The sequence below is a fragment of the Boleophthalmus pectinirostris genome, unplaced genomic scaffold, assembly GCF_026225935.1.
Source record: "Boleophthalmus pectinirostris isolate CB_2022bp ecotype Guang Dong unplaced genomic scaffold, ASM2622593v1 HiC_scaffold_3, whole genome shotgun sequence".
NCBI lineage: Eukaryota > Metazoa > Chordata > Actinopteri > Gobiiformes > Gobiidae > Boleophthalmus > Boleophthalmus pectinirostris.
Genome location: NW_026571299.1, coordinates 6894799 through 6999798, shown reverse-complemented (window position 1 = coordinate 6999798; position 105000 = coordinate 6894799). Strand labels below are relative to the sequence as shown.

General features: G+C 41.0%; 2 protein-coding genes across 3 annotated transcripts in view; both read left to right on the top strand.

The window, feature by feature from the left end:
- Nucleotides 1-7710: 7710 nt before the first annotated feature.
- Nucleotides 7711-66730, top strand: ccdc69 (coiled-coil domain containing 69). The gene is made up of 9 exons (XM_055160522.1): nt 7711-7856; nt 42874-42922; nt 52154-52326; nt 52454-52541; nt 53514-53587; nt 53701-53802; nt 57176-57295; nt 59404-59501; nt 61580-66730. The coding sequence occupies exons 1-9, from the start codon at nt 7836-7838 to the stop codon at nt 61746-61748; spliced, it is 894 nt and encodes a 297-aa protein (XP_055016497.1). The 5' UTR covers nt 7711-7835; the 3' UTR covers nt 61749-66730.
- A 33887-nt stretch (nt 66731-100617) lies between these two features.
- The window catches only part of emx3 (empty spiracles homeobox 3), an 11292-nt gene continuing 6909 nt past the window's right edge, over nt 100618-105000 (top strand). The window contains exons 1-2 of one of the 2 annotated variants that reach the window (XM_055160747.1): nt 100618-101193; nt 101393-101577. In XM_055160747.1, the coding sequence (XP_055016722.1) occupies nt 101190-101193; nt 101393-101577 (189 nt within the window). In that variant the 5' untranslated portion in view covers nt 100618-101189. Of the gene's footprint in view, nt 101194-101392; nt 101578-102018; nt 102089-105000 lie in introns of those variants that run through there. The other variant, XR_008633117.1, reaches the window with a different exon arrangement.

The following is a 105000-nucleotide window of genomic DNA, read 5'->3' as shown; positions in this document are numbered from 1 at the left end:
TAGTCTCGATACTAGTTTTAATATCAATACTTATCTAATTTCCGATACTTCTGCCAATCCCACTGGTCTAAATTCTGAACAGCCTCTTTATTCTCAGCTGATTACACAAAAACAACAAAACCACTTTATTTTTTAGCCTTGGAATTGTGTAAATATTACCTAACTTTTTTTTTTTTTTATCTTTTTGTTGATAAAATTCTGAGACAGTGTGCAGATCAGCAGACCGTCTCAGCCCGGGGGATCTGGGTTAGACCTGGTTCAGACCACGGACAGAACAGAGCAGAGACGATGCCTTCAGGGACCGCTGTAAATCTGGCCTCTGCTCTGATAAACAAGAAGTGTGCACCGTCAGCGTTCTGGATAATACGGGTTAAATATAGGCTGTCCTGAAGCTTTGTAAACAAAATGGTTCACTCAAGAGTTATGACTGCATCTCCCATGATGCACCTTGTGATGGATCAGTTATAAAATTGTCCCGTTTTAGTCCTGGTTTAGTTCTGGGTTAGTCTTGTTCATATAATTTTGTTATAAAAAGTGTGTTTCTTTAAAGAGCTCATATTACGCTTAGGGCTGGGGATTATTAAGAAGACGTCGATACGATACATACCTCGATACATAGGCCACGATACGATACATACCTCGATACATAGGCCACGATACGATACATATCTCGATACATAGGCCACGATACGATACATACCTCGATACATAGGCCACGATACGATACATATCTCAATACATAGGCCACGATACGATACATATCTCGATACATACATAGATACCATAGATACGATACATATCTCAATACATAGGCCACGATACGATACATATCTCGATACACAGGCCACGATACGATACATAGGCCACGATACAATGCATACCTTGATACACAGACCATGATACGATACATATCTTGATACATAGGCCATGATACGATACATATCTCAATACATAGGCCACGATACGATACATATCTCGATACATAGGCCATGATACGATACATATCTTGATACATAAGCCACGATATGATACACATCTCGATACATAGGCCAGAATGCGATACATATCTCGATACTTAGGCCACGATATGATAAATACCTCGATACATAGGCCTTGATACGATACATACCTCGATACATAGGCCTTGATACGATACATATCTTGATACATAGGCCACGATACGATACATATCTCGATACATAGGCCACGATACGATACATATCTCGATACATAGGCCACGATACGATACATACCTCGATACATAGGCCATGATACGATACATATCTCGATACATAGGCCATGATACGATACATACCTCGATACATAGGTCACGATACGATACATACCTCGATACAGTGAGCTTTCGAATCGATATATTTCAGTATATTTCAAATCTATTTGATACGGTTCAATAAAAATAATGGCTGCGATACTGAAAGTCTTTGTTAAACCACTTCTTGTGCAAAGTTCATATGAAAAAAAACAACTAAACTGCAGCTGTAACAAAATAATTTTGTAAAAATACCAAAAAATACTCTTAGTGATATATCGATACAACAGCCCATGATATCGATACTGTATCATCACATTACACAATACAATATACGGATATTTCAGTATTTTTGCACACACCTGATTATGCTATTTTCTGTTATAAATTTGTTTCCTCATCACAAACAGACCTAGAGTTGTGTTTTTTTGTTTTTTTCACACACAAACCCTGCAGATTTAGACTTTTTTTTTGATTGATTAGTTTTTATTTCGACTTTGTAGCTGTCAATTACTGCGCTGCAAAAACGCTTGGCTAAAATTTAAGATATAAACACTTAAATCTATCAGAAAATGACTTAAAAGTGGTGAAATTATCTGTCCATGCAGCAAGATCATTTCAAGGCAAGTTATCTTAAAATAATCAACCTCTAGACTAGAATTAATCAGTCTCAGAACTCGTAAGTAGATAATAAATCTGAAACAACAAGAATAACCTGATTTAAGTTTTAAGCTTTGGAATTTAAGTGAATGAAATAAAACACATCTCCAGGTCTGTTTTTGATAAAGTAACAACATTATAACATGACTTAAAACTCACAAAAGTCAAAATTGTGCAATATATGACCTTTAAAGTTGCTGTACCTGATTTTTAGTCTCTTAAAAACATGTGCGAACAGAAACAGAACAGAATTACTATCATTTTAAAGCAGACCCATTCTGCAACACTGACAGCTCCTCAATAGTGTAAAGTGCAGCGATCCATCAGAGGAGCCCACAGTCTGCGTTTTGTTGCGTTTTGTTGACGTTTACGGCGACGTCAACTCCTATTGGACACTACAGTTTTCTAACACAGAAATCAGCAAAACTTTCTTTTTTTTTTAAGCCGTTTTGTATGAATTTTGCGATTTAAAATGTGCAAATTGCAGAGTTTCACTGTGACAGTTCAGCTAACAACAAATAGGAAGCTAACAATGCACTTCCTGATTATTGGACAATGAAATGCAGTATAATTAAATACAGACAAAACACAGCAGACGCATTTTGTGTTTAGAGCTGCTCACACAATATGTCTTTACTGGAGAAAACGGGATAAATCAGGTACCGGACCGTTAAAAACAAAGTTGGTAGTTGCAGTAGAAGTAGGCTAAACTTTGCAGTATAAGTAGTTGTAGTAGTAGTAGTAGTTTTTGTATTGCGGTCAGAAGTAGCAGTAGTACTACAGTATGTGTGTACGCAGTAGTCTTCCCACAGAGGCATGCAGTGAGAGTATATTTATAGCAGGAGCAGTTGTTGTTTGAAGTACTTTCCATGTACCACAGCAGCTGCTGCTGTTCTCCTGCACCTGGGAGGGAACCACACACACTGTGATGTCATCAGGCCGGGTTTAGACCTGGTCCAGACCTGGTCCAGACCTGGTCCAGACCTGGTCCTGCTGTAGTCCTGTGTAGACTGGGTTTAGTGCAGGTCCAGAGGACAGTGGTTACTTATAGTCGCAAGTAAAGTAGTATTTTTATTGAAGTATTGATATTTTGCAGCTGGAGGCACTGCTCTGTCTGAAGTCCTGGTGCTCAAGTTTGACTTTCATCTGAACTTTGTTATAATAAAATTTTATGGAGTAAGAAAGCTTTCAGAAATATTAATGCGCAAAGGATAGAAAACCGTGCATATTTGGGAAATCCATTCATATTTGGCTGTAGTTGAGCATAAAATAAATATTCAGCCTAATTTAGTCCTGTTTTAGTCCTGGTTCAGGTCTGGTTTAATCCTCCTGGTCCAGTCCTTGTTCAGTTCTGGTTTGGTCCTGGTTTAGACTTGGTTTAGTCCTGGTTCAGCCCTGGTTCAATCCGTATGCGTTGCAAAAGTCCAGCATCTCGATCGACGTTTATTCTGCTCAATAAATAATGCCTGTGAAGTGATGATGTATTTTTGACAGTCGAGTCGAGGCATAATTGTAAATTTTCATTTCGTGATTGTAATTCTTGATGTCGCAACTTTTCAATCCACATTCTGACAGATAAAATACACGCATCACATTTTATGAACGACTGGACTCATTCGAGAGTTTACGAATATTTATCTTATGCTCAACTACATAAAAAATCCATTCTGTATTTTTTCTTGAGTTTTCAGACAATTTTAATGTGTGCATTGTGTCACCGCGGTAGCTGCTGAACAGTCTGCCTAGACACACAGGCAGAACACCCCCAGCGTGACGTCACTGCAAAATATGAAGGTGGAACAGAGAGTTTTCCGTCTGTGAAAATAACTCAACCTAAATCTGCAGGTGTTTGTGAGTTAAACATGCGTGAATGAAACAAAACACAACTCCAGGTCTGTTTGTGACGAGGAAACATTATAACAGATCAGAAAAAAACATAGTATAACCCTTTAAAAAGCTCTGAAAACACAGGTCTTTTTAATATTTTCAAGCGTAGAAATCCCCTCTCTCCTCTTGGGCCTGTTTAGAAAAATAACACTGGTCTTGTGACTTTATCGTCTGCCTCATATGACCATGTTTTTACACTTTTATTAACAGACTTTTATTTCACATTTCTTCATTAGCCTTAATTAAATTACAACATTAGAAAGGCTTAAACTCACAGTTCTCATTCATTGGTTTCTAAAGCTCTGAATTAGTAGAGCTTATGTCAGACCGTTCAGCTCATGTGGCAACAAACTCGAACTAATCCCAATGCTGCTGCTGTGTCCTTGGGCAAGACACTGACTTAATTGCCTCCTTGGTGTAAAAACAGGCCTAATAAAAGTCTTAAAGTACTGAACATTTTAAGTATCTGTATCACACTGATGCGAGAATCTGAAAAATTGCAATTGAATATCGTCTGAAACACAAAAAATTTGAACTATCACGTGTTTGAGGTTTAGCAGAACTAAACCAACAGTAGGTTATGGTTCATTTGCGTTGAAAATTGTCATCTATTGTTTCGTTGTAATGTTGTTTCCTCTTCACAGACAGACCCGGAGTTGTGTTTTATTCACACATGTTTAACTCACAAACTTTGCAGATTTAAGCAGAGTTCTTCTCTCAAAACAGAAAAAAGTTCTTTCATCCACTGTGTTTTTAAACTTCATTCACCTTCACGAGAATCATTTGGATAATTTCAGCCCCGAAACTGCCAATATTTACTGAACTAAAGGTAAAAAAGTAGCTGTTAAAGGTTGTAAGGAGGATTTTTTTTTTTTTGTTTCAAATTGTCAATGAAAGTTTAAAATACCATTAGAGAGACGCAGCAGCTTTGTAATTATAATGACCAAAAAAAAAAAAAAAAACAAAAAGAATAAACATCAGCCAATAGAAAACGAGGCTCCCTCTTTATCTATTGGCTGTTAGGTTGTCAATCATACTCCCTAGTGTAAGTGACTCGTCGACGCGCAGGGATTATGTGGTTTATGCAGCGGTTCTTCGAGGCTTTTTCAAACTGTAGTTTCCTTGTATTACAGATTCGTCGCGACCATTTCGCCGCAAAAGAAAGCCGGTTTTTGAGGTCGCTGAAAGAAGAAGAGAAGAGCTGATTCTTGGAGATTTCTTTCAGCGATGGCGCGACTGAAGCAGACCAAGGGTCAAATGACGTGTCGGTCGTTAAATTACCTCTAGACAGGAAACTTCAACAGTGCTGAAAGACTCTCAAAGAAAATTATAAACAAGCTGCTCAGAACTAAAAGAACTAAAAGTTGATAATAAATCTTAAAACAAAATGAATAACCTGACTTAAGTTTTAATTTACTAAAACTGACAGTAAAAGAAATTGCCGTTAACTAGAAAACGACCACTTCATGACATCACAAGGTGGAACAGTGTATTTTAAGATTTGGAAATGTAAACAGAGTAATAATAAAAAGTTACTCAAACGTGAATGAAAAAAAACAAAACACATCTCCAGGTGACAGATGAAGAAAAGAGGTTGAGCGCTTCACTGGGTCATAAAAAAGTTTAAAAAAGCAGTACAGGTCTGCGAGGATTAAACAGAAAATGACCCTTATACTGAAAAATGTAAAAGTGGGCGAGGTACAAGCCCGAGGCACTTCAACTGAATATATTAAACGTCCTTTATTCCATGAAGGGACGTCAAAATAACTCCAGGTGTGTTTTTGATGTAGGGTGACCAGATTTTCAAAATGAAAAACTGGGACACGGCCGATTTGTGATGGTTGGTAATAAAAAAATTGTGAAGCGAATGCATAATTGAAGAAAACTGTTCTACGCTTGGCCTATTCATGATTAACACGTGAGTCAGTATCGTCAGGTTTTCTTTGTGTTTTGGTCATTTTTAAGTATCCATTTCTGTATTTTACTTAAATAAATGACAATTTATGCCTCTTTTTACTGCTACCATTAGGCAACTGTGGGGAAACTGGCCAAAGTGGTCAAAGCAGGAGGCAGATGCAGCAAAAAAAAAAGTGTCTTTGCACAGACAAAATTTATTTTAAAACAGACTTCCGGTGTAGGCTCAAATAAAGTACAAAAAACAGAAAATAAATGATTCAAATCAGCAAACACCAAACAACCTGCACAGAAGTCTCTCCCTAATCGGTTTCCTGGTAACTCCCAAAGCAAAGCAAGTCTCCTTTCAAAATAAAATGTTTAACATAAACTAACATGAATTTAAAATGAGACAAAGGCCCACTTTGTCACAGCAACAGTAGGCGGCTGCTTAGGGCCCACAAACCTGGAGGGGCCCCCAAACAACTGCCCTCAGTGCCACTAATGGCCGAGGCCTCAGAGCAATTTGATTTTCTCTCAATATAACATTAAAAGAATGTAGTTTACTTTTAAACAATAATTATAAAAAATAAATAATACAAATCATATGTAAGGAATGTAAACAAAAACATAATTGTACTAGCAAAAAAATAAAACTACTTTCAGCTCTGGTTTTCTAGTAGGCGACTGAACTAATAAAACAAGCTTCCAATCCTCCATAATTCACATAAATAGAGATGTGCATGTCTCAGGAACAATGGGGAAAAACAGACAATAAATAAAAAAAAAAAAAAAAGTGCATTATAGTGAGGGCCCCAAACTCAAGTTCGCCCAGGGCCCCCAAATTGCTCACTCCACCACTGCCTGGCAGGTATCAAATTGGTCAAAAATAGGGACACTTGGGACATTTCTTGTATAAAACTGGGACACATCAGTGGTTTTGGATAAATTTGCTGGACAGGGGACACAGGACGAAAAACTGGGATCATGTGGTCACTTTATTTTGATGAGGCAACAACATTTTAACCAGTGTTGGAAGTAACAGATTACATGTACTGGAGTTACGTAATCAGAGTACAAATGATGAGTAACTGTATTCAGTTACAGTTACTGTTTCAGTGAGTGGTAATTGGATTACAGTTATTTGTTGAAATAAATGGATTACACAGAGGTATTTTCACATTTTGGGGTACACCCCCCCTTTTTTTTTCAGTAATTCCACTCATTGCTGGAAACTAAACTAGATCTAAACTAAATAGGCCTAAACCAGGACTAAATCAGGACTAAAACCAAGTCTAAAACCAGGTCTAAAACCAGATCTAAACCAGGACTAAATCAGGACTAAACCAGGACTAAATCAGGACTAAACCAGGACTAAAACAGGACTAAAACAGGATTTAAAAGGACTAAATCATGCTGCGTGGATGTGTTTCCTCCTCTTCTATCAATAATGTTTTTTAATTTGGTTAAGTAAAGTCTGGGCTTTTATTTTCTTTTATCAGACAAACCATCTTATGTTGCGATATCTTAGTCTTTGCTTCTCTGCAGCAAATCAAGTAATCCAAAGTATTCAGATTACATTACTCACTTTAGGTAACTTAATGAATTACGTTACAAACTACATTTTGGGGATATGTAATCTGTAATCTGTAGGGGAATACATTTTAAAAGTCACCTTCCCAACACTGATTATAACACGACTTAAAGTTCACTTCAAGTCAGTTTTGTGTAATATAGGACCTTTAAATTATCGTCATGGTATCGAAATCGGTATCGTTGCCTTTGAATCTATCCCATATCGATATCGAGTTTGGATTTTTAGTAGTTACATGACAAAAAAACAAAGCCATAGGAACAAAGAACCACCATCACCCCCCCCCCGCGCTCAGAGCCCGCCTCCAGCCGCACACAGCGCTCGCTTTTCGGCACACAAGCCCCGCCCCCAGCCGCTCTCCTTCCGCCGGAGCCTCGGTTCAAACTTGTCAAACAAACCCGGACTCAGACACTCACGCTCCGGGGACAGCAGCACCGAGGACCCCCCCCTCTCTAAAACCTCCACCTCCGGACCGACACCCTCAGAACTTCCCCCCGGAACCCGCTCAGGACCGGCCCAAATCCCGCGGACATGGGCTGCAGCCACAGTAAAGTAAGTCCCTCCAGAACCTCCGTAGAGTCCGGCGGGGCGTCGTCCGAGCCGCAGCCGCGTTTGGTGCTACTCCGCCCGGCGACGTGATTTGAATTTGACCGGTGGGGGAAAACGTGCTCCTTACGACTGCTTTTAACGAAACATTTAAGCAAAATATTATACTTTTCTTTCGATTTAAGCGGAAATGCACGCTCCTGATCGCGTTTTTGTCACGTTTTGGCGTAGTTTGGGGTCGGTTTTTTGGAGACTTTTTGTGCAGCGCATCTGTTTTTCATTTGCGTTCAGAGTTTTGGGCTCGTTTCCCACGGCTCACACCTCTCCGGCTCCTCCGTGCGTAATTTTGGTGGCTCCTTTTATCGCTTTTTAAACACGTCGGTGAGTTTTATTGCGCCGAAATGTGCCAAAAATTGCACGAGGAGTCTTTTTTTTGTGATGGTTGGAATTGTTTTGGTTTTTGGAGATCGGAGGGAAAACGTAAAATTAAAATTACGGTGATGATTTGGGACTAAAATAACCTAAAAATGTCTGTGCCAAAGGACGAGTATTGGGCTAAACATAGACTTGAAAGTTGACTAACTAAATTCGGGACTAAGTGGATGAAAATGGTGCCAATTAGTGGACTAGTTGAGGAAAGATAAACAAGAAAACTGGACCAGGACTGTAGGGACTAGACTAAACAAGGACTAAACCAGGACTAGACTGAACCGGGACTGAACCAAGACTGAACCGAACCGGGACTATGTGGACTAGACTGAACCAGGACTGAACTGAACTGAACCAGGACTGAACCAGGACTGAACTGAACCAGGACTGAACTGAACCAGGACTGGACTGAACCAGGACTGAACCAGGACTGGACTGAACTAAACCAGGACTGGACTGAACCAGGACTGGGCTGAACCAGGACTGGACTGAACTAAACCAGGACTGGACTGAACCAGGACTGGACTGAACCAGGACTGGACTGAACCAGGACTGAACTGAACTGAACCAGGACTGAACTGAACCAGGACTGAACTGAACCAGGACTGAACTGAACCAGGACTGAACTGAACTGAACCAGGACTGAACTGAACCAGGACTGGACTGAACCAGGACTGGACTGAAACCAGGACTGGACTGAAACCAGGACTGGACTAAACCAGGACTGGACTAAACCAGGACTGGACTGGACTGGACTAAACCAGGACTGAACGAGAAATAGAAGGAATAAGGGCTGAACCGGGAAGCGACTGAACCAGGACTGAACCAAGACTGACTAAACCAGACTGACTAAACAAGGACTGACTGACTGAACTGGGACTGAACCAGAAAGAGACTGAAATGGGACTGAAATGGGACTGAAATGGGACTGAACCGGGACTAAACTGGGACTGAACCAGGAAGGGACTGAAATGGGACTGAACCGGGACTAAACTGGGACTGAACCAGGAAGGGACTGAAATGGGACTGAACCGGGACTAAACTGGGACTGAACCAGGAAGGGACTCAACCGGGACCGAACCAGGGACAGACTGAACTAGGGGTGTGTGCAAAAATATCGGAATATCGATATATTGTATCGTTTAATGTGATGATACAGTATCGATATCGTGAAATACTGTATCGATATTTCACCAAGAGTATTTTTAGGTGTGTTTTACTAAATTATTTTGTTACAGCTACAGTTTTGTTGCTTGTGGAGTGAAAGGAAACTCAATTTATGCGACACATTTGACATTTTTACTGTTTTGATGATTAAAATGTTTGTGTTTCATATGAACTTTGCACAAGACGTGGTTTAAGAAAGACTTTTAGTATCACAGCCATGATTTAGCCTTTATTTTTTATTGAACTGTATCGAATCAATTTGAAATATATATCGAATCGAAAGCTCACTGTATCGAGATATGTATCGTATCGTGGCCTGTGTATCGAGGTATGTATCATCACGGCAACTTCTTAATGATACCCAGACCTAGACTGAACCGGGACTGAACCGGACTGAACGGACTGAACCGGGACTGAACCGGGACTGAACCGGGACTGAACTGAGACCTAAACCGGGCCTGAATGGGGATTGTACAGACAAGACTGGACCGGGAAGAGACTGAACTGGGACTGAACCGGGACTGAACTGGGACTGAACCGAGACTGAACCGAGACTGAACCAGGCAGAGACTGAACCAGGACTGAACTGGAATTGAACCAAGGAGAGACTGAACTGGGACTGAACCGGGGCCGAACCAGGGAGAGACTGAACCTGAACCGGGACTGAACCGGGACTGAACTGGGACCGAACCAAGGAAAGACTGAACCGGGACCGAACCAAGGAGAGACTGAACCGGGACTGAACTGGGACCGAACTGGGACCGAACTGGGACCGAACTGGGACCGAACCGGGACCGAACCGGGACCGAACCGGGACCGAACCAAGGAGAGACTGAACCTGAACCGGGACTGAACCGGGACCGAACCAAGGAGAGACTGAACCGGGACTGAACCGGGACTGAACCGGGACTGAACCGGGACTGAACCGGGACCGAACCGGGACCGAACCGGGACCGAACCAAGGAGAGACTGAACCGGGACCGAACCAAGGAGAGACTGAACCGGGACCGAACCAAGGAGAGACTGAACCGGGATCGAACCAAGGAGAGACTGAACCTGAACCGGGATCGAACCAGGGAGAGACTGAACCTGAACCGGGACCGAACCGGACCAGGGAGAGACTGAACCTGGACTAAACCAGGAGGGGACTGAACAGGGAAGAGACTAAACCTGGACTGAACCGAGACTGAACTGGGACTGAACTGGGAAGAGACTGAACTGAGACCTAAACCGGGCCTGAACGGGGATTGTACAGACAAGACTGGACCGGGAAGAGACTGAACCGAGACTGAACCAGGTCTATAAATCTCCTTACACCAAACCCAGTCTCTTCATAAAGACTCTGTGACCTCTGTCTGCGTTTCTATAAAATAATCTCCCTGAGTGCGTCTCCTGTAAACACTCTGTTGCCTGGGTTCTGTTTTCCAGCTCAGTATTTCTCCACAGTTTTAAAGTTGAGGTTTTGAAACATGTTGAAATCCTCCTCCTCAAGAGATACGATTGTAAAATAACAGCAAACACGCCTCCACCCACTCTTTGTTTTGTGAGTTTCATCATTAGTTACTTTTAACTTACTGATTTTGGTCTTTAAATCTTTTATTTATTTATTTTTTGCAAGTTTTTTAATTGCAGTTAATTGTGATAAAAGTAGGATTCTGTTCAGGGTGCACGTTGTTGGAGCGTTCGCTTTTGAAATATGAACAACTAAACTATAGACTGTTTATACAAATTTTGGAACAGAGCAATTTGAGTTTTCCGCACTATAGGGTAGGTCTTTAATTTGATCAAAAAACGACTGCGTGCCTTTTAATCCAGAGCGCCTTCATATATGAATTTATTTGAGTGTCAAGACTGAACCGGGACTGAACCAGGACTATATGGACTAGAGTCTAGACTAAACCAGGACTATATGGACTAGAGTCTAGACTAAACCAGGACTATATGGACTAGAGTCTAGACTAAACCAGGACTATATGGACTAGAGTCTAGACTAAACCAGGACTATATGGACTAGAGTCTAGACTAAACCAGGACTATATGGACTAGAGTCTAGACTAAACCAGGACTATATGGACTAGAGTCTAGACTAAACCAGGACTGAACAAGGATTATACAAATGAGACTGAACCAAACCAGAACCAAACCAGAACTATATGGACTAGAGTCTAGACTAAACCGGGACTGAACCAGGACTGAACTGGGAAGAAACTGAAACAGAACGAGACTGAACTAGAAAGAGAATGAATCAGGACTGAACTAAGACTGAACCAGGAAGAGACTGAACCAGGACTTAACCAGAACTGAACCAGGGAGAGACTGAACTGAGACTGAACCGAGACTGAACCGGGACTGAACCAAAACAGGACTATATGAACTAGACTGAACCAAGACTGAACCAAGACTGGGATTATATATGAATTTATTGGCGTGTCTTAGTACGACTTTAGTAAACTACAAAGCCGCTCCACTTGCAGCATTACGGCTCCTGCAGTCAGGAGCATCGCGGAGTAACACATACTGTGATTCCTTTTAATATCAAAATGCACCTGTCAAGAGACACGCTCACAACGCCGACTTGAAACTCCAGACTATTATAAAGTGAAAGTGTGAGCGAGAGAAGGAGAACACACATTCACCAAGACACAGAGACAGCGGTGATAAAAAAAAAGAGTTATTTAAACATGTGAATGAAACTAAACACAACTCCAGGTTTGTTTTTGAGGAGGAAACAACATAACTTTGACTAAAAGTTCACATGAGTCAATCTTGCGTAATAAAGGACCTATGATGTTTTTCATGAGTCTTTATCAGTTGATCTCTGGTCTCTAATTTTCAACATGAGACTTTTGACAACAGCTCGGCGTCATTCAGAAGTTGGCGATGTGATACATATCTCGATACAATTGGACAATTTTCTGTCGTTTGCAAAAAAATACAGAAAATAGTGCAGAGGGTTAAAAAAAATCAAAAATGAAACAGAAAATCTTAAAACTTAATTTTTAAGCAAAATCACCCAGCTCTACACTGGTTTGGGCCTGGTTTGGACCTGGTTTGGACCTAATTTGGACCTGGTTTGGGACCTAATTTGGACCTGGTTTGGACCTAATTTGGACCTGGTTTGGACCTAATTTGGACCTAATTTGGACCTGGTTTGGACCTTTTGGACCTGGTTTAGGCCTGGTTTGGACCTAACGCCTGGGCTAAGGATCAGTATCTCCTATAGTGCGGAAAATACGGTGATAAAAAAAGAGTTACTTAAACATGTTGTAAGGTCCAAACATTTGTGAAGCCATAGTTGACGCTTTGCACACCTTGTTCTACCTTTTAAAATGCCTCAAAAATGAAAGAATCCACGAACAGCGATCCAAGTGCAATTTAAAAACTCTTTACTGCGGATTCACATTATAGGAAATACAGATACAAACAAAAAGAGGAACTTTAACGTGTAGGTGACAGGAGGTCAAAAAACTGTTTGGCTCCACTCCACGCTCTCCTGGTGCACCTGCACACATCTTAAATAGGGAGCCGTAGACCACAAACTAATACAAAAAATTAAACATTACTTAAGTAAACTTATGATTAACATTAGCAATAATTAATTAAAGAAAAAATATAAATAGATCAAATTACTTTGTAACAAATAATCAACAAATAATCATGTTAACCATAAAGAACCACCAAAATACCAAAAATCATGCATTTTAAGTAAACATTAAATCAAACAAAATAAGAATAATTATCTCAATAATGAAAATACTCCAAACTGGGTTTAGGCTCCTACACATGTGAATGAAACAAAACACAACTCCAGGTTTGTTTTTGAGGAGGAAACAACATTCATTATAACTATGACTAAAAGTTCACATGAGTCAATCTTGCGTAATAATGGTGTTTTTTATGTCTCTTTATCAGTTGATCTCTGGTCTCTAATTTTCAACATGAGACTTTTGACAACAGCTCGGCGTCATTCAGAAGTTGCCGATACGATACATACCTCGATACGTAGACCACGATACGATGCATATCTCGATACAGTGAGCTTACTATTCAGTTCGATATATTTCAAATCAATCCGATGACATTCAATAAAAAAATAAAAGCTAAATAATGGTCGTAAGGCTTTGAAAATAATTGAATTTTGATCGTGATTTCGATTTGTGTGTCAAACAACGATCTCCAAGATCATATAATCGAGTTGAAACGATTTAAAGCTTAACAAAGTTTATTTTGGGATATTTTTTATATAAGTAAGCATATTTATTTTATTTTTTAAACATAGAGATTGTAGAACAGCTGGATATATAGTTTATTTTGGAAACATTTATGTTTTTCTATGTTTTATTTCATGTTCAAAGTGTGTTTTATTCATTTTATGTTTTATACGTCGCAAAACTGCTCTAAGGTACATAGTTGTAGCTGATATTTATTTTCAATTTGAAAGTTTTGAAAATATTTTTGAGAAAGAAATGCTGAATAAGTGCATGATGCAACTAAAAAATAATCATTGGAATAATCGCGATTTCAGTATTGACTAAAATAATCGAACAGCTCTGAATGGTTGTGATACTAAAAGTCTTAAACGTTAAACCTAGAGGTGTAACGATATCCAAGTCTCACGATACGATATCATCACGGTATGAACCTCACGATACGATATTTATTGCGATATCGTAGGAAAGCTCACGATTATGGATGTAACAAAACTGTCAGTACGATATTTTCACGATACACATGTCACGGTACGATATTTATTGCGTGTCAAACTGTCAATATGCTACTTTTCCTCTTAAAATGCCTTGACAAGACTTAAAAGTGTTAGAACTGTTATTTCCTCTTGTCGTCTGCACAGAAATGGAGCAAAGGATCATGGTCTATGTAGTTCCCTCTGTTTTTTTAGCTTCTGCTGCACCGTAACTCTTAATTTAAGCAAAGAGACTTGTAATTCGATATATTGTGATGGTCCATGATATTGTGAGAGCTTTGACGATACGATATCACGATATTTTGGTTATTGTTACATCCCTAGTTAAAGTTCACATGAAGCACAAACATTTTAATCGGAAAAACAGCGAAAATGTCAAATGTGTTGCACGAACACGTTTCTTTTCATTAAACAACCAACAAAACTGTAGCTCTGTAACAAAATAATTTAGTAAAATATACCAAAAAATACTCTTGGCGATATATTGATACAGCAGCATGATATCGATACTGTATCATCACATTAAACGAGACGATATATCGATATTTTCTTATTTTTACACTTCTACTTTCGACATTTCACTCTCAGGATTAAGGATCTGATGGTTGTTTCATGTCTGCCAACAGTTGCACCAACCGAGATTAGACCAAGATTAGACCGGGATTAGTCCTGGTTTAGACCTGGTTTGGTTCTCACCGCCGGTCTCAGTGCGTCTTCCAGGTATTAATCCGTTACGCAACCCCATAAGCCCTCTCCATTTAACTGCAGGAACAGCGGGCGCAGACTAACTCCTGGACTCGCTCGTATCACTTTGGTTCAGTTCGTTGGTTTTGGCGTCTCTTTTTTTGACAGTGGTTCTTTGTTCGTCTTTTGTTTGTGGTTTTCTTTGTATTTCTCTCTTTATATAAACAGATTTCCAGGACTGCAGACTCGATGTGCTTATTGTGTGTTTTGTTTTGCGGTTGCCTCAGCGTCAAATATAAAAATACAGCTCAGGTCACATGACCAAACAGCTGACTCAGGTCTGGACACTTCTGCAGACTCCAGAGGACCAGGCCTGGTTTAGACCTGGCCTAGACCCTGGTTCAGATCTGGCCCAAGTCCTGGCCCAAGTCCTGGCCCAAGTCCTGGCCCAAGTCCTGGCCCAAGTCCTGGCCCAAGTCCTGGCCCAAGTCCTGGCCCAAGTCCTGGCCCAAGTCCTGGCCCAAGTCCTGGTTTGGACCTGGCCTAAATCCTGATTTGGACCTGGCCTAAATCCTGATTTGGGCCTGGCCTAAATCCTGGTCTGGGCCTGGTCCAAATCCTGGTCTGGGCCTGGTCCAAATCCTGGTCTGGGCCTGGTTTGAACCTGTCCTAAATTCTGGTATAGACTTGGTTTGGACCTGGTCCAAATCCTGGTTATATACCTGGTTAGGACCTGGCCTAGACCCTGGTTTGGGCCTGGTCTAAATCCTGGTTTGGACCTGGCCTAAATCCTGATTTGGACCTGGCCTAAATCCTGGTTTGAACCTGGTCCAAATCCTGGTTATAGACCTGGTTTGGACCTGGCCTAGACCCTTGTTTGGACCTGGCCTAGACCCTGGTTTAGACCTGGCCTAAATCCTGGTTTGGACCTGGCCTAAATCCTGGTTTGGACCTGGCCTAAATCCTGGCTTGGACCTGGCCTAAATCCTGGTCTGGGCCTGGTCCAAATCCTGGTCTGGGCCTGGTCCAAATCCTGGTCTGGGCCTGGTCCAAATCCTGGTCTGGGCCTGGTCCAAATCCTGGTCTGGGCCTGGTTTGAACCTGTCCTAAATTCTGGTATAGACTTGGTTTGGACCTGGCCTAGACCCTGGTTTGGACCTGGCCTAGACCCTGGTTTGGACCTGGCCTAGACCCTGGTTTGGGCCTGGTCTAAATCCTGGTTTGGGCCTGGTCTAAATCCTGGTTTGGACCTGGCCTAAATCCTGGTTTAGTCCCTTGTTAAGTCTTTGTTTTAGTCTTGGTTTAGTTCTGGTTCTGGACTGTTCAGACCTGGTTTGGACCTGACCTTAGTCTGGTTTAGCCTTGTAACTCGTCTTGTTAACTGGTTTAGTTTGGACCTGGCCTAGATCCAGGTTTAGACCTTGTTTGGACCCGGTCTTGGACCTTTTTTTGGATCTGGCATCGACGAGGGCTGCACACGGTATCTCAATCAAACCCACGCTGCACTTTGAGACTTTGAGACTTTGAGACTTCGAGTTGACATGAGTTTTTAGACGACAGAAAATCCTCTCGCTGCAAAGAACTAAATTTAAATTCTTTAGTTTAATCCAAAAATCTCGTGCATTTCAGAACGTGTTTGGAGAAGTCGAGTTTATCAGTTCAGATTTTCTCTTCTCAAATATTGATTCTGTTGGAGTTTTGGAGCTGGTTTAGACTCTGATTTAGACCCAACTGGGACCTGGTTTACCCTTGTTGAACCTGGTCTAGATCCTGGTTTAGGACCTTGCAAAAAATGTAATTAATTTGATATTCACATTTTTAATTGGACAATAGACAAAATATTTTATAGTTTAAGCCTTTAATTTTTACAGACCAAAAGGAGCTCAGCGTTTACTGCACTACGACTTTAACTGATTAAAACATCTTTTGGACAGTTTTCTGTAGTTTGAAATAAAATGCAGAAAAAAAGTGCAGAGGTTTAAAAAAATCAAAAATTTAACTGAAAACCTACAACTTTATTTTTATGCTAAATCGCCCAGCCCTACTCTGGTTTGGACCTGGTTTGGACCTGGTTTGGACCCGGTTTGGACCCGGTTTAGACTTAATTTAGACTTAATTTAGACTTGGTTTGGACTTGGTTTGGACTTGGTTTGGACTTGGTTTGGACTTGGTTTGGACTTGGTTTGGACCTGGTTTAGACCTGGTTTGGGCCTGGTTTGGGCCTGGTTTGGACCCGGTTTGGACCTGGTTTGGCCCTGGTTTGGACCTAATTTAGACCTAATTTGGATCTAATTTGGACCTGGTTTGGACTTGGTTTAGACTTGGTTTGGACTTGGTTTGGACCTGGTTTGGACCTTGTTTGGTCCTAATTTGGACCTGGTTTGGACCTGGTTTGGACCTGGTTTGGACCTGGTTTGGACCTGGTTTGGACCTGGTTTGGACCTGGTTTGGACCTGGTTTGGACTTAATTTGGACCTGGTTTGGACTTAATTTGGACCTGGTTTAGGCCTGGTTTAGACCTAATTTGGACCTTGTTTGGACTTAATTTGGACCTGGTTTAGACCTGGTTTGGACCTTGTTTGGACTTAATTTGGACCTGGTTTAGACCTGGTTTGGACATAATTTGGACTTGGTTTGGACTTGGTTTGGACTTGGTTTGGACTTGGTTTGGACTTGGTTTGGACTTGATTTGGACATGGTTTAGACCTGATTTGGACCCGGTTTGGACCTAATTTAGACCTGGTTTGGACCTGGTTTTGATCTTTATTCATGGAGTAGTCCCAGATTTTTTTAAAAAACACATTTTATTCCAGAAAACGTAACATATATCATATCATTTTCACCAAGAACATCCAAGTGAATATTCCTGTCAAAAAGCAGAATTCCTTTGTAGTTCAGTAACATTTTTCCGGCACAAAAAGCACACAGTGTTTTCTCTTCCCTCTGCGCTCCACCTGGACCCTGTGAGTCTGGGAGTGTCCACATGACGGAGTGGAGACGGCCCAACTATTCCAGGCATTCAACCCCCAACCTCCGTGTGAAACCTGCACATCTGCCTCTGCGCCACGTGGAGAAAACTCTTATTAAAATCATTTGGAAATATTCTCCAAAACCAAAGCAAATGTTGGTTTAAAGTTTGATTCCTGGAGCTCATTTAGACGTTAGTTTAAATAGTTTCCTCATCACAAACAGACCTGGACTTTTGTTTTGTTTCATTCACATGTTTAACTCACAAACGCTGAATATTTAGTAATACAAATGCTCCACTGTGTTTTTAAACTCCACACAACTTCACTAGAATCATTTGGAAACTTTCACAGGATTCCCATGGTTATTAAAATTATGGGATTTTAGTATCTCTTTCTCGCAACTACGGTGTTTTGTTAAGTTCTCATTAGAACTATTATAATCCGTGTATCATTCGTTCATTTGTTTTTCAGTATAAATCCAAAAATAAGAAAATGAAAAAACAGTTTTCTTCATTATTTGTCTCCAAAACCAAAATGAAAAAACAGATAATGATTCAATTTTTCAGTTTTTGATTTTGTGTTTAAAGGAAGAATGGCAAAAACAGATCATGACCATTTCCGCTTTACGTGACTTAAATGGCGATGCCGGATTTTTGCACCGCATACCGACTGAACCAGGACTGATCCAGGTCCGGGATCAGACCAGGACCAGACCGGAGGCTCACAGCCCACGGCAGGGCTGAAGCTCGAAGCTGAGGCTCAGACCACGCGGAGGCTCGGAGTCAAAACTCGGGTCCCGCTCTGGTCCCGCTCTGGTCCCGGTCTCAGTCCGGCTCTGGTCTGGTCCCGGTCTGGTCCTGGTCTCAGTCCGGCTCTGGTTCCGCTCTGGTCCCGTCTCAGTCCGGCTCTGGTCCCAGTCTGGTCCCAGTCTGGTCCCGGTCTCAGTCCCGGTCTGGTCCCGTCTGGTCCCGGTCTGGTCCTGGTCTCAGTCCGGCTCTGGTCCCGGTCTGGTCCTGGTCCTCAGTCCGGCTCTGGTCCCGCTCTGGTCCCGGTCTCAGTCTGGCTCTGGTCCCGGTCTCAGTCCCGCTCTGGTTCTGGTCCCGGTCTCAGTCCCGCTCTGGTTCTGGTCTGATCTCCGTTCTCAGTCCCGCTCTGGTCCCGCTCTGGTCCCGGTCTGGTCCCGGACCTGGATCAGTCCTGGTTCAGTTCATATGCGGTGCAAAATTTCGGCCTCGCAGTCACAGACGTCACGTAAACGGGAAATGTCCGTTATCTGTTTTTGCCATTATTTATTTAAACACAAAATTGAAAACTGAAAAAACGAATCATTATCTGTTTTTTCATTTTGGTTTTGGAGACAAATAATGAAGGAAACAGTTTTTTCGTTTTCTTATTTTTGGTTTTATATTGAAAAACAAATGAACGAATGATACACGGATTGATATGATATATCGATATTTCAGTATTTTTGCACACCTCTACTTTATCACGTAAATAAATCGTGAGCCAATTTGATTGTTTTAACAAGAAAATAAAGGGCAATGACAACCGTAACATCCAAAACCGTAACAAAAAAACAAAACAAAACAAACTTTGAAGTCATTTTTCTCAGTTTCACACTCTGGCGATTTAAGGTCTTTTATTATTTGTAGCGCAGCCCTAAAATTTCCAAACTCCACTGAACTAAAGATAGAAGATAGATGTTCACTTGAAGACCACCACTTGATGACATCACAAGGTGGAGCAGAGCATTTCGAGCTTTGGAGACGCAGACACACTAAAAATAAAGAGTTACTCAAACATGTAAATGAAACGAAACACAACTCCAGGTCTGTTTTTGACGAGTTAACAGCATTAAAACAGGAGTCATTTGTGTGCAACGTAGGATCTTTTAATAAATCTCTCAGCGGGGGGGTGTTGTTGTGACCCCCCCCTTCCCCTCTGACCTTTGACCTCTGACCCCCGATGTAGGCGCTCGCTCTTGTCCATTTGGTCAGGAGTCGGCAACTGGGACACGACCGGGACTAAAACCAGGTCTGGGTCTGAAGAGGGCTTCTGGGAGACTAAAGACATTCCCGGTTCACGACGTTCTCTGCGCGTAACGATTAGTCCACGTAAAGGAGGTGAAAAAGCCGCATTGTGTAACTTTTCGGTTGACGGACGCAGCTTTTAAAATGGTTGGAACTCGCTCAAAAACCACCGCAGAAGTGCTAGTAAACATCGGGTCGTAAGTGAGAAGGCAGAAGTCAGATTAAAATGTCCAGTCACTCCCCAAAACTCCGGTTTACTCACTTCCTCTTTCTTCTGTTGTGCTTTTAAATCCTTTTGATCCAGTTTTGTTTTGATCTACGAAAAGACTTGAGGACCACACCCGTATCTTAAAGAGGTACTATTGTGCTTTTGTTTGCTCTGTAGTTATAATCTGTGACATCTGTGGGTCATTCTGTTATGATTTGGACGTTTTAACCACAATATTCATCTGAAATTACTTGATAAAAGAAGTGTGTGAAGTCCCTCAGTCGTCCAGGTAGAATCCGTGGTAAAAAGAGAAATTCAATTTGTCAACTGGACAAAAGTTTATTTGGATGAACTACGAAACATTTAACCAATCTGCTTCTTCAGTTCTTGGTCAGACGCTGGTGGACACTTCCTTATATCTGCCTGAAGGGAGGAGCTAACTACACTGAAACTACTCTGAAACTAACAAACAGAAACTGTCCTTGGAACAAAAAGTGTTAAAAAATCTGGGACTCCTCCATGAATAAAGATCAAAACCAGGTCCAAACCAGGTCCAAATTAGGTCCAAATTAGGTCTAAATTTGGTCCAAACCAGGTCTAAATTAGGTCTAGACCAGGTCCAAGCCAGGTCCAAGCCAGGTCCAAGCCAGGTCCAAGCCAGGTCCAAGCCAGGGTAGGGCTGGGCGATTTCACATAAAAATAAAGTAGTAGATTTTCAGTTTCATTTTTGATTTTTTTTTAACCCTCTGCACAGGGAGGAGCTAACTACACTGATACTACTCTGAAACTAACAAATAGAAACTGTGCCTGCGTTCGAATTCCCACTTGGACCTTGGATTTGACGTCATGTCCGAGCTTGAAGCGTATTATGATGTTTCACGTGTTGGACTCAGTGTTGTGGTGAGGCTACACGCTGCTCTCCAACTACCAAACCCACAGGCAGTGATACGAGTGACTGAAATTGTCATTTAAACCTCCAAAGTGTCCAAACACAATGAAAACGGTTCATGTTTACACGTCACAGTGGTCCTCTAGGATTCTGACACGGACTCCTTGCTCGGTTGACTTTTTCCACCACCGAGTTCTGAGTCGAACTGTCCCAGGAAAAGCGGTGTGTCACATGTGTCGCTTGGCAACTTCCTCGGAAAACCGACACTGAAGGATAATCGAATGCAGCGTGTAATCAAAGTAACTGTGTTAGTTTCAGAGTAGTTTCAGTGTAGTTAGCTCCTCCCTTCAGGCAGATATAAGGAAATGTCCACCAGTGGATTGAATTTAATTTCTCCTTTTGCCATTTATAAAAGAAACAAGTCAGTTGATTTCCACGTTAGAAAACGGAGGTGTCTAATGCGACCTGATGTTGTTGTAAATGTCATAGCAACAAAACGCTGCATACTATAGGCCCCTCCTCTGAATAGTTGCACATCACACTAGAGCAGAGGATTATTATGTGTTTTAAACATCATTTGTACTTGTTTTTATGTCGACTCTGCACACTTGACTGAGCAACAGGTGATTGCAGGTGTGTTAGTCACTTGACTGTTTTCAAGAAAACTCCCACACGCGGTTTCACTCCTGTTTTCTTTTACTGATTCAACGTTTCAGTCCCACAGACCTTGCTCAAGTCCGAGGACAGCTCCTTCCACTCCCTTTGCCACATTTTTCTGACTATAAGTTGCTCTGGATTATAAGTTACATCAGCCAAAAAATGTGTAATGAAATGTATTTTTTTAAAATCAGAGACCAGGAACAAACAGTTCATGTTGAAAGTCAAGTTGTAGTAAAAACAATAGAAGAGAGAACAACAGACTGTTAACGTCACATATGAACAGTTCTTCAGATAAACTATAGCAGGGGTGTCAAACTCATTTTGGTCCCGGGGCTGTATCCAGTTTACTTTGATCCCAAAGGGGCCGGATCAGAAAACTCATGTCATATAAACCTCAAAAATAACAATAAGTTCAGATATTTGTGCAGAGAAACACAAATCTATTACAGAAATCTTTTTTAATTGATGAACTCTTTCTTTTACAAAATATTATAATATTATGAACAACCTGAAACTTTAAGAAAATGCTATTTCAACACAACATTTTAAAAATAACTTGTATGAAAATAGGAATAAGTCCATTTTTCTTGTAAAATCCTGCACTCGGCTCCACTTTTCTCATGTTGGACATTTTGTTGATGAGGGTGTCACGGTCAACAGTCAAAACGATCGTCCTTTAAGAGCGTTTGGAAAGAGACAAGTCTTCATTTGTGCTGCTCTGGTGGGAGGGGCCACGTACAGACGCTGGAGACACTGCTGTACTAAGCACCGCAGAAAATTATAAATTAAACCAATACATTTAATAGAAAACATAAATAAAATATTTTAGTAGAAAATTCGCCGAGGGCCAGATTAAAGGTCTTGGAGGGCCGGTTCTGGCCCCCGGGCCTTATGTTTGACACCTGTGCACTATAACATAAACAACAGAACAGAACAAGTTTAACAAACTCTCCATCTCACTCCAAATCACTAAATCCATTCAATTCTTCATCCTTGGTGTCACTTCTGAGCAACTCCACGACCTCCGGAGGTAAACAGAGCGTCGCTTCCTCTTCTGTGTCGCTGTCGTCAGACTCAGCATCAGTTCCAGTTAGAATTATTCTGGTCTTTCTGAATCCCGACAGGATGGTTTCAGTGTCACTGAAGTCCAGACTTTGTCCATCCATCCAGTGACTTCAGGAAAGTTTCATGGTGCATCCTCCCGGTGTCACAAGTTTCTCTTTCACTCCAAACTTTCTTTCTGCTGCTTGATTATCGTTTTCAGCTGCAGATTTCACGACTTGCAGCAGGACAGAGGCTCTTTCTGCAGGAGACATGTGCAGTAGAGCCAAGTGACATTGGTACAGGAGGAACAGGAGCAGCAGATACTGACACACAAGACTAGAACCTCTCTCCCGCTTCAGTGTGAAAACTTTTATCTATAAGTCGCAGGAAACACCCAAACCATGAAAAAAAATGTTGACGAGTCTGAAAAATACAGTACATAAGTTAAGGCACTGCCCCCTAAAGAGTAATGATCCAATCACAGCAGTGAAAAATAATACATTTACATTTAGACCCCAATATTAATAATTGAAAACACATGAATAATAATTAGAAAAATATAAAGATAATTATCAGCATTAAAAGGTTAACAATTGCGTTTCAGAGTGGAAGTGGCTGTCTTGTTCCTGAGGAAAGTCTGAGGGACCGAAATGTCATATCAATTAAAGAAAACCAGAAGTGAGACAGTGTGCAGGAGTTTTCTTGAAATCAGCCTTTTCATTTGTACCAAAATGACTACGCGGCTCTGCTGAATCATATCACAGACTAAGAAAATAAAATTAGAGAAGGAAGTACAGAAGAGAACTGGGGTTGATGCAATATGTCGTCTTGAAAATAAACGGTTTTAAAGATTATTCAAACATGCACGAATCTCTAAATACAACTTCAGATGGTAAATGAGAAAGAAACTATGACATGGATTAACCGTCTTCTCTTTTCTCTCTGTCTTTTCTGTTTATCAAGGAGGAAGTGATGATATAAATGATCAATAACAAATGTGTAGTAGTTGTCAGTTTGAATGATTTTTGGCAAATTTAGAAACTCATCTAAATGACAAGCCGGCTCTTGTTTGTTTTTCAGTTTGAATATTTCATTCCAGGGCTGGGCGATTATGACAAAAAATCATCACCTTTTTTTTTTTTTTCCGCTTACGGATCAATGCACAATTTTGATTTGATTGACTTTTTAAAAACAAGTAAAGCAGGTTTCAGTGTTCAGTAGCTCTATTACAAACCAGTTTATCATTTGTTTTTCAAAATAAAATCAAAAAATAACAAAATGAAAAGTATTTTCTTCATTATTTGTCTCCAAAACCAAAATGAAAAAATAGATCATGATTTGGTTTTTCATTTTTCGATTTTGTTTTTTAAATGAAATGAAAAATGGATAACGACATGGACGAGGAGGACTGGAGGACTGGACCAGGACTAGACGAGGACTGGACCAGGACTAGACGAGGACTGGACCAGGACTGGACCAGGACTGGACCAGGACTGGACCAGGACTGGACCAGGACTGGACCAGGACTAGACGAGGACTGGACCAGGACTAGACGAGGACTGGACCAGGACTGAGACCAGGACTAGACGAGGACTGAACCAGGACTAGACGAGGACTGGACCAGGACTAGACGAGGACTGGACCAGGACTGACGAGACTGAACAGGACTAGACGAGGACTGGACCAGGACTAGACGAGGACTGGACCAGGACTAGACGAGGACTGGACCAGGACTGGACTGGACAGGACTGGACCAGGACTGGACTGGACGGACTGGACTGGAGGACTGGACCAGGGACTAGACTGGACTGGACTGGACGAGGACTGGACCAGGACTAGACGAGGACTGGACCAGGACTGAACGTGGACTAGGACCAGGACTGAACCAGGACTGGACGAGGACTGGACGAGGACTGGACGAGGACTGGACCAGGACTGGACCAGGACTGGACCAGGACTGGACCAGGACTGGACCAGGACTGGACCAGGACTGGACCAGGACTAGACGAGGACTGGACCAGGACTAGACAGGACTAGACTGAGGACTGGACCAGGACTGGACCAGGACTGGACCAGGACTTGTCCCAGAATCATTATACATTATCAGTTTTTTCATTTTGGTGTTTGGAGACAAATAATGAAGAAAATTTTTATTTTTTTCGTTTTATTTTGAAAAATGAATGAATGACACACGGATTATTACACTATTTCCTGATCTGTAATGTTGTTTCCTCATCACAAACAAACCTGGAGTTTTGTTTTGTTTCATTCACACATGTTTAACTCACAAACCCTTTTTTTCCTCAAGACTCTGTTCCACCTTGTGATGTCATGTGGTGATACAGGAAGTGCTCCAGTGTGTTTTTAAACTCCACACACCTTCACTAGAATCATTTGGAGGATTTCAGCTTCGGAATTGCCAATATCTACTAAACTAAAGGTAAAAACGGAGCTGTTAACTTGAAAACTACCACTTCATGACGTCACACGGTGGAACAGAGCATTTTGAGGTTTGGAGATGTAGACAGATGAATAATAAAGAGTTACTCAAACATGTGAATGAAACAAAACACAACTCCAGGTTTGTTTTTGAGGAGGTAACAACATTATGACATGGCTTAAATGTGCATTGTGTAAATTTTCTGATTGAGGATCCATCAAACTCTTTTCTCCATGGACATCTTATTGTTTTGTCTGGAATGTTCCACAGTATGGCATTAAACCAGGCATGTCCAAACTATGGCCCGTGGGCTAAATGCGGCCCTCAGACAAATTTTTCTTGGCCCTCAGGCTTCCAGGTTGAATTGGCCCAAATGACCTTGCATCAATTAAATATTAACTTTTTACTTAAAGTTTTTTGAAAATCTACCTTTTTATAGAGCTAATATTTAATATATCGTGTGTGGTTTTAAGGATTTTAGCATGAATAAAGGACTGATGGCTCCTTCTAACGTGTGAAACATGTAAATATTTCAATTATTCACTGTACTGAGCACCAGTTTACGGCCCTCGATTGGTCCTCTGCTTCGTCTGTGTTTAGATATGTGGCCCTTGATGAAAAAAGTTTGGACCCCCCTGCATTAAACTTTTCTATCTTCATGGAGACCAAACCAGACCACGTTACAGGTCAGATCTGTAGAGAGGCGACCCCGCTCACAGTCAGAATGTTGTTTTTCTAGGTATTTTTGAGCTATAAAACCACCTGTAACTGAATAAATAGGTCCGGTCAACCGGTTTTCAGGGAAACGGGCAGATTTTTGACATTCAAATGTCTCTTATTCAGAAACTAGAGGGACTATTGAAATAAGTAAAGTATCAGAATGTAGGAAAGAGTTACACTCCAACAGGGTCAAGTTAAACCTGTGATATTCTTTCAAGTTGTTGACAAAAAATTTAAAAACTCATGTCGGTAACGGAGGGAATGAAATATGCAGCACTTTTTGGGCAATAAATCCAAACAGTGATAACTCTTGGTTCTCACTTACATATCCTTAACAAACTGGTTTGAATATTTGCTTCATATAGTTTTCTACCATATGGTACAAGATTAGGTTGAAAAACCTCTTACTTTTTGAATAATAAGATTTTTTATTAAGAAAGGTCATGGTAACGGAGGGAAAAGTAACGGAGGGAAGGTGCATGATTTTACGTGATTTGTCGCTTTTTTCTTCCCAATACTTTAATATTACTTCAAAATGAAAGGAAACTATTTCTATAAAATATGTCAGTCCTTCCAAGCAAATTTTTATCATTTTAAATACATTTTTTTTTTTTTTTTAAATCATGTACCTTCATCAACAGTTCAAAGATGGAATAACACAAGATATGATGAAATACATCCATTTATTTACATGATTTTCAGGTCTTTGAAATTTGGGAAATAATTTTTGTTCCATGTTTCATACATGGTCTGTTTAAAACGTATGTAACTTTAGAACCAAAAATGGTACAGAAAAAAGGTCAACAGTTTCATAAACTAGAGTACATATGTATCTGTTCAATACATTTTTATATCAGATGCATTAACTTGAATTTTTGGCCTTGTTGTTTACTTCTGCTTGACCGGACCCAAATGTAAAGTAGAGCTGTTTAATGTCACACTGTGGGACACCCTCCACCAGAAAAGTTACACAGTGCACCTTTAAACTACAGCTTCATGACATCACAAGGTGGAACTGAGCGTTTTGAGCTTTGGAGACGTAGACAGACTAATAATAAAGTTACTCAAAACACAACTCCAGCTCTGTTTGTGACGAGTTTACAGATTTATAACTTGGCTTAAACCTCACAAGAGTCAGTTTTGCGTAACAGAGGAGCTTTTAAATTTTGAATCCGTCTCGTCACTCGCTCATATTTGTGATTTACGCGTTTGGATGTGGAGTGCTGTTTTTCGCCCTGAGCGCTGAAGGCAGACAGGCTCCAGACGGTTCTTACCCCGCTCCTCTGACTTCAGGAAACTTTTAATGAACAGCTCTTCATGTGGCCTTCGCCGTTTATGTGGAAAATGGGATAAAGGGATTTTGCTTTGTTGTCATTAAAAATCTTATTGGAAAGTCAGTGGAAATTGTTTACTTCCTTCGCACAGACCAGGCTGACGAACAGGGAATATACTCGCAAAAGCTCTCAAACACATGTCGATCTAACTGTATCGTTGTCGTAAAATGCCGTTTCAACAATAAAGGGTCCAGGGCCTCAAAGTGTTCATTTAGGCTGCGTTCAGACTGCAGCCTGAAGTGACCCAAATCCGATTTTTTGGCTTCTATGTGACCTGTATCTGATCTTTTAATGACAGTCTGAATGACACAGATCAGATTTTTTTTCAAATGTGACCCAGGACACTTGGATATGTGCTCCTGAAACCGATACATATCTGATCTTTTGACATGTGAACGGTCAAAGTGCATTCATCCTCCTACACGTTATCAACAAGCCACAAACGTCATTATTCTGCGCTGAAGTAGGCGAAAATTGTTAATAAACTCCGTGTCACTGAAGTGAAGCACATCACCACTCACCACTCTTGGCTCCGTCTCCACATCCACACGTTCCTTTCAACGGACGTCGCTGCCGCTGCCCCACAAAACACCACGACCAAAAACCTCGTCCTTCTCCTTCTCAATCTCCTCCTTAAAACAAGTAAGTTGTTCATGTTCTGGCTCCGGTACGAGAGGAACTTTAAAATCTCCAGGTGCTCGATGCTGCGTCCAGGTTTAAGCGACTTCGGTAAACACAGAGACGCTCGCTGCGGTTGACGTCGTCGTGTCTCCAGTGTCACATGTGGGACACTTTTGGGCCGTTTTAATGTTCACACTGGAGACACATACAAGTCACATTTAATTGGAAATGTGAACGACCTCGCAAAAACATCGGATTTAAAAAAAAAATCCGAAATGAGCGTTAAGTCCTGCAGTCTGAACGTGGACAAAGTCTTGGGTTCTTTTTAAAGATAAAACAGTAGGAGCTGCATTTACCTTGTTGGTCATGATGTACCGTGGGCGTGGTCATGGACTAATCAGGTCGCTCAGACTGACCACACCTCCTGTCGCTCGGTGCTCACTGGAGGATTGTCTCAGGTGTGTGAAAGGAGGAATGTTCCGTCATCACGGTTGATGTTGTCTGTGCTTTGTTTCCTGAGTTCATTGTCCTCCCTGATCCAGCATTTGATCTTGTTATGCTCCAATCCAATGACCCGAGCCCCGTCCCAATCCATAATGTGGTTATTACCTCCGCCAAGGAGGTTATGTTTTTGCCGGCGTTTGTCTGTTTGTTTGTTTGTCTTTTAGCAACATAACTCAAAAAGTTATGGACCGATTTTGATGAAATTTTCAGGATTTGTTGGAAATGTGAAAAGGAAGAACTGATTTCATTTTGGGGGTGATCCGGAAGAAATCCTGGATTCTGGATCACTTTGAAATTTTAGTTAACATTGTGGTAAATGGGGCCAAAAATTTAGTTTCTCAATATCTCGGTTAATTATTGACCAAACCCCATGAAATTTTACTCAGGGATGGACAATGTGATCCTCTTTCATATTCCAAAGGCTGATCCGGATCTGATCCAGAAGACTGATTTTATCGCAATTTATATAAAAAATGGGGGTAGTCCTTGGCGGAGGTCTGCGCTCTCTGACTGCTTTTCTAGTTTCTTTTATAATGACCTAGTTTGGCAGATTTTAGGTTTTCCTGCGCTGCTTTGTGTTGAAACACCAAAAGGAAGGAGGAACAAGAGTTTGACAAAACATACAGATGGATTTTTAAAAATATATCTAATTACCAGGGTTCCTACTCTCATGGAAATCCTGGACAAGTTATGAAAATTTAAAATATAATTTTCCAGGCCTGAAAAAGTCATGGAATTTTGGTATCTCTTTTGCCCAACTCCAGTGTTCTGTTAAGTTATTATTAGACTATTCTGATTATTTCTGAACATCTGCGCCTTTTGTTTAAAAGAGACGACAATAAATGCACTGACAGTATTTTGAATGTTAAAAACTATAAAACCAAACCATAAGGTGAGTGGAAAGAGTTAACATTTCATTTTTAGCACTAAAAGTCTGATCAATTCTACACATGTAGGTGTTGTAAAGTAAAAAAAAAAAAATAAATAAATCACTTGAGGTCATGAAAGAGTCATGGGAAAGTTTTGACATTTTGTCTGTGAAAAAGAGTGGAATCCCTGAATTACAAAAGGTGTAATTTTTGATGAATAATGAAAAACTTGTAATACTCCCTACTGTTATATTAATACTAGTACTGCTTTTAGATTTATGTAAATAAACAAGAGAAGAGTTTTCAAAATAATCTCTAAATGTAAGACTTTGCCCTTTTCACCTGCAGTGTTTTGATCTTGATCCTTGTTAAAACAGCTTGGTTCAACACTCGTTTACTTTTATTAATAGTTTGAGTTGGTTTGTAAACTTCTGACCTTGGTCCTGGGTCGAGTCCTGGGTCGAGTCCTGGGCCCGGTCCCGGCTCTAACCCCGGCTTGTGAAGAGTTAAATAGTTGTGTCCGGTTGGTGAGACATTTGGCAGCTCCTGACTCTGAACTCAGTGAGAACTGAACCCCCTCCTCCCCTGGAAACTGCAGCAGGAGTCGAGATGATAACATCACGTCCACAAATCTGATACGTCCAGGTCTGTCACGAGAGCATTTTCAAACACCAGAGATGTAACAGATTACATGTACCAGAGTTACGTAATCAGAGTACAAATGATGAGTAACTGTATTCAGTTACAGTTACTGTTTCAGTGAGTGGTAATTGGATTACAGTTACTTTGTTGAAATAAATGGATTACACGTCGGTGTTTTCCTGTTTTCCTGTTTTCACATTTTTATTTATTTTTTCGGTAATTCCACTCACTGCTGGAAACTAAACCAAGTCTGAACTAGATCTAAACCAGGTCTAAACCAGGACTAAACAGGACGAAAACCAGGTCTAAAGTAGATCTAAACCAGGTCTAAAACCAGGTCTAAAACCAGGTCTAAAACCAGGTCTAAAACCAGGTCTAAAATAGATCTAAACCAGGACTAAATCCAGGTCTAAACTAGATCTAAACTAGATCTAAACTAGGTCTAAACCCGGGTCTAAACCCGGGTCTAAAACCAGGACTAAACCAGGTCTAAACTAGATCTAAATCAGGTCTAAAATCAGGTCTAAAGCAGGACTAAAGCAGGACTAAACCAGGACTAAATCATGCTGCGTGGACGTGTTTCCTCCTCTTTTATCCATCTCTTTTATCAGACAAAACATCTTATGTTACGATTTCCTCGTCTTTGCTTCTCTGCAGCAAACCAAGTAATCCAAAGTATTCAGATTACATTACTCACCTTAAGTAACTTGATGGATTCTGTTACAAACTACATTTTGGCGTGTGTAATCTGTAATCTGTAGGATAATAAATTTTAAAAGTCACCTTCACAACACTGTGTAACGATAAATAACAATATTCAAACAACTTTATAACGCAGGATAATCCACGTAAACCTAAATTTTGAAGCTCTTATATGACACAAAACTGACCCCTGTGAGCTTTACGTCATCTTATAATGTTGTTACCTCATCCCAACGGTTTAATAGTTGAATAACAATGATGCAATTTCCTCGTTTCTTTCCAAAATCTGTGTAATCTGCTCCGATCTTCAGTGGATGAGGCGTTCACTGTCCTCAACCAAAACAATAGTATTATTTTTAAAGGTTTTATATTACTCGAATTTGACTCTCGAGAGCTTTAAGATATTTTTTTAACACTGTGTTTTGTTTAATTTACACATGTTTGAGTTTTTATCATTAGTCTGTCTACACCTGCAAAGCTCTAAATGCTCTGTTCCAAGTTGTGATGTCATGAAGTGGTCAAGTTACAGCAAATTTTTTACCTTTTAGTTCAGTAGAAACTGGGAAAGTCCTGGACGGAAATGATCCAAGTGATTCTAGTGAAAGGGTGTGGAGTTTCCCCGGTTGACACAATGGAGCACTTCCTGTACCACCGCATGACATCACAAAGTGGAACAGGGTGTTTTCTGTTTGAAAGAACTCCAAAACGTAAATATTCAGACTAAAATAGCAGAAAGTAAAATAATTAGATAGACGTGATTTTAGGGATGGGCATTCAGTGAAATTTCATTAATCGATCGTCGGGAGAATTAATGATCGATTAATCTAGGGGTGTGCAAAAATATCAGAATATCGATATATCGTATCGTTTAATGTGATGATACAGTATCGATATCGTGGGCTACTGTATCGATATATCACCAAGAGTATTTTTAGGTGTGTTTTACTAAATTATTTTGTTACAGCTACAGTTTTGTTGCTTGTGGAGTGAAAGGAAACTCAATTTATGCGACATTTTTACTGTTTTGATGATTAAAATGTTTGTGTTTCATATGAACGTTTGCACAAGAAGTGGTTTAACAAAGACTTTTAGTATCATAGACATGATTTAGCTTTTTTTATTGAACCGTATCGAATCGATTTGAAATATATCAAATCAAAAGTGCACTGTATCGAGATATGTATCGTATTTTATATATATATATATGTATTGTATATTTTATATTAAAATTATCATCATTATTACTATCTGCACTACTAATCTGCATAAATAAATTCAACTTTACGACATATAAACCGTAACGACTCTAGAGCCACATCAGCCCGTTTGACATTATAATGTGTTTAAAGGAGCAAATCTCACAGAAACGAAACTTAAAACCGCATGACTAAGGCTGCGTTCAGACTGCAGCCTGAAGTGACCCAAATCCGATTTTTTTGGCCCCTATGTGACCTGTATCTGATCTTTTAATGACAGTCTGAACGACAGAGAATCGTTTTTTTTTCAAATGTGACCCAGGACACTTGGATATGTGCTCCTGAAACCGATACATATCTGATCTTTTGACATGCGACTTCAGTGTGAACGGCCAAAGCGCATTCATCCACCTACACGTTATCAACAAGCCACAAACGTCACTATTTTGCGCTGAAGTAGGTGAAAATTGTTAATAAACTCCGTGTCACTGAGGAGAAGCACATCACCACTCACCACTCTTGGCTCCGTCTCCACATCCACACGTTCCTTTCAACGGACGTCGCTGCCGCTGCCCCACAAAACACCACGACCAAAAACCTCGTCCTTCTCCTTCTCAATCTCCTCCTTAAAACAAGTAAGTTGTTCATGTTCTGGCTCCGGTACGAGAGGAACTTTAAAATCTCCAGGTGCTCGATGCTGCGTCCATGTTTGGACAACTTCCGTAAAGGTTGACGTCGTCGTGTATCCAGTGTCACATGCGGGACACTTTCGGGCTGTTTAACGTTCACATTGGAGTCACATACAAATAACATTTAATTGGAAATGTGAACGACCTCGCAAAAACATCAGATTTCACAAAAAAATCGGAATTGAGCGTTAAGCCCTGCAGTCTGAACTAATTTGCCTAAACTAAGTGAAGAAAAAAACAGCTCTTGTTGCTGATGTGGTTCAACTTCTGTCGGATTAAAAGACACGACTCAGGTGAATACAGGTTAGTGTGACCAGATTTGTGTTTGTCAAAACCAGGACACCGTACGGGGGGAGGAAGTTGGGGCCTCGTTATCGACATTGAGCTACTCTCACCTGGCAAAGCTTTTTCATGTTTTTTGGTGTCCTGGTGAGTTTTGAGGTCCCTGACACTGCAACTGGACACTGAAACATATGTGCTGCTGTGTTCACTGTGCACATGGACTCACACTTGTTTCAACCGGAACGGAAAGCGTGGAATTTCTGGTACAAGTCATCATTAAATGTGCATTTGTGCTTCAACACGTTGCAGACTGACTGACTGTTTGTGTCTGTTCGCTCCTTCTGAGCTACGAGAGACGCTCAGTTTAATGGCCCAATGAACAGTAATGAAAACCTGAACATTTGCATCACTTTATAAAAAAAACAAAAAAACAACCTGGACGGCCTGGACAAGACGTGGAAAACGAACATGTCCGAGGAAAAACTGACGTTTGGTCACTCTACGCTACGCACAGCAACCTACATTCGGTTTGTCGATTAAAAATGAATGTAATCGATGAAATTCTTAATGGTCGATTAATCGACTAATCATGCCCATCCCCAAGTGATTTATTCAACCCTTTACAGCTCAAATCTTACAATTTTACAACTAAAATAACAAAAACCTGAGCATTATTGCAAAGAAGATGTACAAATACTGAGACCAAAAATCTTTTGTTCAGTTCTCGTGTGTTGAACCGTAAGTGGACGGAGTAAATATTGTGACAGACCTGATAATAACAAGCCTCTTAGTGTTGAATAATGTGCAACAGAGATGGAACAGTTTCCTGCTTGAACAATGATGTAATTTCTTCATTTTATTCCCAAATCTGTGTAATCTGCTCAAATCCTCCGTCTGCAGTGGATGAGGCGTTCGCTGCCAATGTTGAAATCTCTGACTCTGATTATTAAACCAAAACAGTCGTGTTTGTTTAAAGGTTCTATATTACACGAAATTGAGCTTTTAAGCCTCATTCGAATGTTATTACCTCCTCAAAAACAGACCTGGAGTTGTGTTTTGTTTCATTCACACATGTTTGAGTAACTTTATTTTTACTCTGTCAACTTTTCCACAGAATGAGCAGCTTGGATGAGCCGCGAAATGTATTTAATCACAAAAACTTTTGTCCAGTTGACAGAAGTGAATTTTTATCAGACAAACTTGATCCAAAAGGAAAATTTTAGCAAAATAACAAGAGACGAGTGACAATCAGGTGTAATTATATAAATCTGTTACATAAGGATGAGTTGCTGTACAGTTGTAGGGAGTATTATCTGTTACATAAGGTACAGTTGAGTTTGTTGCACAGTTGTAGGGAGTATTATCTGCTGTTACATAAGGGTGCTGTAGTTGTTGTACAGTTTGTAGGGAGTATTATCTGTTACATAAGGGTGAGTTGTTGTACAGTTGTAGGGAGTATTATCTGTTACATACATAAGGGTGAGTTTGTTGTACAGTTGTAGGGAGTATTATCTGTTACATAAGGGTGAGTTGTTGCACAGTTGTAGGGAGTATTATCTGTTACATAAGGGTGAGTTGTTGCGCAGTTGTAGGGAGTATTATCTGTTACATAAGGGTGAGTTGTTGTACAGTTGTAGGGAGTATTATCTGTTACATAAGGGCGAGTTGTTGTACAGTTGTAGGGAGTATTATCTGTTACATAAGGGTGAGTTGTACAGTTGTAGGGAGTATTATCTGTTACATAAGGGTGAGTTGTTGTACAGTTGTAGGGAGTATTATCTGTTACATAAGGGCGAGTTGTAAGTTGTAGTTGTTACAGGGGGAGTATTATCTGTTACATAAGGGTTGTTGTACAGTTGTAGGGAGTATTATCTGTTACATAAGGGTGAGTTGTTGTACAGTTGTAGGGAGTATTATCTGTTACATAAGGGTTTGTACAGTTGTAGGAGTATTATCTGTTACATAAGGGTTGTAGGTAGGGAGTATTATCTGTTACATAAGGGTTGTTGTACAGTTGTAGGGAGTATTATCTGTTACATAAGGGTTTGTAGGAGTATTATCTGTTACATAAGGGTTGTACAGGGAGTAGTATTATCTGTTACATAAGGGCGAGTTGTTGTACAGTTGTAGGGAGTATTATCTGTTACATAAGGATGAGTTGTTGACATCAATAGAATTTCATGAAATTTCTCACAGAAGTTTACTTACAGATTGACTGATTTTCAAAAAAATTTCCTAAAGTGGCGCAAACGATGCACCCTTATCTCCATGGTAACGGGCCCCCGACCTGAAAAGTTCCGCAGTGTACCTTTTTTAAAGTGCACGTTTACTACATTTACTTCGTTCCATCCCGGGCGTGTGTGAGTTTGTGGAGCTTTGTGTTTCACAGACGGTAGCAGAGGAGCAGCTCTCGCATAAACAAGAGCCGCACTGATTGTTTAAGGTTGGGTAAAGTCACAGTGAAGTGCATGTTTATATCTCCACGCCTCAGCAGAGAATGTCCACGACACACACACACACTACACACACACACACACACACACACACTACACACACACTACACACACACACACACACACACACACACACACACATACACACACACACACATACACACACACACACACACTACACACACACATACACACACATACACATACACATACACACACACATACACACACATACACACACACTACACACACACACACACACTACACACTACACCAGACAATGTGAGGAGATCTGCTCTGTTTAAACTGTCTTATACACACAGACGCACACACACACACACACACACACACACACACACACACACACAGATACACTACAGCACAATGTCAGGAGATCTGCACTGTTTAAACTGTCTCATACACACACACACAATTACACACACATACATGCACACAGACACACAGACACACACACACAGAAAGACAAACACACACAGGAGCCAGAGCAGGGCGTTGCAAACCGTGGGTCAGGGGCAGCGCTGGAATGTTACAGTGTAAAAGTAGTAAAGTACTGTTGTTCTTAGGTCAAATTTTAGGTATCTGTACTTTAGTAGATTTTATAGTGGATACTTTTTACTTTTACTTCACTATATTTGAGAGCAGGTCTCTGTACTTTCTACTCTACTACATTGGGGTATTTTTTTTTAATCATAATTTAACCCAGACATGTCCAAACTACGGCTCGTGGGCCAAATGCGGCCCTCAGACAATTTTTTCTTGGCCCTCAGGCTTCCAGGTGATTTGGCCCAAATCACCTTGCATCAATTAAAAATGAACTTTTTACTGCAATTTTTTTTTTTTTTTTTAATCTACCTTGATAGAGCTGATATTTAATATTTAGTGTGTGGTTTTAAGAATTTTAGCATGAATAAAGGACTGATGGTTCATTCTGATGTGTTAAACATGGACATATTTCAATTATTCACTGTATTGAGCACAAGTTTATGGTCCTCGTTCGGCCTTCTGCTTCGTTTGTGTTTAGATTTGTGGCCCTTTATGAAAAAAGTTTGGACACCCCGATTTAACCCCTTAACGCCTGAATTTATATGGATCAGGCATGTCCAAACTATGGCTCGTGGGCCAAATGTGGCTCTCAAATTTTTCTTGGCCCTCAGGCTTCCAGGTGAATTGACCTTACACCAATAAAAAATTAACTTTTTAATGCAAGTTTTTTTTTTTTTTTGGAAATTCTACCTTGATAAAGCTGATATTTAATATTTAGTTTGTGGTTTTAAAGAAACCACCGCTTCAGTGTGAAAATTTTAATATATAAGTCGCAGGAAACACCCAAAATAGGGATGGGCATGATTAGTCGATTAATCGATAATTGATCAATAAGAATTTCATCGATTACATTCATTTTAATCGACAAACCGAATGTAGGTTGCTGTGTGTAGCGTGACCAAACAGGGGTCCATACATGTGTCTCTGCACTCAGAAGGAGCGAGACACAAACAGCGTATTGCAACGTAACGAAGCACAAATGTGTATTTAACAATGATTTGTACAAGAAATTCCACACTTTCCGTTGCGTTCGGGACAAGTGTGAGTCCATGTGCACAGTGTATAAAGCAGCACATATGTTTCGGTGTCCAGTGGGAAAAAGTTTTACCAGGTGAGAGTCGCTCAATGTCGATGATGAGTCCCCACCTCCCTCCCCCCGTACGGTGTCTTGGTTTTGACAAACAAATCTGGTCACACTAACCTGTATTCCACTGAGTCATGTCTTTTAATCTGACAGAAGTTGAACCGCATCAGCGACACAAGAGCTGGAGTTTTATCTTCGCTGAGTTTATGCAAATTAGCGATGCAGTTTTAAGTTTCGTTTCTGTGAGAATTGTGCAAAACTGAATTAAACACATTATAATGTCAAACGGGCTGATGTGGCTCCAGAGTGGTTACGGTTTATATGTCGTAAAGTTGAATTTATTTATGCAGATTAGTAGTGCAGATAGTAATAATAATGATGATCATTTTAATATAAAAACGTTAATGATTAATCGATCGTTAATTTTTCCGACGATTGACTAAGAAAATTTCATCGAATGCCCATCCCTAACCCAAACCATGAAAAAAAGTACGACTTATAGTTCGATAAATACTGTACTACTTCCACCACTGATCAGGGTTTTTCTGGTATAGTTAGAACAGAGTGACCAGACTTCCCTATTTACTTGGGACAGTCCCAGTTTTGAGCCCTGTGTCCCCTGTCCCAGCGGATTTACCCAAAACCACTGATTTGACCCAAGTTTTATAACAAGAAATGTCTTAGGTGTTCCTATTTTTGACCACTTTGATCCCCACCAATAGTAAAGAGGGGAATATATTGTCATTTGTTTAACTGCAATACCGAAAATTGAGCTAGAAAATTACCATAACAAAAAAATAAAGCACCGTCAGAAGTCCCTCAGATTATGATTGCCCTACAAAGAAAGTTAAGAACGGACAAAGTTATGGTCTCTTTTCACAATTTTATTTATACCAACCATCCCAGCCCAGGCGTGTCCCAGTTTTGAGTTTTGAAAATCTGGTCACCCGAAGTTAAAATCTGATGCCAAACGAAATTTTAAATATCCTCTCAACATAAGTATTCTAAGACGAAAAAGTAGGCTGTACTATAAAAATACTATGAAACTACTATAATCAAACCCCTGTAAAAAAAAAAAAAAAAAATCTGGTGAATACTCAAATTGGAGTACTCGTTTTGGAAAAAGTATCGATGCATCCCTTAGCTTTTTTTTTTTTTTTTTTTTTTTTTCCCATCTTTTTACTTTTCATTTGCAGCAACCAGTGATCCTAAACCAAACATGGGTCTAGGCAAGAGACTGAAGCTTTATTATACATCTAGTGCTGGCTAATATTTGTTTTTGACGACACGTTTAATATCGAGGTTAAGGTTTGGATGGAGATGAAGGTGAAGTTGAGTGAGGAACAGTTCATTTGGTTAAAGGGCAGGTAAGGGGCAGGTCTGGGACAGGTTTGATTTGATCAGATCTTGGCAGAACTGTATTGGGAGTTTATTGAAATTAATAGGCGTGTCATTTTTTTCGCCCCAAAACTAATATTTGAAAGTGACTGTCGACTAAAGACCTTAATTAACACCGTAAGGGAGGTTCTGCTGGCGCCTAATAAATCAAATCCATAAATCCGTAAATCAAAAAACGACGGCGGCGGCGGTGTGTGTTGAGTCGATGCAGAACTTAAATTCGCTCTTATGCTGAACCCAAGATGCCCCATTCACACTAGTACTTTTTCGATGTGGATGCAGTGTTCGTCCACACAAATCCGATGGAAAAACGGCTCCAGAGACGGAACGATCTGGTGCCTCCAGCTCCCACGAATTCATCCGAGTACAGATCTGATCCGGCACCGTGTGGACGCCTGAAAACACTGATACTCTGATGTAGGTCTGTGCGCCGCGAAGAAAGTCACCGCCAAAACGCTAAGAGGCTAGAATATATGTCCATTCATATAAACGGTCTGTGTACTAGAGATGCGCGGATGGGCTATTTTTTCATCCGCAACCGCGACACAAAACTCCTCATCCGCCCGCTGTCCATTTGCACCCGAGGTTTTCCGCCCATTGATTTTAGATTTTAGAACACAGGTGTCAAACATAAGGCCCGGGGGCTAGATCCGGCCCTCCAAGACCTTTAATCTGGCCCTCGTCTGATTTTCTATTAAAATATTTTTATAATTTTTTCTATTAAAATATTGGTAATTTTCTGCGTCTCTTATCACAGCAGCGTCTCCAGCGTCTCTGTACGTGGCCCCTCCCACCAGAGCAGCACAAATGAAGACTTGTCTCTTTCCAGACGCTCTTAAAGGACGATCGTTTTGACTGTTGACCGTGACACCCTCATCAGAAAAATGTCCAAAATGAGAAAAGTGGAGCCGAGTGCAGGATTTTCCAAGAAAAATTGACTTATTCCTATTTGCATACAAGTTAATGTTGAAACATTGTGTTGAAATTGTATTTTTCTTAAAGTTTCAGATTGTTCATAATATAATATTTTGTAAAAGAAAGAGTTCATCAATTAAAAAAGATTTCTGTAATAGATTTGTGTTTCTCTGCACAAATATTTGAACTTATTACTATTTTTGGGGTTTATATGACATGAGTTTCCTGATCCGGCCCCTTTGGGATCAAAGTAGGTTGGATATGGCCCCTGGACCAAAATGAGTTTGACACCCCTGTTTTAGAACAATCATACAGCAAACAAACTAAGGAGCATCGATAAAAATGCAAACTCTATAGCTCATTCATTCCAAAATTCACTCAACGTGCATGTTCGCGTTCTTAATTGTCTGTAACAAAACGGCGCTCGTTGCTCAGGGTTTAACTCCCTGTTCGGAGCCTCACCGTGAGTGCGTGGGCTCAATAAACGCGCCAGTTCGTTGCTCAAGAATCGTGGCTGTATTTGCCGTGATGCACTAAATAACAAGACAATTGCTTCTTGACTCGCTCCAGTCGCCATCCTACTGTTCATTTCACATACACGTCGCTGCCGCTGTCCCACAAAACACCACGGCCAAAAACCTCGTCCTTCTCCTTCTCAATCTCCTCCTTAAAATAAGTAAGTTGTTCATGTTCTGGCTCCGGTACGAGAGGAACTTTAAAATCTCCAGGTGCTCGATGCTGCGTCCATGTTTGGACAACTTCCGTAAACACAGAGACGCTCGCTGCGGTTGACGTCGTCGTGTCTCCAGTGCACATGCGGGACACTTTCGGGCCGTTTAACGTTCACACTGGAGTCACATACACAAGTCACATTTAATTGGAAATGTGAACGACCTCGCAAAAACATCGGATTTCACAAAAAAATCGGAATTGAGCGTTAAGCCCTGCAGTCTGAACGTAGCCTATGTTGGACAAAGATCACTTTTAGGTGCTTTGACGATTTAAAAATGTTAAGTTTACGTTTTGAAAATAGAAAAGCATTCTACAAAACCCGACCTTTGCGAAAGTCCTCTGTGCAGTTTGAATTCCCAAAAAGGCATTGTGCTTCTGTGGGAGAAATGTTTGTGTAGTACCTGGAGCGGCCACTAGTCTGTCTCGAGCCGAGGACGGAGGGGAAACGCCTTATCCAGTTTTTATTATAGATCCATGACTCTGACGGTACATTTATGCTTGTCATGCAGAAACCTGCCCACACACAGACACACACAAAGACGCACATAGACGCAAACACAAGTTTATTTGTACAGCACAATTCGTACACAAAGTAATTCAGAGTGTTTTACAGAATAAGAAATACATTAAAATCGCAATAAAAACAAATCAAAACATAAATAATCATCATAAATTTAAAAAGAGAGACTGAGAAACACTACACAAACACACAGAGTCTCATTCATGGCGATCGTAAATCAAAAGTCCCACAGTCGTTTGGTAAACATGTGATTAAGGAACAAGTCTGATCCAAAACCGTCCCTCGGAGCTCAGAACAGGCTCATGTCTCAGCAGGGAGTCGGAGCGCGCCGCGACCTCTGACCCCCTCCTGGCTCACGACGGGACGGGACGAGCGCTCGATTAAAGAGCCCAAGTTAAACAAAACTATTTTCTGATCTATGTTAAAATGTTGTTTACTGAGCTGTGGAGATGTACAGACTAATAATAATAATCATAATAAAGGATTAATCAAATGCGTGAATCAAACAAAACACAACTTCAGGTCTGTTTTTGATGAGGAAACAACATTATAACTTGGCTTAAAACTCACAAGAATCAAGTTTGCGTAACTCCCACCCCGAGCCTTTTTTTTATGACTTTTTTACGAGTTGTGTGGTCGTGTTTTGTGCAGCTACCTCTTCATATTATACTGTTAATATAAAGCTTTGTGTGTATACTTTAGAAGAAAATCTGCCTATATTTAAGATTTAAAAGTGCATTATGTAACTTTTTGGTTCAGGGTCTGTCACCTGCTTGTTTCTGTGGATATGTCTTTGCTCTGAATGTTCTGCAGTTTGTCATTAATTTATTCAATTACAGGCAGTTTTACAGCTCAAAAATACCTAGAAATACTGGCATTCAGACTGAGTGGGGTCGCCTCTCCACAGATCTGACCTATAACTTGATCTGGTTTTATCATGTCATACTGTCTCCAGGGATAAAAGTATTTCACGGATCCTCCACCAGAAAACACGGAACGTAGAACCCTACACAATCATGTTTGAGCACGACACGGTTCTAAAGTCCTAGTGTGTCCTAGTTTGTCCTTAAACTTTACAAAGTTTATTTTGGGGTGTGTTTGTATATAAATAAGTATGTTTACTTTATTTTTTCAATATAGAGATTGTAGAACAGCTGGATATAGGTGTTTTTCTTTGCCTTATTTCATGTTCACAGTTGCCTGAAAATCCAGAAAGATATTTCTCTGTATTTGTTATACAGATCCTGGTACAGTGATGAGTCTGGATTCTTCCAGGCAATGTTCACAGTATATTTTATTAATTTTATACATCGCAAAATTACAAATTTGTAGCCTATATATATTTTTAATTTGAAAGTTTTATGTAAATGATCAATAACAAAGTGTTGTGAAAGGCTGAATAAATGCTTTGTGTAACTAAAAATAATCATTTGAATAATTTCAAGTGAAATGTTGATTTCAATATTGACCAAAATAATCATGATAATGATTTTTTTTTTTTTCCATAATTGAGCAGCTCTTGGCTGAAGAAAATATAGACAATAAACGATAAAACTGAAAGTAGCTGATATAATAATAACCCAAGAGCAGATTTAAATCACAAAAACTCTTCTAAATCTGTAATATAGTAAAAAGAACATAAGCTGATGATGAGTAGGCGTGTGTAAAAATATTGAAAAATTTATATATCGTATAGTTTAATTTGATACAGGATCGATATCATGGGCTGTTGTATCTATATCTCCAAGAGTAGTTTTTAGGTATATTTTACTAAATTATTTTGTGTAAGAGCTACAATTGTGTTGACATTTTCAGTTTTGAGCACAAACTTAGTGGACTTAGTGGACTTTTACTATCACAGCCATGATTTAGTCTGTTTTTCACTGAACCGTATCGAATCGATTTGAAATAAATCGTATTGAATCTAAAGTACACGATCGAAAAACGTATCTTGTATCGTGGCCTACGTATCGAGGTATGTATCGTATCAGCAACTTCTTAATGGTACCCGCCCCTAGTGGAGAGTCTGTCACCTGTTTGTTTCTATGGTTACATCATTGCTTTGTCTGAAATGTTCCGCAGTATTACATTAAACAGCTCTACTTTACACTTATTCATTTACAGGTGGTTTTACAGCTTCAAAAACATGAAGTTTTACTATGTGCAGGCTCACTTCTCCATAGATCTACCCAGTAATGTCACATATCTCCATTGTGATCAAGTTAGTAATTACATCTCCATGGAAACGAGCAGAAAAGTTACACACTGCACCTTTAAATCTTATCATAGAGCCAAAAAAATAACAAAAAATCTGCTCTAACTCAAAGAAAATGTGCACATAATAATTTTGGAGCCTAAAAATACACTGTACCAGGTCTATGTAATAATTATCTTAACAGGCCCATGTTATTTGCCAAGTCAAATGTTTTGTTTACAGGTTAGATCCGTGTAAGGGCGCGCTCTCGGACTGTGATGTTGTCCATGATCGCGTGCGTTGGCGCAGGTTCGGGTCTGGTCACTGTCAAAGCGCTGACACTAACGCTGCTCTTTCTGTTTCTGTTTCTGTGTGTTATCAGAAGAAAAGCAAAGGCAAGAAGAGCGAGAAGAGGCCGAGCGCCGACGGAGGTGAGACGGTTTCACTTCCTCTTACGTCACTTCCTGTACGAGACCAGACTTTTCGTGGGAACTGCGTGTCGAGACTCACAGACACAGACACAGAGTGGGGGAGACGAATGCAAAGGCGCTGCGGTTCACTAAAAATGTTTACTACTTTCAACGTTTTATATCCACTGTGTAAAGAAAGTAAAGCATTTCTGAGGATTAATTTTAGAATTAAACAACTATAGTTAGGCCTTTAACAATAACAGATTTTGCTGGACGATAAATTGACCAAGAAATTACTGCAATAAACGATAATATTGACATTTTCAGACCATTTTTCAACAATACATGAATACATCCTTTCAAAGATCAATAAACTTTACTTTCTAAAGAACATTTAACACAGGAACTGTAAGACTAAATAAAATACTTGTTATCATAAGAATAGTCTAATGTGGTCTGGCGTACAGTATGGATTTGTTAAAAAAAATGCACTTGAATAAACCAAAACAATAAATAAAATAGATTATTAAGTCTCTGTAACAAAATTGCCCATAAAACGTATTAAACATTAGGCTCAGAGAGGGAAAACTGGAAAAAAAAAACCTGCCACTTAGGACCGTTGTAAACAAAAAGTGCAAACTAAAAACTACCGTATTTTTCAGAATATAAGTGGAGTATAAGTCGCACCAGTCAAAAAATGCATAATGAGGAAGAAAAAACATATAAGTTGCACTTTCTGGGGTAAATTTATTTGATGAAATCAGAGACCAGGAACTGACATTTCATGTTGAAAGTGAAGTTCTAATAATAACAGTAGAAGAGAGAACAACAGACTGTTAACGTCACATATGAACAGTTCTTCAGATAAACTATAACATAAACAACAGAACAGAACAAGTTTACCAAACTCTCCATCTCACTCCAAATCACTAAATCCATTAAATTCTTCATCCTCGGTGTCACTTCTGAGCAACTCCGTGACCTCCAGAGGTAAACGGAGCTTGGGCTGTCGCAATAACTGCAAAAATGAATCTCTGAGGTACTAAGAGGCCCACTGCGATCATCACACGTGACCAACTTGACCCGACCCAGACTCCTGCACAGGTCCATTTTTAGAGACCCGCAACCGCCCGGACCCATTAACATTCCACCCGTTACTGCCCGTGCCTGTGATAACCCAGGACTAACCCAGGACTAACCCAGGACTAACGCAGGACTAACGCAGGACTAACCAGGACTGACCCAGGACTGACCCAGGACTGACCCAGGACTGACCCAGGACTAACCCAGGACTAACGCAGGACTAACCCAGGACTAACCCAGGACTAACCCAGGACTAACGCAGGACTAACCCAGGACTAACCCAGGGCTAACGCAGGACTAACGCAGGACTAACGCAGGACTAACGCAGGACTAACGCAGGACTAACGCAGGACTAACGCAGGACTAACGTGCGCCCGCGTAGACTGGACTGCTGGGTGACTACAGGCGAAAGGACCGACGTAGAACTCTGCGCCACATGGAGGTAAATGCTGCCATCACCCGATTGCGCTTTGCAGACACTTGCCCCACGTGCTCAGGGTTCTCTCTCTTAAGTGCGCAGGACTCTGAGCCGACCTGGTGCAGGGCTCTGAGCCGACCTGGTGCAGGGCTCTGAGCCGACCTGGTGCAGGGCTCTGAGCCGACCTGGTGCAGGGCTCTGAGCCGACCTGGTGCAGGGCTCTGAGCCGACCTGGTGCAGGGCTCTGAGCCGACCTGGTGCAGGGCTCTGAGCCGACCTGGTGCAGGGCTCTGAGCCGACCTGGTGCAGGACTCTGACCCGAGTTGCCACAGTGAGAGCTGGAGAGATGCAGTGTCACTTGTTCCAAAGCCAAATGTTACTTCTCCCACTACACACACTGTATCCGCGCGACAACCAAGGCACATGTGCATCTGTGCAACAAGAGCATCATCGGAGAGAGTTTTCAGAGCCGCTGGAAATATTATAACTCCAGGGGGTGGAGGAGGGTGCGATATCATTGCATACCGCGCTGTTGAGCCTTTATTCTGCACTGCAGGATAAATTACCGACAGCCCTAAACAGAGCGCCGCTTCCTCTTCTGTGTCGCTGTCGTCAGACTCAGCATCAGTTCCAGTTAGAATTATTCGGGTCTTTCTGAATCCCGACAGGATGGTTTCAGTGTCACTGAAGTTCAGACTTTGTCCATCCATCCAGTGACTTCAGGAAAGATTCATGGTGCATCCTCCTGGTTCCTGTAAAGCTGTGTTCTCCATCCCCGCTTTCTGCCAGTCCCTCACAAGTTTCTTTCTTTCTGCTGCTCGATTACCATTTTCGGCTGCATATTTCATTACTTGCAGCAGGACAGAGGCTCTTTCTGCAGGAGACATGCGCAGTAGAGCCAAGTGACAGTGGTACAGGACGAACAGGAGCAGCAGAAACTGACACACAAGACTAGAGACTCTCACCGTTTCACTGTGAAACATTTTAATATATAAGTCGCACCTGAGTATAAGTCACAGGAAACACCCAAACCATGAAAAAAAGTGTGATTTATAGTCTGAAAAATACGGCAAATATAACACAATAAACCACAAAGCAAAGGCTAATTTGAAGATTTGAGGAAATATATTTAGTAGTTATTTAAGTTTCTTCCTTTCCTACATAATTCCATACATCTTACTTCATATATTTAATGTTTTCTGTTTGTTTTTCAAATGTCAAAAGTGGTAAGCAGAGAAAAAAAAGACACTGAATGAGAGGATGAGTCCAAACTTATGACTCGTTTTATTTTGGTACAGTGACACAGATGTTTTGATTGGTGCTTTTCCAATTCTAGTCTGTGGGAAATCCAGAGTTGAACCTGATCACGAGGTAAAAAAAAGGTCGTCTGGGAGTATTTGCTCGTCAGGTCAGCCCAGGCTACGCCCTTTTTTTCCTTACGCCTTCCTTAGTCTGGGCCCAGTCTTGTCTCCCAGAGTTCAGATGAGTGTTATTGACGAGCCAGTGAGTTTCCTGATTGATTAATCCAACTGTTTGGCAGCGATTCATTTCTCTTTCCTCGCTTCCTTCTAGTTGATTCCTTTTCAGCTGTCAATCAAATGTGGCATTAATAAGTGTTGGCCCAAAGAAAACCACGGAAGGAAGGAGTAAACGGGTCAGATTATGTTTTTCTAGGTGTTTTTGGACTTAAAAAATAATAAAGTAGAGCTGTTTAATGTCATACTGTGGAATATTCTAGGCAAAGCAATGACGGACCCCCAACCAAAAGTTTTACGTAGTGCGCCGCTCAAAACAAACAACATTTTAAAATCTATTCCAAAAGAAACTGGGAGCCAATTTAGTTATACAAGAACTGGAGTGATGTGCTGATGTCTGGGTGAATCAAAGAGTGAAGCACAAAACTGTTTATTTAAGGTCAGGGAGGTTTGAGGGACTTTGGGAGAAGTTTGAAGGAGGTTGGTGGGAGGTTTGAGGGAGACATTTGGGAGACATTTGGGTGACGTTTAGGAGAATTTTGAGAGAGTTTGGCAGGAGGTTTCTGGAATGTTTGATGGAGCTTTGAGGAAGGTTTGGGTAGGTTTGAGGGAGACGTTGGGAGAAGTTTGAGAGAGGTTGGTGGGAGGTTTGAGGGAAGTTTGAGGGAGACATTTGGGTGACGTTTGAAAGAAGTTTGGGGGAGGTCTTTGGGAGACATTTGGGTAATATTTCGGAGAAGTTTGAGAGAGGTTGGTGGGAGGTTTGAAGGAAGTTTGAGGGAGGTTTGAGGTGAGTTTGAAAGAAGTTTGGGGAGGTTTTGAGGGACATTTGGGTAATATTTGGAGAAGTTTGAGAGAGGTTGGTGGGAGGTTTGAAGGAAGTTTGAGGGAGGTTTGAGGGACGTTTGAGGGATGTTTGAGGGACGTTTGAGAGAGGTTGGCGGGAGGTTTGAGGATTTGAGGAGAGGTTTGAGGGACGTTTGAGGGATGTTTGAGGGACGTTTGAGAGAGGTTGGCGGGAGGTTTGAGAGACGTTGGCAGGAGGTTTGAGAGACGTTGGCAGGAGGTTTGAGAGAGGTTGGCGGGAGGTTTGTGGGAGATTCGAGCGAGAGGTTTGAGAGAGGCTAGTGAGAGGTTGGTTGGAGGTTTGAGAGAGGTTTGAAAAGTTTGAGGGAGGTTTCAGGAGGGTTTGATGGAGCTTTGGGGGACATTTGGGTGATGTTTGGGTGAAGTTTGAAAGAGGTTAGTGGGAGGTTTGGGGGAGGTTCAAGAGAGGTTTGAGGGATGTGTTTGGGAGAAGTTTGAGATACTTTTGAGGGACATTTGGGAGAATTTGGAGAGATGTTGGCGAGAGGTTTGAGAGAAGGTTTCAGGGAGGTTTCACAGAGATGTTTGGGAGATGTTTGGGAGACGTTTGGGAGACGTTTGGGAGACGTTTGGGAGACGTTTGGGAGACGTTTGGGAGACGTTTGGGAGACGTTTGGGAGACGTTTGGGAAGACGTTTCACCAATAAGCTCCTCCATTTCCCAAATGTCAGTGACATAAACAAATCTGACTGGACAGCTGAGTTTGGCTTGAGACCATAGACAGAAATAGAAACCAAGTGGACCAAGGGAGTGGGACGTCTCCCGTAGCGTTCGGCTCCAGTCAAATGAAGCTCACCGAGGTCGGCAGTTATAGGAGGGAATTTGGAGCCAGTTCCATATTAGGAATAGGAATTTATTTACGGACAAAACCGCAAAATTAAAACAAACCAGGGTCATGTATAGCGGGTTAATAAGAACATTTTAAGACCAAAATGACGAGGCTCACAGCAGACAATTTTTCAACGGAAAGTCAATTGGAACCAGTGTCAGTGGAGCCGGAAACGTGCACCTGCTCACTTCCATTTATATCTAGAGTCTATGGTTGAGACGCAGACGATGTGACCAGACTGAGGATCCGGTGCAGAGGATTTCAGTCTAGGTTCATCAGACAAACAACTTTTTATAAAACAAGAAACATCTGCATCTGCAACGTCAATGAACTTTTCCTTGATCTCAAATTGTCATCGGATATTAAAGGGAAAGCTGTGATGTCAAGTAAAGTTAGTCCATCCTGTCTGGCGCGGCTTATCCCCGGATCAAGACATAGGAATTAACAAAAAGGTGGTAATAGTTAGAGATTAGTTCTGAATTAAAGCTCCTATATTACACAAAATTGACTCTTGTGAGCTTTAAGCCGTGTTAGAACCTGTTATTACCTCATCAAAAACATTTCACTCACACATGTTTGAGTAAACCTGTATTTATTATCAGTCTGTCGACATCTCCAAAGCTCAAAATGCTATGTTCCACCTTGTGATGTCACGAAAAACAGCTTCTTTTACTTTTAGTTTAGTAGAGATGAGCAATTCCAGGACTAAAAAAAAAAAAAAAAAACACATTGGAGCACTTCCTGTATTACCACATGACGTCACAAGGTGGAACAGGCCTAAATATGCAGGTTTTAAGTGTTAAACATGTGTGAACTAAGCCTGTAATGATAACAGATTTTGCTGGACGATTAGTTGACTGAGAATTTATTGCGATAAACGATAATATTGACATTTTGAGACCAATTTCAACTAATATAATGACCATGGAATAAAAATGCAAATACACCCTTTCAAAGATCAATTAACCTTATTTTCTAAAGAACATTTAACACACGAACTGTAAGATAACCAAAAAAACAGGCCTAAATAAAACAGACTTGTTAACATAAGAATAGTCTAATGTATCTGGCTCACATCGAGGACTTGTTCACAAAAAATGCACTTGAATAAACCATTGTTGAACCAAACACAACCAAAGCAATAAATAAAATTGATTATTAAGTCTCTGTAACAAAATTGCCTTCAAAAGTGATTTTAGTTATTGACTTACGTTGGAATATTGTGTCTTGTCTCTCTGTGGCTGCTGCTGTGGCCTCGTCATTTTGGTCATTTAAATGTTCGTATTAACCCGCGACACAGGATCCTGTCTGGTATCGTGTCGGTGTCTTGTGGGATTTCAGTGGATTGACTAGTTCTGTCGCTCGGGTTTGGGTTTCTATCGGCTGTTGGGGTTTGACACATTTCTTCTCGTCGTTTGTGCGCTCGCTGCATTTGACGCACGTGGCTGTTGAGACGTGTCCCGCTCACCCGTGTTGTTTCGGCATCGTGACTTGTTTTGTCACTCAGCGATGAACTGTTTTGGTTCTGACAGCGGCGGTAGTTTGTCTTGCGGCTTCATATTTAGCCGCACAGACAGCGTCGCTTTCTGCACTCAGACTACGCGCGCATCCACTGTGTCGATAAGCACAGCTCACATTGGTTCAAGCGTCATTACTCTTGTTAAACTAGAGGAGTCAGAGAGCGATAGAAGCTTCTAACATTCAGTCTCTCTGAGAGCGAGAGAGAGCGAAGAAAACAAACAAGCATGCAAATACAATTTATCATGGCCAGAAAAGTTATCGAGCTCGTTAAAAGTTGTTGTATGAGTAATTGATTTATTGATTATTGTTACAGGCCTAATGTGAACGAAACAAAACACAACTTCAGGTCTGTTTGTGACTGACAAACATTATAACGTAAATCAGAAAGTAGGAGTAGTAGTGGTAGTAGTAGCAGTAGCAGTAGTAACAATTGTACTTCTCCTAAGTTTAGTAGTAACAACAATAATTGTACTTCTAATTTTAGTAGTAACAACAACAGTTGTACTTTTTCTAATTTTAGCAGTAGTAGTAACAACAACAATAGTAGTTATAGTAACAACAATTGTACTTTTGTACTAATTTTAGTAGTATTAAGTGCAATTGTTACTACTACTACTACTACTACTACTACTAACTACTACTACTACTACTACTACTACTACTACTACTACTACTACTACTACTACTACTTCTACTACTACTACTACTACTACTAAAATTAGGAGAACAACAATTGCACTTCTCCTAAGTTTAGTAGTAGTAACAACAACAATTGTTCTTGCTACTACTACTACTACTACTACTACTACTACTACTAAAATTAGAAGTACAATTGTTATTACTACAACTAAAATTAGGATAAGTACAGTTGTTTTTACTACTAAAATAAGGGGAACAACAATTGCACTTCCCCTTATTTTAGTAGTAGTAGTAGTTGTAACAATTGTACTTTTCCTAATTTGACTTTTATTCTGCAACAGTCGGGGTCAGATTTCCGGTGGAGTGTCTTGGATAACTCCTGGATAACTCTTGGATAATTCCTGGATAACTCTTGTAAATGTTGTTTTTGTGAATGAACCGGTCCTTGCGCTGAAATAACAACTTGTTGAAAAGGAGCAGAACTGTTGTGGCTCAGACTCATCCACACGGATCCAAAACAAGCAGCAGTCACAGAGCAGAGGCACGTCCGAACACGACCATGACGTCACCCTCGGCCAATCGGAGCCCGGAACACGCCTGGGACCGCGAGGAGCCCGGCCAATCGCGGCGCAGCAAACGCCTGTAATGTTTTATAAGGATGACTTCATAGAGAGAAGGAACAAATTAATGAGAAAATAATACGGGCAGAAGTAAAAAGGGGTTTTACTCTGGGTTTTAAAAACAACTCGACTGCTGCTACCCCCTGTACTTTTACGATGTACTGCTGTTTGTGTGTGTGTGTGTGTGTGTGTGTGTGTGGTCTTTAAAGTTCATAGGTTGAGAAGTAGGTTTAAAACTGGACTAAAGCACGACCAAACCAAGACTTTAGTACCTCACCTTACCAGACAGTCCGTTTTAGACTCTCTGGGATGTGGTAGGGCTGGGTGATAAAGCCAAAAAATAAAATCTTGATTATTATTTTTTATTATTTTTTGCACACACTGGACTATTATGATTTTAACAGATGTCAAAGTAGGAACAGCTTTTTTCATTCTTCTTGTATGATATTATTTAGTCCTCATGCACCCCTTTTAAAATGATCACACCCGTGGTCCTTCGTGATAAAAATGTACACGGGAAAAGAATACCACAAAATGTTTATGCAGTACAGATTTTTGTCCAGGTTTTTATATCAATGTCTTCATTACATACCAACTAATATATAATAAATTTAAATTTGAACCCTTTAAATGCCATTTTTGACAGCAAAATTATCAAATTATGTCCATGATTTTTTATTATTTTTTTCTATCATTCAAGTGATTTTAATTATCAGAGGCTGGGGGCTCCTCTAGAACACAAACATATCATTTTAACCTCAAATATCTACGTCTCCGGTCTGTACAAGATGTTTTCTATTGATATAACCTTGTAATGTAACATACACAGTAAATAAAAAAATATCAAAAAATTCAAAGACACTAAAACAAAAAAGTTTTGAAGGTTTTTCAAGACCAAAGAATGAAAAATAAATAAAGAAAATATATACTGGCAAAGTTGTGCCAGTAAAAAAGCCATTTTGAATGGAAGTCAATGGGACAAAAATGTACTGAAGGACCACGGGTTTGAGTATTTTGATTTGTAGACCGTTCAATTAATGTGATCAAAAAACAGAAATTTAAAATATTTAAATAAATACACAAACTGGCTGTACTGCACCAAATAGCACCAAAATTGGCCAAAGTTATGCAAAAAAAAAAAGTTGATGTACAAAAATGTACCGGGGTGCAGGAGGGTGAAAGATGCATTCTGTAACATTTCTGGTGGCGTGTCCGTCAAACGCTTTTCTCCATGGAAGATGTTATTGATTTGTCTGAAATGTTTCTCAGAATGGCATAAAAATGTTTCTATCGTTCTATCCGCTCACAATCAGAATGTCTGTTTTTCAAGGTATTTTTGAGCTTTAAAACCACCTGTAATTGACTAAAAGTAAAGTAGAGCTGTTTAATGTCACAATGTAGAGCAATGACGTATCCATAGAAACAAGAAAAGTTGCATAATGCACCTTTAAGAAATTGTAAACCTCCTTAAATTATATTTGTAAAGATAATTGTAATTGCACAATATCCCTGGTTTGCAAAGTAAAAAAGTCTGGAGTTAACCTGTTTCATAATAATCTTCAATTTTACAATTATCATGAATGACGATGATTAAAAACACAAATTTGATTAACTGCTGAGCCCTACTCTGGTTGTTGGGGGGTTAAGGGAGGTTTAGACTCTGTGGGAGGTAGAGGACTAGACTGTTTGTGGGGAGTGTTGGAGACTGGACTCTGTGTGGGCTGGAGGTCTGGACTCCCTGGACTCCCTGGACTGTCTGGACTTGTCTCTAAACCGGGCCGTCCTCTCGTCCTCTCTTAGACCCCGGCTGCGGCTCTGACCTGTGTCTGGAGAAGCAGCTGGAGAAGTTTGAGTGGCAGCTCCGGACGCTAAAGGAAGTGCTCTCGGCCAATGGGAACGCGGCAAGGGCGGAGCTTCTGAAAGGCCACGCCCACGAGGAGGTGTGCGCCCTGGTCAACAGCATCTTGGACAAGGTAAGGGACCACCTGCGGGTTCAGGTCCGGGCTCAGGGTCTAGTTCAGGACCTGGTTCAGGTTCAGGTCCAGGTCCAGGACCGGACTCAATCATTATTTACTCGTCTTTTTCTCTTATTCTTTTCAGGTAAAAACAGAAACAACAGCAGATTTAAATGTTTTATATGAACAAAAAAGTAAAGCTGCTTCAGAAGAACATGAGAGACAAATGGAAGGTACAAATACAACTACTACTACTACTACTACTACTGCTACTACTACTACTACTACTACTACTACTACTACTACTACTACTACTACTACTACTACTACTACTACTACTACTACTACTACTACTTCTACTAACTACTTACTTGTACTACTACTTTCTACTAGTTACTACTTGCTGCTACTGCTTCTACTACTTGTACTACTATTACTTACTGTTACTTACTGCTACTTACTACTTAGTTGTACTACAACTTTCTACTACTTACTACTTACTTGTACTACTAAAACTATTACTGCTACTACTACTTACTACTTGTATACTGCTGCTGCTACTACTACAACTACTACTAGCTACTACTACTTTCTACTAGTTACTACTTACTTCTTACTTACTTACTACTGCTACTACTACCACTTACTACTTACTTGTACTACTATTAATACTTTCTACTACTTACTGCTTGTGCTGTTACTACTACTACTACTACTACTTCTTTCTACTACTTACTTGTACTTGTGCTACTTACAGCTTACTACTACTACTACTACTACTTTCTACTACTACTTTCTACTAGTTACTACTTACTTGTAGTACTACTACTACTACTACTACTACTACTTCTTTCTACTACTAGTTACTACTTACTTGTACTACTACTACCACTACCACTACTACTACTACTTACTTGTGCTACTACTACTTCTTTCTACTACTTTCTACTACTTTCTACTACTTACTTGTACTTGTGATACTTACAGTTTACTACTACTAATACTACTACTACCACTTACTGCTACTGTTACTGATCTAATCTACTTCCAGTTAAGCTCCTCCTCTTTTCTGTTATTTATGTTTCATTTATGGTCACAGTTGTTTTCCTCTTTGCCTCATTTGTGTTTTTGTTCATGATGTAAACATAAACTACATTGAGTTTATGGATATTTTAAAATAATTCATTATAATCTGAACTTTCCAGAGCTTCAAAAGGCCCACAAACGAGAAATCACCGAGCTGACGGAGAAGTTCGAAGCTGCTGAAAATGTTCTGAAGGTAAAACGTGGCTCATCTGGAGACTTTAAGTGTTTTGTGTTTTTAGGACCAGGAGGAGAAGTTTGTGATTATGTGATTTTATATTATGACTTAAATGTGCGATGTTCCTCCAGGGCCAGGTGGAGGCGCTGACGTCCGACCTGCAGGTTTACAACGAGCTGAAGAGGAGAGTGAAGGAGTCCACGCTAAAGAGGGACCTGAAGAGGAACATCCAGGTGAGACAACGGGTCCAAAAAAAAACTACCATATTTTTCGGGTTATAAGTTGCTCCGGCATATAAGTCGAACCAGCCAAAAAATGTGTAATGAAAAAACAAACAAACATATATACAGAGTCGCCGCGGGGTCTTAAAAGTCTTAAAAGGTCTTAAATTTCATGTTCCTAAATTAAGACCTTAAAAAGTCTTAAATTACGTTGTCCAAGTCTTAGTTATGAATTTCATTTGCATCTTTTTTGTTTTTGTTTTTGTTTACTCAACCGGGCTGCAGTGCAATGTTAAATGGAGGGAGGAAAAAACCCCAACATAAATATATTTTTAACATTATAAATGATTTTTGTTGTCATTTTACAAGCAGTGCATACTAATATAAATGAGTTCTGAATGAGAGTTTATATAAAGTATTTTTTGTTATTTAAAACGGTGAGTAATGGTCATTATTAGAATTGGATCTGGAGTTTTTTGCCTGCATAATGAGTGCGATGTTGGTCTTAATTTTCATTTAAGTGGTCTTTAAAAAGAATTAAATTTGGGGTAGTCAAACCTGGTGATACCCTGATATAAGTCGCACTTTTTGGGGGAAATGTATTTTATAAAATCAGAGACCAGGAACTGACATTTCCTGTGTAAAATCAAGTTCTAGTAACAACAAAAGAAGAGAGAACAACAGACTGTTAATGTCACATATTTCACAGTTCTTCAGATAAACTATAACATAAACAACAGGACAGAACAAGTTTAACAAACTCTGCATCTCACTCCAAATCACTAAATCCATTCAATTCAGTTGATAGTTAAGGTCAGTTAAACACAATCAGTCAATGAATCTGCACAGGGACAGGTGGAAATTAGAACTGATGCTACAACCTGATGTACAAACATCTCTGCTGTTAAGATTAATGCAAAAATTGTGTGCTGTCCCTGTCTCAAATAAATAAATAAATAAATAAATTCTTCATCCTCGGTGTCACTTCTGAGCAACTCCACGACCTCCGGAGGTAAACAGAGCGCCGCTTCCTCTTCTGTGTCGCTGTCGTCAGACTCAGCATCAGTTCCAGTTAGAATTATTCGGGCCTTTCTGAATCCCGACAGGATGGTTTCAGTGTCACTGAAGTCCAGACTTTGTCCATCCATCCAGTGACTTCAGGAAAGTTGCCATTTTCAGCTGCAGATTTCACGACTTGCAGTTTGTAATCTGCAAAATCTGATTTTCTTTTTGGGGACATTTGTGTTCAGTTTTCTCAGTCTTTGTCTTTATAAGTTTGTTTAAATGTTAAATTGTTCAGTGGTGCAGAAGTAACGGTGCGATCGACTGACATGATACAGACAGGACAGAGGCTCTTTCTGCAGGAGACATGCGCAGTAGAGCCAAGTGACAGTGGTACAGGAGGAACAGGAGCAGCAGATACTGACACACAAGACTAGAACCTCTCACCGCTTCACTGTGAAAATTTTAATATATAAGTCGCAGGAAACACCCAAAACATGAAAAAAGTGCGACTTATAGACCAAAAAATACAGTACAGTTTCAGGTGTTTCCTGTGAACCACTTGTATTTTTAACCTCTGCCGTGTTCAGAGACTTGAGGAGTTTGTTTCAGCCCAGAGTTTTATCAGTTTCCATAGAAGGACCTGGGTTAATGGAGCTGAACGGTGACGCTCGCTCCGGTTCTGGAAGTAAATTTTCCGTTCAGTTTTCCCAGAGACTTGAAATAAGAGTTCAAAAGTATCAGAGTTTAAGCAGCTCTGTAGTAATATCCGTAACATGATCCAAAAAGCACATCTAAAACACAAAATTCTGCTTAAATGTTTTGATAACTTAGCGGTTTATAAAGTTTTAGAAACAGATTTTAAATAAAACCGTTGCTCTTTTTGTCATTAGTTACCGTGTAGCTGATTATCCCCGAGCTTTTAGACTTTTAATGTTTATTTTTTGAAAAGCCTGAGAGAAATAAACGGAAACCCCCCCTGGCCGTCACTGCATTTCTCTGTTGTACTGTACACCGCTCTGCTCTACTGTCTGATTCTAATTTTATCCTCCAAGAATCAGGAAGTAACAGTAGTGCTCTGTTAGCAGGCTATTTTCATTTCGAGCTTTAGTGTGACAGTGAAACTCCGGCGCGGTCTGAATGCTGTGAAAAACTCGTCACCGTGAAGAATTTGTGTATTTGGAACGACTTATGGAAATGAGGAGTGACTTTGAACCACTGTAAAACGTTTAAAAATAACACGTTTCTGCTTTTCATAGTTTATATTTGAATTATATTTATAACTATAAGCCGGGTTTAGCATTTTTTAAAGTGGTTTGGAGGAGGTTTTGTTGTTATCGGAGAGAATCTACCTTCATATAAAGTAACTCTGCAGCTTTGAACACGCTGCTAAACCAGGGTTAAACATAAATCACCTGTTGGGCTGGGCTCTGGTTCTGGTTCTGGAGGAGTGAGGGGGTTTTCCGGGCTCTGGTTCTGGATGAAAGGGAGTTGGTCCGGGCTCTGGTTCTGGAGGAGTGGGGGGTGGTCCAGTCTCTGGTTCTGGTGGAGCAGGGGTAGTCTGGTCTCTGGTTCTGGAGGAGCGCGAGTTTTCTGAGCTCTGGTTCTGGAGGAGTGAGGGGGTGGTTCGGGCTCTGGTTCTGGAGGAGTGAGGGGGTGGTGGTCCGGGCTCTGGTTCTGGAGGAGTGAGGGGGTGGTCCGGGCTCTGGTTCTGGAGGAGTGAGGGGGTGGTCCGGGCTCTGGTTCTGGAGGAGCGGGGGGTGGTCCGGGCTCTGGTTCTGGAGGAGCGGGGGGTGGTCCGGGCTCTGGTTCTGGAGGAGCGGGGGGTGGTCCGGGCTCTGGTTCTGGAGGAGCGGGGGGGTGGTCCGGCTCTGGTTCTGGAGGAGCGGGGGGTGGTCCGGGCTCTGGTTCTGGAGGAGCGGGGGGTGGTCCGGGCTCTGGTTCTGGAGGAGTGGGGGGTGGTCCGGGCTCTGGTTCTGGAGGAGCGGGGGGTGGTCCGGGCTCTGGTTCTGGAGGAGCGGGGGTGGTCCGGGCTCTGGTTCTGGAGGAGTGAGGGGGTGGTCCGGGCTCTGGTTCTGGAGGAGTGAGGGGGTGGTCCGGGCTCTGGTTCTGGAGGAGCGGGGGTGGTCCGGGCTCTGGTTCTGGAGGAGCGGGGGGTGGTCCGGGCTCTGGTTCTGGAGGAGCGGGGGTGGTCGTCTCTGGTTCTGGAGGAGCGGGGGGTGGTCCGGGCTCTGGTTCTGGAGGAGCGGGGGGGGTCCGGGCTCTGGTTCTGGAGGAGTGGGGGGTGGTCCGGGCTCTGGTTCTGGAGGAGCGGGGGGGTGGTCCGGGCTCTGGTTCTGGTTCTTTGTTGTTGTTGTTGATGATGTTGTTGTTTCGTGTGCAGGCCCACGGCAGCCCAGGTGCATTCTGGGAGTCGGAGCAGGAGTCTCTGCTGTTTGTGATTGAGATGAAGGCGGAGCAGGTGGAGGAGCACAGGAGGAGGCTGCAGCAGATGGACGCGCTGGTGAGTCCCGTATTTTCTGCACTATTAGTCGCTCTGGATTATAAGTCGCACTGTCATTAAATGGTCTATTTTCGAACTTCTTTCACAAATAAACCGAACTTTAAAGGAAACACAACAGTTTGATGGGTGAGTGGTTTTGTTTGGCGTGTTCGCAGTGACTCAGTTGTTCAGTCGTGTCTAGAAGCGTCACGTTGCACTCGCTTTTTCGGTTCGTTCCTCTGTTCCGTTCCTCGTCTTCGTGGAGTGATGAGTGTCTGTGGGTGTTTTTCGCCGTGCGGTCGCTGTCTGTTCTGTGTGTGTTTGCGGCTTTGTAGTTTACTAAAGTCGTGCTGGGACGCCCCAGTGGATTTCGTTTTTTGATGGGGTTAGAGTCTTAGCGCGTCTAATAGCCTGGAAAATACAGTATGTTAGTATGTCTCTGTCCAGGCCGCTCCTCTGCGGTTTTAAAGTTCCACACAAGTTCTCTTTCTCAAAACTGCTCTTTTAAGTCTATGAAAAAGAAAAGGAATTGTCCTTGCACTATCAGTCAAAAGTTCTGACACCCCATCTCATTCAGTGTTTTTTGTTTGTTTTACTGCACAAACTCTCTTCTTTCTTAGTGTTTTCAGGCCGACCGAAAACTGTGCCGGTGCCGGTTCTCGCACCCGATCTCAAACTGACTGACGTGTTCACGCTGATAATCAGAGCATTCGTGGAACCAAAAAGTAAAACTTGTTTTTTCCAAACAAATTGTGATGACACAGTAGATGTCAGCAGGTTCATCCAGGTCACACGCGGTAAAATAAACAAAGAAAGAAAACGTGTGTGTGGAACATGGAGGAGAAATCAAGTGAGAAGAAGATTGTGCAGTGTTCAGTGGAGTAGAACAAATATTTGCTCTATCTGTGTTCGCCCGGTGAGGTTACATCTGTGGATTGGGCGTTGCTGCCGCCTTCTCCACAGCATTTGTTTTAGCAGCGTTTGGCGCAGATAATTAATAATTTGTATGAGTACAAATGTTTGCTGATGTCGATCCATGATTGTTATTTTCCGTGCTGTGAAATCCTCTGTTCACCCGTAAGCACTTTGGTTCCCACTGTAACTGGTGTGGGAACCGGCAGCGACACCGTTGTCTCCGGCCTGAAAACAGCTCCACTAATCTTCATGAAGTCTCCTGAAATGGTTTTCACGTAGTGGAGGGTTCAAAGCTGCAGATGGACTCCTCTTCTGTCTGTACATTTGTGGTCTCCTAAATCCTGATCTAATGGGCCCAGTCAAGCAGAAGTAAACAACAAGGCCAAAAAATCAAGTTAATGCATCTGATATAAAAATGTATTGAACAGATACATATGTACTCTAGTTTATGAAACGTTTTAAACAGACCATGTATGAAACATGGAACAAAAATTTTTTCCCAAATTTCAAAGACCTGCAAATCATGTAAATAAATGGATGTATTTCATCATATCTTGTGTTATTCCATCTTTGAACTGTTGATGAAGGGACAGGATTTTTTTTTTTAAATGTATTTAAAATGCTAAAAATTTACTTGGAAGAACTGACATATTTTATAGAAATAGTTTCCTTTAATTTTGAAGTAATATTAAAGTATTGGGAAGAAAAAAGTTGACAAATGATGTAAAATCCTGCACCTTCTACTTGTTTGCACAATTTTCCCTCCGTTACTTTTCCCTCCGTTACCATGACCTTTCTTCATAAAAAAATCTCATGAGTCAAAAAGTAAGAGGTTTTTCAACCTAATCTTGTACCATATGGTAGAAAACTATATGAAGCAAATATTCAAACCAGTTTGTTAAGGATATGTAAGTGAGAACCAAGAGTTATCACTGTTTGGATTTATTGCCCAAAAAGTGCTGCATATTTCATTCCCTCCGTTACCAACATGAGTTTTTTATTTTTTTGTCAACAACTTGAAAGAATATCACAGGTTTAACTTGACCCTGTTGGAGTGTAACTCTTTCCTACATTCTGATACTTTACTTATTTCAATAGTCCCTCTAGTTTCTGAATAAGAGACATTTGAATGTCAAAAATCTGTCCCCGTTTCCCTCCGTTACCACTTGACTGGACCCAAATGTATTTGTGTGTTTGCGTTTGTTTTTTTGCAGAGGCAGAAGAACCAGAGTCTGGAGGAGCAGCTGATCCAGGAGCTGCAGCAGAACGAGGACCTGCAAGTTCGCTTTGACAACTGCCAGAGTTTCATTCAGTAAGAACAGCACTTTGTCTCTGTGTCTCTATGTGTGTCTGTGTCTCTATGTGTCCCTCTGTGTCTGTGTCCCTCTGTGTCTGTGTCCCTCTGTGTCTGTGTCCCTCTGTGTCTCTCTGTGTCTCTGTGTCCCTCTGTGTCCCTCTGTGTCAGTGTCCCTCTGTCCCTCTGTGTCTCTGTGTCTGTGTCCCTCTGTGTCTGTGTCCCTCTGTGTCTCTGTGTCCCTCTGTGTCTCTGTGTCCCTCTGTCTCTGTGTCTGTGTGTCCTCTGTGTCTGTGTCCCTCTGTGTCTGTGTCCCTCTGTGTCTCTGTGTCCCTCTGTGTCTCTGTGTCCCTCTGTGTCTCTGTGTCTGTGTCCTCTGTGTCTGTGTCTCTGTGTCTGTGTCTGTGTCTGTGTCCCTCTGTGTCTCTGTGTCCGTCTGTGTCCCTCTGTGTCCCTCTGTGTCTGTGTCCCTCTGTGTCTGTGTCCTCTGTGTCTGTGTCCCTCTGTGTCTGTGTCCCTCTGTGTCTCTGTGTCTGTGTCCCTCTGTGTGTCTCTGTGTCTGTGTCCCTCTGTGTCCCTCTGTGTCTGTGTCCTCTGTGTCTGTGTCCCTCTGTGTCCCTCTGTGTCTGTGTCCCTCTGTGTCCTCTGTGTCTGTGTCTCTGTGTCTGTGTCCCTCTGTGTCTCTGTGTCTGTGTCCCTCTGTGTCCTCTGTGTCTCTGTGTCTGTGTCCCTCTGTGTCTCTGTGTCTGTGTGTCCCTCTGTGTCTGTGTCCCTCTGTGTCCCTCTGTGTCCCTCTGTGTCTGTGTCCCTCTGTGTCCCTCTGTGTCTGTGTCCCTCTGTGTCCTCTGTGTCTGTCCCTCTGTCCCTCTGTGTCTGTGTCTGTGTCTCTGTGTCTGTGTCCCTCTGTGTCTCTGTGTCCCTCTGTCTCTGTGTCTGTGTCCCTCTGTGTCTGTGTCCCTCTGTGTCTCTGTGTCCCTGTGTCTCTGTGTCCCTCTGTGTCTCTCTGTGTCCCTCTGTGTCTCTGTGTCTGTGTCCCTCTGTGTGTCTGTGTCCTCTGTGTCTGTGTCCCTCTGTGTCTGTGTCCCTCTGTGTCTCTCTGTGTCCCTCTGTGTCTCTGTGTCCCTCTGTGTCTCTGTCTCTGTGTCTCTGTGTCCCTCTGTGTCTGTGTCCCTCTGTGTCTGTGTCCCTCTGTGTCTGTGTCCCTCTGTGTCTCTGTCCCTCTGTGTCTCTGTGTCTCTGTCTCTGTGTCAGTGTCCCTCTGTGTCTGTGTCCCTCTGTGTCTCTGTGTCTCTGTGTCTGTGTCCCTCTGTGTCTGTGTCCTCTGTGTCTGTGTCTGTGTCCCTCTGTGTCCCTCTGTGTCTGTGTCCCTCTGTGTCCATCTGTGTCAGTGTCCCTCTGTCCCTCTGTGTCCCTGTGTCTCTGTGTCTGTGTCCCTCTGTGTCTGTGTCCCTCTGTGTCTCTGTGTCTGTGTCCCTCTGTGTCTGTGTCTGTGTCCCTCTGTGTCCCTCTGTGTCTGTGTCCTCTGTCTCTGAGTCTGTGTCTGAGTCTGTGTGTCTGTGTCTGTGTCCCTCTGTCCCTCTGTGTCTGTGTCTCTCTGTGTGTCTGTGTCTGTACACAACAGCACTGCATCGTTTCACTTTGTCATGCAGGTATGTAGTGTGTTATAAGATGCTGCCCTCTAGTGGGGAAGAACAGCATTAATATAATTCTACTATTCTGTATCTTCTAACCTGGTTTGAAACCGTGGTGGTTCACAAAGTACTGGTTCTCGGTTTTTGGCTGTTGTCTCAAATTCAAAGAGTTCTTCTCTCAAACTGAAAACACTCTGTTCCACCTTGTGACGTCATGTGATAATACTCGAAGTGCTCCACTGCGTTTTTAAACTTCACTAGAATCATTTGGATAATTTCAGTCCTGGAATTGCCGATCTCTACTAAATTAAAAAGAAAAGAAGAAAAGTTAAACCTGGAGCTGTGTTTTGTTTCATTCACATGCAGTTTTTGATGAGGAAACATGGAGTAAAGCCCACAAGAGTCACTTTTGTGTGTAATATAAAACCTTTTTAAATGTCTTTTGTCCCTGTTTTGTCTCCGTAGGCAGTTGTCCAAGGAGCAGCAGGAGTTGAAGTTGGCCCTGGACCGTCAGCTGAGCCTGAACCAGCGCCTCTCTCAGGAAAAGGAGCAGCTCGTCTTCAAAATCCGCCACCGGGACTCGTATCCCAGCATGCACCTGTCCGCCATGGTCCCCGAGATCGCCCCCCGGTGACCCCCGACCTCGCACCCTCGGCCAATCGCAGACAGGACTGCTGCAAACGGGGGGCGGAGCTTCCACGCCCCTGTGTAAAGAGAAAGACTGGCCGCTGTACTGTGCCTTCAGAGCCTCGAACTGCAACTGTAAAGTCTGTATTTACATAAAATACTTTTGTAAAGGTTTAAACACGGACACAAGAACAGTATTTAACTCCCTTTAACCTCTAGTGCCGTATTTTTGTACGAAAATGTTCTATTTTTGCATCGAAAAAACTATTCAAACAAGATTTAAAGTTCCCACATGACGCTATTTTCTGATCCACATTATAATGTTTCGCCATCACAAACGAAACCTGGAGTTGTTTTTTTGTTTAATTCACACTCTGCGTATTTAGACTGAGCTCTTCTCTCACGCAGAAAACGCTCTGTTCCACCTTGTGATGTCATGTGGTAATACAGGAAGAGCTCCACTGTGTTTTTAAACTTTATAGACGTTCAGAATCGTCTAGAATCATAGTGCAGGAATCATTTGGATGTTCTCAGTCTCTTCAATTTCCAGTCTCTACTGAACAAAAAGTAAACTGTTTACATGAAAACTACCACTATATGACATCACAAAGTGGAACAGAGCATTTTTTTTTTAAAATAATTTTTAGCTTTGGAGACATAAACTACAAGGTTCTATGGTCTTTTTCACACAACTACAGTGTTCTGTTAAATTCTCATTCGGCTATTGTGATCATTTCCAAACGTTTGCGCCTTTTGTTTAAACGAGACGACAATAAATGCACTGAGAGTAGAGATGTAACAGCAACCAAAATATCATGATACTGCATCGTCAGAAGTCTCACAATAATATTGTTAAATGTCACAATATATCGAATCACAAGTTCCTTTGCTTAAATACATGGTTTATAGGAGCAACAGCTTATGAACATCAGGAACTACATATCCCATGATTCATTTCAGTGCAGACAACATGAACAGATGTTTTTAACTTGAATTTTTGGGATTATGACGGTAATAATTCACACCAAAATTTCATTTTTTAAAAGCAGAAACGTGTCCCATCTACAACTACAGCAGCCTCTCCAAAATATCGTGATAATATCGTACCGAGAGAGAACCAGTCTGGCGCCACCTAGTGTCTCTGCTCAGGAATCAGATACACTAGACCAGGGGTGGCAAAACTCAAATTCACAGAGGCCAAAATTAAAAACTGGGACTAAGTCGTGGGCCAAACTAAATATTTATTGAAAAATTTCACCAACATCTGCATGTTTTCTCTTCTTTTGAGATATGTAATGTTAAACCTTTTCTTATTAAAATAAATGTTTAATAATAGTTTTGCTTAAACATTGAATCCAGAACAAACATAATATAAAATAATAACAATATTTTAAATAAATAATGTCTCGTTAGTCTATTTTTAGCCGCCGGACCATCTCTAATACATGTTTGATATGATCTCGCGGGCCAAATATAATTATATATCGGGCCAAATTTGGCCCCCGGGCCTGAGTCTGACATGTCTGCACTAGACGGAAATGTGAGTTCTGGCACCAGCCAATCAGCGAAGAGTCATACATTCTGTGTTGGCAATTCCTGAGATTGAGGATTTAAAGCCGGAACAAAGAGAATGTTTGGACAAAAATAGCAGTGATTGGTTAAATAAAAAAAAGTACCTGCCTACTGTCAAGAGAACGACTCCTAATACTGTGAGGTCAGACGGTTTCCACGAAGTGAAACCGTCTGATGAGTCTGGCTGACCGAGAGACGCATATCGTGATAATATCGTACCGTCAGATTTGGATATCGTTACATCCCTAATTGACAATATTTTGAATGTTAAAAAACTATAAAACCAAACCATAAACTGAGTGGAAAGAGTTAACATTTCATATTTCATTTAGCCCTAAAAGTCTGATCAGTAAAGTCATGGAAAATTCACTTTAGGTCATGAAAAATCTTGAAAGTTTTGAAATTTTATCAGTGAAAAAGAGCGGGACTGAAACAAAACACAACTCCAGGTCTGTTTTTGATAATAACAACATTATAACTCGACTTAAAGCTTAAAAACTGTGAAGGTGTGTCAAAGAACGTCTCATTTTTAGACATTTAAAGCCCAAAACTGCTTGTATAGTTTTAATTTCCGCGCAGAAATCGACGCTGCTTTATTGTTGTGCTTAGGGTTTAGGGCCACTAGGGGGAGCTCTCCCGTCTGTAAATGCTTCAACATGAGACAGAAAGGCAGCCCCAAAAATTTTTCGTAGGCAATACCTCCAAAATAAAACTGTCGTAAGCAGTGATCATGGTTTCGTTTATTTGTTTTCGCCGTTTTTAAGTTACTGTATTAGAAATTAAACTGTGTAATTCCTCGTTCGTCCAAAGGAGTAAAAGTTTCAGCTGTTTTTTGTATTTTTTTTAAGACTCCTTTTGATAATCTCAGACAGAAAACGGTCTATTATAGTTAAAGATGCGCTGCGTAACTTGCTCGTTTCTATGGGTACGTCACAGCTCGGCCTGGAATGTTCCACAGTGTGACTTTAAACAGCTCGACTTTACATTTATTCAATTACAGGTGGTTTTATAGCTCAAAAATGCTCAAAAAACAACATTCTGACTGTGAGCGGGGTCGCCTCTTCACAGATCTGACCTGTAACTTGGTCTGGTTTGGTCGCTGGAGATGGAAAGGTTTAATGCCATACTGTGGAACATTCCAGACAAAGCAAAAATCAATATCCAGGAAAGATAAAATGATTTAAATTAAGAACATTTGATTTTATTTGAGTCAATTCAACTTGTCAAGTGAAATTATTTACCAAAGGAATAAGTGTTTTATGATTTTGTTTCTTATTTTAAGTGTAAAAAGTTGTTGTTTTTCAGGATGTGTTTTTATATTTTAAGTTCCAAAAGTCTTGTTCCAATTAACAGATAATTTTACTTGTTAAGTGAAATTTACTCAAACCATGATCAAACTTTGTTAATTCAAGTCGTCTTAACTTGACTAGATTTTAGTTTTTGCGGTGAATGCACCTTTTAAAACATTACGCCGCCATAGCTCACTGCAAAAAGTAAATTCAAGTCAACTTAACTTGACTAGATTTTGTTAAGTTTTATCATAATTTGAGTAAATTTCAAAAGCATCTGCCAGTGGAACAAGACTTTTTGTTCTTAAAATATGAAAATACATCTACAGCTGCACTTAAAATAAGAAAAACAACAACTTTTTGCACTTAAAATGAGAAACAAAATCTAATTTTGCTTGATTTAAGTGCAAAAAGTTGTTGTTTTTCTTAAAAGTACTAGGATCTATTCTCATATTTAAAGTACAAAAAGTCTTGTTACACTGGCAGATCATTACTTGTGTGAAATTTACTCAAACTTTGTTAATTCAAGTCATCTGAACTTGACTAGATTTTAGTTTTTAGGTTGAATGAACCTTTTAAAACATTACGCCGCCATAGCTCACTGCAAAACAAACAAAACAAGTTAAGATGACTTGAATTAACAAATTTCACACAAGTAAAATGATCTGCCAGTGGAGCAAGACTTTTTGTACTTCAAATATGAAAATACATCTTGCTGCACATAGAATAAGAAAAACAACAACTTTTTTGCACTTAAATCAAGTAAAATTTGATTTAATTTCTTATTTTAAGGGCAAAAAGTTTTTTTTCTTAAGTGTACCAGGATGTATTTTCATATTTTAAGTACAAAAAAACAACTTTAGATTAGGTTTTGTTTGTTATTTTAAGAAAAACACTTATTCCATTGGTAGATCATTTGACTTGTCAAGTTGAATCTACTCAGATAAAGTAAAATGTTCTTAATTTAAGTCATTTTAATTTAACTAGATATTGTTTGTTTTCCAGTGCTCGACGCAGTTTATGGAATTTTAAAAACTTTTTTTTTTACAATATGGAAACAAAATTTTACACCTCAGACGGGCAAAGCTTGTGTTTTAAAATGTAAAGAGAGAAACTCTGTTTGTTTATGACTTTTTGGAAATAATTTGAGCACCTGGTTTAGTCCTGTTTTAGACCTTGTTTAGACCTGGTTTAAACCTCTTGTAGACTTGGTTTGGGCCTCATTTAGACCTGGTTTGTACCTGGTTTGACCATGTTTAGGCCTGGTTTAGACCTGATTTAGACCTGATTTAGTCCTAGTTTAGACTTTGTTTAGACCTGATTTAGTCCCAGATTAGACCTAGTTCAGACCTTGTGTAGAGCTGGTTTAGTTCTGGTTTAGACCTTGTTCAGACCTCGTTTAGTCCTGGATTAGACTTATTTTAGACCTGATTTAGTCATGGTTTAGACCTTGTTTAGCCCTGGTTTCGGCCTCATGTAGACCTGGTTTAGACCTGGTTTAGTCCTGTTTTAGACCTGGTTAAGACCTGGTTTAGACCTGGTTTAGACCTGGTTTACCTGGTCTATACCGTTTTTTTTTACAATATAAAAACTAAATTTTCCACCTCAGACGGTCAGATCTTGAATTTTAAAATATAAAGAGGTGAACCGTGTTTATATTTTGACTTTTTGGAAATACTTTGAGCACCATCTTGACCACCAGTACTACTACTACTACTACTACTACTACCCACAAATATTTTCCAAGTATTTGTGGAATCTTAGCCCGGTTGTTACTGCATTTGCCTTTTGTAAACGTACAAAATCTGAAATCTGAAAGTCTTGGTATTCGTCCAGGTCTTTGCCGTCTGGTGCCTTTACTGTGTGAGTTCTCGACGTTGTTTTCACCGCGTCTTTTTCTGTGTTTCTTTTGGACTTTTTGGTTTGTGTTTGTATATTTCTGTGTCGAATGGCGTTGGCGACGGAGAGAGAGAGAGCGAGAGAGATTTTGTGAAAATGTTGTAAATATTTTGAGTGTTTTTTTTGCCAAATTTAAGAGTCGTATTTTTGTGTTTGAACAGAGAAAAGCACTTTTGAATTTACACGTCTCTGCTTCGACCCGGACTCAATAAAACTGACAATTATGAAATGGATTGTGAGATTTATTGGACTTTACAGAGTCCTGGTTTAGTCCTGGTTTAGACCTGATTTAGACCTGGTTTGGTCCTGGTTTAGACCTGGTTTAGGCCTGATTTAGACCAAGTTTAGTCCTAGTTTAGTTCTGGTGATAGTCCTAGTTTAGACCTGTTTCAGTCCTGGTTTAGACCCGTTTTAGTCCTGTTTTAGTCCTGGTTTAGACCCATTTTAGTCCTGTTTTAGTCCTGTTTTAGTCCTGGTTTAGTCCTGGTTTAGACCCATTTTAGTCCTGGTTTAGTCCTGTTTCAGTCCTGGTTTAGACCCGTTTTAGTCCTGTTTTAGTCCTGGTTTAGTCCTGTTTCAGTCCTGGTTTAGACCCGTTTTAGTCCTGTTTTAGTCCTGCTTTAGTCCTGGTTTAGACCCATTTTAGTCCTGTTTCAGTCCTGGTTTAGACCCGTTTTAGTCCTTGTTTAGTCCTAGTTTAGTCCTGGTTTAGTCCTGGTTTAGTCCTGGTTTAGACCCGTTTTAGTCCTAGTTTAGTCCTAGTTTAGTCCTGGTTTAGTCCTGGTTTAGACCCGTTTTAGTCCTTGTTTAGTCTTAGTTTAGTCCTGGTTTAGTCCTGGTTTAGACCCGTTTTAGTCCTGGTTTAGTCCTGGTTTAGTCCTGTTTCAGTCCTGGTTTAGACCCATTTTAGTCCTTGTTTAGTCCTAGTTTAGTCCTGGTTTAGACCTGGTTTGGTCCTGGTTTAGACCTTGTTTAGGCCTGATTTAGACCGAGTTTAGTCCTAGTTTAGTTCTGGTTTGGACCTGATTTAGACCCAGTAGTTGCTTTTTTTCATAAACACGTTTTACTCTCACTTTGTCTGTGAATTTTAAAAGGAAAATGTTTTATATTTATATTTTTCAGCTCCACAGGTGAAAATCAAGAAAATATTTTACTGACAGATTTTAATATTGTTACACCTGTTTGCTCCAGAGCTTTAAAACACTTTTATTATTAATTATTTATATTCTTTTTACTATTATTGTTCTGTTTGGGGACACAGAAAGGTCAATTATGGAAATTAAAGGATCGGTTCCTGATAAATCCCACAGTTTATTTATTTCTGTGCACAAATCTGCAATTCCCCTGTACGACCACTAAGAGGCAGCAGAGCGCCGTAATCCTCACAAGGTTTGAGAACAGAAACATGTGTCCTGGGACTAGAACCAGAGACTGTGTAGGTGAGACTGAGGTTAACCACAGGTGGATTAGTCCTGACAGAGACCAGGTTTAGTTCTGGGTTCAGTTCTCTAGATCTCTTTAGTTCTAGTCCTGGTTTAGTCCCCATGTGACCATAATTTAGTCCTGATTTAGTATTTATTTAGTTCAGGTTTAGACCAGTTATAGTCCTGCTTTAGTCTTATTTTAGTTCTGCCTTGGTCCTGGTTATGGTCCTGGTTTAGACCTGTTTTAGTCCTGGTTTAGTCTGGTTATGTTCCTGTTTTAGTCCAGTTAAGGGTTAGTCCTGCTTTAGTATTTCTTTAGCTCATTTTAGTCTGATTATAGTCCTAGTTTAGACCTGCTTTAGTGTGGTTTTAGTCCTGGCTATAGTCCTCGTTTAAACCTGTTTTGGTCATGGTTTAATCCTGGTTATAGTCCTAGTTTAGATCTTCTTCCTGGTTCAGACCAGTTTTAGTCCTGGTTTAGTCCCTGGTTTAGTCCTGGTTTAGTCCTGTTTTAGACCTGGTTTAGTCCTGGTTTAGTCCTGGTTTAGACCTGGTTTAGTCCTGGTTTAGTCCTGGTTTAGTCCTGTTTTAGTCCTGTTTGAGTCCTGTTTTAGACCTGTTTTAGTCCTGTTTTAGTCCTGGTTTAGTCCTGTTTTAGTCCTGGTTTAATCCTGTTTGAGTCCTGTTTTAGTCTCGGTTTAGTCCTTGTTTTAGACCTGTTTTAGTCCTGGTTTAATCCTGTTTGAGTCCTGTTTTAGTCCTTGTTTTAGTCCTTGTTTTAGTCCTGTTTTAGTCCTGGTTTAGTCCTTGTTTTAGTCCTGGTTTAGTCCTGGTTTAATCCTGTTTTAGACCTGTTTTAGTCCTTGTTTTAGTCCTTGTTTTAGTCTTGGTTTAGTCCTGTTTGAGTCCTGTTTTAGACCTGTTTTAGACCTGTTTTAGACCTGTTTTAGACCTGTTTTAGACCTGTTTTAGTCCTTGTTTTAGTCCTGTTTTAGTCCTGGTTTAGTCCTGTTTTAGTCCTGGTTTAATCCTGTTTGAGTCCTGTTTTAGTCTTGGTTTAGTCCTTGTTTTAGACCTGTTTTAGACCTGGTTTAGTTTAGTCCTGGTTTAGTCCTGGTTTTTAGTCCTGGTTTAGTCCTGGTTTAGTCCTGGTTTAGTCCTGTTTTAGACCTGGTTTAGTCCTGGTTTAGTCCTGGTTTAGTCCTTGTTTTAGTCCTGTTTAGTCCTGGTTTAGTCCTGGTTTAGTCCTGGTTTAGTCCTGGTTTAGACCTGTTTTAGTCCTGGTTTAGTCCTGGTTTAGTCCTGGTTTAGTCCTGGTTTAGTCCTGTTTTAGTCCTTGGTTTAGTCCTTGGTTTAGTCCTTGTTTTAGTCCTTGAGTTGTCCTGGTTTAGTCCTTGGTTTAGTCCTGGTTTAGTCCTGGTTTAGTCCTGTTTTAGTCCTTGTTTTAGTCCTGGTTTAGTCCTGTTTTAGTCCTGGTTTAGTCCTGGTTTAGTCCTGGTTTAGTCTCAGGTGTGGAGGTGTTGTGCTGAAACGTCTCGACTGTTTCCTGTGGAGATTCTCACAGTTTGCCCCGACCTTTAACCCCGGGGTCAACGAGGAGCCCATCACCTGTCACTCAAACTGTCGCCACGGGAACAGGAGAGGACGACATCATCGGGGGGGCGGAGTTTAAAAGAGACTTGGAGTTGTGTTTTGTTTCATTCACACATTTAACACACAAACCCTGCACCACCCACCTTGTGATGTCATGTGGTGATACAGGAAGTGCTCCACTGTGTTTTTAAACTCCACACACCTTCACTAGAATCATTTGGATAGTTTTAGGACTAAAACAGGACTAACAGACTCTAAAAACCAGGACTAAAGCAGAACTGAACCAGAACTAGACTTAAACAGGGTCTAAACCAGGACAAAAGCAGAACAAGACCAGGGCTGGACCACCGGGATTAAACTAAGACTAAAGCAGGACTAAACTATGACTAAAAAAGGACTAAAACAGGACTAAAGCAGGACTGAACAGAGTCTAAACTAGGACAAAAACAGGGTTAAACCAGAACTAAACCAGTGTTAAAACAGGACTAAAGCAGGACTGAACCAGGACTAAACCATATTAAGACCAGGGCTGAACCACTGGGACTAAACCAAGACTAAGCCATGACAAAACAGAACCTAAACAGGACAAAACTTGGTCTAAACGAGGACAAAAACAGGACTAAACTAGGACTAACAAGGTCTGAACCAGGACTAAACCAGTATTAAACCCGGACTAAAGCAGAGTTTAATCAGGACTGAACCAGGACTAAAACAAGATTAAAGCAGGACTAAATCAGGACTAAACCAGAACTAGACCAGGACTAGACCAGTGTTAAAACAGAACTAAAGCAGGACTGAACCAAGACTAAACTAGGACCAAAACAGAACTAAAGCAGGACTAAACAGTGTCTAAACAGACAAAACAGGACTGAAACTAAACCAGAACTAAACAGAACTAAACTAAACAGAAACCAGGACTGAATCAGGACTAACCAGGACTAAACCAGGACTAAACCATGACTGAATCGAGACTAAACCAGAACTAAAACAGAACTAAAGCAGGACTAAACAGTGTCTAAACCAGGACAAAACCAGGACTGAATCAGGACTATACAAGGACTAAACCAGGACTAAACCATGACTGAATCGAGACTAAACCAGAACTAAAACAGGACTAAAGCAGCACTAAACACGGTCTAAACCAGGACCAAACCAGTATTAAACCAGTCCTTAAGCAGGGTTAAACCAGGACTAAACTAGGGCCGAACCACCGGGACTAAGCCAAGACTAAACCAGGCCTAACCAGGGTAGAACCGGGACTAAACCAGTATTAAAGCAGGACTAAAGCAGGTCTAAACAGGTCTTAACCAGGACTAAACCAGGACTAAACCAGGACTAAACCAGGACTAAACCAGGTCTAGGGGGGAAGGGGGAGTCCTGGGGGGTCTCTGTTCACACGGGGCTCAGTCGGCTTCACTCTGGTCTCTCTGTGGGGGGCGACACAGGCTCATTTGTCACAACATGTTTAGCTCAGACCACAGAAAACGCTCTAAAGTGAACTGGAAATCACAAAATGAACTGAAGCTCCGTACATCAGGGCTGGAACGATACACGATACACGATACACGATACACGATACGATATTATCACAATAACGGTGAATATGTCATAAACAAGTTTCCTTCCACTGAGGCTACGTCCACACGACAACACTCCTGGATTTTTTTTTTTTTTTTTGGGGGGTTTAAAAAAACGTCACACGTCGGATCGATAAATATTCACGTCAAGTCCGGGTTTCTCTTCTGGTCACGTGGCGATGACGGTGGCGCGACGTCATCGTTTTCCAAAAGCTGCGGATTTTCTTGTCCGCACGAGAACAAAACACCAACGTTCTCAGATTTCTCCACTCTGGAACCTGCTCTCAAAAAACACAATTTTCGCCCAACACCCAAAACACCGGCGAAAAGGAAACGAAAGGCCAAAACGGATAAAAACTTCAACCTTTTGATGGCGAGAAGAAAATTCTGTTTGTCGACTGGACAAAAGTTAGTTTGGTTGAAGACGTTTCGCAGCTCATCCAAACTGCTTCTTCAGCTCTGGTCAGACGCTGGTGGACACTTCCTGATATCTGTCTGAAGGGAGGAGCTAACTACACTGAAATTCCTCTGAAACTAACACACACACTTGTTTACAGTTTCTGTTTGTTAGGCCAATACATGCATCAAGAATCTTGGACTTCCGGTCAAAGTCGATCTTTTCAAGTCTTTTGAACCATATCACTTTTGTTTCTGGTTCTGATATTGTCATATTTTAGTTTTGGGATTCGGACATAGTAATTGTGTGGTTGTTGGATCCTAACAACAGAAAAACTTGAGAAATTTGTTTGCGAACTCCATAACTACAAAAGTGAATCAGATGTGTGTGACTGCAAACCTCCATTCAAACTGTTTCTCTTCCCAACGGAATTGAAAAATAGTGAAAGGTGAAGGCGATGGGCAGGATTGATCCACAGGAAGGACCAAAAAGGAAACATTTGACTGTCTAAGAAATCATCCCGAGTTTGCGGCGAACATTTTGTATGTGGAGCGACGACAAAGCAAAATCCCGTTTGTTAAGTGAGAGGAGCAGAAGACAAACAGACTGAGCTGCACTTTCTTGTTCTTGTGGTTTTACAGCAACATCACGTCTTGGTCTCTTTGCAGTGGAAGGTGTTTCTTGGTGAACAGCTGGTGCCTTTTTCGCTTTTGCGTTGACTTTTTAAATTCGTAAACAAGGTTGAGCGAGAGGATCAGGGTTTTGCTTTGTCGTCGCTCCACATACAAAATGTTCACTTCAAACTCAGGAGGATTTAGACAGTCAAATGTTTCCTTTTTGGTCCTTCCTGTGGATCAATCCTGCCCATCGCCTTCACCTTTCACTATTTTTCAATTCCGTTGAGAAGAGAAACAGTTTGAACAGAGGTTTGCAGTCACACACATCTGATTCTGTTTTGTAGTTATGGAGTTCGCAACCAAATTTCTCAAGTTGTTTTCCGCTGTTAGGATCCAACAACCACACAATTACAATGTCCGAATCCCAAAACTAAAATATGACAATATCAGAACCAGAAACAAAAGTGATATGGTTCAAAAGACTTGAAAAGATCGACTTTGTCAATAGACTCATCCCACTGGGAAAACAAACATGGTGATCCGATGCTCACTTTTTCAGAAAATCGTTCCCAGTATGAATTGCGCAATGACTGGAAGTCCAAGATTCTTGATGTGTCTATTAGGTTTGAGGATGAAGTTGTAAACAGGAGATAGATGGTGTCTTAGTCCTCCAGTTCTGTTTAGAGAAGGATTCTCTTTCTTGATAAAAATTGGCTTCTTTCACTTCCCTCTCAAGCCAATTCTTTTCTCTGGCTAAAATCTGTACCTCGCTGTCCTCAAATGAGTGTCCCGTGGTTTTTAAGTGCAGATGTACAGCAGACTGAGGTCCTGTGTTGCTCTCTCGTCTGTGTTGGTTCATCCTCTTGTGAAGTGTCTGTTTAGTTTCTCCAGTATCGCGCTCACTGCCGTCTTCACTTCTCTGAATGGAGTAGACCACATTGCTTTGTTTGTGACTCTGTGTTTTGTCTTTTTGTTTGGACCAGTTTCTGTCTTAAAGTGTTTGTAGGTTTGAAATAAACCGGGATCTCATGTTGTCTGAAAATCACCGTTTTGACCAAAAAACACATGTGGACACCACCTAAACAAGCAACAAAATTTTAGCGCTGTCACAAAAAAATTGCTTAAAGACATCAAAAATACTCTCTACTCATATATCGATACAGCAGCCCACGATATCGATACTGTATCATGATATTTAGATTTTTTGCACACTGTAAAATAAAATGTGCTTTAAGTTTGGTCTCATACCTAAAGTTTACATTTGTTTTAATTAGGCGATAGAAAGTGTAAAATTGTAATTATGTTGTATTTATTTTTTATTAGACTCTTTAGGACATTTTTAGGACGTTTTTCTGGTGTCATTTGTCATTTTACAATTACAATTTTTATTTTTTATTTTTTTGTATTGCACATTTTATAAACAAAACAGTTTCCAAAGTGCTTCACAGAGCAGTGTAAAACATTTAACTCTAAAAAGTCAGAACAGAATTATGGTATGTTCCAAACAAAAGGATCTAATAGAATAAATAGGTAAAAGAATAATAGTAAAATGTATGAATAAAAATTATAAAATTGATAGATAAAGGCAGGACTAAAAGAATAAAATAGATAATAATAAATAAAATAATAATAATAATAAAATAATAATAATAATAAAATAATAATAAATAAATAATAAATAAAAGACATAGAGGAAAATTGACGTGGAATTGACTCTTGTGAGATTTAAACCTTGTTATAATGTTATTACCTGCTCAAAAACAGACCTGGAGTTGTGTTTTGTTTCATTCACATGCTTGAGTAAATCTTTATTGTTAGTCTGTCTACATCTGCAAAGCTCAAAATGCGCCGTGACACCTTGTGATGTCATGAAGTGGTAGTTTTCAAGTTAAAAATTACCCTTAGTTCAATAGAAATTCCAGAGTTCTAGGGCTGAAATGATCCAAATGATTCTACTGAAGGTGTGTGGAGTTTAAAAACACAGTGGAGCATGAACTCAGCCTAAATATTCAGGGTTTGCGAGTTAAAAATGTGAGAATGAAACAAAACACGACTCCAGGTCTGTTTGTGACGAGGAAACAACATCATAACAACATTAACACAGTGTAATCTGGGCCCTTTTAAATAATGTACCGGAACAAACTGCAGATTTTGTTGTTATGTTAATTACATTTTAATTAGTTTTTTTTGTGTGATTTGTCATCCTGTTTAAAAATCTGTTAAAAAAAAAATCATGGACAAAATAATTATAAACAGTGTTCTAAAATTTAATCCTCATTTCTATTCCTGGTAATAAAATAGTCCTGATATTCACTCATTTCTGTACCTGTACTGAATTAAAAATTGTATTGTTCTGTATGTAACATTTAATTTAAAATTGTATAAACTTGACCTTCCTGAGTCTCCAGACATGAGGTAAACATGTTCAAATCTAACATAACTTTTACTAAGAACAACTGTGGTGCTGATTTATTCTGAAACACACAAAAAAAAGTTGCTTATGTTATAATTTGATGTTTTAGTTCAACACGATTATCCAATCACAAAGCCAGAAAACCAGGACTAAACCAGGACTAAACCAGAGCTAAACCAGGACTAAACCAGGACTAAACCAGAGCTAAACCTAAGGTACATCAGAGGATGAAATGATTAAACCACGTGACTAAAAACTAAAATAAACCAAAAGATAATAATAGTAATCAATGATTGTGTCTCCACAGTTTGTGGTGATTGTTTTTGTTATGATCATGACGTCATACGCACGTTGACACGTGCGTAACGTGCTGAGAATCTGTCTCTCTCCTCCTGACGTCATGCTGAGTCCCTGATGTTAAAGCGCGCGTACTGCGCATGCTCCGTGCACCTCTGCCTCCGGGGGCGGAGCTGGGCAGGTATCCGCTCAGAGGCGCTCTCAAGCCGGGCTCATACTTTGCCTCATCCCGCTTAAGAGCACCGAGTCTCCGCAGCTCTGCCGCCCGGACACAGAGCGCTCCTCCCGGTCACAGACCTCAGGACGCACCGCTGAAAACTCCCGGCCCTGGACCAGCTCCTCCCCGAGGCGTTCCGCAGCTGAGGCCGCACCAGGAGCATCGTTTCCCGGACACAGAGGAGGGAGGGACCGCAGAGGAGTTATGGGTCTGGCACGGGTCTGGATGTGACCCGCGCCGGGACTATACCTGTATCCGTGATAAATCTGGACCAAACCGGATTAAACCCGGACTAAACCCGGCGCGGACTAAAGGAGAGAAGAGTTTATTTACACTTGTAGCGCGCAGCACTTCAGGATTTACTCCTGATTAATCAGAACCAGCGCAGGACTGAGCGAGACCAGGGCTTTCCAGGAACCTGGAGTCTTCAGGACCAGTCCAGGACTCAACTCTGACCCTCGGCCTGAAGGGGACTTAAGTGCTGCACTCGGACTAAGGCTCTATAAACTCTTGGACCAGGACTAACCCTGGACTAAGCCGGTCTAGACCCCTCAGGACTTGGACTATCTCCGGACCATGTTCCCGGGACCGTCCCCGCGGAAGGCCTTCAGTATTGAGGCGCTCGTGGGAAAGTCCTGCTCGGGTCCGGGTCTGGGCTCGGGTCACGGGCCCGCGCGCGCGCAGGAAGAGCCGCTCAGGCCCACGGCGCTGCGCTTCACGGACGCGCTGCACGCGGTGTCAGCGGCCGGAGCGTTCGGTGGCGCGCGCCTCTTTCCCACGGGACACGACGTGGTGCTGCACGAGCCTGGGGCACACACGCACGCGCCGCTGCACGCGCTGCAGGTCCCGCCACAGACGCACGCGGGTCTGGGTTTTTACCCGGGCTCGTGGCTGCTCCGGGGACGCTACTTGACGCACAGATTCGCAGGTGAGACGCGCCACAGAGCGCACAGCCCGACACGGAAATAATATTTCATTTATAAAAGTAAATATGTTTCACTGAAGAGAAACACTGAGTTTAAAAACGTCACGAGTCTCAATAAAAAGCAACGCTTAGATTTTACATGTCGCTAAAAACGGTGCAAAAACATGTTGCAAAAAAACATGTAAATAGGTTACATTATGTACAACCAACTCAGATTATTCTGACAACTGATACTGGAACAAAAATATTTTGAAACTAAATAAATAAATAAAAATGAAAATTTGGTTTGTCGATTTTGAGGAAAATAAAAATGCGCGTAATTGTTTTTGTTAAATATTAACATTTTGAGGTGCTGCTTTATAATTTGTCTTAGACAATATTAATACAATTCATAATAAAGATTATTCTGAAATTTTAAAATAAAATAAAATTCAGTTGAATTTTCTGTCATATTTGAACATTAGACCGTGTAAGTGTTAATTGTGTTCACCTCTGCACTGACCCGGAGCGCGCAGCCTTTCTTCCGTTTGACGCGCGTCTTTTACGCGCAGCTTTGATCCGAGTCTCTGCGTTTGGCTCATTTTACGCAGAGTCCAGTTTAAATCCTTGTCCCTTTGTGGAAACAGCACAATTGACATTTTACGCCTGGAATTTTAACAACATTTTTTGTCAAAGTAATGTTGCAGTTTTGATCTCGCGTTGTCAACTTTAATGCAAAATATTATTTTTAAGAACAGGATGAAAAGGCTTTTAATTTAGGGTCAAAGTTTTACATTTTAGACTTTATTTCCTTCATTTACAAACCTATGAGGAAACTTTTACGCACAAAATTCTTGACCAGTTTTACGCACCACTTTCATGTTTTAATATAAAAATATTTTCTGACACTAAGTTTTATTGTGATGAGAATTTAGATCAGTTCTGTTTCTCAGATTTGTGTGGTTGTTGTGACGTGTAAATTGCTTCATTAAACGCAAAATTAAATCAGCCCAATTTCCCCTTGACCATGGCTAACTTGGTGTATTTTGCGCGTGAGGGTTAAAGGTGTGTGCTGTGGGCACGTTCACTTACGCACGCGCGCGCAGTGGCATTCTTCAAACGCACACTGAACAGTGACGGAATGTGGCTTTATGCACAGGCACAGTTAGTGCTCCTCTCAACCTTTGTCATTTGTTTCAGAATATTTTCAGACTAAATAATTGGTTCTATTTAAATGGTTTCACAAATTCTATGCAAAGTTGCGGAGCAGCTTTGTGACACGGTGTGAAACGTTAATCTCTGCTCAGTTCTGCATTAGGCCTGTAAATACTTCTGATACTTGGACACAGTTTTATACTTTATTTTTTTTCTAATAATCATCTTGTAATCTGTGAGTTATAATTTATCACCTGCACCAAAGTCACTGCAGTCTGACAGTTGCTTGTTCATTGTTCTGCTCGTACCTGACGCACACAGACGTCGTAACAGCTCTCGTAAATCATCGTAGTCGTAAGTGGTCCTTAACAGCTCCGCGTGAGCCCAAAAGGAGACGTACGCGCGCGCTGCAGACGTGATGAATCTCGCACACGTCGGAGTAATTCACGTAAACATACCTTTGTATTCGTGGAGTTTCTCATGGAAATAAAATGCGCCACGACACGTTCCTCTGCTCCGGGCCCCAAGTCCCACAGGGCTCCTCCTGCTCCTCCTGCTCCTCCTGCTCCTCCTGCTCCTCCTGCTCCTCCTGCTCCTCCTGCTCCTCCTGCTCCTCCTGCTCCTCCTGCTCCTCCTGCTGCTCTTACTCTCTCTGGAATTATTTTAATGTCTGTAAACATGTGTTGTTTTATGATATTTTAAAGCCAACACGTAACATGAATGACTTTATGTGAATTATTATGATATAACGAATGGCTCATGCATGACTTAAAATATATGTACATTTTATATAAATATTTTTAAATTATTACAATTACGAATAAACCAACAAAGCCAAAAAATCCTAAAAATTAAGATAAAACAAAATAAATTAAAATAATAAGTGAAAGCCACTCTCAATACTGGAAGTAATATCATATTCTAACTTTATATATATTAAAAAAAAACAAAAAACAGAGGAAGTCACAGATACAACGAAGTAAAGTGCAGTCCTCGTTCAGTGCATAAATAAATAAATAAATACATAATTAAATACATAATAAAAGATAAAAAAGAGTCTCTATGGACATTTTAAAAAGTGCATAAAAACCTCACACACCCACACATAGTTACACATATTTTTAGAAAATAAAAAAAAAATAAAAAATTGAAACAAACAAGCAACAAATCACGGTTATTTATTTATTTTTTTTAATACAATTTTGTTTTTATTAGTTTTAAGTAACATTTTAAAACATACAAAAAACAATATAAATGTAAAAACAGTGTAACAACAGTCTGGAGTTACAGGTTCTTATTTAAACATGCATTTGGTAATAACATTTTAATTTACTGTGTTGTTTTACTGGTGTCATTTAAGAATATATTCCATTTTTCCCATCGCTCATCGTATTTATTCCCTTTCAGTTTAAGATTATGTGTTATTCTTTCCATCGTTGAAATATTCTCCACAATCCTGATTATCACAGTTATTGTTAAAACTATAATCAAACAAATGTGGGTCTTTACGCAGTTTATTAGTAAACATTTGGCACGTTCAAATGTATTTAGAGTTTATTCTTTAAACGTGAGTGCATCGTAAATGGGCTATAATAAGAATATTTTATTGTATAAAATATCGTATGACCTCATCTTCTTCTTCTTTTTCTTCTTCGTCCCCAAATCTGTGTGCCAGTGTTTGCCCAGTGTGAGCAAAATTAATTAAGATAAGTAAAAAAAAAAAAAAAAAAAAATAAAAAAAAAAAAAAAAACCAAAAAACAAACAAAAACAACCAAAAAAACCAAAAAAAAAAAAAAAAAAAAAAACAAACAAAAAAACAAACAAAAATAAATAAATAAATAAAATAAAAATAAAAATAAATAAAAATACAATTTAAAAAATAACAAACAAACAAAAACAAACAAAAAAACAAAAAACAGACAATAAAATAATAAGCATTTGTCAACATACATTTATATCACGTTGTGTCTTAAAGGTGCATTGTGTAACTTTTCTTTTTTTTTTTTTTTTTTTTTTTCAAGTGGGAGATGTTATTACTTCGCAACTTTGCATGTTCCGCAGTATGGCATTAAAAGTCTACTCCGCTTTTACTCCATTAGAAGTGCTTTTACTGTCCAGAAATAGGCCTGTACATTCTTGTGTGAACGGCTCGCCTCTCCACCGAGCTGATCCGTACCTCCACGCTTGCCTCCATGGAGACAGACGAGTTTAAAGCCTCACTCTGAAACATTCTAAGCTGAACTGTCAAGTACACCGACCTGAAAAAAGCAAAAAGAAAAGCTACGCAGTGCACTTTTAAGAACAAATTTGGGTAAACGTTGGCTGAAAATTGTTTTACGCAATTTCCAAAGCGTCTTTTACGCAAAATAAGTCCGCAGTACGTCTCAATTTGTCCGCAGTACTCCTCATTTTGCGCGTAAACTGTTTTTAGTGTGTATTTTATTGGCCCAAAGCCCATTTTACGCACAGGCCCATAGGCTCCTGCTCTGACACGCGGTAATTCTCCACATATTTCAACACATTTACAACACTGTCACGTCAAATTGAAGTTGAATTTGCGTGTTTTGTTTTTTTTCCCCTCTCACGTATTATTAAAAGAGCCTATATTCGCTGAACCGGGGTGACTTTGGCGCACGTTTGTCCGTTGTGGCGCAGATGGTCCGTGACATGTGGCGCTGCTCGTTGCTTGCTTTATTATCCTGGGTAATTATAGGTTCGTTTTCCTTCATTTTTACGCGCGGGGAGACGGAGCGTTTGCGGCGGGCCCACGGCTGAGGGAGGGTGACGTTTTATTAGATAACGAGCCTCGCTTTTGTCCGAGGAGACGGAGTGGCGACTCGAAACGTAAAGAAGAATCGTTCATTTTATATAAACGCGGAGGTGCTTTGTCAGGTGGGAGTAATGAAGAGGAGAGAGGGAAGGTAGAGCGCAGAGGAGAGGCAGAAATGTGGGAGATGAAGAGGAGAGGGTCAGAGGATGAAGAGGAGAGGGTCAGAGGATGAAGAGGACAGAGGAGAGGGTCAGAGGTGCAGAGGATGAAGAGGACAGGGTCACAGGAGAGGGTCAGAAGATGAAGAGGAGCAGAGGAGAGGGTCGGAGGAGAGGAGCAGAGGGTCAGAGGATGAAGAGGAGAGGGTCAGATGGAGACAGTTTGAATAAATGTATTTACTTTAATGTCACCGTATTATTATTATAATTTTTATTATATATATAACAACAACAACAACAACAACAATAATAATAATAATAATAATAATAATAATAATCAATAATGATAATAATAATAATAATAATAATAACAAATATAATAAAGTCAATGTAATAATAATAATAATAATAATAATAGAAAACAATAATAATAAAGTAATGTAATAATAATAATAAAACTTTTCTGCTCTTTACAAACTTGTCAAATTGTCAAAGCCTCTCAGACCTTTTATTTATCCAAATCCAAAACACAAATCCAGTTTGTTTATAAAGCACTATTAAAAACAACAAAGTCAACCAAAGTGCTGGACACAGAGATACACACATATGTATAATACAAAAAAATCAAATACAAATATATATATATACACAACAATTATTGAACAGTAAAAGACTTCAAAACTAATTAAAAGCCAAAGAAAACAAGTGTGTGTTAAGAAGTGATTTAAAAACAATAAGAGAGTCGACTCGTCTTATGTGAAAAGGAACATCCTTTCATAATTTAGGCCCAACAACAGAAAATGCTCTGAGGAACCACGAGCAGAACCTGGTCTGACCTGAGGGAGATTAGAACAGATTAGAACAGCACCAGCACCACACTCAGCCGTGTTAACATACGACTGTAGCCACAGCTGCCCTGGGACAGACTGACAGAAGTGAGGTTGATAATATGTGCCATCAGCCTGTCCGACCACCAACACTCACACACAACACTTTACGAGACAGTGTGGGTGAAGTGTGTTGCTCAAGGACACAACGAGACAACTTGGTCAGAGGAATCAGTCCTTCGACCTTCGAGTTGGGCACAGGACAGATCTTTTTCACAACAACTGGAAGTGTCCTGCTTTAGGTTTGCAGAACTTCAGGTTACCGTATTTTCTGGGCTATTACACGCACTCTTAAGCCTCCAACCCCAGCAAAAAACGACCACGCACCACAATCCAGAGCACCCCATACACGAATCCACTCAGGTGTCCCAGCACGACTTCCACTCATTGCTGGAAACTCAACCAGGTCTAAAACCAAGTCTAAACCAGGTCTAAAACCAGGTCTAAAACCAGGACTAAACCAGGACTAAACCAGGTCTAAACCAGGTCTAAACCAGGTCTAAACCAGGTCTAAACCAGGTCTAAACCAGGTCTAAACCAGGTCTAAACCAGGTCTAAACCAGGTCTAAACCAGGACTAAACCAGGTCTAAACCAGGTCTAAACCAGGTCTAAAACCAGGTCTAAACCAGGTCTAAACCAGGAAGGTCTAAACCAGGTCTAAACCAGGTCTAAACCAGGTCTAAACCAGGTCTAAACCAGGTCTAAACCAGGTCTAAACCAGGTCTAAACCAGGACTAAACCAGGTCTAAAACCAGGTCTAAACCAGGTCTAAACCAGGTCTAAACCAGGTCTAAACCAGGTCTAAAACCAGGTCTAAAACCAGGTCTAAACCAGGTCTAAAACCAGGTCTAAACTAAACCAGGTCTAAACCACCAGGTCTAAACCAGGTCTAAACCAGGTCTAAACCAGGTCTAAACCAGGGTCTAAACCAGGTCTAAACCAGGTCTAAACCAGGTCTAAAACCAGGTCTAAACCAGGTCTAAAACCAGGTCTAAACCAGGTCTAAAACCAGGTCTAAAACCAGGTCTAAACCAGGTCTAAACCAGGTCTAAAAACCAGGTCTAAACCAGGTCTAAAACTAGGTCTAAAAGGTCTAAACCAGGTCTAAACCAGGTCTAAACCAGGTCTAAACCAGGTCTACTCTAAACCAGGTCTAAACCAGGTCTAAACCACCAGGACTAAACCAGGTCTAAACCAGGTCTAAAACCAGGTCTAAACCAGGTCTAAACCAGGACTAAACCAGGTCTAAACCAGGTCTACAACCAGGTCTAAACCAAACTAAAACCAGGTCTAAACCAGGTCTAAAACCAGGTCTAAACCAGGTCTAAACCAGGACTAAACAGGTCTAAACCAGGACTAAACCAGGTCTAAACCAGGTCTAAACCAGGTCTAAACCAGGACTAAACCAGGTCTAAAACCAGGACTAAACCAGGTCTAAACCAGGTCTAAACCAGGTCTAAACCAGGTCTAAACCAGGTCTAAACCAGGTCTAAACCAGGTCTAAACCAGGTCTAAACCAGGTCTAAACCAGGTCTAAAACCAGGTCTAAACCAGGTCTAAACCAGGTCTAAACCAGGTCTAAACCAGGACTAAACCAGGTCTAAACCAGGTCTAAACCAGGTCTAAACCAGGTCTAAACCAGGTCTAAACCAGGTCTAAACCAGGTCTAAACCAGGTCTAAACCAGGTCTAAACCAGGTCTAAACCAGGTCTAAACCAGGTCTAAACCAGGTAAACCAGGTCTAAACCAGGTCTAAACAAACCAGGTCTAAACCAGGTCTAAAAGGTCTAAAACCAGGTCTAAACCAGGTCTAAACCAGGTCTAAAACCAGGTCTAAACCAGGTCTAACCAGGTAAACAGGTAAAACAGGTCTAAACCAGGTCTAAACCAGGTCTAAACCAGGACTAAACCAGGTCTAAACCAGGTCTAAACCAGGTCTAAAACCAGGTCTAAACCAGGTCTAAACCAGGTCTAAAACCAGGTCTAAAACCAGGTCTAAACCAGGTCTAAACCAGGTAAACCAGGTCTAAACCAGGTCTAAAACCAGGACTAAACCAGGTCTAAACCAGGTCTAAAACCAGGTCTAAACCAGGTCTAAAACCAGGACTAAACAGGTCTAAACCAGGTCTAAACCAGGTCTAAACCAGGTCTAAAACCAGGTCTAAACCAGGTCTAAACCAGGTCTAAAACAGGTCTAAACCAGGTCTAAAACCAGGTCTAAAACCAGGTCTAAACCAGGTCTAAACCAGGTCTAAACCAGGTCTAAACCAGGTCTAAACCAGGTCTAAACCAGGTCTAAACCAGGTCTAAACCAGGTCTAAAACCAGGTCTAAAACCAGGTCTAAACCAGGTCTAATAGGACTCTAAACCAGGTCTAAACCAGGTCTAAAACAGGTCTAAACCAGGTAAACCAGGTCTAAACCAGGTCTAAAACAGGTCTAAACAGGTCTAAACCAGGTCTAAAACCAGGTCTAAACAGGTCTAAACCAGGACTAAACCAGGTCTAAACCAGGTCTAAACCAGGTCTAAACCAGGACTAAACAGGACTAAACCAGGTAAACCAGGTCTAAACCAGGTCTAAAACCAGGTCTAAACCAGGTCTAAACCAGGTCTAAACCAGGTCTAAACCAAAACCAGGTCTAAACCAGGTCTAAAACCAGGTCTAAACAGGTCTAAACAGGTAAAACAGGTCTAAACCAGGTCTAAACCAGGTCTAAAACCAGGTCTAAACCAGGTCTAAACCAGGTCTAAAACAGGACTAAACCAGGTCTAAACCAGGTCTAAACCAGGTCTAAACCAGGTCTAAAACCAGGTCTAAACCAGGTCTAAACCAGGTCTAAACCAGGTCTAAACCAGGGTCTAAACCAGGTCTAAACCAGGTTAAACAGTCTAAAACCAGGTAAAACCAGGTCTAAACAAACCAGGACTAAAACCAGGTCTAAACCAGGTCTAAACCAGGTCTAAACCAGGTCTAAACCAGGTCTAAAACCAGGTCTAAACCAGGTCTAAAACCAGGTCTAAACCAGGTCTAAACCAGGTCTAAAACCAGGTCTAAAACCAGGTCTAAACCAGGACTAAAAGGTCTAAAACCAGGTCTAAACCAGGTCTAAACCAGGACTAAACCAGGACTAAACCAGGTCTAAAACCAGGTCTAAAACCAGGTCTAAAACCAGGTCTAAACCAGGTCTAAACCAGGTCTAAAACCAGGTCTAAACCAGGTCTAAACCAGGTCTAAACCAGGTCTAAACCAGGTCTAAACAAACCAGGTCTAAACCAGGTCTAAAACCAGGTCTAAACAGGTCTAAAAGGTCTAAACCAGGTCTAAACAGGTCTAAACCAGGTCTAAACCAGGTCTAAACCAGGACTAAACCAGGTCTAAAACAGGTCTAAAACCAGGTCTAAAACCAGGTCTAAACCAGGTCTAAACCAGGTCTAAAACCAGGTCTAAACCAGGTCTAAACCAGGTCTAAACCAGGTCTACAACCAGGTCTAAACCAGGTCTAAACCAGGTCTAAACCAGGTCTAAACCAGGTCTAAACCAGGTCTAAACCAGGACTAAAACCAGGTCTAAACCAGGTCTAAACCAAACCAGGTCTAAAACCAGGTCGGTCTAAACCAGGTCTAAACCAGGTCTAAACCAGGTCTCTAAACCAGGTCTAAAACCAGGTCTAAACCAGGTCTAAACAGGACTAAACCAGGTCTAAACAGGTCTAAAAGTCTAAAACCAGGTCTAAACCAGTCTAAACCAGGTCTAAACCAGGTCTAAACCCAGGTCTAAACCAGGTCTAAACCAGGTCTAAAACCAGGTCTAAACCAGGTCTAAACCAGGTCTAAAACCAGGTCTAAACCAGGTAAACCAGGTCTAAACCAGGACTAAACTTAAACCAGGTCTAAACCAGGTCTAAACCAGGACTAAACCAGGACTAACCAGGACTAAACCAGGACTAAACCAGGACTAAAACCAAGTCTAAACCAAACCAGGTCTAAACCAGGTCTAAAAATCAGGTCTAAACAGGTCTAAAATCAGGTCTAAACTAGGACTAAACCAGGTCTAAACCAGGACTAAACCAGGTCTAAAGGATTTAACAGGACTAAATCATACTGCATGGACCATGTCTCCTCCTTTTCTATAAATAATAAAATAAAAATATAAAAAATAAAATAAAATAAAAAATAAAATCTTGGGCTTTTTATTTTCTTTTATCAGACAAAACATCTTATGTTACAATTTCCTCGTCTTTGTTTCTCTACAGCAAATCAAGTAATCCAAAGTATTCAGATTACATTACTCACTTTAAGTAATTTAATGGATTCAGTTACAAACTACATTTTGGTGTATGTAATCTGTAATCTGTAGGGGAAAACATTTTAAAAGTCACCTTCACAACACTGAAAATAACTCTTTTCACACTGTATCTGCACAAGCACAATTTGGGCTTTTGAACATCCAAAGTTTTTTACTACGTCAAACGTGTCATCGTTGTAGCAGCTTTAGTTCGTTGTCACGTGGGAGGGTGACCGAAAAATGCTGCAATTTGTTAAAAAAAAAACGCCGAATCAATCTAAAAACCACTTCGGCGACAAATACAAGGCCCACACACACTCTTAGAAGGTAGAAAGCTCTGAAAAGTTGATTTTGCATGAGATTGGCACGTTAAAGTTAAAGTTATCTCCTGAACAGTTTGCGTTGATAAACAGGTGAGTTTGCGTCAGGCTCAGACTTGTCCCTGATCACGGCGACTGCTGCTCTGATGAGCTTTGGTCACACGGGGAATAATGCGGAACATTCCCTGAATATTCCTCATGTTTTACACCGGCAGAGGAGGTCAGAGTCTGGAGGGTGACGTGTTTCTCTGGGGTTTCACAAACATAAATAAAGTGAGTGAACATCTGAGTAATGAAAGAACATCCTCACAGAGACGAGCATAATCCATGTATCATTTGTTCATTCGATTTTCAATATAAAACCAAAAATAAGAAAAAAAAACAATTGTTTTCTTCATTATTTTTCTCCAAAACCAAAATGAAAAAACAGATAATGGTTCATTTTTTCAGTTTTCGATTTTGTGTTTAAATGAAAAATGGGAAAAAAAAACAAAAAACGGCCGTTTACGTGACTGCGATGCCGGACTTTTACACTGCATATGGACTGAACCAGGACTGATCCAGGTCCGAGACCAGAGCGGGACCAGAGTGGGACCAGGGCGAACTCCGAGCTTTGACTCAGAGCCTCCGCGGGGTTCGAGTCTCAGCTTCGAGCCCCGGCCCTGCCATGGGCTCTGAACCTCTGCTCTGGTCCCGGCCTGGTCTCTGTTCTGGTCTCACTCTCAGTCCTGGTCTGTTCCCGGTCTGTTCCTGGTCTGGTCCCGGCCTGGTCTCAGTTCTGGTCTCGCTCTCAGTCCTGCTCTGGTCCCGGTTTGGTCCCGGCCTGGTCTCAGTCCCGGTCTGGTCCTGGTCTGGTCCTGGACCTGGTTCAGTCCTGGTTCAGTCCTTATGCAGTGCAAAAGTCCGGCATCGCAGTCACTGAAGTCACGTAAGCGGCCATTATCCATTTTTCCCCCCATTTTTCATTTAAACACAAAATTGAAAACTGAAAAAAAAAAAAAAGAATCGTCATCCGTTTTTAAACCTGGTTCAGACCTACTTTAGTCCTGGGTTAGTCCTGGGTTAGACCTGGTTTAGTGCTGGGTTAAACCTGGTTCAGTCCTGCGTTAGACCTGGGTTAGTTCTGGTTTAGTCCTGGGTTAGACCTGGGTTAGTCCTGGGTTAGACCTGGTTACGTGACGTTAGGGCAAGTCTGGTCCTGGGTTAGTTCTTGCTTAGTCCTGGTTCAGACTTGGTTTTGTTCTTTCAGATCCGGTCCTGGTGTAGTGTAGCTCTTGTGGGGTGATCCTCGTCTATCAGAGGTCCTTTAGATGTGATTAGTCCTGGTTTAGACCCTGGTTTAGTCCTGAGTTAGACCTGGTTCAGACCTGGTTCAGTCCTGGGTTAGTCCTGGTTTAGACCTGGTTTAGACCTGGTTTAGTCCTGCTTTAGACCTCGTTTAGACCTGGTTCAGTCCTGGCCTCTTCTGTTCAGACCATCATCATATAAACGCAGCCTAAAACACAACAACATCCACTAAACTCAGAGCTTCAGCTGCTTCTTTCTGGCTTTTAGTCCCAAGATCTAGAACGAAACATTTTAAAAGAAGCTTCGGTCCAGCTGCTATCGTACTTATGAATAAAATGTTATCTGTTTATCTATCAATGTTAGTGTAAAAATCGTGTGTGTTTTTTTTACATATTTAATATTTATTGTGATCTTAGCAAAGCGTGATGAATGAATTTAATTATTATTGATTTCACTTTGTGGAAACCGTCTGACCTCGCAGCATTAGGATTCGTTCGCTAGACGGTAGGCGGGTAGTTTTTTTTTATTTAACCAGTCGTTGCTGTTTGGTCGTGATGTCTGTAATGCGCCGGTCACTCAGTGGTGTCCAAGTGATTTTCGGCACAACAGCAAACAAAGCAGAGAGTGAACATGTCTGTCAACGATCATTGTTGTTTCTATGAGGTGAACTTGTAAATTAAAGGTGCAATAAAAAATGTGAAGCTTGTATTTGGCAAAGGAAGTCCAAAGGAGGATAGTGTTTGCAGTCTGATATCTCAGCTCGGGTTGTTTCATGTTTTCGTTGATTGGCCGGGGCGTGGTCTACAATGTCCGGGGTTTTTGTGAACCGTCTAGTGCAGGGGCGTCCAAACTTTTTTCATCAAGGGCCACATATCTAAACACAGACGAGCCAGAGGGCCAAATGAAGGGCTGTAGACTGGTGCTCAGTACAGTGAATAATTGAAATAAGTGCATGTTTAACATGTTAGAATGAGTCATGAGTTCTTTATTCATGCTAAGATCTTTAAAATCACACACTAAATATTCAATATTAGCTTTATCAAGGTAGATTTTCAAAAAACTTGCAATAAAAAGTAAATTTTTCATTAATGCAAGGTAATTTGGGCCAATTCTCCTGTAAGTCTGAGGGCCAAGAAAAATTTGTGTGAGGGCCACATTTGGTCCACGGGCCATAGTTTGGCCATGCCTGGTCTAGTGTATTCTGATTCCTGACCGAGTCGCTGGAGAGAAATGAAATTGAGCGAAGGAATGAGGTGACACCAGCCTGGCTATTTATTTATTTATTTATTTATTTGAAAAGGGACAATGCACATTAATCAACATCAAAACAATGTAAATGTGCCCGAGTTAAATGATAGTCCCTTTGCCAGATGTCATAAAGGCATCCTAAAAAAAAATACACTTAAAAGTTACACATCAAAAATTACACAAATGTACAATAAGATTACAAAAATACAATAAAAGTTTTAGTGTTCACACATTTGCGTTTCTAAAAGCCACTTTTTAGCATTTTGTTTAAAAGCAGAGAATGAGGGAGATGTTCTGACGGCTTCAGGCGCAGAGTTCCACTGATGAGACGCTCTGACGAAAGAGAAAACACAAAACCAAATACAGTTTTTCTATGAGGAATAACGCTCCTCTGGTCACTCTGCCCTCACTAGATCTGAAATGAACAAAGTCATTCAGCGAAGAGGAGCCGAGCCATGTTTAATCTTCTACATTAGACAGATATTTTTTATTTTAATAAGATTGTCCCAGGACATTCATTTGTGTTTCTGCAAAAAGTGACAGTGGTGGTGTTTTTTGTCAAGTGTTTTTAGAGCTTGTTTATAGAGTGATTCAGAAGCTCTGTAACACTTTATTTTGTAATTGTGTTTTTATACGTGTTTATTGTAAATAATGTGGATAAATGAAATGTGAAATGTGGGACCAGCCTCTCAAATCTGTGAAACAAATTTACCTACGAGTGTGAACAAAACCACCAAACCAAACCTAACCTAAACCCAGTGTTGTGAAGGTGACTTTTAAAATGTATTCCCCTACAGATTACAGATTACAAACCCCAAAATGTAGTTTGTAACGTAATCCATTAAGTTACTTAAAGTGAGTAATGTAATCTAATACTCTGGATTACTTGATTTGCTGTAGAGAAGCAAAGACGAGGAAATCTTCACATAAATGTTTAGTCTGTTAAAAGACAATAAAGAAGCCCAGACTTTACTGAACCGTATTAAAAATATTACTGATAGAAGAGGAGGAGACATGGTCCACGCAGCATAATTTAGTCCTGTTAAATCCTGTTTTAGACCTGGTTTAGACCTGGTTTAGACCAAGTTTAGATCTGGTTTTAGACCTGGTTTTAGTCCTGCTTTAGTCCTGGTTTAGACCTTATTTAGACCTGGTTTGGACCTGGTTTAGACCTAATTTAGACCTGGTTTTAGAACTGGTTTGGACTTGAGTTTAGACCTGGTTTAGACCTAATTTAGACCTGGTTTTAGACCTGGTTTAGACCTGGTTTTAGACCTGGTTTAGTGCCCGGCAAAGAGTGGAATTTCTGAGAAAAAAAAAAAAAAAAGGGAATAGCCCAAAATGTGAAAACAGGAAAATACCTCTGTGTAATCCATTTATTTCAACAAAGTAACTGTAATCCAATTACCACTCACTGAAACAGTAACTGTAACTGAATACAGTTACTCATAATTTGTACTCTGATTATGTAACTCCAGTACATGTAATCTGTTACTCCCCAACACTGCCTAAACCACAGAGAAGGTCCGGCCCCCCTCCAGCTGGAGCTGGACCTCGGACCTCAGAGCGCACGCAGGGGAGTCAATTTTGATGAGATCCGAGACGTAATGTGGGGCCGGTGTTGTGTCGAAATGGGCTGCCCTGTCGAATGAGCTACACGCAGCCTAAAAATCTAAATAAGATACTTTATGTTTTTCCATTTACAGTTGTATAGATCCAATAAAGCCTAAACCTGACCTCCCCAGTTTTACAAAATATTGTTTGATGCTGTTTGCACACGATGACTTTATACCTTAGTTATGCACAATTTCCACTCATTTATATGAATATGAGTAGTTCATTTGGACAGTCGTATTCTGCTCAAATAGGCTATGACCAAAGGTCGCACATATCGACATATCACCAATTTATCCATCGAATAAAACTCCCACTGTAGAATCACCATTATTCACCCATTTATATGACTTTGGTGTTTGTAACTGTCTAACTAACAGCAGAATAAGCTTAAGGTTAATTGGACATTAATATGACAAATTAACCATTTACAACTACTTCTAATTAGTGGGTAGTTACATTTTAATAAATGGACCCTAAAATAAAGTGCTACCTGATATTTTATTTATACATCGCCTTTCTAAACAAAGTTACAACATTTTCTACACATGGAAACAAAGAGTAGGCCCCGGGGAAGACCCATGTCATGCTGGAGGGATCCCCCTGGAGGACGTGTCGGGTGAAGGAAGTTTGGGAGTCCCTGAGGTTGAAAATGGATGGAGACAAAATAAAATATGACATAATGAAAATGAAACGATAAAATCAAATATTAAATCCAAACTATTCAATCATCTAACGTAGGTTTTCTACCACAAATCTAACATGTACAACACGTTGCTTAACTCGTCAAAAAAACAATAAAACAGTACACATTTTAAATGTGACTTATTACTCCACTTCTGCCTCTGGAGCTCAAATCGTTGGCATTTAAACTGTAACAGCACTTGGGGGTTGTGTGCAAATCGACAGGACACTGGTCCATTCAAAGCTTTAAAAACAAACAATAAAATCTTTAAATCGACTCTAAAAACGAACTGGAAGCCGGCGCGACGATGCTAAAATCGAGGAAATGTGCTCACGTTTTTTGGTTCTTCAAGACATCATGAGGCTGAACCGAGCGTTTTGAGCTTTGGAGATGTTGATCATAAAGTGTTACTCGAACGCGTGAATGAAACAAAACACAACTCCAGGTCTGTTTTCGAGGACGTAACAACATTGAGTGCGTATACATGCACATCAGTATTCCGGTTATTATCCACATCCCTTTATTTATGTTGGGAACTTTATTTACATTGGGCACTTTATTTTGGTCACTTTATTTACGTTGGGCACTTTATTTACGTTGGGCACTTTATTTACATTGGTCATTTTATTTACGTTGTTGGTCACTTTATTTACGTTGGGCACTTTATTTATGTTGTTGGGCACTTTATTTACATTGGGCACTTTATTTATGTTGTTGGGCACTTTATTTACGTTGGTCACTTTATTTACGTTGTTGGGCACTTTATTTACGTTGGGCACTTTATTTACATTGGGACTTTATTTACGTTGTTGGGCACTTTATTTACGTTGGGCACTTTATTTACGTTGGTCACTTTATTTACGTTGTTGGGCACTTTATTTATGTTGGGCACTTTATTTACGTTGTTGGGCACTTTATTTACGTTGGGCACTTTATTTATGTTGGTCGCTTTATTTGCGTTGATCACTTTATTTACGTTGGGCACTTTATTTACGTTGATCACTTTATTTACGTTGGACACTTTATTTACGTTGGTCACTTTATTTACATTGGTCACTTTATTTACGTTGGGCACTTTATTTATGTTGGTCGCTTTATTTACGTTGATACTTTATTTACGTTGGACACTTTATTTACGTTGATCACTTTATTTACGTTGGCACCTTATTTACGTAGGTCACTTTATTTACGTTGGTCACTTTACTTACATTGGACACTTAATTTATGTTGATCACTTTATTTACGTTGATCACTTTATTTACGTTATCACTTTATTTACGTTGCTCACTGTATTTTCATTGATCGCTTTATTTACGTTGGGCACTTTATTTACATTGGTCACTTTATTTACGTTGTGCACTTTATTTACATCGGGCACTTTATTTATGTTGATCATTTTATTTACTGTTGCGGTGAAAAGACTGGAAAGTGTTTGTCTTTTGGACGCATGTGCACTCAACTTTATGCAGCAGTAACCTGAATACTGCGTTTACCTGCCACAGTATCCCGGTTACTATCGGAATATACCAGCTACAGTGTCCCGGTTTCTAACAACCTGAAACTGAAACCGTACACATGCACCATGAAGAAACCGGCATACTCAAAAAATAAAGCCGGGATACTGATGTGCATGTCTACGCACTCATTATAACACGACTCGACCTTCACAAGAGTCAAATGTGCGTAATAAAGAACGTCTCTTGCAAGGCCCGACCTGCCCGGCGATCCCACAACATAAACATTTCCATAAGTCAATTTGATAGTAATACTTGAGGTGTAAAGCGCGTGTAAGTAAGTACGACAGGTGGTCACAAAAACATCGCGGCTTTTCCATCACATTCTGGATCATTTGATATTGAAATCCCGGGCCCGGCTTTGTTCTGCTTCCGTGAATCCGTTTTCCGTGACTAAACCAACCACCCCATTCTCGACCGTTGCCGCGTCTCTTTGTGCCCCAGACCACTCCGGTTTTTGATCGTAGTGAAATGTCTCGATCTTTTACATAACCAAATCCGCGCCGGCGATAGGAAAAGGCGGAGGGGGGAAGGGGGAGCGGCGGGGGCCCGGTTTGACACGCGCTCGGACACGAGGCGCGTGGAGAGCGACCGCGGAGGGTTTTCGGCGGACAAAATGGACGCTCAAATGTGACTTTCATATGCAAATAGGAGGTGGAGGCGCGGAGAGGAGCGCAGACAGGCAAATTCAGAGGGAAATACGAGCGGCCATGTTGGAAAGGCCAGCGATTAACGAAAATGTGGGAAGTGAATCACCCGGGACGTTTAGTAATAGTGGATAAATGTGGCCGATTTTAATGGAACTGATTTTGAGTTTGACTTTTCTACGACCAAGAAACCAATCCTGATCAAAAATATGGGTTCATGGCCTCACTCTTTAAGGGAAAAATTAAAAAAAACAAAACCAAGAATGCAACAATTTCGAATAGAAATCAAATATTATATAAAAACTTGAAAGCAAAAAAGGTGTAGGAGGCAAATTCAGAGGGAAACACGAGCGGCCATGTTGGAAAGTCCAGCGATAATAGTGGATAAATGTGGACGTTTTTGCTGGAACTGAGTGTAAAATTTTTTTACTTTGACTTTTCTATGACCAAGAAACCAATCCTGATCTAAAATATATGTTCATCTTCTCACTCTCTATGGGGAACATTAATGTAAATTGGCAAAAACAAAACCAAGAATGCAAGAATTTCAAATAGAAATAAATTCTTATCTAAATTTAAAAACTCTTGAAGGACGTCAAAGCAAAAAAAGCTTCAAAAACCTTACAAACAAATAAATAAAAAAATAACAAGGTGCTGGAAAGTCCAGCGATTAACAAAAATGTAGGAACTGAATCACCTGGGACGTGTAGTAATCGTGGATAAATGTGGACGGTTTTGCTGGAACTGCTTTTGAGTTTGACTTTTCTATGACCAAGAAACCAATCCTGATCTAAAATATATGTTCATCTTCTCACTCTCCAAGGGAAATATTTATGTAAATATGCAAAAAACAAAACCAAGAATGCAAGAATTTCAAAAAGAAGTCAAAAATTATAAAAACTTTTGAAGAAAGTCGAAGCAAAAAAGAGTTAAAAACCTTAGAAACACACTATAAAATGAATTAACTCTACTATAATCGCAATCTTCCCTTGGTGTTTATTGTTAATTAATGTGTATGCATTTCTGCTGTTGTTGAAAAAGATCTAGGGAATAAAAAATACATTAAAAAAATATAATAATAACAATGTGTAGGAGCGCAGACAGGCAAATTCAAAGGGAAACATGAGCGGCCATGTTGGAAAGTCCAACAATTAACAAAATGTGAGAACTGAATCACCCGGGACGTGTAGTAATCGACCACTTTTACTGAAAGTGATTTTTCTTTTCTCCCCCCCACATTTTTCTATTCATTTCATTCATGTTTCGTCAATAATTATGTTTCATACGTCAATGTGAATGAAAAGAAGCAGAAAGAAGTTTAGACTTGTGAAATCTTTCCTCTTTTCATGCAAAAAACATGTATAATATGTAGCAGCTAAGTTATTTAAAGGTGCATTATATTACTTTTTGGTTGTGGGTCCGTCACTCGCTTGTTTCTATGGATACGTCATTGCTCTGCCTGGAATGTTCCACAGTATGGTATTAAACAGCTCTACGTTACTTATTGCTCAGTAATACCTTGAAAAACAGGGATTCTGACTGTGAGCGGGGTCGCCTCTCCACAGACCTGACCTGCAACTTGGGCTACGTTCAGACTGCAGGGCTTAACGCTAAATTTGGATTTTTGAGTGAAATTGAGATGTTTTTGTGAGGTCGTTTACATTTCCAGGTAAATATGACTTGTATGTGATCTCCAGTGTGAACTTTAAATGCCACAAAAGTGTCTCGCATGAGCATCGGAGGACACAACGACGTCATACACAGCGAGTGTGTTCAGTGTTTACGGAAGCCGCTTAAACGTTGGGTTTGTCTCCCAAAATTCGGTCCAGTTCTTGGTAAAATGGACAGGTTACACGTCCACGGCCGCTTCGTTTGTTTGAGTCTTTAGATTCCTTGTATTTGTCTCGCAGGATCTTTATTTTTCGTTGACGTTGGAGCCAGGACCGTCTGTAGCTGTGCGCAGACATTTCTTTTGCAATCATTAAAAAAATCGCCCGGTTCTGATAAGACTCCTCCAATTTGGCCTGAATACATCGATCCAACAAATATGAATAAACTCACTAACCTCACTTTCCAACTCCGAGCCTGACGTGTAGGTGGGATGAATACGACCTGACCGCTCAGACTGAAGTCGCACGTCTAAAGATCGGATACATATCGGTTTTTAGGAGCACATATCCAAGTGGTCTGGGTCACATTTGAAAAAAATCGGATCTGTGTCGTTCAGACTGTCATTAAAAGATCAGATACAGGTCGTAGAGGGACAAAAAAATCAGATTTGGTTTGGCTTTGTTCCGGTTTTTGTTCCGGTTCTTTTAAAACCATACTGGACGATTAAGGGATTTTACACACATCTCTTAAAGCCATACTGTGAAACATTTCCAGACGAAGCAATAACATCTCCACGGTGAAAAGCATTTGACAGACCCTTCACTGGAAAAGTTACGCAATGCACCTTTAAATAACATGCACGATATGAAATACTTATTACTATACTTATAACACAAAAGGACAGTTACTTTGCTTTACTTTTAAACACTTGAATTTTTTTTGAAGATTTTGATTTTAAAGCTGCACTGTGTAACAATGTTATTCAACTACGGGTGTTTTTATTGCTCAAAATATCTTAAAAAAACATTGATTTTTACTGTGAGTCGTGTCACGTCTCCGCAGATCTGACCTGTCATTTGACTTGCAAGTCTAAATAATCTGTGTATCATTCGTTCATTTGTTTTTCAATATAAAACCAAAAATAAGAAAGCGAAAAAACAACAGTTTTCTTCAATATTTGTCTCCAAAACCAAAATAAAAAAATGGATAATGGCCGTTTCCCGTTTACGTGACTTCAGTGACTGTGATGTCGGACTTTTGCGCCGCATATGGACTGAACCAGGACTGATCCAGGTCCGGGACCAGACCGGGACCAGAGCGGGACTGAGAGTGAGACCAGACCGAGACTGAGATCAGAACTGAGACCGGGACCAGACTGAGACCAGACCGGGACCAGACCGAGACCGAGATCAGAACTGAGACCGGGACCAGACTGAGACCAGACCGGGACCAGAGCAGGACCAGACCGGGACCAGACCGAGACCAGACCGGGACCAGACCGGGACCAGACCAAGACTGAGATCAGAACTGAGACCGGGACCAGACTGAGACCAGACCGGGACCAGAGCAGGACCAGACTGGGACCAGACCGAGACCAGACCGGAGACCAGACCGGGGACCAGACCGGGACCAGACCAAGACCGAGATCAGAACTGAGACCGGGACCAGACTGAGACCAGACCGGGACCAGAGCAGGACCAGACCGGGACCAGACCGAGACCAGACCGGGACCAGACCGGGACCAGACCAAGACCGAGATCAGAACTGAGACCGGGACCAGACTGAGACCAGACCGGGACCAGAGCAGGACCAGACCGAGACCAGACCGGGACCAGACCAAGACTGAGATCAGAACTGAGACCGGGACCAGACTGAGACCAGACCGGGACCAGAGCAGGACCAGACCGAGACCAGACCGGGACCAGACCAAGACTGAGATCAGAACTGAGACCGGGACCAGACTGAGACCAGACCGGGACCAGAGCAGGACCAGACTGGGACCAGACCGAGACTGAGACCAGACCGGGACCAGAGCAGTACCAGACTGGGACCAGACCGGGACCAAACCGGGACTGAGACCAAGACCAGCCCGACACCAGACCGGGACCAGACCAGAGGTTCAGAGCCCACAACAGGGCCAGAGCTTGAAGCTGAGGCTCAGACCCTGCGGAGGCTTGGAGTCAAAGCTCGGAGTCCCGCTCTGATCCCGCTCTGGTCCCGGGTCTAGTCCAGGTCTGGTCCCGGACCTGGATCAGTCCTGGTTCAGTCCATATGTGGTGCAAAAGTCCGGCATCGCAGTCACTGGAAGTCACGTAAACGGGAAACGGCCATTATCAGTTTTTTACATTTTTCATTTAAACACAAAATCGTAAACTGAAAAAACAAATCGTTATCCATTTTTTCATTTTTGTTTTGGAGACAAATAATGAAGAAAACAGTTTTTTTTTTTTTTTTTCCTATTTTTGGTTTTATATTGAAAAACAAATGAAAGAATGATACACGGATTCTAAATGGAGATTTGTAAGTTTATGGACATACTGCGGGACAATCTACAGACCCACACACTCTTAGAAGGTAAAAAGCTCTGAAAAGTTGATTTTGCATGAGATGGGCCCTTTAAATAATTCTATGACGTATTTACATTTGCCGCTGAATTTTCGTCACCTGACAAGATGTCAGACAAAATGTGTCCCGTGCCGCAGTGTTTTGCGTCGGGTCCCGTGAGTCCCAATAGTCCAGTTGTCATCGCATGTTTCCAAACGTCTTCCTGGTTTGTGACGGAAGCGTGAATAGAGCCAATTGCTAAAAATACCTGTGAGCAGTGAGCTGGGTCGCCTCTCCACAGACCTGACCTGCCACAGCTGAATCCGTGTATCATTCGTTCATTCGTTTTTCAATATAAAACCAAAAATAAGAAAACAAAACAACTGTTTTCTTCATTATTTGTCTCCAAAACCAAAATGAAAAAACAGATAATGATTTGTTTTTTCAGTTTTCGATTTTGTGTTTAAATGAAGAATGGAAAAAAAGGATAACGACCGTTTCCCGTTTACGTGACTTCAGTGACTGTGATGTCGGACTTCTGCACCGCATACGGACTGAACCAGGACTGATGCAGGTCCGGGACCAGACCGGGACCAGAGCGGGACCAGACTGGAACCAGACAGGGACCAGAGTGGGACCAGACTGGAACCAGACCGGGACCAGAGCGAGACCAGACCGGGACCAGAGCGGGACTGAGACCGAAACCAGACCAGGACCAGACTGAGACCGAGACCAGACCGGAACCAGGCCAGGACCAGACCTGGACCAGACTGAGACCGAGACCAGACCGGAACCAGGCCAAGACCAGACCTGGACCAGACTGAAGGCTCAGAGCCCATTGCAGGGCCGGAGCTCGAAGCTGAGGCTCGGTCCCCGCGGAGGCTCAGAGTCAAAGCTCGGAGTCTTCTGCCCTGGTCCCGGTCTGGTCCCAGTCCCGGTCTCGGTCTGGTCCTGGTCTGGTCCTGGACCTGGATCAGTCCTGGTTCAGTCCGTATGTGGTGCAAAAGTCCGGCATCGCAGTCACAAGTCACGTAAACGAGAAACGCCCGTTATCCATTTTTTCCATTCTTCATTTAAACACAAAATCGAAAACTGAAAAAATGAATTGTTTTTCATTTTGGTTTTGGAGACAAATAATAAAGTTTGTAGTTGTTTTTTCGTTTTCTTATTTTTGGATTTAAATTGAAAAATGAACGAACGAATGATACCCAGATTCAACTGCTTCAACTTTCTATTCAGACCACAGGTGTCAAACATAAGGCCCGGGGGCCAGATCCGGCCCTCCAAGACCTTTAATGTGGCCCTTGGGTGACTTTCTACTAAAATATTTTAATTATATTTTCTATTAAAATATTGGTAATTTTCTGTGGTGTTTATCACAGCAGCGTCTCCAGTGTCTCTGTACGTGGCCCCTCCCACCAGAGCAGCACAAATGAAGACTTGTCTCTTTCCAAACGCTCTTAAAGGACGATCGTTTTGACTGTTGACCGTGACACCCTCATCAGAAAAATGTCCAACATGAGAAAAGTGGACACTGAAAGAAAAATTGACTTATTCCTGTTTGCATACAAGTTATTGTTAAAACATTGTGTTGAAACTGAATTTTTATTAAAGTTTCTGGTTGTTCATAATATTATAATATTATAATAAGAAAGAGTTCATCAATTAAAAAAGATTTCTGTAATAGATTAACGTTTCTCTGCACAAATATTTGAAGTTATTGTTATTTTTGGGGTTTATATGACATGAGTTTTCTGATCCGGCCCCTTTGGGATCAAAGTCGGTTGGATACGGCCCCCGGACCAAAATGAGTTTGACACCCATGATTTAGACGATCCAGGACTTTCCTTATTTACGGCTCACGGCATCGACTACGAGCAGTGCAGGAGCGTCCTAAAATAAACAGGAAGTGCTTTATTTCCATTCTCATGAAGTGACTTTGTGGTTTGGAGTGGAGTTTAACCGCACGCTGCAGCTGAACGTGCCCAGATCGAGTCGTCTCTTCTCGCGGTGATTGTGTCTCATGTAAATCAGACATAAAAAGCAGCAGACGCAGATTAACAGAACAATCCCAAAGTCAACAGCAGCGGCAGGGGACGCGGGAAAACAAACACTCCACAGAGATTATACACTACACCTCTGTTGTACTAACAATAGAATATGGATGGATGGATGGATAGAGGGAAGGAGAGGGAGAAATGAATAGATAAGTTTGTCGTGGAAGGAAGTTAGGGGAGAGGAGAAAAGGAGAGAAGAGAGAAGAAGAAAGGAGCAGAAGAGCAGAGGAGAGAGAAGTAGAGGAGAAAAGAAGAGGAGCAGAGAAAAGAAGAGAGGAGAAGAGGAGCAAAGGAGAGAGAGGACGAGAGGAGCAGAGGGGGGAGGAGAAGAGGACAGGAGGAGTAGAGAGGAGAGGAGAAAGGAGGAGATGAGCAGAGGAGCAAAGAAGTAGAGGAGGAGATGAGCAGAGAAGAGAGGAGGAGAGGAGGAAAGGAGCAGAGGAGCAAAGAAGTAGAGGTGAGCAGAGGAGAAGAGAAGAGAGGAGGAGAGAGAGGATGAGAGGAGCAGACTGGAGAAGAGAGAGAGGTGCAGGGGAGGAGAAGAGAGGAGCATAGAGAGGTGAAGAGAACGAGGAAAGGAGCAAATGAGAAGAAGAAGTAGAGGAGAGAGGAGCAGAGAAGAGAGGAGATGAATAGGAAAGAGAGAGGAGAAGAGGAGGAGAGGAGCAGAGGAGAGGAGAAGAGAGAGGAGAAGAGAGAGGAGTAGAGGAGGAGATGAGGAAGATAGGAGGAGAGAGGAAAGGAGCAAAGGTGCAAAGAAGTACAGGAGCAGAAGAATGAGAAGAGAAGAGGAACAGAGAAGAGAAAAGGAGAAGATGAGCAAAGGAGCAAAAAAGTAGAGGAGTCAGAAGCAGAGGAGAGAGGAGAGGAGGAGGAACATAGGAGGAGAGAGAGGAAAGGAGCAGAGGAGCAAAGAAGTAGAGGTGAGCAGAGGAGAGAGAAGCAGAGGAGAAGAGAGGAGGAGAGAGAAGCAGAGGAGAAGAGGAGCAGAGGAGGAAAGAGGAGAGAGGTGAGAGAGAGAGCAGAGGAGAGAGGACGAGGAGGGAACAGACTGGAGAGAAGAGAGAGAGGTGCAGGGGAGGAGAAGAGAGGAGCATAGAGAGGTGAAGAGGACGAGGAGAAGGAGCAAACGAGCAAAGAAGTAGAGGAGAGAGGAGCAGAGAACAGAGGAGATGAATAGGAAAGAGAGAGCAGAAGAGGAGGAGAGGAGGGAGAAGAGAGAAGCAGAGGAGAGAGAGAGAGAGAGAAGAGGAAGGAGTAGAGGAGGAGATGAGGAAGATAGGAGGAGAGAGGACAGGAGCAAAGGTGCAAAGAAGTAGAGGAGCAGAAGAATGAGAAGAGAAGAGGAACAGAGAAGAGAAAAGGAGAAGATGAGCAAAGGAGCAAAAAAGTAGAGGAGTCAGAAGCAGAGGAGAGAGGAGAGAGGAGGAGAACATAGGAGGAGAGAGGAGAAAAGAGGAGCAGAGGAGGAAAGAGGAGAGAGGGAGAGAGAAGCAGAGGAGAGAGGAGAAAAGAGGAGCAGAGGAGAGAGGACGAGAGGAGCAGACTGGAGAAGAGAGAGAGGTGCAGGGGAGGAGAAGAGAGGAGCATAGAGAGGTGAAGAGGACGAGGAAAGGAGCAAACGAGCAAAGAAGTAGAGGAGAGAGGAGCAGAGAAGAGAGGAGATGAATAGGAAAGAGAGAGGAGAAGAGGAGGAGAGGAGCAGAGGAGAGGAGAAGAGAGAGGAGAAGAGGAGGAGAGAGGAAAGGAGCAAAGGCACAAAGAAGTAGAGGAGCAGAAGAATGAGAAAAGGAGAGGATTAGAGAGAAGAGGAGCAAAGGAGCAAAAAAGTAGAGGAGTCAGAAGCAGAGGAGAGAGGAGAAGATGAGAGGATGAGAGAGATGAGAGGACTAGAGGAGCAGACTAGAGAGGAGAGAGGTGAAGAGGAGGGAGGAGAAGAGGACAGGAGAGGAACATAAGCGTAAAGAGAAGAGGAGAGAGAAGGAGATGAGCAGAGGAGCAAAGGAGCAAAAAGTAGAGGAGAGAGAAGCAGAGGAACAGGAGGAGAAAACAGAGGGAGGAGGAGGAGACACGAGCTGAGGCTGAATGGTTTTTCCTTAAGCGCTGGTTCTGACCAAAACGATCCTATAATGAGTTTTATACACTAAAGAGTAAATTATACAGTTTTATGATCATCTTTAGTCTCAGGTAACTGTGTTTGAACTTGTGTTTTTATTCGTTTTAACGTCAAATTCAGGATTACGTAACTGTGCTGCTCCTCGCTGCGAGACAAATGCAGTTTTATTATTTGATCTGATTTCTTCTCTTCTCCTCTGTGGTTTCCTCGCCTCGTCTCCTTCCGTGAGCTTTGGGACACCACTTAATATGGCGCGTTTGATTGACAGCTGAAAAACGAAGGATCGAGGAGTCCCATTTCTCGTTCCTCGCTTCCTTCTCCTCGATTCCTCTCCTCGACGCTGCAGGAAATGGGTGAGGAAGTCAAAACGAGGAGAGGAGAAGTTGGATTATTATTTCTGTTTACTCCTTCCTTCCTGTGGTTTTCTTTGGGACTCCACTTGAATCAAGGAGAAAGAAGCGAGGAAAGAGAATAGAGACACCGCCTGGGTCTTGTTTCTCCCTGTTTCGTGTTGTTTTTTCTTTTTCTGACGGTGTTTTCTGCCCCCTGCAGGTGAGGAGGCCAGCCCAGAGAACCTGCTCCTGCACGGGCCCTTCTCCAGGAAACCCAAACGCATCCGCACGGCCTTCTCCCCCTCACAGCTGCTCCGGCTCGAGAGGGCCTTCGAGAAGAATCACTATGTGGTGGGAGCCGAGAGGAAACAGCTCGCGTCAGGGCTGTGTCTCACCGAAACTCAGGTACTAATACTGCAGTACCACAGGGAGTAGTAGTAGTAGTAGTAGCAGTAGTAGAAGAATCACTATGGAAAGAGAAACAACTGGCATCAGGGCTTGGTCTTAAAACTGAGGTACATATACTGCAACTACTAAAGGGAATGGGAGTAGTAGTAGTAATAGTACTAGTAGTAGTAGTAGTAGTAGTAGTAGTAGTAGTAGTAGTAGTAGTAGTAGTAGTAGTAGTAGTAGTAGTAGTAGTAGTAGCAGCAGTAGCAGTAATAGTAGTAGAATCGTTATGTGGTGGGAGCAAAGAGGAAGCAGCTAGCATCAGGGCTGTGTCTCACCGGAGCTCAGGTACTAATACTGCAGTAACACAGGGAGTGGTAGTAGTAGCAGTAGTAGTAGTAGTAGTAGTAGTAGTAGTAGTAGTAGTAAGTAGTAGTAGTAGTAGTAGTAATTGTAGAAGAATCACTATGTGGTGGGAGCCGAGAGGAAACAGCTCGCGTCAGGGCTGTGTCTCACCGAAACTCAGGTACTAATACTGCAGTACCACAGGGAGAGGGAGCAGTAGTAGTAGTAGTAGTAGTAGTAGTAGTAGTAGGAGTAGCAGTAATAGTAGAGGATTCACTATGTGGAAGCAGAAGGTTTGACGGCTCTCGAAACTCAGGTACTAATAGTACAGTAACAGAGGATGGGGGAGTAGAAGTAGTAGTTGCAGTAGTAGTAGTAGTGGTAGTAGGAAGTAGTAGTAGTAGTAGTAGTAGTATTAGTAGTGGTACAGTTACTATGTGGTGGGAGCAGAGAGGAAGCAGAAGACTTGGGGGCTCTGTCTCACCGAAACTCAGGTACTATTAGTGCAGTACTACAGCGAGTGGGAGTAGTAATAGTAGTAGTACTAGTAGTAGTAGAAGTAGTAGTAGTAGTAGTAACATTAATAGTAGTAGAATCACTATGTGGTGGAAGCAGAGAGGCAGCAGAAGTAGCAACAGCAGTAGTAGTAGCAGTAGCAGCAGTAGTAGTAGTAGTAGTAGTAGTAGTAGTACCACTAGTAGTAGTAGTAGTAGTAGTAATAGTGATGTGATACTAATACTCGTAGTAGAAGTAGTAGTGGTAGTAGTGGTGGTAGTGGTAGTAATAATAGTAATAGTTGTAGTAGTAGTAGTGATAGTAATAGTAATAGTAGTAGTTGTAGTAGTAGTAATAGTAATGGTAGTGGTAGTAGTAGTAGTGGTAGTGGTAGTAATAATAATAATAATTGTAGTAGTAGTAGTGGTAGTAGCAGTAGTAGTAGTTGTAGCAGTAGTAGTAGTAGTAGTAGTAGTAAGTAGTAGTAGTAGTAGTAGTAGTAGTAGTAGTAAATGTGATGTGTGAACTACTATGTCCAAGTCTGTCTAAGTTGTAGTAGTAGAATCTATTACTACTCCTAGAAGTAGTACTTCTACTGCGGTACCAGGAGTAGTAGCATTAGTAGTAGTAGCTGGTATCAAGCTGCTTAATACTACAGGGGGAAGTGGTAGTGGTAGTAGTAAGTGAAGTACCAGCAGTTAATGTGGTAGTAATTATTTTAATGGAAATCATCTGAAACAACCTGTTTACTTCACTACTACTACTACTACTACTACTACTACTACTACTACTACTACTACTACTACTGCTGCATCTACGGCTTAAAGTACTACAACTGAACTTTGGAGATGTAGACAGACTAATATTAAAGAAAGTACTATAACCTCAATACTACTTCTGCTACTATATCACCTCTACTACTACTACTACTACTACTACTACTACTACTACTACTACTACTACTACTATTATGACTTTCCAAATGCACAAAAAGACTGCTTGTATTTCTATTACTATTACTATTACTATTACTATCAGTACTACTACTACTACTACTACTACTTCTACTTCTACTACTACTACTACTACTGTCACATCACTACTATTACTACTTCTACTACTGCATCTACTGCTTAAAGTACTACAACTGAACTTTGAAGATGTAGAGAGACTAATAATAAAGAAAGTACTATAACCTCAATACTACTTCTGACACTATATCACCTCTACTACTACTACTACTACTACTACTACTACTACTACTATACTACTACTACTACTACTACTACTATGACTTTCCAAATGCACAAAAAGACTGCTTGTATTTCTATTACTATTACCATTACTATTACTATCAGTACTACTACTACTACTACTTCTACTACTACTACTACTACTGTCACATCACTACTATTACTACTACTACCACTTCTGCTACTACTACTACACAAAGCTATTCTCTGTACATGTATTCGGTTACTCCCCAACACTTGAGTACTACTATTAGCAGAATTACTTGTGTGATAGTTCTGACAGTGCAGTATTTCTTGTAGTACCTGAGGCGTCTTCTGCAGTAGTCGTGTTGGAGCAGATGCTGTCAGAGATAGTCCCACACATATTTATGACTCTGAGACGACGGGGAGGACCAGGACTGGGAGTACTTCAAGTAGTAGTAGTAGTAATAGTCATGTGATACTAATACTCATAGTAGTAGTAGTAGTATAGTGGTAGTAGTAGTGGTAGTGGTGGTCGTGGTAGTAATAATAGTAATAGTTGTAGTAGTAGAGTAGTAGTAGTTGTAGTAATAGTAGTAGTAGTAGTAGTAGTAGTAATAGTCATGTGATACTAATACTCGTAGTAGAAGTAGTAGTAGTACTGGTAGTAGTGGTGGTAGTGGTAGTAATAATAGTAATAGTAGTAGTTGTAGTAGTAGTAATAGTAATGGTAGTAGTAGTGGTAGTAGTGGTAGTGGTAGCGATAGTAATAGTAGAAGTAGTAGTTGTAGTAGTGATAGTAATAGTAATAGTAATGGTAATTGTAGTAGTAGTAGTAGTAGTAGTAGTAGTAGTAGTAGTAGTAGTAGTAGTAGCAGTAGTAGTAGTGGTAGTTGTAGTAGTAGTAATAGTAATGGTAATTGTAGTAGTAGTAGTAGTAGTAGTAGTAGTAGTAGTAGTAGTAGTAGTAGTAGTAGTAGTAGTAGTAGTAGTAGTAGTAGTAATAGTAATGGTAATTGTAGTAGTAGTAGTAGTAGTAGTAGTAGTAGTAGTAGTAGTAGTAGTAGTAGTAGTAGTACTCACTGTGGTTGGAGCCGTGGAAGCAGCTGGCATTGGGACTGTGTCTCACGGAAACTCAAGTACTAATACTGCAGTACCACAGGGAGGGGGAGTAGTAGAAGTATTAGTAGTAGTTTTAGCAGTAATTGCTGTTGTTAAAAAGTAATCAAAGTAAAAAGTACTTCTGTCTCTCAAGATTTCCTCTACTAATGTTGTTACTGCTTTGGCTACTGCTACTCTTCCTACCTATACTACTACGGTTCAACCTTGTACTACTACTATTTGTACTACTAGACCTATTACTACTACTACCACCATTACACCA

Bases quoted from the DNA above. Each gene is read 5' to 3' on its own strand.
- ccdc69 (XM_055160522.1), top strand. From the start codon at position 7,836: ATGGGCTGCAGCCACAGTAAA. The intron at 53,803-57,175 runs GTGAGACAACGG...TTTCGTGTGCAG, and splicing joins ACCTGAAGAGGAACATCCAG to GCCCACGGCAGCCCAGGTGC. The intron at 59,502-61,579 runs GTAAGAACAGCA...TTGTCTCCGTAG, and splicing joins AACTGCCAGAGTTTCATTCA to GCAGTTGTCCAAGGAGCAGC.